This window comes from Oryzias melastigma, linkage group LG8, assembly GCF_002922805.2.
Source record: "Oryzias melastigma strain HK-1 linkage group LG8, ASM292280v2, whole genome shotgun sequence".
NCBI classification, from domain to species: Eukaryota; Metazoa; Chordata; class Actinopteri; order Beloniformes; family Adrianichthyidae; genus Oryzias; species Oryzias melastigma.
Window position 1 is genome coordinate 18,046,745 of NC_050519.1, and position 142,415 is coordinate 18,189,159.

General features: G+C 39.7%; 7 protein-coding genes across 16 annotated transcripts in view; 4 read left to right on the top strand and 3 right to left on the bottom strand.

Moving 5' to 3' along the window:
- Positions 1-2,449: 2,449 nt before the first annotated feature.
- card11 (caspase recruitment domain family, member 11) lies at positions 2,450-34,278 on the bottom strand. The gene is made up of 25 exons (XM_024271975.2): positions 33,612-34,278; positions 21,902-22,101; positions 21,657-21,794; positions 19,974-20,150; positions 19,105-19,253; positions 18,847-19,026; positions 16,486-16,632; positions 16,113-16,238; positions 15,823-16,017; positions 15,568-15,717; positions 13,679-13,745; positions 13,421-13,602; positions 13,224-13,330; positions 13,095-13,135; positions 12,913-13,024; positions 12,637-12,838; positions 12,394-12,520; positions 10,163-10,406; positions 9,972-10,056; positions 9,710-9,805; positions 9,508-9,625; positions 5,991-6,173; positions 3,745-3,866; positions 3,105-3,220; positions 2,450-2,760 (listed from the first exon to the last, which is right to left on the bottom strand). The coding sequence occupies exons 2-25, from the start codon at positions 22,089-22,091 to the stop codon at positions 2,556-2,558; spliced, it is 3,459 nt and encodes a 1,152-aa protein (XP_024127743.1). The 5' UTR covers positions 22,092-22,101; positions 33,612-34,278; the 3' UTR covers positions 2,450-2,555.
- Positions 34,279-35,701: 1,423 nt separating this feature from the next.
- Positions 35,702-48,358, top strand: ap5z1 (adaptor related protein complex 5 subunit zeta 1). 2 transcript variants are annotated; one of them, XM_024271977.2, is made up of 18 exons: positions 35,702-35,847; positions 36,333-36,470; positions 37,691-37,856; positions 37,935-38,085; positions 38,156-38,268; positions 38,337-38,511; positions 38,983-39,030; positions 40,695-40,835; positions 40,915-40,952; positions 41,103-41,265; positions 42,298-42,476; positions 42,545-42,687; positions 45,093-45,211; positions 45,443-45,570; positions 45,640-45,737; positions 45,811-45,943; positions 47,717-47,931; positions 48,010-48,358. In XM_024271977.2, the coding sequence occupies exons 1-18, from the start codon at positions 35,807-35,809 to the stop codon at positions 48,260-48,262; spliced, it is 2,442 nt and encodes an 813-aa protein (XP_024127745.1). In that variant the 5' UTR covers positions 35,702-35,806; the 3' UTR covers positions 48,263-48,358. The 2 variants fall into 2 exon arrangements, with proteins under 2 accessions (XP_024127745.1, XP_024127746.1); XM_024271978.2 differs by lacking the exon at positions 38,983-39,030.
- Positions 48,332-65,593, bottom strand: mmd2a (monocyte to macrophage differentiation-associated 2a). Of its 4 annotated transcripts, none has more exons than XM_024271981.2 (7): positions 64,834-65,593; positions 57,456-57,488; positions 53,462-53,622; positions 53,309-53,383; positions 53,131-53,232; positions 52,943-53,012; positions 48,332-51,253 (listed from the first exon to the last, which is right to left on the bottom strand). In XM_024271981.2, the coding sequence occupies exons 3-7, from the start codon at positions 53,599-53,601 to the stop codon at positions 51,053-51,055; spliced, it is 588 nt and encodes a 195-aa protein (XP_024127749.1). In that variant the 5' UTR covers positions 53,602-53,622; positions 57,456-57,488; positions 64,834-65,593; the 3' UTR covers positions 48,332-51,052. The 4 variants fall into 4 exon arrangements, with proteins under 4 accessions (XP_024127749.1, XP_036069231.1, XP_024127747.1 ...); XM_036213338.1 differs by having other exon boundaries at positions 57,316-57,488; XM_024271979.2 differs by having other exon boundaries at positions 57,407-57,488; positions 64,834-65,582.
- Positions 65,594-69,486: 3,893 nt separating this feature from the next.
- On the top strand, positions 69,487-79,938 carry wipi2 (WD repeat domain, phosphoinositide interacting 2). The gene is made up of 12 exons (XM_024272569.2): positions 69,487-69,963; positions 70,648-70,730; positions 71,280-71,449; positions 71,538-71,634; positions 72,209-72,306; positions 72,441-72,533; positions 74,690-74,760; positions 74,828-74,941; positions 75,019-75,183; positions 76,918-77,025; positions 77,102-77,199; positions 78,685-79,938. The coding sequence occupies exons 1-12, from the start codon at positions 69,890-69,892 to the stop codon at positions 78,795-78,797; spliced, it is 1,284 nt and encodes a 427-aa protein (XP_024128337.1). The 5' UTR covers positions 69,487-69,889; the 3' UTR covers positions 78,798-79,938.
- An 11,035-nt stretch (positions 79,939-90,973) lies between these two features.
- On the top strand, positions 90,974-110,622 carry smurf1 (SMAD specific E3 ubiquitin protein ligase 1). 3 transcript variants are annotated; one of them, XM_024271505.2, is made up of 18 exons: positions 91,021-91,817; positions 101,213-101,251; positions 101,378-101,486; positions 101,647-101,780; positions 101,856-101,921; positions 103,470-103,545; positions 103,632-103,843; positions 103,921-104,005; positions 104,111-104,257; positions 105,813-106,041; positions 106,843-106,946; positions 107,060-107,174; positions 107,248-107,426; positions 107,503-107,640; positions 107,716-107,836; positions 107,910-108,111; positions 109,832-109,916; positions 109,991-110,622. In XM_024271505.2, the coding sequence occupies exons 1-18, from the start codon at positions 91,763-91,765 to the stop codon at positions 110,088-110,090; spliced, it is 2,196 nt and encodes a 731-aa protein (XP_024127273.1). In that variant the 5' UTR covers positions 91,021-91,762; the 3' UTR covers positions 110,091-110,622. The 3 variants fall into 3 exon arrangements, with proteins under 3 accessions (XP_024127272.1, XP_024127273.1, XP_024127274.1); XM_024271506.2 differs by having other exon boundaries at positions 109,841-109,916; XM_024271504.2 differs by having other exon boundaries at positions 90,974-91,817; positions 103,921-104,257.
- Positions 110,623-113,314: 2,692 nt separating this feature from the next.
- Positions 113,315-130,982, top strand: rnf216 (ring finger protein 216). Of its 4 annotated transcripts, none has more exons than XM_024271500.2 (17): positions 113,315-113,470; positions 114,311-114,431; positions 117,421-117,542; positions 117,628-118,722; positions 118,801-118,877; positions 118,952-119,060; positions 120,113-120,274; positions 120,348-120,456; positions 120,536-120,669; positions 120,887-120,937; positions 121,762-121,899; positions 121,985-122,133; positions 123,755-123,833; positions 127,311-127,408; positions 129,574-129,796; positions 129,876-129,945; positions 130,360-130,982. In XM_024271500.2, the coding sequence occupies exons 2-17, from the start codon at positions 114,365-114,367 to the stop codon at positions 130,710-130,712; spliced, it is 3,036 nt and encodes a 1,011-aa protein (XP_024127268.1). In that variant the 5' UTR covers positions 113,315-113,470; positions 114,311-114,364; the 3' UTR covers positions 130,713-130,982. The 4 variants fall into 4 exon arrangements, with proteins under 4 accessions (XP_024127268.1, XP_024127267.1, XP_024127271.1 ...); XM_024271499.2 differs by having other exon boundaries at positions 113,330-113,475; XM_024271503.2 differs by lacking the exon at positions 113,315-113,470 and adding an exon at positions 113,883-114,028.
- A 4,905-nt stretch (positions 130,983-135,887) lies between these two features.
- fscn1a (fascin actin-bundling protein 1a) overlaps positions 135,888-142,415 on the bottom strand; it is a 15,625-nt gene continuing 9,097 nt past the window's right edge. Inside the window, exons 2-5 of the mRNA XM_024272496.1 lie at positions 140,161-140,317; positions 139,320-139,441; positions 137,545-137,712; positions 135,888-137,477 (exon numbers count right to left, since the gene is read on the bottom strand). Of these exons, the coding sequence (XP_024128264.1) occupies positions 137,269-137,477; positions 137,545-137,712; positions 139,320-139,441; positions 140,161-140,317 (656 nt within the window). The 3' untranslated portion in view covers positions 135,888-137,268. The remainder of the gene's footprint in view (positions 137,478-137,544; positions 137,713-139,319; positions 139,442-140,160; positions 140,318-142,415) is intronic.

A 142,415-nucleotide genomic window follows, 5' to 3' on the forward strand; every position in this document is an offset into this window, starting at 1 on the left:
AATAACTAATATTTGAATGAATAAATGAAATAAAATGTTGTTCCGTGTCCCAAAGGTAAAATATGATCACATTGATCGATATAGTTTACTCTCAAAGGCTTAAGAAAATAATTTAATCTTTAAGTGTTTGCTATGACCTGTCACCCGCAGCATGCCTGTAGAAAAAGTAGAATCATTAATTAACCCTCTGAGATGTGTTAAGGTAGAACCAATGTCTTCTCATTGGTAGATAAGAATGCGATCCTCTACACCAGTGTGTAGCTTTGTAATGTTTACACAAATCCAAAATCAATTATTGTCTACCTGGTACTTTTGGATTCTTTGAAACAAGTTGTTATTTTTCAGGTTTATCTTCTGTTTCTTTTAATCTTGTGGCAACATTAGTTGTAAATTTGGACATAAATTGACTCAGTTTAAAATGTATATTATAGATCATGTAGATAAAAACATTGTTCAATACTTAAATAACTTTTTTAATAGTTACTTTCATTCAAGCATTCCTTGAATGGTTACTATCTTTTTGCTTTTGCATGACTAGTATCATTCTAATATTAATTTCCCAACGACTTTTTTAATTTTCCCCAAGTGAATGCCAACAGGAGATGGCAATACAATAATTTTTCTAAAGCCTGATTGTAAATAATTACAAGCTGATGTGTTCTTGCTTATCCGTGCAGATGAGATTATGCAGCTTCCCTCTGTCCCATCTGGCCTGATCACTTTTGGCAGACAGACATGCACGCGCTTCTATGAAGGAAAAGAAAAAGCTGTCTGCACAATGGTTTACTGCTGGTGTTTCGTGCTGCAGCCCATCTGTGTCACAGCTGCTTCCACATTTTCAGTACCGAGGCTTAATTTAAGTGGAAAATGACATATTTTGGGACGATTCCAATTTGTTCAGGAATCATTACAAAGGGATGCAGTGAATTGCTATCCAGACTATTCATCCCCGTTAGCTCCATCATTTAAATGGATCCCTAGAAGGTTTTTGAACCACAAATTGTTAATAATGTTGTACTAAACTAGTATAGAACAAAAAAAAATGTCTTTCACAGTGATGTAACAATTTATATTTTCAATCTGGAGCTTATGGAGGCCGAAAACAGCCTGCCCTACTTTTTTTTTCTTTATCGTTTTTTTTTTTTTGTTATAACTAGAAAACGAATTTCGACTAACATTTTCACTAACGTTGTTTTTAGACTATTTTGATTTATTGGTGAATTTATCCTTCTCAAATGTCTTAATTCCATCTCACACACCAGCCCCCCGTCTTTTATTTCCCTAAAATCTCCAAACAAAAAAGTTGATTCATAAACTGACGAGCTTTTCTGCCTGCTGCGTTCACTGAGGTCCAGACATTAGCAGATCCAAACAGCCACTCTGCCCAACTCTTCCACTACAATACTTTTGTCATTTTGTTACGTAATCTGCAGCTGAACAAAGCAATTTGTCAGATAAAATGTCATCACTAATAAATCAATGAATTAGGTATAGATCAGTTCTGGAGTTTGGCTTTTTCTCCAATAAACTGCTTTGTTTTGCTGCAGATTTCAGTCAATGCACCAAGCAGGGACACTCGTCAGAGCCGAGTTTTGTCAATCAACCTGTTTGTTCAGGAGTTTTAGAGAAATAAAAGGATGGTGTTGGTGCAGGAGATAGAATTAAGGAGTTTGAAGAGCATAGATCCACTAATAAATTAAAAAAATAGACTAAAAACAACGTTTTCCTCTATTATTTTTGTTAACCTCAAAATGAAGAGACTTGAATCAGGTAAAGTCTCAGCATCTTTGTGCTGGAGAACGAGAGAGCTTCTTCATTATCTCGTTATAACAAGAAAACGATTTAAAAAAAAAATAGGGCAGGTCAATTTTGACCTTAGAAGGATTTATAATTAGGTTGTTAAAGGGTAACCAGACAGGAAGTTGGACTCTGACTCCACCCACAGCTGAAATGTGAAAATCCAGTCAGAGGGGTGGGGCTGGGGGGCAGGACTGTTACCATTACTGGAGCTGCAGATCTTAACGTGGAACTTCTGAAGTGATGTGGGACTTAAATGGTTTGATCAATCACAAAATTCAACTGTAATACTTCGATTCAGCCTGTAGGGGGCAGCACACAGGCAGTTTTGACTATATTTTTAAGAATTAAACAAGTTTATTTTAATTTGTCAAAAATTTGGCAATGACTAACATACAGCACTTTTAAAACCCCATTTAAAAAGGTCAAAAGCCAAAAAAAGTGGATTTAGGATTTTGTTACCTTTTAAAAATAATGACAGATGTAGCTACATAAAAAGTTAGGTGTCATCCCAAGTTTAGCCACTAGGGGGTAGTATTTTTTTGATCAAAATTGACAATAGTTGTCAGCTTCCTGTGATAAAAAAAACATTTCTGAAAATGCTAAAAACATTTTTATTTGTGCTTTTTTTAATCTGAAACACACATTTACAAAATATACAATGCGTTTATTCAAAATGGAAATGTATTTTTTTGAGGCTGACTATAAATATGAAACGATGCCTGATGAACAGTTTATAGTTCCTAGCACCACATCCACTACAGGAGATCCTGCTCAATCCAAACAGTCTTCCTTTGCTCCTCCATGATCCGGTCCTTGATGACCCGGATCAGATCGTCCGTCCCCGTCCAAGATTCGGGCTCCAGGGTGGCATAGAGGCACGGCAGGCCCTCCAGCTCCTTCTCTTTTGCCCGACACAACCTCAGAAACTCCTCCTCTGACTCCACGCGCACAGGCAGCTTCCTGTGTGGACAGGAAACAGGAAGGAAGCAGCATTGCTGCGGTGACTGTGGTAACATTTGGAGCTCTATGTCTGATCAGATCCTCTCAAAGCTCTGCAGCCGTGATCTGCAGACTTTGTTCTAACGCTCAGATGCAGAGGTGATCGTTTAAACTCACAATCTACTGTAAAATATGATGAGAGAATTCTATTTATAATAGCTCATAAAATCTGTATTCTAAGGACATAAAAAACAGATCCTGCAGCAATATCGGCTCCTCCTGCATGAAGGTCAAGGGATATATTTGAAAAACAAATGGTGTGTGGTTTCTGTTGAAGTATAAATGGTGAGGCTGGGTAAGCTAACCTGAGCCTTTTGATGTTTTTCTCACAAATCTTGACGTAAATGATGATTGGATAGATTTCTCTCCGCAGTAGATCCTTGACGCAGCTCAGCTCAGCCTCCAGCAGGCAGTGTTTCCCCTGATGAAGAGCAAAAAAACAACCTGAAAGCGGCAGATATGGCAATGCAGAGTACAAACTAAAAAAATTTGAATTTTCTGCAAAAGTTGGTCGTTTTTTCACTGCATTTTGTAGCATTAAGTTTCTTTCTAAATTCCCTAAAGAAGGAATCAAGCGGGATTTTTGTTTCCAGTGCACCACTTACTGCCTGTTTTATATTTGGTTCAGTTTGGGAGAAATCTTTGTTGTGCATGCAGTCAAATTTTATCTTTTGCAGTTTTAATCTCACTTTTTTAACTTTATTAGTTTAGTTTAGGAAACCCACTTTAAAACTGGAATGCAGTGAATCCACCACACTTTCAAGAATCTCTTCTAAACGTTTGCAAGTTTAAACTTGTTTGTAACAGCAAATTACTGGAGGAAGATTTATTCTTTCTTTCAGAATCCTCCCTCCCACCCCCAAACGTTTATGCAAGCGGAGAATTTGTACAAACCTGCAAAAAGATAAATGGTATGTGACGTGATGCAGAAAGGCAAACACCTACTTTGGCAGCAACAGCCTCAATGTTTTCTCTGGTGATGCATTCAAATGTCGCTTGTTTTTCTTTGTAGTGAATGAAAGGCTCCACGTTCTGTTTCAGATGAAACTCGTCTTTGGTCAGCTTATCTGCACAAACACAAAAAATGAACTGTACTCATTTGTTAACGTGAGGAACAGAAACCTGAGGTTTTCACCCAAAGGAACTTAAGCGAGACTTTAGTCACACATCTCAGCGTGCCAGATGTTCACCTTCCTACTGCAGCAGGAACACACACATTTTTGTACCTGGAACACATGGTCTGCCATCATCAAATCTCTGAGTAAGGATTTCCCTGTATGTAGGGGTGTCTCAAATATCTGGGTCACTGTCATCATGACCGTTTGTCAGTTTGGCCATCTGCCATCGTTCAGTCTCCATGGTAACATGGTAACATAGCCACGATAAGGCAGAATTCCCACACTGCTGCAGGTACACAGCTATACTTGGGTTGCATTAGCCTCAGAAGCTGGATTATAAAAATGTATGTCACTACGTACTTCTCTTGTGTAACATGGGAAGTTGGACCCATGCGTTTGCACAGTTATTTAATAATTAAGACAAAAAGGTCATTTTTGTCCAATGAATGTGCTCACACCAGACATAAGACGGAGTTCGATATGCCCATAGACATGCATTGTATTTATGTTCACTGCAGTGACTAAATCATCTTCATTTTTATTAAAAGGATCAAGTAAATGTGAAGTATTTGTTTACAAATAGAAGGCAGTGGTAAGAAACCATTCCTTCTGGTTAGACAAAGCTGCATGTAATGGCTTATAAGATCTGGACAACCCCTAGAGATGCTGCGATTTCCATTCATGTAGACCTCTTTTTGATGGAAGTGAGGCAAAAATCTTTAGTGCCATTCCTAATGGATGAATTCACAACATTTGATATCATAAAATCAAGAGTGTATGCCATATGTGTATGCTAATGTGTATGGGTGTGCCACCATTGTATGCTACAGTTGTAGACTATTACTTGTATGCTACAGTGGTTTGCTATATGTGTGCAACCATTGTATACTAGGAATATATTTATACTGTTGTATACTGTATGCTGTGCACAGTGTGTCCTTCAGGTGTACGGTATGATTTGTGCAACAAGTGTATGCTACATGAATGTACCACCAAGAATTACTACAGGTGTAAACTCTAGATGTATTCTACAAACGAGTGTATGCCACATTTGTATACAACAGATGTAGGCTATACCACATGTCTATGCTGGATGTGCATGCTGTTTACAAAATGATGCTACGAGTGTACTCTAAAAGTGTACACTACAGTGTACGCTACAAGTGTACGCTAAACATGCAAGCTACAAGTGTACACTTCAAGTGTATGCTAAAATGTACGCCAAAAGTGTACACTACGAATGTACACTCTGAATGTATGCTAAAAGTGTGCACTAAAATGCACGCTACAAGTGTATGCTACGAATGTATGCTACAAATGTATGCTACGAATGTATGCTAAAAGTGTGCACTAAAATGTACGCTACAAGTGTATGCTACAAATGTATGCTACGAATGTATGCTAAAAGTGTGCACTAAAATGTACGCTACAAGTGTATGCTACAAATGTATGATAAAAGTGTGCACAAAAATGCACGCTACAAGTGTATGCTAAAATGTACGCTAAAAGTGTACACAACAAGTGTACTCTACAAATGTCCCTTAAAAGTGTACTCTACAAGGGAATGCTAAAAGTGCACACTACAAGTGTATCTTACAAGTCTCTGCTGTGTGTGCCACAATGGCATGCTGCAAACAAAATGCTACAGGTGTTCTAAACTGGTGTACGTTACATGTCTGTGTCACCGTTGTTTGCTACAGATGTGCTATCATTGTACATTGTGCACACATAGCATAGACCTATAAGGTACAGGTGTACAGTATACAATAATGTGTGGTACCATTGTATACCGTCTGCTGCAAGCATTTTATGCTACAGGTGTACAGTACAATGTATGCTTCATGCGAAAACTAAATACTGTAAAATCTAAATGTTTTTTTAAATCTGTAGTTTAGCTGAGACCAACTTAAGTTAAAAATGAGACCCCTGGTTCAAGTAGTGAGTTTAGAATTAAAAAAAGAATAGGGTCACCTTACCCAGAGTAGAAATCCATTCTACAACTGCACACATTACTCATTTTTGAGTAATGAAATATGAGTCGCCTTTTTTTTTATTCAAATATCCCAAACTGACCTGCTTTGCAGATGTCAAATTCCATGGCTGCTCCCATGTTAAGAATTTTCTGGATAATGGTTTTGGCTAAAGTTGCAGGAGCGAACAGGACAGGCCGTCTTCGTTGGGTCCGCTGAAGGGTGACAGGACTGTAGGGAATCAGGTTCAATCCTCTGCTCAGCTTGTTGTCTAGGTCAGCAGCATCTATAAAGAAATTTCACACCCAAGGTGATAAAGTTAAAATTGGCTTGCTGGTTTGTGCCTAAATAAAAAGAGCTGTCATTGCAAAATCATTTCGATTTACAGGTTTGATCTCCCTCATGCATCAACACCTTGGAATGTTATGAGCCTGGAGGATCCGTGTGCTGCTGATCTGTGGATTCTGTCATTCTTATCAAACCACGTTAAGCCTCTTTGCTTTAGAAGGGATTTGCTGTGCTTATTTTTTTTCTAAAAATCCCCACATCAAATCTGTTAATATTAGATAGAAACCTGATCCAGGTCATCGTTTTTCCTTTTTTTTTTTTTTACAATTAACTAATAAAAACTTATCATTTTTAGTACTTTAATCTAATTATTCTTTAGCTTGAAATTGTTTTTCACAAAAGAATGCTATTTGATGTGATGCGTTGTCATGGTAACGGTTAAAGAGTCTGCAGCAGCTGAAGAAAATAGTATGCTGAACATTGTGAGAAGTTAAACAAAACCTTATTTCATGGGGAATGTTCACCTCTTAGAGCTTGATTTGGTCCAGATGATGAAACAAGATTTAAAGAAACTAAGTCTAAATAGTTCAATTCCTCCAGTTTTACCTCCTTGTGTGTCATCTCCTCCTTCTTATTTTTGTTTCTCTCTTTATCTTGTGTTGCATCCCTGTCTTCAATTATCCAAACAGGTTAAACAAAACTATAACATCACTCAAGTCTTTTCTACTGTCTTGCTTTTGTAATAAACTGTGGGCAAAGGTATGTAAATATATTTATTATGGTTAAAAAAAAGGTAAACTAGAGAACTATGACCTGATGTGTTTTTTTTAATTTCTCAAGATAGAAATAAAATCCCTCTTGATAGTGTAAAAGTAAAGGTTGGACATCTGTAATAAATAAAAAAACTTAATAAAGCAACTTTTTTAGTTGTATTTTGATCTTTAACTGCGACACAATGTCACACATTTCAATGAAAATACCTAAAAATTATTTTTTTTGCAGGTTACATTAAAAAATAATTAATTAACTGCTTAAAAAATAATTGCGTGAGAGCACTAGTCAACACCTCAGCTGTCTCTTTCTTTGCATCAGTCAATTTCCTCTTTGACTTCTGTTTTTTTAAGTTCTTTACAACTCAGCAAAGACATAAATATAAGACTAAAACTTGACCTTATAAACTGTTTCATTCATGTTTGAGCTTCAAGAGGGAAACCTGTTTTTTTCTGCCTAATTTGTTATTTCTGTGGTTTTATTGTTTTTACATATCTTCTTCTGTAGTTTTTTCTTTGGTGATCAAACACTTGAATTACTTCTTGAACATGTAACATGCATGTCATCACCACCAAAAAGAAAACTACCGGTAAATGTATTTTTTTTTTTTTTACATTTCAGCCACTCCAGCTCTGTTTACTTCAAAAGACATTTTTGATTTGCTTTCATCTTATTCTTCAAACAGTTTCCTTCTACCTCCGCTGAGACTTCAACCCCCTTCTAGCTCTCACATTTTATTTTTAGAAATCTTTCATTTTCTATCTGTAATCCACTGGTTTTTAACAGCTCAAGTCTAAACTCCCACATAAACAAAACTCCAATTTTTCTTTGTCATCTAAAACTTTTTTCTGCTTCCTTGAGAGATCCATCCATTTTTCACTCATCGGCTGAGAGCCTTTCTCATTTTCTTTATATTTGAGTCATGAATTACTTAATAAAATATATAAAACAATATACCAAATTGGTGTTTAATTTTGTATTTCATTTTATTTTGTAACTAATTTATGTAGAATTTCGTCCAACCAGGATTTGCCTTCTTTCGCAGTTCCTCAAAAGACCACTAGAGGCAGATTTCAAAACCTTCTACATTAAAAATAAGGGTGTAGAGAAAAAATATTTAATTTAGCGATACATACATTGAGGAAAAATGCTGACAAGATAGTATCTAATTAATTATTTATGAACATCCTTCAGTGTCTTACTTTTGTTTTCCACCTAAACCCCCGACCACTAGTTGGCAGCAAAGCACACTGAACCTCTTTGAGCAGCTCAACACCACGACCAAAACGACAGTAAGATCTCCAGAACCAGCTTATGTTAAATGTTCAGTCAGCCTCTGGGTTTTGTTATGATGAGACATGTACTGCTTAGTTTTTATTTGGGAGGGGTACCGAACCGAAACTATGTGCCACGTTGTGGAACATACAGTTGAAAAAATGAATTTTACCATTTTATTACGGTTCAAAAATATATTGATATTCAGTTTGTAAGTCATACTCTTAAAAAGAAAGTGAAAATTTGTTTTTCATTTGGAATATAGACATATGGTCTTGGGATATATCGCAATATGTATCGTATCGTGAAACACGTATCGTAATACGTATCGTATAGCCAGACTCTTGCCAATACACCCCCAAAATAAAAAGCCTTTGCTGCAGAATAACACACAAAAAACAAAACTTTGCTTTATTTTCCAGCTGTAGGGGGCAACAGACAGGGAGGGCATTATTTTTAATCATTTATAAGGAATTTTTTTAAAGCTTATATTTGAATAAAATTGGGATCGGGGTTGATTGACAGGAGGTTGCACTCATGAGCGGACTCAACAAAACCTGATCTCCAGGGTTCTGGCTGAATGACAGTTTTTAGATTGTTCAGCTGTTACTCTCATCGTATCACTGAAGGCTTTATGTTTAGCGTTCAGAATCCTATCAGAGAATTTTGACCCTATAAATATAACACACTTACCACCTAAAAAGGAAATATTAAAATGATCAAGGCCATCAATCATAGCATGTTTATTTCCCTGATCTCAATGTCTAAAATTGTATTTCCTGTCAGGCTATGTGTATCAGACCTTTTTAATTTGATATATATACTTTTTTTATCTTAAAAAGATTCACCTTTCACCTTCTCCACAATTCAAACTTCAAATTTCTTTTGTTTTTTGATATGTTAAAAAATAACAGAGAATATCTGGTCTATCAGTAACCAGAAACTTTTTTTTTTAACAATAATTCTTTTTTTTATTGATGTCCGTTTTGGGGCTCAGTAAATAACCAAGTAAAAATAAAAAGAAAAACTTTTCAGTTAGCTTTTAATAAGCCGGTGTAATGTAATAAAACACTGTTAAATAAAATAAAGTTAATACAGCACGTTTGCTTGTTTGACACTTTCAATGTAAACATATGCAAATGTGAAAAGTAAGGATGTGCAACGATCCACTGTTTCCATGATTTGGTTCAGTTTAAAGCAGAGAATCGGGGCATCCCTAGTTCTAAAGCCAAACCGAGGTCTGTCATCCTCTCTACATCCAAGGGAAGTGTTGTCTCCGCGCTCACCTTCAGGTTTGAGCATCTCCAGTTCCTGTCTCGGTAGCGTTGAGCTGCCAGAGTTGATGATCCTCACGCGCTCATTGCTGTTCATTCGTTTGTATTTGATGTCCACCCTACCAACGAACTAGAAACCACACAGAGAACAGAAGTCAGGGCTTCTTCTGGCTCACATGAACTCATGAGAGAGGAATTGTTTTTTATTTAATACCTGCAGAATCTGACTGAGGAAAATGCTCGCTCTGGACAAGCGTGGACTGGCTTTGGGATCCGAGGGCGAGCTGTTCTCTTCTGGCGCTAAGTTGTTCTAGAAAGACCCGAAAGATTAACACAAAGAATTTCAGAATTTTAGAGCTGCAAAAAGTAAAGAAAATCTAAATGAACTTACAAAATAATGAATTAAATCACAATCACTGAAAGGACATTTGATTGTTTCAGATTTAGCCCAAATGTAAAACCAGGAGTTCTCTTACTTTGCTGTTACGGCTGCTTTCGATTTCTTCTTTCCCACTTCGACACACCAACTTCTGAATCTTAACCAGCAGCAGCTGCTGAGCTCTGAAAACATCCATTCAAACCAAGAGAGAAGACTTAAGGATGCCAAAACTCCTTCATAAAAATGCTCCTGCATGAGAGAGGACGTATACAAACAGCTGCAAAGTACCGTGAGTTGCTGGGAATGGTGCCACGCTCGGCCAGGTCGGAGCCACTGAATGGCTCCACGCGGGAGCAAAGCCACTGGCAGAGGCCCTGGTGCCTGGTGTCCAGCACGTGCACCACCTCATCACAGCGCACGCTCAAAGAGCAGCAGTCAGCCTGTCCGGAGATGTTGAGGTTGACTCGGATGTAGAACGAGTCACCAGAAGCTAATTTACCGTCTGCTAGATCCCTCTGGAGACGCCGATACGCTGGAGAGCAGAAACAGCCCAGAGTTAGTGTCCTCTACCGATAAGACCTGATTTGACGACATTCTCATTCCAACTCGTCTCATATTGACGTTTGGTTAACAACCCTCCGCTTCAAAAATTGACGTTCCAGGTGTCCTCAAATCTTTGTTTTTTGATGTGCCGGCTGTTCCAATTAAATCAAGGCTCCCAACCCTTTGGGGTGCAAACTGGTACCAGTCCGGTACTGGTATCTTAACCCTAACCTTGACCCCATACCAAACGCGGATCGGTACCAGTTCTGGAAGCGGTACTGTTTCCAGACGCAGACCTGGATAGGGTTGGGGTGCCAGGTTAGAGTACCGGCCGCGTCCCGAGATTTGGTCTGCGACCGGTACCCCATCTGACAAAATTACCAGCTCAGTGGCCTTGTGGCAGAGTGTCCACGTTGAGATTGGAAGGTCGTGGGTTCAAATCCCGGCCGAGTCATACCAAAGACTCTAAAAATGTGATCCAGTGCCCACTTGACACTCAGCACTAAGGAGTTGGACTGGGGGGTTAAACCACCAAGCCGAGCGCAGCTGTGTCTGCAGCTCACCGCTCCCCAAGGGGATGGGTCAAATACAGAGAACAAATTTCACACACTTAGGTGCGTGACAAATAGTGGGACTTAAACTTCAACGGACCTTTGATTTAATTGGAGGAGGTAGCACATCAAAAAATGAGTTGGGGACAGCCAAAAAGTCAATTTTTGACACGGAGGGTTCCTTAACCAAACATCAATAGTTGGGAGTGAGAATGTGTTGGATTTGACTGAAAGTTCTGAATGAAATAAACAGGTTGGTCTGCTTTTACAACACTTTTGAAGATTGAAGACTAAATTGGACCAAAATATCACATAATAACCGTTAAACTATTCACCCAATGATTTTTTTTTAAACCCATTTATCGTATCAATAGTCTTATTCACAAACTAGCCATTTCTCAAAGTGATTTACACTCCTTCATACTTGTGCTGTGGGTCATTTTATTTTCTCCTAAAATGAAAAGCCACTTGTGTTCTTTTAGTGAGTTCTCTTTGACCCTCCTGTGGTGAGCACACCAGGATTCACTTGCAAATGAGCAGAGATCCTCGTTTCCCGTTGGAACGTTTAACTTTTTTGTCTGCAACAGAGTTTAAATGAACTTTCACACCCAATTGGAGGAGATATACCAGGTCCAAAGCATGTCCAAAGTCTATTAAAGATAAAAACATAGCCCATAAATATATTTAAAGGCTTGTTGTTAATCTACTTAAAATTTAGCAATTTGAAGACTTTCTCATTCATTTCCTATGGTGCATTGTTTGTTCAATATCTCAAAAACTATGAAGTTTATAAATACCAAAAATACAAGCAGTAAATTTTCTGAACAAGCTGAACGTTTTGATACCAAGATTGGTGAAACTGCTGAAAGTGTGATTATAAATAATGTTAATTAAGTAATCCTTACCTTAAAAAAATATTATCATTTTATTTTTCTTCATCCAGAGAGCCACCATGGAGAGATAAATTGAGCCACATGTGGCTGTGGAGCCGCAGGTTGCAGACCTCTGCTCTAAGAACTATGGACACGATTTCTTGATTGTGTAAATTTTGTCAACCTTTCTGTGACACTTTCTAGCTCATTTCTGAAACTGTAAATGAAATAAATACATTTCTTCTGTTCAAAACCAGTGGTTTGCACCTCTAAATTAGATAACTATTTGTGTTTTTTTCCTGTTAACATGATTTACATTTAGAAGATTACAGTGAGCATTTAACAATAAGACTGTCAGGAGTCAGTGCTCTGTCTCCCCCTCTGGTTACTGACTGGAGCCATCTCCAGAGTACTGACTGCACTACATCTCCCAGCAACCCCGGCGCACACTTCCTGGATGCTGCTCAGCTGTCTCTCATCAATCAATCACCCACAGCACAGAATAAATCAAGAACATAAACACTGGAGCTTCGATGTTAAAGGATTAACTCACCATCAAAGCTGGCTCTATAGTGCAGCGTGATGAGTCCAGAGCAGTGCTGTAGCGTCCAGTGGGCTTCTTCCTGTGTGCTGGTGTCCAATGAAACGCGTTGGTTTTCCCCTCGAACACACCCCTCCAGCTGGTCCACCAATCAGAGCACAGCAGAGATCATTTTACTAAGTGTTAATTACTCCACAAGAGGCAAAAATCAAAGTCAGAATAATTTAAAGAAAGTAGGATGAATCAACTCTATACCAGCAGGAGGTGGTGCCCCTCCCTTAGCCCCGCCTTCTCCGCGTTTGTTCCGGGCTGGACGGAGGAGATGAAGATCCCGCTTTCGTTGCCACCAACCAGTGTGATGTCTTTTAGCAGGTTGTCTCCCAGGAACGACACCTCCTGCACCGGCTTCAACGACGAGCTGAGTCTGGAGAAGGAGGACAGGGAGGGGCGGAATGGCCTGCAAGCACACAAACAAGCCGTGCGTGAGCGAAGAAAACACATCTCGTTCATTGATGTGCAATTGACCCGTACCTCTCCAGAGAGAGCTTCCTGAAGATGTTGTTGACCTGCTCCAGGTCGTACGAGTCCAGCCCCTCTGACTGGTGAGAGGACGAAGAGGAAATCACAGAGTTTGGACCGTCCTCTACGAGGAAAAAAACAGCAATAAGTAAAAGATATTCATTTAAACACATTTGTTTTTAAAAGTGTATTACCTGTTTGAATATCCATGGTGTCACTATCAAAATCTGAGAGGCTAGAGCAGATAAAACAAGAAATGAATTAAAAGTTGCATCATTTTAGCACAAAAATCCTATTTCAGCAACATGGCTCCTGCTGAGTACCTGCGGGGGTAGAAGTCGTGCTCCTTCTCCCGCTCTCTGCGACACAGAGAAGCTTTTTCTGGGGGTTCTGCGACTATAGACATCATGCTGTCGTTACGGTTACGCAGCTGGAGATTTTGGGGAAAAGGAAGTTGAAATTGCAGTTTATTACAACCTTAAAAGCACAAAAGAAAAGCACAGCTACAGCTCAGACTTACCAAGTTTGGCCTGGACGGCTCCGACAGGGGAAACGAGGGCGGGAAGGGGGAGGGTGAGGAGCAGAGCGGGGTACCCGTGAACCCGGGATAAGTGGGAGATATCGGGAAGCTCGGCGACGAGGGGAGCGAGCCTCCGTTGTGGACTGAGGGCATCTGAATTCTCAGGAGGTCTGCTTGATTGGCTGAATGGGAGGCGGAGACGGCCGCAGGTTAGTCTCCTCAAAAGCTTTCTGAGCACTGACGGAGAAGGTGGCATACCTGCACGCTGACAGCCTTCGGAGGTAAACTGAGTGTCTTTCAGTGTACAAACTGGAGATTTTGCTCTCTGTGGACGATTAAGACAAAAAAGAAAGTACATTTTAGATATTTAAAGGCCCCCTTGGCCCTCCATAGCTCCGCCTACAGTTGGGTCTCAGAACAACTCAGCTAAAGTAAAGGAAAAGGAAGACAAACTATTTTACAAAGACAGTCTTCTTACTTTAATCATAAAAAGACACAATAGAATTGATGATGTAAAATCTACCTGTGAAAGAAACAGCTTTTATTTTATCAGTTTAAAAATGTTTTTGACTGTTTTTTTTTAACCTTTTTTTTACTTAGCATCAGTTTCCTACCCCAAAACAGGATGGGAGTGGGGGTTTTAGGATACTATGTCCTTAGTAGATAAGGAAGGGTGTTGCTTAAACTGAAAACATTCCCAAAATGTTTATTACATAACACCCCCAATGAACTTTTCAACTTGTATTCTCAATCAAAGCAGCAAGAAGCAGTTCTTTGAGAAACAGGATGGTGGCATTACCCCAGAATACTTGTTTCTCCCTTGTGCACAAGAAACTGCTTGTTGTTGTGTTTGTCTTTTACTGTGTTTGTCTTTATTGTCTCGGTCAGGTGAGAGCAAACCTTTTGACTCTTGGGCCACAAAGGGTTCTAAAAGTTGACAGATGGGCCAGATCAGATGATTGAAGTATGGAGAGAAAATAGACTCATTCCAATTTGTGTGTGTATAATTCTTGATTTGTGCGTAACTTTGGATTTGTGCGTGTGTAATTCTTGATTTATGACTTTTTGTGCATTAGTACAAAAATTATTTAAAATTATTTAAATTATTTAAAAAACTACAATTTGCAAATGCACAAATTAAAATTACAACGGCTTAAAACTAAACTACGCATAAATCTTTAAATATCATCCTCGAATCGCTTGTTACACTCTTTCAGACTCTTCTCACGTCTCAGAGAAATGAACTAGAACTTAGACTGTTAATACTATCTTTTTCAAGAAAACTTGACTTTTTCTCACTTTCCTAAACAAACATGCCTGATAATTAACACAAAAAAGTGTAAATAAGCGTTTTAGAAACTCTTATCCCTTTAAAATATAAAAACATTTTTCAGAACTGACCGCTCACTGTCTTTCAGGGAAAAACACACACTTGAGAAAACGTTGTGTTTGCTATGTTGGAATGATCGGAAATATTTTAAAAAACACACATGAACGTGAAAAATCAACAAATCTTCCAACACAACAAGATTGCAAAATAACTTTCTGCACCTAAACACAACTCAGTTTATTTGTGGTGCACTATAAGGGGAGACACCAAACTTAAAGGGAAATCTAAAACATTAATATGGATTATCAATGTAATTTATTCCAGTGTGGCGGGCCAGATTAAATGGTTTAGCGGGCTGCATATGGCCCCGAGCCGTAGTTTGCCCACCCCTGGTCTAAGAAAATTTCCCTGACACTACCTCTCAGTCCATAGAGACCAAATTTTGAGACAAAATGTGGGGGTTCTGTTGTGAAATGATCTGGCTCCAGTGATTTTGTTTTGCAACAAGCTTTTATTTTGAAGGAGAAGTTTGTGCATACTCCAGCTTAGACTTCATTTGTCTTATTGTAGTCTAAAGCTCTACCGCCAGACAAAGTAATCATACTGTTTAATTAACCCATCATTCAAACCATTATACTCCCACCACCATGCTCCACTATGGAAACTCAGTAAACAACACCAAACATAAAATGGACCTTAAACACTGAGGAATTGTAAAATGTTCCAAAGAATTGTATAATTTTTGTAAACATTGAAAGATGTTAAGATGTTGGCAGTTTAAGCTTAGATGATGTGAGACATGAAGACATTCACTGACCGTTGCTTTAAGGTTTGGTCTGCGAATGAGTCGATGGCCTTCAGACGATAACTTCTCCTCATGTGACTCGTCGCTGGACCATTCTGACTGAGGCTGTTTACTGTCCTCCATCTGGGAGATGATGGCTGGAGGGAAGTCCCTCGGTAAACTCTACAAAAGCAGAGAAACAGGATGAAAGTTTCTAGCAGACATTCTCAAAATCAATTGATTCCCTTTCTAGGGCTGGCTCTGAAAGTGTCCTTGTTTGAGTCTGACCTGATCCAGGGGAATGTCTTTGGACACCCGTCGAAGCCGACTCTCCAGTGTGACCAGCCTGGCTTCTTTGCGTACGATCTCAATCTGGAGTTCATCGCTCTTCTCCTCCAGCTCTCTGATCTGCTTACGATATTTATCTTTGTCGATAAGACTCTGAGAGAAGTGATGCTGGGCCTCGTCTCTGGCCCGGAACGCCTGCAGCAGCGGAGCAAGAGTAAAGAAGCAGCAAAGGTGTCAGTTTTTAAGGCAAAGTAACAAAAAGCGGAGCGTTAAAGTACGAGTTTTCTCACCTGGTCTCTCTCCTTCTCCACCTCGTCGAGCTGCGTGGAGATGGTGTCAATGCGGTTCCGATACATCTCACAGTCCTTCTGAAGTGTAGAGCACTTCAGCTCAAGCTCCTCCTTCTCTTCCAAGTACTGCACACACAGCATGAGGTGTGTTATTCAGGTTAGCTAGATAATAAACGGGTAGATAGAGGAAGAGAAACAAAGGCAGAAGGACGACCGGTTTCTGCAGACGAACCCCTGAGATGAGGCTTCTGTATAGGGTGTGTTCTATAAAGGCTAATGCTCCCCTGAGTATTGCTCACAGGTTTGTGTTCTATGGGTGTGTTCTTCTTCTGCTTCACACATCAACTCCCAAACTTGAATTTGTGTAAGTGACCTTATCTCGTAGTTCCTCTGCTTGTCTGACTTCTTCATGTAGGTTGTAGAGGCGGTTGACCAGATCCTGCCGGTCCTCCAGGGCTTCCTGTCTGTCATGCTCCAAAATGTCAAGAATGGCCTTGTCTGACTCCGGCAAGGGGCCAGGCTAGGAGAGGAAACACAAGCATACAACCAAACGTTCACTATTAGAAATGGAATTATAATACAGAAGAAAGCTATACTTTATCATCTATGTTATCTTTGTAAGAATCTTTTTTTTTCATTTTATTAACAAAATACTTCTGTTTTTATGTGTTCTCTGTTTATAGTTTAACAATCTAACCGGATGTGGCCAGAAAACTGGTTTTAAAAAAGAAAAAGAATGGATGTCATTATGTTTTAGGCGAAATACAGCACTTCAGACAAGAGGTCAGTATGACACTTGGATAAACAGTTTGAAAATATCTATACATTTTCTAAATCTGAATCCATTTTGAGGTCAATGGGTTGCTGGAGCCTATCCCAGCTATTGTTGGGCTAAGGAGGGGTCCACCCTGAACGGGTCTCCAGTCTATCGCAGTGAACAATTCAGGACAAATTATTTGGGTTCATGAATGTCAAAATGTTGGCAAGTCAGAAAAAAACTAAAATGTCAGCGGTCTGGCAAGATGGATGTCAAATAGACATCTATTTCAGCACTCCTCTTGTCTTTTTTTGAGTTTTTTTTGCAATTCTTTTTGAGAAAACTTTTTAGTGTTTTCTTCTCATCAAGCAGTGTTTCTCACTGCTCACATAATTGCATCCTGTGATAGTGTTAATTTAAACTTTAAGCTTGTTAAGACTAAATCAACGAATTGGCGAAAACTTCAATTTTTTTTTATTAAATTGTTTTTTTTAACCTTTTGATGAAATATACAAAAAAAATTCAAAATATTGTTTAAACGAGAGATAGTATATATTATATGTTGGGAAAGTTTTTGCTCACCACAATGATATTTACTTGAGCGTTCAGGGGGACAAAGAGCCCCTTATTTACCCACTGTCTCAAATTGGATTCCCATACTTTAACATGGTGTAACTGTATCATAAATAAACAACTATCAACAAACTAAGCATTGCTTCAAGATAGCAAATAGTCATTTAAAAAAATGAGTAACAATAAATGAGTTACTCTCTCCATGAGGCTCAGATAATTAGCTAAACTTTTTCCCGCCAAAAGTGTTTTTGAGATTGCATGGAGGCAGCCATTTTGAAATGAGCAGGAAAAGCCATCTGCTGCCCCTAGTGGAAGGGCGAAGAACTACATGGCAGAAAACGGACCAAGTAATGTACAAGAGCTTTTCAGGAAAGATCATGATAATGATATAAAAGTCTCAGACATACGTGTATCAAATGGGATATCAATGGTTGTAAAGGATTGAGTACAAGAAAAGGATTTATACAAAGTCCACAAAACCAATAACTATGTTCTAAAGAAGACTGGAACCCTGCAACCACATGTCGTTCATTGAGTTGTTTGATAAATGTAATGAGGTCCAGGTTTTGTCCTGGAGAGATAAAAGAGTAACCCACATCCATGCAGAAGGAACATCCCTGGTCAAATTACAACAATGAAACGTTTGGCTTAAATCCAGATTTTCTGACTTAGAGAGATGATCCTGGCAAAATGAGATAAGCAAAAGAAAACTGTCTCAGGGGAAGAACTTTGCTAACAAGCTGACTAAATGTGATACTGAACTGTGAAAAAAGCTTTTTTTTTATTTTGGATGAAAAGCTTTTGCTGATTTGTAGTACTGTGCATTTTCTATGATGTTTTCTTGGTCTAAAACATCTAAGATTTAGTAACACTCTTAACCAGTAATCCATTGGTCTTTCAAACCTGCTGAATCTCTTTCAGGGACATGGGGTTGCTGGAGCCTATCCCATCTACTTTTAGGATACTGGGTGGTTTGCTCTTCCGTTCCAGGGCCACAAAGAGACACTTTACGGACCACTTAAATTCACCAAGTGACCTACAACACACACTGTTGGACTGTGGGAGGAAGCAGGAATACCTGGAGAAAACCCCCAAATACACACAGAGAACATGCAAAGTCTACACAGAAAGGCAAACTGCTACACAATCTGACCCAGAATCCCTCTGGACTTTCACAGCATGACTGGAGAATGAAGTTTACACTAACTGGGCTCAAATTTGTCACATAACACTCCAGTTGCACTCTCACAACGTCATAACATAAACCTGCAGAAACTGAATTGGGAAGTTCAAGACACCTGCAACAAGTCGGTGCAAAAGAGCCAGGCTGGAGTTTACCTGGGGACATTTACAACCAAGTCAAGCATGATGAGATGTTTAGGAAAACTTTACTCTTAGTCATACCTGTATGATGGACTGCAGCTCCTGTAGTTTAATCTTTAGCATTTCATTCTCTCGTTCCAGCTCAAAGATCTGCTCTCTCTTTGGCCGATTCTCAATGTCGTTCTTCAGCTTCAGACTCTGCCTCCTCTCCATCTTGCACTCCTCCTCCACCTTGTTCAGCTTGTGCTTCAGTTGGTCAATCTGCAGCACAGAACAACTTAACTACAGTAGTTTATTCACATTTTCCACACAGCAGTGACAGCTCCTGTCTTCAAGTACCTCCAGCTGCAGGTCTCGGCTCCTCATCACCGCCATGTTCTTCTCCTCGCTCAGTGTGGCGTACCTCATCGCCAGTTTGTAGTTTTCATCCTTTACTCTCAGCAGCTCGTCACTGTAAGTGTTTCTCTCTTCTCGCAACTTATTGTACCCTAAGAGATCGACAGCAAGTGAAGAAAACATCTTTAGATCTCGATTATTTTTTCCTGTCTGTAGGAGGTGTTAGCCATGGTGGAACAAAATGCCACAGATTGTTGTTCAAAATAAAAAACTTTAATGCGATTAAACTTTGTGACAAAACTGGAAGCTAGAAAAGTAACCACCCAAAACATCAAAAAATCTAAAAACTACACTTCAAAGGCGTCACCTTCACAGTTCTGGGCATGCTTTGTGCTTGCTTCAGTCTTATTTTGCAGCACATAACAATGACTGACATGCTTTTTGAGCATCTTGATCTGTGGATGTAGGTCAAGAGTCCTACCAAATCTGAAATGATGCCATGTCTGCTTCATTTCATTTTTTCGTGTCTGAATGTAGGTCAGGAATGGTGCGCAGCGCTAGCCCAAACAGTTTTCTCGGTTTATTTTTAGCAGTTGTTTAAGCCCAGAGGTGCTTGTGTACCATCTGCAGATATGCACAGGGCACAATGACAAAACCACATTGTCCTGGTTTCATCTGAGGCTCAAGCGCGGTGCAGCGACCCAGCTGGTGGTTTTGGTCTATAATGAAAAGCGAAACGCCTGGACTTGCTCTTCAGCTGAAACTTTTATCAGTGTTTCTTGTGTATGATCCTTCTGGTTGATAACATGCAGTGGAATAGCACGGCAGAGGAGGTTCCTGGTATGTGTAGTCAAACCAAGTTTTTTATTTACTTTGCTGGAAGGCCTGAAGCTCCTGGTTGGCCAGCCGCAGCTTCTTGTGCTCGTCCTCCAGGGTGCAGTTCTTCCTGCTCAGCTCGGCCTGCTGCTGGGCCTTGACTCTCGTCTGCTGCTGCAGCTTCATCACTTCATTCATGAGAAACTGGGTCAAACCCTCATGGCCTTCCTCCACTGACGGTAGAAAACAGAAAAGGAGGAGAAAGAGCGAAGATTTCATTACAGGAGGTTTTATGGGGCATGAAAAGGAGCAGCATCTCACTCACTGGTCAGGAGAAGTGGTGAATGCAGAAGATGGAGCTTAATACAAAACCAAAACTTTAATGAATAAACTGATGAAAAACGGTACGAAATGTTAAGTCCTTTATGCCCCAAACATTGAACAATCAAAACAATAAAATACTATCAGTGGAATCTGTGGCTTTTTTGTCACAGGAGGAAAGAGGAGAAGGAGAGAGGGCTAAAGCCCAGAGATTATGAAGTCCTGCTGGATTAAAGCCAAGAACAAAGAGTCATGAACTACTAGGAGCTAACACAATAAGGCTACGTTCACAACGCACGTTCAAGAGGCCACTTTCAATGAAAAGTCTATGTGAAAGCGTGAAAACGTGTTTCAGGCTTCCACGTTTGAAACTCTCACTTTCATGCCTCGATATGCAAGATTTCCACAAACTTTTTACTGTCTTTACCTAAAAAACGCGAGGACATTTATTGTTGGTTAAATCAGATTTTAAATTGATCGATCAGGAACTCAGATTTGGTATTATGGATGTGTGATGGATATTGCGTCCCTTTCAACCATTTGATCACTGATAATGGAGGAGAAATTAATAATTGCGGTTTGTGTCCAGACAGATTTACATGATACCACATATTTCATTTATCAGAATAGAGCTGTAAAAGAGAAAGTATGGAGCAAAATTTACAAGATTTGCAGCACTTTCACACCAAGGCTGGAAACAGTCCATATGTTAAATGTATGTTCGAAACCATGCTTTCAGTGTGCTCTTGAACGTTACATTCCAGGTGTGAATGTAGCATAAGCGCTATCTCCAATATACAAAATATACATTCATGTTCTTTTTAGATCAAAATACAAAAACTCTCTTGCTGTCCCCCTAATTAAAGTTGTTCTAACATAAAAAGTCATTTGTTGGCAAAGGTATGGGGCGACTACATGCAAAAGTGTGCAAGCTCTACATCACAACTCACAACCAAAATTTCTCAAATACTCTATACACTAATTATTAATTAATTAATTAATTAATCTGAATTTGTACTATTAAAAATAGTGACAAGCAATATTGGATCAATCCAGCAGTACAGTTTTGAGCCAGGGGTCACCTTGGAAGAGAGACTTTGACACGCCCAGTCAGTAGTTGCGTCATTAGCTACAGGTTTTTCTAGCATCCGGTTTTCTAATCAGACTCAGAAAGGCTGTTTTAATTGTAAATTCTTTATATAGGTCCTATATTATGAGAAAAAAGTTACATGAAAATGTTAAAGACACAAAAAAGATGATTTTCATTGGAATGGGTCTTTAAAACACAGATTTTTGTCCTCATGACACTTCCAGTGCATTGCAGTTTTTTTTGTTTTTTGTGGGATTTAGCTTATTTCCAGTGAAGGTGTCAAAACCATCATCCTCTGAGAAAACATGAAGAAATGTTTTTATCTTACCCACGATTGTGGAAAAGCGTCGTGTGGGCTCCTTTCCTGTCACCATCTTGTACAAGTCGGGGTAATAAAACTCCAGACTTTCCAGAAACGCCACGTAGCCCCGCTCTGCTTTAGTGCGAAGGATGTCGAGTAGTCGGCCTGGACGAGATTTAGAATATTTTGAAGGTCAATATTGTGACTCCTATGGGTTTTTCTCATCAGATCAGTATGATAGTTTCAACACAAACCACTGTTGTTTTACTCACTTGTGCGATTTGCTTTGGAGACCAGAAGCAGGGAGTTGAGGATCTCGTCCTCATCCTGCTCGTCCAGGACTTTACACTGGCGGAGGTAGGGGGTCAGCTTTGCTGGGGAGATGGTGCGACAGATTTCGTAGCGCTTGCCCTCCACCTTATCCCACATGGCATCCATATCATCGGACGTCCCGTTCTCCATCTCAGCCTCTCTGAAAAAAGACACACAAAGAGGAAGTGTTGACCATGCAGGGGTTTAGAGGAAACATGTCCTGATAATGTCCCTGAAATGTCCTTGGTTTGATCATTACTATGACTTTGATTCTTCAAGCGTCACCATGACTTTGTTAGGTGTGTTTACTTTGCTGTTTGGAAGGAGTGATTCATTGTTAAAGTTTTCTTGTGGTTTTAAAGGACTGCAGATATTTGTTGTTTCTGAAGAATATTCATAGCAGTGGATGCAGTTTGTTCTTTTGAACAGAAAAATGTCTGCTAAGGTTTTATTTGCTTGTTCTACTTCACAGAAAGCATCAATGTGAACATATCAGTATAAAACTGATGTTCTTTTCTTTAAATTCTAACATGCAAAAAGTATGATATTACAGTAAATATGTTTTTTTCTAATATAATTCTATATTTACTCAAGTGACTTCGTGGTGATCTGTAACAGGCAGAATGGAAGCTAGTGAAGGATTTTCTTAACAATAATTGTTCAAATTGCTTTTTGTATCTACAAAAGCATAGAAGAAGTCCCGCCTTTGAACAATTAGCCAATCAAAGGAGATCAAGCACCAAGACAAAGATTGAAATGTCACCGAAAAAATTGAAACAACTTTCTAAACTATTTGAATCAACCAAGTAACAGATGACACAGTATCACATTTTTTTTTTTGCATCTTCACCGACTAACTCAATTTTGTGTAACACCAATCAAGCTTTTTTGAGTTCTGGTGCGGATCTACATCCGTTTGTGGCTAAAAATAGAAACAAAAAGAGAAATGATCCGATGTGTAAAGAATTCCAGAATAATCTAAATTCATTAAAATAAGTGTCCCCCATCTTCAGTAGCTGGGATAGGCTCCAGCAACATTGTGAAGGAAATTAGCTGGTTCGGAAAATGGATGGGAAATCAGGTAAACGGGAGAAAGTGGAGTATAAATTGCTCATTTTGGTTTGCTTTGGGTAAATTTAAGTTCTCACATAAAGCTGAACTAAAGATGGAAACTGTAATGCCGGCTATGCACAGACGCTTTGATGACTTGTCACCACGGTGAAAAGCTCTCACAAGTCGATACTTCTCTAAACTCACTCAATTTCCTGCACCAACACCTATTCAGTGCTGTGTTTGGACCTCCAGAACTAACACAACTTGTGGTTGAGTCTCCCAAATTTCAAACACAAAACATAGACCCAATGACCTCTCAGTCCTTAAAGACCATTTTAGACATGGCAGATTTTCTGTTCTCGTTGAACACTTCCTCTTTGTGCAGTGCTGTGCATCAGTGGTTTTCCTTTTTTTTTTTTTATGAACATACTGCCTGATACCTAAATGGCTCTAAACAAACCTAATTCCTGTTTAACCCTTTAACCCTGGAGATCCAGTGTTTATGTTCTTTGATTTACTGTAATATTTGATTTGTTAACACGATCAACGTAATTGCAGTAGATTGTGAAGGAGAAAAGTGACTCATACCACTTTTCTCCTTCAGATTCTACTGCAATTACATTGATTGTGTTAACAGTTGAAAAGTTACAGTGTGTTAAAGATTTAGCATTTGAGCGTCACCGCCTCAGGTGTTAAAGGGTTAAAGGGCTAATAATGTTTCTGTTAAAATGGTCTAAATCCAACTTAAATGAGTGATTACGACTTTACAGCAGTTGGCTTATCCAGAATTTATTCCTTCTTTTTAGAGGATACTTTTACCAGGCAGCAGTGGATGCAGTTTATTTTTCCAGACAAAAATGCTGAACAGGAAATCGCTGTGCTAGTGGTGACTCAGCACATTTTCCTTTGTCTGTGGACTGCAGAGTTCAGCAGGTCAAAGTCTGTTTGGAGATTGAATTTGACATTTTTCCAGATATTATCTGAAACTACAAGAAACAATTAGCTGTGAAGTGAAAGTCACTGTGACAAATAATAACAGTTATTTAGTATGGCAATGTAGTTTTTCAGTGTTTCTACAGATGTATTAAACGTTTGATTCATTTTGAAAAAAACAGTAAGCACGAGATACAAGCTTATAGCAATTATAGTTTTTTTTTTTACTTTACATTTTCAACAGCATCAGCTGATTATAAATGCATTTATCTTAATTTGCATTTAATGCATTTATTTTTTAGAATTTCTTTTCATTGGTGAATTTGCTTATACAGTTCATAAGAAGCAGTAATTTTTTAAAAAGCAATTTTTTTTGGATAAAATTATTCTGAAAATTCTTTATTTAGCAAGTGATGAAGCAGGATTGCTGCTTTGAAATAGGAAATAGTAGTTTTTTTACGCTGTTCAAGAGTGGAAGACTTGGTGTGAAATAAAAAGGTGCAACAAAATCCAGAGATGGTGTTTGATTGAAGCTCATTTCATACTCTGATCCGTCACGCTCATTTATCTGTCGTAGACAGCATTTCTAACATGATTTTATTCTTGCATTCATTCATCTTATTTAATCAAGAGCATTAATTTCATTTAATTCAATTTCGTTTAATTTAATTTAATTTCATTTAATTTAATTTAATTTAATTTAATTTAATTTAATTTAATTTAATTTAATTTAATTTAATTTAATTTAATTTAATTTAATTATTTAATAACACATTTTAAGTGATGAGAAGTTGCTGAAACCTATTTTTTGTTGTAGGATGCTGGTTAATAAACTAATATTTTCTATGTTGCTTTACTGACAAAAAACATTTGACTTCACATTAAATTAACAACTCATTCGTTCTTTAAGACCCACTCTGATGAAAATAGTGTTTTTCTCACGATTAAGCTTAAAATTGTGTTTCTACGTGTTTCCGATTTTTTCAAATTGTGGTAAATCAGGAGCGGATGAAAAATGCTGTTTAACAACCTTGTAGGCGTGACGTACAAGCCACAAGGTCCCCATTCTGATGTACTTGTAGATCCAGGATCTGGCTCCAAACTGTACGGCTGGATGGCTCTGATATTGCTCACCATTTATGTTGAGCCGCTAATGTTAGCTTGTGAGGGGCTGTAAGCTAGTGGGAGAGAGTGTGAACATGAATTAATGTTGGAATGTAGAGGGAGGCCTGCTTCAAACCATCAGTTCCTCCCACAACTCAGAGGTGAATTTCTAATGAACTCCTGCCGCTCTGCAGAAACTATGACCTAGAAATCAGATTTTGATAAAAATCATAACCATTAAAAAAAGAATACTAAGAATAGAAATAAGCAAAGACTATGTGAGCTAATCTACCGCTTGACAATCTGCCATATTCTCTCAAAAAAAACAACGTCACAGACTACTATCATTACAATCACAATTGATGACAAATATTAATGACTTGGCAAACGTGCTTTGCCTCATTTACTACATTAAAGAAGCTCTCCAGATTTCTTAAATATCATTTTGGCAGCTCCTCTTCTGAGCTTAAACCTGCAATGATCCGTAGAAACCAAAGTCAGGATGCTACTCTGAATTTCTCTTCCTCTTTCCACCAGATTTGGTTATTTTAGGCAGATTTTTTTTTTGTTTAGACTAAAATATTGTAGCAGCCAAAATAGAAAGGACTCCGGATTTTTATGCCTCTTGATAATAAAACCCACAATGCAGTTGGGTGTCTGACTAGAAATGTGGGTGTGCCAAATCTGAAACAGCTAATTCTGGGAACTGTGGAGTCAGTACAAAGGTGTGTCGGTCTCACATCCCTCCTGACCTCTTTTCTTAACCTTGAACTGTCATTGTGTTGCATCTGTATTTAAGGATGCCATTTCTATTCAGGCTTTGAGACTTTCAACCTGCTTTATTTTTACCGAGCTCCTTGTGTCACCAGACTATGACAGATTAGCAGCATTCTCAGACTCCATAGTGTGTATGTCACTCCATTTCCAGAGGCTGAAATTTGCCTCACGAGCTTAAGATCGCAGAACAGGAATGTCAGATTCTAGATTTTGTCTAGAGACCGTGGGTTTTTTTACCTGACAAGGTCTTCTCACATCCCAGTTTCTGAGTTAGATGGTCTGCTAAAGCCTCCAAACTGAACATACCAGGTGTGTCTGAGTAATCATTCTAATGAAGGAGTTGCATCACACAAACGTGTCCTGTCACATTTTGTGAGTGTTCCAATGACAAAATCTTGAGTCTGCTTCATGCACTGTTGCAGCTGCGCTGCAGACAACTCACCTTTCAAAATAAAACAGCATCAATGGACCTTAACCCTTTAACTCCGGAGCTCCAGTGTTTATGTTCTTTGATTTACTGTAACGTTTCAACTGTTAACACGATAATTCCAGCAGATTCTGAAGGAGAAAAGCGAAAAGTTACATTATGTTAAAGATTTTGTGTTTAATCGTCACTGATTTAGGTGTTAAAGGGTTAACTCTTCCCTTTAGGTGTCCTGCAGAAAAAAGGGCTAAAAAGTTCAGCTTTCTGAATCAGATTAATCTCTCTGCAACTTGACACTTTCTCCGCAAACTAATATCACTACCAGTGCAACAAAATGGCCATCAATATCGAAGCTATCCAGTTCAGACGAGGAAAACCAAAATGCTCATCTGTCTACAGGTGGATGCATCAGTAGTATGGCTGGGTTGATAAATATATTTGAATCGATTGAAGATCAATAGATCAATAATCGATTCATAAAAAATATAGATCGACCTAACACATAAAGCTAAAGTCCGCTAGCTTGATGCTAACATTTAATGGGATTTCCCATAGGACGGCTAATGCTAACGCTCGGTCGACTTAAACATACATTGGTGACTACATGGACATCTTTATTCACTCAAATGTATGAATTTTCTAAACTCTTTTAAAGAAATATTTTTAAAGTCACCATTTGTGGTCTAAACCATCGTCTTTACTTTGCTTTGATAAAAGTGTACTTCTATAGCGGGATCGCCACCTAGTGGCCAAACTGAAACGTCCTCCAGGAGAAGCAGAACAATTTTACAATGTTAATGATCTGAACATTTTTGTTAGAACTTCTCTTTTAGAGAATCTATGTAGCAATGTATGATATTAACAATCTCCTTATTTCACTAATAAATATTACAGTATCTGAACTGTATCAGATTAACATAAATATATTCAAAGCATATAGTAGATTATTAATGCATTTTTAAACAAATGTGTCTAAATGTGTAAACTCAAAATTGAATTGAGAAGATCGAAAGAATAGAAAAAAAAATCTAAATCATATGAATTCAGGCTCTTATGAATCGAATCGTTTCTAGAAATGATTATCTATACCCAGCCCTAATCAGTAAGAGGATTAGGAGAAAGTCAGAGTCGAACTTTTTAAACATTCTGGACTTTTGCAAATTAAAAGGAACGCCATCTGTACGCCACTACCGAATCCAAATCCCCGATTGGTCAAAGTTCGTCCTGGTTTTTAACCTGCCTCATGCCCTTTATACGCACGTCTTGTACATGGAGTACAACAACGGTCGTAGAAACTTGCATACGGCTGCATGAATGTGAGAGTTTGGAACATGAAATGCCCCAAACAAGCATTTACGTGTGTGTAATAAGACTTTTAATGGAGGGTGGTCGCCGGAACACGTGTTGCTGAGGGTGATATAAACGTAGCTTCATACAGTTAATACCTGGAGTGCTTTGTTAGAGCGAAGCCTCAAAGCTTCATATTATCAGAGCAGGGAGCTTGTAACCCATCCGTCCAATTTTCTGTCACAAAAAAGATACTAATTCTCCAAAAATGCAATTTGAATTAAATTTTCTCATATGTGTCATCCATCAGGAGAAAAATGCAACAAGAACATGCTAAAAGCACAACTTTCCTCAAAGGGAGTCTGTAGAGCATCACTCAAACAACACAAACATGGTTCTAACTCCACTCTTGGATGACATCATGGTTACAAACACTTTCAGACAAGATCAGCCTTTGACTGATCTTCAGAAAAGCAGCACACACCCACTCCTCCCACCCCTGTTGAAGGTTTGGAATGACTTGAGAAAGTATTTTTGGGTATTAAATACTGCCGTCAGCTGCTCTCCTGTTTTCTCCATGTTACTGTCATTCTTCCTTTCTCCTAATCCTCTTTTACTCCCACATGACTCTCTTTGTGGAGCATCTCTCACACACAAACACATGTGTACAGTCTCCATGCATCTGCAGCATTTGCATGCCGTACGGTTAGTAGGTGTTAACTCACAGCCGTGCTTTGTTACCTGCAGCCAACAGTTAGGCAAATGCGTGTCTGATGTCACAGCTCATCACGGTGCACGCTCAACTGCACCGTGGATGTGAAAACACTCCACCTCCCATTTTCATACGACAACATCAACACCTGATTTGCAGTCAGGGAGGAAAATCAGTAACACTCTGCAAACCCCCCCTCCAAACTTCTCACTTTGAGCTGCAGTAGTGTGCACAGAGTCACAGCAGACAACAAAACCACAACACATTCTCAAGACTGTGTGCACAACTGCACACGCACAAGAACGCTGCATGCTAATTCGAACACCCAGACAACACACTTATCACTCACAGACCCTTGTGCAACCGCACACACGTTTCCTCAGCGTGTTCTCTTATTTTGGAGTCCATTGCCGAGAAAGTTCATCTCTGGTTCCTCCTTTCTGCAGCAGATGTGTGTGTGATGGCTCTCTTCCTCTATTCTCATTTAGAGTTTTCAGTCGGCCATATTTGTTTGTAGTACTGTGGTTACAACGGTCATTCGTAGAGAAAATGTTCTGGATGTGTGGGTGTTTAAACCTGACAACTTCTTTGTCACCCAAAATCTGTGACTTTTTTTAAAAGTTCCAGTTAAAATCCAACAGATTGATCAGTATAATGTAAGGCCAATATGTTATTCAAACATTCACACTGTTTTAAGGATTTATTTTGCTTTTAAACATCAAAACGGAAGCTACATAAAGCAACTTTTTATGTTTATTAGTTTGATGTTTTACTGCAATTGCCAAAAAGAATATCTAATCCAGAAAGGACTGAGAACCTAAAATGACTGCTTAAACCCAAATCTTCATAGAATTTGTAAAAATGACTACTAAAGCCCTTTTGTGGTTTAATTCATATAATATTTTAAACTGGGTTGCAAAGTTTCAAAGTTTACTGAATTCCCTCCAAAACAATGTAGTATTGCATCTTTAAAAACCCTGATATGATATAAAAAACAGATTTTTAAAAATATTTTCAATGTAACATATCTAGTTAGCATGCTAGCATGACCGCTACAGGAAGTGTAAGGTACTCAAACACCGAAGAAGAACTAAGATAACACAAATAAAAGAAAACCATCCATTTATAAATGATGGGTGGATCAAATTTAATTTAAAATGTTAAAATCTAAGTTCTAACTCCACAATAGAACATTTGAAGCTTTGAGGCTTCGGTCTATAGCACTCCAACCATTGACTGAAGCTATGCTTACACCCCTCGGCAATGCGTGTTCCAGCGACCACCTTCCATAAACAGACTATGTAAACACGTGTTAATACTTGTTTCTGGAAACTGCATTTAAATGTTTTTTTCATTCATGCATACCTATGCAAGTTCCTACAACCGTTTTTGTACTCCATGTACAAAACCTCCGGCTAATAAGTTAAATCAGATCAAACTTTGACCAATCAGGGACTCGGATTTGGTATATGTATAGGCTCCCTTTTAATCTACAAAAGTCCCAAAATTTCAAGATTGGTGATGGAGGAGAAATGGATATTTGCGGTTTGTGCCCAGCTGAAAATATATGACACAAAATGGTTCATGTATTGGAATCGAGGTGTGAAAGAAAAAGTCAGGAGCAAGATTCACCAGATTTGCACCACTTTGGCATTTCACACCAAGCCTCTTCCAACTGTAGGTAGTGGACACGCGCTATTAAATAGTAGAAAAAGAAGCCCCTCCCTGCTTGTCCAGTGTGAACTCCATGGGCTAAATGCGCACTCAAGAATTCACAAAGAACGCGCGTCACATGACCAGTTTGTAAGTGACCCCTCCCCCATTGTGTTCCAAACAGGAAGTACCAGCTGGCTCCAATTGGCCAAAATCCCATATACTACTTTAGAGAAATAAACAGCTATTATTCAGTCTTTCTGTTTGTCAGAATAAACATTCCTGCTGATACATTTTTTTAAATATGTTTTTGCTAATCCAATATTTTTTCCGTCAGATGCCTCGATTAAAGTAAGTGGTCTCACGTTGTTTGATTGACAGATTCTCTCAGCCCACTTTCAAGTGGTAGGGGTGTGGCCTTCCAACAAGGTCACACCTGATTGGGGAGAGTGGTTGCCATAGAAACGTTTACTCAGATCGATTCGCCGCTTACTGGTGAAGTCTTCACTCCAACATGACAATGTTAGTATCACAAAAGGAAAGATAAGTGACTTGATTTCAGAAGTAAGACATTTTGTATGGATGATGTCACACTTCCTCAGTCCAGTTCTCTTATACAATCATTGACACTGAACCGGCACATCTGGTGGCTAACTGATGCTAACACAACTTCTGAAGAGACATATTGAGAATGTTTAATCACAAATGTGGAAAAAATAAATAAATTGCTAATATTTTTGTTTATTCATACACATTGAATTTGTACTATATTAGACTACTTCTATTTTTTTAGTTATTTGTGAAACATAATTTCAAAACAGCTCAAAAGAAACTCTGAATGTGAGATGATTAGTTATTTCAAGAGATTCTTTCTGCAGCTTTAAAACTAAAACACCTGATTTTTTCCCTTGGATCCAAAGAAACTGAAGCTGAAATATAGGATTCTAACATACCTGTCAGCGATCAATAGAAATGTGGGTTGATTAGCCAAAAAATCTAAACATTTATAATGACATTTCAGGTGTTCTTCCTCAAATATCCAGTATTAGATCGACCTCTTCTCAACTCCAGGTCTGAGCAAAGCTTCTGCTGCTGATGCTTCACTTCTATCAAAAATCTTCAAGGTTTTGTCGTCTTACCGACACACAAAAAACAGCAATGAAAAAGGTAACATCTGATGACAGCTCGCGATCTGGAGGTTCATCCAGTCTACACTGGTTTAATGCTGCTGATATACGGCAGCGAGTGGAACAGCAGAGCACAGGTTTCTCAGAAGCAGAAGATAATAAAGTGGTTGGTTTAATGTGAATTGACACCAGTGACTGTGATATCAGGCTTCCTCATCATTGTCTAATAATAGTCTTTTTTTAACCTGTACATTCATTTCCTCATCTTTTCCTTCAGCCGCACATGTTTTACATCTTAACTCTTTACATCAAAGAAACTTTTAACCCTTTATTTTCAATGTTTTACAAGCCTGATATTATTTAATGACTTCATTAAAAGTTTTTTCAATCATTTGTCTTAATATACTTTCTAAAATCTGCTTATTTTAGGGTTTTTACTCAAGTTCTTCATAAACAGATTGCTACTTTTCCTACAGTCTCTCACCTCAATCCATGTTTTGGGAACAACATACCAGAGTTTGTTTTGTGAAAAAGAGTGAAGTTCTCTGGGAAGATAACGTTTTTTTCACTTGTGTTTTCTGTTTTCCTTCTTCTGGCACAGTTTCATCAGGTTGTGGAGCCAAAAACAGAAGATAGTAGAAAGTTCCCCTCAGACAGAGTCAGCATTTACTTTATTCAGATTTTCCTTGTCTCACTCGAATATTCCAAAAACCAAAATAAACTACATTTCCGGAGTTTTTTTAAAGATTTTTTGCCCAAAATTGCAAAGGAAGGCAATAAAATAGTTTCTGTTATTGACATTTGAAAAACAGGTTTCAGGCACCAAACTGGATTTAACTGATTTATATATCAGCTTTATGCTCGTCTGGAAAAGCTTTAATGAGTTTTTGAGTAATTGAAGTGATAAAAATGAGATATATTTTGGTTTTGCTGAAGGAGACAGAGGAAGATATTGAAGGAAAAGCGAAAGATCAACTCTGATTTTAAAAAAAAATCATTTTTTTTACAGATTAGAAATCTTTTTTATGATTGGAAAACTACTTTTTTAAAGCTACATAGAACATTAATCTATTTTCAGAATAAAACAGTCAAAATCTACTTTATAAATGTTTACTTTTAGAATGCTGCTAAAGCATTTAACATAACTAAAACACATCATAACAATAATGTATATGAATAAAGCTTCACCTTTCAAAATAAAATAAAGGGACACAAATGTTGCAATAATTGACCCCAAAAAAATCACATTTGTTTCTACTAGTAGCGCAAAATATTCAATATATAATATATTAATACGATGTATATTAGACTTTACCACATGAAAAAAAAAAGACTTGAGAAACTTTTAAAGTCAACTCAGTCTTATTTTGGAATGATTTACTATACAATTTCCCCCCCAAAAGCCTGTTTATGCTTTTTGTGTTTTTACATATAAGATTTTTTTTTTTTTTTTTTTTTAACGTTAGGACAACAATAACAGGCCTAATTTTCAAATTTACAAATTAACACTTTCTGAGGGGGTTTATGATACAGGTTGTGATGGATCAAACTTGTTTTTTTTAGATTTACTTAAAAAAAAACATTTGTAGGCAAAGAAAAAGATGAAAAACATGTTCTAGAACTTCCTAAAATAACTAAACAACTTTTTTTAAATGCATTTACGTGGATTGCGGTGACTACAAATAACACATTCACAAATAACAATTAATCAACAATCTTTTGACAGATTTTCAAACCGTAGAAAAGTTAGCATTAATTCCCCAAACATTTGCAGTAACAGGGTATTTATGCGTTGATGTCTGAATGCATGCACATCCCTCTCACTGGATCCCATTGTCTCCTCGCTCCTCTGCACCTGCGGCAGGAATTCCAAACATTCTGCAATTCCCAGATAAAAGCTCAGCGATGACAGTGTGTCGGCAGCTGATTAGAAGAAAGTGTATGAAACAAGAAAAAATCCCACATTTTTCACCTCAGTCGGGATAGTTTTTGGTGAGATTTTAATCTGATTCACTTCAGTTCAATTTTAAAAAAGAGGACATTTTTGCAGAGCTGCAGGTTGCACCCATAAAAACAATCTTGTTGGAGCTTTTAGGTGCAGCTGTCATGTACCGTCTCAGCTGCTGTAAATCTGTATGCATGAGGAGCCCATAGGAGGATGTATGACAGATTGATGGGAGTCCCATGAGGACAGCAGGTTTCACACTCATAAGGAAAGTTTTCTTGTGCAGATGAAAGCAGATAAAGCTGCAATAAGGAGCCAGACTGTTGCCAAATGTTATTTTTAAGGTCATTCCATCCATTCTACCAATTGACTCTTATTTAGTGAATATTAATATTAACATGTTCTTCCCTAAATAGAGGAAAATCAACATCAGATTTAAAATTATATTTAAAAAAAGACCCAATCTGCTAGTTTCCCTTCATTTGGTGGCATGTTCACTTGTCACTGATGTTTGTGATGACACATTAACTCCCTGCGGTGTCACTGTGACGGTGTTCTAGTTTTTCCACCGTCGCACCTTTAAACAACCTGTTGTGCTGCTTTAAAAATACATCAACGCACCGGGACGCATGTTCGTCTGGATGGCTTTTCTTACCTGAGACGCGACGCAAAATAAAATCCAAGTGTGATCAAGCGATGTCTGCTGCTGGGGTCGACTAACTTGATTTGATATGGATAATTTCTCCAACAAATTGCTACTTCTTTAAAAAAAATAAAATTCAGAAGCTGTCCAAAACAGCAACAAAAAAAAATAATCAAGAGTCAAGTTGTTTGCATTTCTCAAGAAAGATTTGAAGTTGTGGAAGAAAGAGGAGAGCGCATGGTGGCGGTGCTACGACCTGTTGCTTGTGATAAAGTCTAAGTGAGAAACTGAGAAGGCGAGATGACAAGAGCGGAGGCGGGCGGGAGGCGCGCGCGAGCGCACATGGAAAAAACGAGCCGCAGTGAAGGCAGCGCGGCAGACGCCGCCAGAGCGCGAGTATTTATAGACGATCCTATTGTTTAATGAATAAATGCTGATGAAACCGACCCAAACAAAAGAAAATATGTGTTTTTGTTGTTTTATCCTGAGAGTTTAGTCTTGGGTTGGTCTCTAAACTATTTCTATAATGTCACTTTAGTTCCATTACATCAATGAAATCCTAAATTCAGCCATGGACACACTGAATCATGGAAATCTTGACCAAAATATACTTTTATTATCTCTTATATTATGTTGTTTTGATACTCCATACATTGCCAGTAATGACGTGTCCAAAGGAGGGCATGGGCTTGACCACAATTAAAAAACAAAGACAAGAAATAGTAATTTCTGTCTCGAATTGTATAGAAGAAAAATAAACAGCTAATTCTCATTATGTATATCATATCTAAATTAAATAGGACTCATCTTTGGTTAAAACCATTTTAAACGATTAAAAAATGTTTATACAAATGTCTCTGCAAAATATTAAGAATGCAAACTTTATTTCTACAACACCTAAGTGAAAAGAGAGGCATTCGTAGACTAGAAGATTTAGAATAGAATAGAATAGAATAGAATAGAATAGAATAGAATAGAATAGAATAGAATAGAATGCCTTGTTGTCATCACATCCAGGTGGATCTGGAATTATAAGAATACAAATTAAATGGATTGTCTTCTGAAAATGTCCATCCTAGGATGCAACACTACGGCAGTCATATGTAAAACATGTGTTTTGTTTTTTTGTTTCGTTTTGCTTTTTTAGATCCCATTTATTCTGAAGCCCAAATTCAGAATGTCTAAAAAATACATTAAGAAAAAAAAACACATTTATAAGCCCATATAAGTTCTCTCAGCAAAAAGAACACCTGAATTTTGCCTTATTAAGTTTCGGATACCTGAGTATAAGTATAGCAAGTGTACAATAAACCTAGACTAAAGTGAAACATTTAAAGTTTAGAGATACCATATTAGAAGTAAACTTTAAGGATACAGCTTTTCTTTTAAAATAGATTAAGTATGTTAAATTAAATTGACTACTTTTTGCCAAGGCTTAGTACACTGACATTTGTTAACAACCTCCTGTGTTTAATGTGGTCTTTAACACTCCAAGTTTCAGCAGAATCTACAAGCTAAAATTTTAATCCTGGTTAGATAAACAGGACAACAGGTTGCATTAACATGTTTTGAATGTGACTGACCCTTTGCAAAATGTACTACTGAAGTTCATTTTAGTAAATATACTTCAGTCTAAGTATAGCATGCAGTAACTTTTAAGCATTCAATAAATAGATAGTACACAAAAAGTAAATTTCAAGTACACCGCCTCACTGTTAGCGTAGGCTAAATATACTTGTAGTGCATTAAAATAGATTATTTTTTGTTTATGGCCCCACATTAGCTCAGGAAATGTGTCCAGAACAGGCCACTGCATGAGTAGTCTTGTACATAATGTGTCATTTTTTGACTATGCATTAAAAGTGATGTAACTTGATTAACTAATGTTTTAAATAGTAGTATTCAGTGGAAACTACAAACAAAAATGCAGGTAAGCTAGAATAAAAGTGGCGCAGAAAATAGTACAGGGGCGTTGGATACAATTTTACTACTGTAAAGCTAATTAACTGCATATATTATGAATTTATACATCAATATTGCAAACTATTAACTTATTTAGACCTGTGTTTAGAGCTACTCACCGAAAGCGGAACTATAATCATGTCACGTGATTGCAGTCAGGACCGGATAGGCGGCTGCACTGTTTACCTTTTAGCTACGCACAGATGTATTTTTGGTCTGTTTCTTTCTAGTTTTCGTTTTTTAAAATGTATTCTCATGGTTCAGAAAGCCTGATTAGACAAGCGAGGTAAGGAAACAGAAAAACCAGGGTTTGTTGTCGTAGTTGTGTCTCGCGCCTCTTTGTTTTTAACATTTGTTTGCTAAAAGTCCTGATTAAGCTAACTTAGAAAGTACGTTGAATTACTTTATGTTAGTCAAAATTCTTTAACTTCAAATTATTTATTCTTATTTTTTTTAAGTAGGACTTTGTTGAATTTATTCTTTATTATATATGTGTCAATAATACTGGGAAATTCGACTGTATCCTGAAGCTTTTTAACATGTTTGCTTGTAACTGCAGAGCTAACTTCAATCTGATAACATGATCACAGTGATGCATAAATGATGGATCGTTTATTGATTATGTCACCTTCAGGGCTTGCTGGGAAACATGTTTCCTCTCCACATTTTTTCCTAGTTACACAAGTCAAAACATTTGTGTGAAGTAGAACAGTGGTTAAGCTTTTAGATAAAATATTTGTATATATTCTATTACATCTTTTTGTTTTCCAGAGAGATTCAAGACTCAGAGCTCCAGAAGTTCTACAGCAGGCTTGTAAAGTTGCTCCAGTTCAAGGAGGTCAGCCATGAGTTGGTGGACTCCCTGCATCGCCTCTACCTCATCCTTTCCGCCAACAAGTACTCCAGAACGTAAGAACTTCTGCTCAAACTTCCAAACAGGGCCTCTGTTTCACTGCCAAATCATAAAATCATTTCTGTTACGACAAAGCACTAAAAGATGCTAGTTTTAAATAACGAATCAAATGTATCTTTATTTAGAAGACAAAGAATTGATTACTTAATTCAGGTATTAGTCATTTTTGGTGTTGTTTTTCAGGCCAAAATCATAACTTTTTAATGTTTTTTATTGTAAGAATTGATTGTAATTATCATAAGTTTCATATTTATTCATAATAAATAACTACATTTTTATAATAAAAAATGGGTTGGATGGAAAAATGCCTTTAATCAAATTGTGTCAAATAGATAAAATTATGAAATCAAATTGATCCAGTATTTTAGCTGGGATACATTTCCAACTGTGAACTATTATCCATCTTTAAAGTCTGTTTGTTTCTCTGCTTCATCCTATAAATTGGTTTCATTTGGGCTTTTATTTTCGATTGATTTACATCCTAAATGTTACCGATGGCATAAAGGTCAGAGCCAGACTGCCTCTACTCTGCACTACAAAACAATACTCCCAATAAAAATCATGATTTAAACCATTTCAAAAGTGGATGTTTCATCCAGTCAACCTTTAGAGCCCATCAAAGCTGTGATTATGGCTGGTATGGCAGTTATGCTGCAAGAAGACAAAAGGGACAGTGTGTGGGACTGAGCACAGCTGCAGGATCAACAGAAGAGTCCTCCACAGCAATCTGTGGAGCTAAATGCTAAAAAATCCTGTGAATCAGTGTCTCCTACTGCTTGAAAGCCAGCAGATTTTGGGCTCTGGAAAGTTCAGAAAGCTTGAACTACAACGCAGTTCAAAATTTTGGGGTGACTTAAAAAATGTTTCTATTTTTGAAAGAAAAGTGCTATTTTTTCAAGGAAGATAACTTCAAGCTAATGAGAAACACACTGTATATTATAAATGTGGTAAATGATTAGCTGCCTGCAAATATCTTGTTTTTGGTGCATTATCTTCATGTTTGTGTTTTTTATGTACTTTTAAAGCACAGGAATTTTTATTTGAAAAGATTAACTGTTAAGAATAAAGGTAGTAATAAAAGATTTTATGGAAACATACTTTGTAACAACTGCATATGTTGGTGTGATTTTGATAAAATCGGTCTCTGTATTAATTTGGTGACATTGATACATTGTTTTTGCTTCAGTAATTTCCTGTCTGACTCTATTCTTTCCAGGCTGCCCTCAGAGCTCCAGCAGAACCTGGTGCCGCTGCTCTCCTCCCCTTCAGAACAGCTGCAGGTGCTGAGTTCTGCAGTGCTCAGGGAAACACTGCCCCCGTGTGGTGAAGAGAAGAACATCGCTCAGCTGAACAGCCACGCTGCCGCTCTGCTGCTCTCTCAGGTGCTCTAGATTCAAAGCAAGAACTCAAAACAGAAAAGATAAAGGGGCGTGGCCTAATTCATTTTGTGTCTTTTTAAGGCCGGATCAAAGGACGACCTGTCCGATCTGTGCGCTCAGCTCATCCGCAGCCTGGAGATTCGGCCGCCTGACGGTCCAGCTCCGTCGCTCATGCACACCCTTCCGTTTGTCAACAGCATCCTCACACATTGCCCAGAATGCCTCACTGCAGGTGATGATGACTCCTCAGCTTTCTGCATGTTTGCGTTTAAAATATGACACCCCCCCACCCTCACCTCCAGATCACGTCATCCTGCTGAGTAAAAAGCTTGTTGATTGGCTGCGCTATGCAAGCATCATGCAAGTGGGCGGAGCCTCCTCTGGGGGATTCTTCTCAGGGTCCAGGTCTCGCCAGGTGAGCACATTACATGTTGTAAGAAATCAATGAGTATCGAAGTCTGTTACATGTTTGTGTGTCATCAGCCGGCGCCCATCGCAGAGCTGGACGGGACGGTGTCGGGGGATTTCTTCACGGTGCTGTGCGTGGGGCAGGGATTCACTGAGGACCAGTGGATGAACGTCTATTCCTTCTCTGTGCTGCGCCACTGGCTTCTCACCTACCGCGGGGTTTCCAACGACAGCATGGTAGTAGATGCCGGTACGACCACTGCCTCATTTTCCTGATTTACAAGGATTTGAATGAAGAAATACTCAATTTTTAGTCTAATTTTCCTTATATGTTTCCTTTATCATCAGTAAAATGTAACAATAATATGTTAAAACACCATTTTTATCAGAAAGGGTCTTTAAAAGTTCTCAAATCAAAAAGTTTTTGCCTTCAGATGAACCCATAGGAACACAAGTTTACCTTAACGTGTGGAATCTGCTGCAAGTGCTTTATTTTGAAAGTCAATCGGATTCTCCTTCAGACTTCCTGTCCACTCAAACCAGTTTATGGTTCAGGCTCTGTCTGAGCTGTGAGGATGTGAACTGTAATAATTCCATACCCTTAATATTTTCAATAATTTTGTTTTTTGACCTTTTTTTAAACTGTTATTTTAGTTTGTAAGCTTCCATCTCTAAATGATAAATAAGGAAGGGTGTAATTCTTTGTTCTCATCGTCTCCAGCAAACAGGCTGCAGCTCAGCCTCTCCTTCTCCCACTCCTTTTCCAATGGTAAGAGTTAAGGGACTCTGCATGCACGCATCCCAGAATTAATCAACGAGTTTCTAAAACACAGAAACCTGATCAGATCATGACTAAAACGAGCTCTAACCTCTGACCTCCAAACTGCACCTGTGTGCACAGTTCGCTTTCACTTTAATCCACTGATGAGTTTGCTAAAATGACAGAATCAGAGTAATTTACTAACATTGCTACATGTTCCACTTGCTGATCTTAAACCTTTAACCTTACAGCTGCTCTGGGATAATTGCAACAAAATAAGTGTATTGCTTTGTATGAAAATCTGTCTGAAATTTAGATTGTTTTTATATTAAGAATAGATCCTGCTACATTGAAATGCTTTCACACTGCACTTGCAAAAGTGGACCAAACTACCAAGAAGGGGGAGCGGCTATTATCTGAAACAGACACTCACTATGAAGGCGTTATGGAGCAGACAGTCAAAGGCCAAGAGAACAGATATTCAGTCAAAAATATATATTTTAAAAGGCCATCAAAAATGAAAAGGCTCAAAAAAGATTTAAACGTTACAAACTTAAAATACCTAGTAACTTAGGAAAGAACTCAAATAACTGACTTGCAATAATCACACAGCTGGATGCTAAATGAGTTGATCAAATTGAGGCGCATTAAATGAGAGTCAGAAATGAGTCAGTCAGTTTTTATTAGCTGCATTCATAGTAACTCAAGTACTTTTGTGACACGCTAGATGTTAGCCACGTTAGAAGAGTTAGCAGTGTTAGCATATTCACAATAGATGTAGTTCTCAACCACTCAAACAGATGGATAGTCTATGCTAACTCCTAACCTTGTTAGTAACGCATATAAAACAGTCCGACACCGCTAAATGTCAGCTCTAGCATATTTGCAATAGCATCCAACATAATTTGGAACTTGTGGAAATAAAGAAAAAACAGACTGATATTTGGACAGAGTGGGACGTTTCTCTCAAATTCTTTATGAGATCATAAACACAACCAGAATGAATCCATAGGTTTATCAAGATCATGTCATTGTTCAAGATAAATTAGGGTTTTTAAGTGTGCTTTATTGTGCAGAAAATACATTTAATAAAGTGATCAAGGTGTTAAAAAAAAAAACGCTGTCTGAGGACTTGTGTGAAATGGTGCGAGAGTGAAGACTAGCTGCTAGCATTTTTATTATTTTATTATATTATTTCTACCTTTTTCTCCCTCCTGTTTAGAGCTCACTTTGAGCATTGGCGACCCTAAACAAGCAGCTGTTGTTACTGCAAAATGTTACCAGGTGCTCCTAATCCACTCTCAAAAGTGTAGTGTGAAAGCAGACCAGCCAAAACAAAGTTAGTTAGCATTCCCAACCTATGAAACCCATCCTACTGGACTGTTTTAGCGTGAAAAACCCTTAAAGTGCTGTGAAATTTTTATTTATTTATTTATTTTTAACTCTAGAATGTGAAGCAGCAGCAAAAATCTCTCAATGTGAGGTGAAAGGGAGTGAAGGCCTGCTTCATTTTTTGGAGTCTGAAAACCACTTTAGAATTAAAAATATTGAAAAAAAAAAACACAATCTCCAAAGATTCTATTTTCCGTTTATTTTTGGTTAAATTCTTCTCAAATTTGAGTAGAAGTAAGCATCTCTTTGCAGTCTATCCAAGATAACTTTTCCCCTCACAGACGATCGGTCGGAGGTGGACGGGTCGGTGGTTTCCATGGTTTCGGCCACCTCCTCCTCCAGCCGCCTGCTTTCTCCAAAGGAGCGCCTGAGAGAGAAATCCTTCCAGTACTGCCAGCGCCTCATCGAGCAGTGTGATCGAAGTGCGTGAGAGATGAAACGTCCCACGTGCACTTTAGTGCTCTCTGTTTGAACCATGTCATCCTCTCCTTTACCCCTCAGAGGCCCTCAAGAAAACCGACACGGATCTGCAGAAAGCGGTGAGCTTCTGGATCAAACCATGACATCTAAAAAGGCTGAAAATCAAGTTTTAGGTTTAGATTAAAAGCTTTTAGGTGTATAAAATGTTAAGTTCAATTTAAAAAAATAGAAACTTCTGCTTTTGTTCTCGTTCTGTCCTTTCTCCTCAGTGCCTGGTGGAGGCCGTCTGCATCCTGGACCTCTTGTGCGCTGAAGACCCGTCTCTGGTCTACAGAGTGTTCCCGTGCGTCAAGGCCCTTTTTGGTCGACTCAGCTCCGACCTGTCGTTTGCCAGAGTGCTTGTGCCCGTGGCGCAGTTCTACCTCAACCACGGTGCGTACGAAATCATCACAGCTGAATCTGCTTGTCAATATACAGTGTTCCCTCGTTTATTGAAGAGGTTACGTTCTAAAAATAACCTGCGATAGGTGAAATCTGTGGAGTAGGATTTTAGATTTTTTTAAGGCTGTAAAATGTGTTTTTTTTTTTCACTTTTCTTAGGCAGAAATAAACATTTTTTACACTTTCTCTCGTTTAACCTCTACAAGTTCAAACCTTCATCGAGAAATACATTTTTTAGAATAAAAACAGATCAAAGACCCATGTATGTTCGGCAAACTGAACGGATTCTGGACAAGAGACACGGCATTTGATTGACAACAGTCTACAGCCAATCAAGATGCAGATATAGTGAGGGAACGCTGTATGTCCAACTTCCCTAAATATAAGCTTCATTTCTAACCTGAGAGTCAAATGTTTGCAGATGATATCATCATTTATAGAAAAAGCAGAAAGGAAAATCTGGAGAAGTGGGTGTTTGCTTTGTAAAGAAAGGGAATAAACATTAAAATACACACATGAAAATATTAATGTTCACTTCTATTTTATACATGGGGACTTGTGAATCACACAGACAGCTTTGACGCTGTCTCCTCCCATGAATTTAGACGTAAAATATTCTTAAAATTGTAGCTGAAGTTCATATTTTGTCTAGATTCCAATGAAAAATTCCCCAGACGTAAGATAAAACTATTTATTGAATAGAATATTCAATAAATACACTAAAAAGGACAGATAGATTAATGAAAAACAATACATGTAACAGTTTTTTTGTCTGGTAAAAACATTTAGAGAGTGGGAGCAAAGCAGTGAAATCAGCAGAATCAGAAGATCCTAGAACCAAAAAGCTGAACTTATGCTAAAATCAGGAGATCAGAAGCTGCAGCTCAATGCATGCGTTTGAGTCAAAAGCAGGAAGAGATCTAATAAACTGAACTCCAACCTATTTCTCAAAAAAAATGAATATTTTTCAAAAAATTTTTAAGCATTTCTGCAGGATTTTCTGAAGTGTTGCGTGTTGTTCAGGTGAGATGGCAGCAGTGGACTGTGAGAGCGTGTGGAAGCTGGTCTTCAGCCAGTTTCCTGCCGAGCTCTTCAACGACCCCTTCCTGGCTCACGACTTCCTGCGTTTCCTCCGGTTGAACCTGGAGGGTCTGCAGCGCGCGGCTCCACACTTCACACGCTACTTCCCCAACTTCCTGAAGGTAGAAAACCAAACAAACGAGTGCAAACGTAGCTTCTGCTGCAGCGTTCTTTAACCCTGCTGGTGTAGTTCCTAGCGTGGGACAGCCCGGCCACGCTGGAGGACTTTGTGGATCTGCTGCCCTCTCTGGTGACGGCTGGATCTGCGGTAGAGCTGCTGCACACTTTGCTGGACCTGCCCTGTCTCTCTGCCACGCTGGTTCTGCAGCTCAGGTAGATAAGAAACCGCACCAGCAACTTCCTTCTTTGGCTTTCATCACCGAGAGTTTGCAGTCCACTTCACAACGAAAACAACCAATATTAGAGCATCCATTGCACACCAATCTTTTACTTCTCTTAGCCCTATGTGTAATCCTGTCTGTGAGAAGACACTAGACAGTTTTGTCTTGATTGATGCAGCTACCCTACAACAAGTGATCTCTCAAATGAAAACAAAAACATGTTCTCTCGACCCCATCCCCACCTCACTTTTCAAGTCAATCTTTGGTTCCTGTGAGGAAGAACTATTGAACATCTTAAACTGCTCTCTTCAGACTGGTATCTTCCCTGCATCCCTAAAAACTGCGATGGTGAGACCCACTCTGAAGAAGAGCGGTTTAGATGTTTCAAATCTCAATAATTTCCATCCAGTATCCAACCTGTCATTTTTAAGTAAGGTTTTAGAGAAACTTGTTTTTATTCAATTAAATGATTTTATTAATGAAAATAATATTTTAGAAAAGTTTCAGTCTGGTTTTAGACCTCATCACTGCACAGAGATGGCACTTGTCAAACTTGTCAACTTGTTAAATGATCTCAGGTCCAATGCTGACACGCAAAAAGTCACAATTTTTGTTTTACTGGACCTGAGTGCAGCATTTGACACAGTTGACCACTCCATTCTTTTAAACAGACTTCATGACATGGTTGGAATTACTGGAAGAGCTTTTAACTGGTTTAAATCCTATCTTTCAGATAGTGATTTTATTGTTAGTGTGAATGATTCCTCTTCAGGGAAGCATAGACTGATATGTGGGGTGCCTCAAGGTTCCATTCTGGGTCCAATACTTTTTAATCTCTATATGACTCCGCTTGGTGACATCATCAGGAGGCATGGCATAAGCTTCCATAGTTATGCGGATGACACTCAACTTTATGTAGCTGTCTCTCCTGATGACATAAAACCCATGGACGATCTGTTTAACTGTATTTTAGATATACAAAGATGGATGGGAGAGAACTTTCTGCAACTCAATCAAGATAAAACTGAAGTTTTAGTCATCGGTCCTCAGGCTGAGAGATAGAGGGTCCAATTTTATCTGTCTGCCAAAAATGTGGTTGTTTGTGACAAAGTTACAAACCTTGGTGTAACGTTAGACTCAGACATTAGCTTCGATGCACATACAAACCAGGTGATTAAGTCAGCTTTTTATCACCTGCGTAATATCTCTCGAGTCAAACCCTTTCTCTCCAGAGCCAGTGCTGAAATTTTAATTCATGCTTTTATAACATCTAGACTAGACTACTGTAATGCGCTCCTCTCTGGTGTAAAGAAAAACACAATTAATCGGCTGCAGTTGGTCCAGAACGCGGCTGCACGCCTTTTGACCCAAACCAGAAAAAGGGAGCACATTACACCGATTCTGAAGTCCCTGCACTGGCTCCCCGTCAGCTTTAGGATCGATTTTAAGATTCTTTTATTAGTGTATAAGAGTATTAGTGGTCTTGGACCTTCTTATCTATCCGAGCTACTTTTAGCCTATGAGCCTCCAAGAACCCTCAGATCCTCAAGTGCAGGCCTGCTAAAAGTGCCTAGAGTTCGAACAAAAACCCATGGCGAGGCCTCGTTCCAGCACTACGGGCCTCGCCTGTGGAACAGCCTGCCTGAGGAGGTGAGGACTTCATCAACTGTGGAGGTTTTTAAGAAAAAACTCAAAACTCATCTTTTTAGGTTAGCTTTTAACTAGCTTTTAGTATATGTGTATGTTGTATGCGTATATACATTTTATTGTGCTATTCATAATTTTATATGTAGTATCTTTTCCTACCTGTTTTTATGAATTATTACTGTCTTTTATCATCATTTGTAAATTTTTATTATTATTTATTTATTTATGTTTTTATCTTTATTTATTTATTTTTAATCTTTCTTAATATTAACTAATTCCTCGGCTTGTTTCTTTTACTTAACATCTGCTTTTAAACTAGTGTCTTCTCACATTTGGCTGGGTCGTCTGCTTCCTGGCCCACGGGACATGGCCCTGATGTACCCACTGCTCCATCGCCAGGGGTTTCTCCTCGGCTGGTGGGAGGCTGTGGGTTGCGGGGCTCTCGTTCCTTGGCCCAGGAAGTAGACGACCAGCTGACAGGAGGTTGGTGTTGACGGCGTCTTCAGGGTTCTCTCATTTGACATTTAAGAAACGTGAGGGTTCCTATGTATTCATATTTTATCATTCGTTTTATTTGTCTGTTGGTGCACTTGTTCACATACATGGTATTCGGGGGTTGATTTTTATTTTTAACAAGAGGGTATTTTAATTGTGTTGTTTGTTTTTATGTACAGCACTTTGAAATGTATTTGTATATATGAAAATTGCTCTATAAATAAAATTAATTTTGAATTTGAATTTGTTCGTCAGGTCCACGTCTTTACCCATCTCTGATCCGGGCAGCCGAGGGCTCCTGTCACTAGACGCCTTCAGAAACCCCGCGTTCAGAGGACTTTTCCTCTTTCTTCTCCGCACAGAGGCGGGTTCAGGTACTTCAGGAATGCAATAAAAGTCTCTAATTGTCACTTTTATTCTCTTCAATTTAATTTACAGCCACAATTTTCCAACTTTTCTTTATTAATCTTGCAGAAATATGTTTAGAAAATTAAGTTTTGATGCAGTTCGTAGGTATTATTCTGGATTGTATTTAAATATATTTTATGTTCTTGAGCAATGTTGCTTTGAAAGCCTCCTAAAATAATTGTAATTTCTACTGGTAGGTGACACAATAGAGCGACTGAGCACGCTCCACGACCTGCTGGCAGAGGCTGCGGAGTGGCCCAGAGTGGTTCATTGTGCTCAGACCGTCCCTGTCCTGCTGCACGTCTATTTCAACACAGTCATTACGGTGAAGACCGTCATTTACGTCGATGTGAGGATTTTCAAAAACATATTGACTAATTAGTTTCATCTGCAGGTTGCTGACGAGAAGCTTTTAGCCCATTTGATTCTGGTGATGCTAGAGAGGAGCAACCTGCTCCTCAACATGCCCACATACTGCAAAGAGATACACAGGTACGGCCCAACGCCCGCAGCTTTCTGTCTTTTCCCGATCGCCTCCTTCAGTCTCGTCTGGCGCCTCCTGCAGGGTGTTCAGCTCCCAGCTTCTCCGGCTGTGCAAGCTCCACCCCTCCCTGGTGGTGGACCAGTCTCAGGAGCTGCTGGAGTTCGCAGGAGCCACAGCCAACGTCTACAGCAAAGAAGAAGTTTACACTCATGTGGTGAGGATTTAAAAAAACAGTTAAAATCAGCATTCATTGATCTAAAAAAGGTCAAAAATCATCTATAAAAAGCAGCAACTACTCATTTGCAGTTATGATTAAAACTGTACTGTAATAATTACATTTTAATAAATGATTACAAGAGTTAAATAAGTATCAAGATGGAACAAAAGAAACAGATAAAGCTTTTTAACAACAATCTTTAGAGTTTAGTGAAACCAAACTAGAGATGGTTTGATAAAATCTTCTAAAACTTTTTGTCCTTTCAGCTAAAATTCAAAGAATGAAGTCTAGAATCAAGATGAATAAAGTTCAAAGTTAATCTTACATTGCAAAAGGTGAAACTTTGTAACAATTTATATAAGTTCTGTAATTTGTTGCATTAAAAATGTTATTTTTTTAATCAAATTACATTTTTGAGGTAAATTAAACATTTAATGAAATGAAAATTAATATTTTTAAATGTTAAAGTTTACAGAACTTTTGTTAATTGATAAAATATTTCACTTTTTCAGAGTGTGGAGATGCTGTCATTATTTCAGTGGGACTGCACCTAATAAAATTCAAGACTCTTTAGAAGTCCCACGATGATCATTTTTAGAACTATTCTAAAAGTGTTCACAGTGGTCTTTTATCTATGATATAAAAACAAACCCATGTCATTTTGTGGGACATACAATCAGACAAAAAAAAGTATTCAGTCAACCACCAATTGTGCAAGATCTCCCACTTAAAAAGATGAGAGAGGTCTGTCATTTTTATCTTAACGATATCTCAACTATGAGAGACAAAATGAGAAAAAACATCCAGAAAATCCCATCGTCTGATTTTTAAAGAATTTATTTGAAATTTACGGTGGAAAACAAGTATTTGTTCAAGATTTCTGTCTCTCACAGACCTGTAACTTCTTCTGTAAGAGGATCTTGTGTTCTCCACTCGTTACCTGTATTAATGACACCGGTTTGAACTGGTTATCTATATAAAGACTCCTGTCCACAACCTCAAACAGTCACACTCCAAACTCCATCACCAAAGAGCTGTCTAAGGACACCAGAAACAAAACTGTTGACCTGCACCAGACTGGGAAGACTGAATCTGCTGTAGATAAGCAGCTCGGTGAGAAGAAATCAACTGTGGGAGAAATTATTAGGAAATGTAAGACAGCCCCAAAACATCTCTGCTCTAGAGGAGATCTGCATGGAGAATTGGATACCAACAGTTTGTGAAAACCTTGTGAAAATTTACAATAAATGTTTGACTGCTGTCTTTACCAACAAAGGGTTTATAACAAGTATTGAGTTGAATTTTTGTTATAGACCACATACTTATTTTCCACTATAATTTACGAATAAATTCTCTAAAAATCAGACAATGTGATTTTCTGGAATTTTTTTCACATTTTGTCTCTCATAGTTGAGATTATTTAATTATAGGTTGAAAATCCTACAATGAACTATATAGCTAAAACTGAGTCAATTTGTCTTAAAATTATGCTTTAAAAATAGCTAATCTCGTGTTCAAACTTTTTTTCTGGGTTAGTTGGTACAAAAATTGTGCAAATATTGTTTGTCTCTGTCACCAGTTTTGTCAACCACTGCATTTGAAGATCTAAATGACAACTTTTCTGTTGTTTTACACTAACAGCTGATAAAATAATAATTATAAAAGGCTAAATTCTGTGCCACATTTGACTAGAATTATTCCTATATTTGAGAGAGTTGTATATCCTGTCAGTACTTCAGTAATCTGAAGTGATGCTGCTCTTAATCTCAGGTGTGGGTTCTGGGAGAATACCTGTCGCTGTCGTCTGACTCCCGCTGCTCCGTGCGGCTCATCACTTCCTGTTTCGAATCTCTGGAGGCTGTGCTGTTTGAGATCACCTCCTCTGCCCCTCCCCCTGGGTCGGTGTGCCCCGCCCCTAAGGTCATCACCACCTTGATGAGCGCTCTGGCAAAGCTGGCGTCGCGATCACACGACCTCATCCCCAGGTAGGACAAGAGCTCTATGGCCGTTTGGACTTTCTTTCCCATCAGAACCCCCCGCCGGACCCGTCTGTCTCTCCACAGGGTGTCCCTATTCCTCTCTAAAATGAGGAACGTAACCAAAGGCGGCTCGGTTCCCTGGTGCAGCGATGAAGAAGACGTGGTCGCCATAGTAACCCGAGGGGAGGAGTTGTGGTCGCTGCTGAAAACCCCGGGCGTGGCCCAGAGCGTTCTGACCCCGCCCCCCTACGTCAACGCCCCTCGATGGCACAGAGACAGCAATCTGGCCCTGCCCCTGCAGCTGCGGGCCCTCACCGCCCTCACACACTCGCCCTGACGCACAAACACCTTCATGTCCTCAACATTCACACGTCTGCACATTCTTCCTGTAAATAAAGAAATAAAGTTCATAATAAATGTTCTTTTTATTGATTTCACAGAAATAGATCCTTTTACAAAATAGAAGTTTTAATAAAAATGATTAAAAACATTCACTTCCTGAGTTAGTGCTCTCTAGGGTTCAGCAGCAGATGTGATCAGTTCAGTGCTCTCTCAGTTAAACAGGGATCACATACGATCTGCATTCATGTTGGAGGTTTGAAGCTCCAGGTCGTCGTCGTTGAAGTGCTCGGTTAAGAGTGCATAAGTGAGCTGAGGCCGCAGAACTCAACGTTCAGTTCGTGTTTACAATACGGTCTTTCCCAGAGGTCTGCAACCTTTAACCAAAACCCAGTGAAGTTCAGAGGAAAAACTTTATAGCTTTTAGAAATTTACAAAAGTTACATTTCCATAAATACCAAGTTGAACTTCCGTTGCTTTTGACAGCAGCACATGCAAGTTCCTTTCAAAATAAAAGACAAAACAATCCTCCGTCTGCAGCAGATTTTCTTGAATTAAAAATGAAATTAAAATCCAGTCAAACATGACATTTTCTATTATTATGACTTTGGAGCAATTACATTATTTTTCATATTTTACTATCAAACATAAACAAGTCAGTCAATGACTAATTTAGTAGTCGACTGGTTGTTTTTTTTTTGGCTTTTTTTTATTTCAAAACTACGATGTAGTGAAGTTGAATACAGCTGTGAGCTTATCATCACAAAATGAACTTTTTTATATTTGGAAACTTTACTTTTTGAGAAATATAGTTCCTTTGTTTCATATGCGAACCTCAGTTGATTTAATCTTGTTTTAATGCCAGAAACTAATGAAGGAAAGACTCTTCATGATTCATTAAAAGTTTAACTATTGTCTTTATTTTTAGTTAGCATATAGCTGAAACACTTCAAGTTAAAGCTAACGATAGTTAAGATGTGTTTTACATCCAGTTCACGCATGACCTGATTAGTCGACTAATACTAATTATACGACTAATACTAATACTTGCCTCTGAACAGATGAGCAGCAGATAATTTTGCTCAGTTATATGAGAAAAATCTGAAAACAAAATGTATTTACCTAAAACAAATAAACCAAAACTACAAATGTGCATTTTTGTTCAAAGCCAAAGAGCTTTGAACATTATAGGGATAAAGGAGCTGCATATATTTCTCAGGTTGCAGAGCTCGGGTCTCTCCTATCTGGGTTAACTGATGACCTCAAACTTTAGAGATTTCAAAGAACAAATAAGAACCAAATAACTCCAAAAACCGCCACCGTCTTCCTTTAACGGTTGGTTCACGTTGGTGCGTCGCTCAGATAAAACTGCTCTGGCTGTGAACTCAGATTACAGCTCAGGATTTGCTCCTAAAAATAATAAATAATTCCTCCATGATCAGTTTAACTTAGAATATTTTCAGCAGAATCCGTGTGTGTGGTGCGTCATGGCACAACACTCCATGAAGTTAACAGTGATTGAAGAAAGAAACCCAAAGATGAGATGTTTTACATGAAGAGCAGAAAGTGACGTTCTGATGTCTCCACTGTGATACAGTTACTGGTCATTTTTTCTTGTTATCTGTGAGCGCAGCAGGACTCAAGCTAACTCTAGCTGCAGCATAGGTCCAAAAGCTGCAGGCACTCGTGGTAACACCAGGAAAAATAAATACATGAAAGTTGACTCCATATTTGTGTTTAAGACATCTGATTGCCACATGCAGCTCAATGCATCACAGCATCGATTTGTTTTATGAATTAATTTAAATGCTTTATTTCTCAGAAGGTAATGTTTTTTTTTTTTTATAACAGTGCCATGCTAGACTCATAATCCCAAAAAATTCTCTCATAATCCTGAGGTAGACGACAAGTTTGTCAGGGTTATTGCAAAAAGGATGGAAAAACCAAAGATCATCTGTGTGGACATTCATAGGAAGTTGAACAAAAAGATAAAAATGAAAGATGAACAAGCAGCAGGGGTTGGAAAAAGAGCACATTCAAGGATCAGGATAATAAAATGCTGCAGCTAGAGTAGGAAGTTCAAGAGTTTGATCCAAAGATCTGGAATGTTCATGTGGGATCCAAAGTTATAGTTTTGGATAAAAGTGTGTTTTATTGTGAAAATCCAAGAGGCACTGTCTGAAGAAGAAAGGAGAGGCGTGGACGTTTCTTCGGCTCTATTGTGGGGCTTTATAGAGAAGAATCATCAGCTGGTGTTTTATCAGCTCCATCGGACTACCAAGAGGCTTCAAGAAAATACTCTTCATTTTCCAGCAGGGTTTGGTCCGTATCCTCACAAAAGGACAAATAATTTCTTTGAGGACGCACTTTTAGGAATTATTGACCAGCAAAAGAAAATTATTCTTAAAGGCGATCAGGTTTTTTTTATATTTTCATATTTTGAGCTGATTTAATAAAATATAAGATCTACAAACATCCCAGTGAGAAAACCTCACTTCCTTTGTGAAATGATCAGTTGTTCCAGTGCCTCTAAAGATGCTAAATCTGGACCGTCTCCATATAAATGCTACTCTTAGTCATATTTTTATAAATATAAACTCTCCACTGATCAGTCTGCAAATATCAGTCCTTATTTGAGTGTATTCAACACACAAAGTTGAATTAAAGTGAGTCTTAGTGCTCTTGAGGCTAATTGTTACCAGCATGACCCCAACTGTTCAGCTGTCAAACCCAAAAATGTCCTCGAGTCCGTTTGATACAGTTGGCAGTTCAGACAGCTGGGTGAACGTCACCTGGACGTCTGCAGCGACGGCCCAGGTGAGTACAGGTACCTCCAGATGGCGTAGTAATGAACGGCTGCGCCAGCCGCCACGAAAAGGTGCCAGATGGCGTGGGCGAAGGGGATGAGGCCGTCGCTCTTGAAGAAGACAACGCCGACCACGTAGAAGACTCCTCCCACTGCCAGTTCACACACACCTGCTCGGTCCACCTGCAGGATTAAAATCACGTCATTTCTGAAACTTGCAGATCAGCAGAATTGTAGTATTTTATGTTCTTTAGGTACTTTATGGTTCTTTTGGCAGGATGTTGATGTTACTTTAGGGTTTGTTTCATAAATCTTGACCTCTAAAGCCTGTCACATACAGACAGAGCTCTAAAAAAATTGAGATTTAAGTCAAATGAGTTTATTTTAATAGGTCAATGCACAGATAAATCAATCAATTATTGATTCTTTATTTTGGATCCTAATTTGCTGTTTGTGCCGGTTGCCTGTGACTCCTCCCACATGATCTCCGCCCCCTTCTGAGCTTCTCCTGACCTGGACTGTGTCCGAGCTGCCTGCACTTCAGTCATTGGTGTTTGCATTTATGGAGCAGCTTCCAAGTATTCAGTGTCTGTGTTTATCTCCAAGGATTTTTGTGTTGTTTTTGTGTTTCCTCACACTATACTGCAACTTTTTGTACCTACTTTCCAGTCTTTGTTGTGTTCTTCCTTCTGTCAAGGTTTCACACACACAGTTTCACCAAAAACAAAACCAGCTAAACAGTTAATGGTCTCAATCTTTTTCCTTTGTTTATAAACTTCCCGGCATCACTTTGGTTTCTTTGCATGGAGTTTCTGAGCAGTAGGTATAACCTAGAACTTGCTGCTCAAAAAAGACCTAGCCTGAATGTGGGCGGGGCCTGACTTTAAACTGCTCATGTCAAACCATTGACTGTATATGAGAACTTGCAATACGGACACTGTCATGTTGGAGCGAGACATCATCAGAAAGCACTGATTGGTTTGAATCGCTCTGAGTCAGTGTTTCTATGGCAATCATTCTAGCTAATCAGGAGTGAGCTTGTTGGAAGGCCACACCCCTTCCACAACTACCACTTAAATCTGTCAATCATATGCCATAAACGTAAAACCACATATTTTACAGAGGCATCTGATTGGTAAGTTTATAATTTTGCAATAAAGAAAAAATATGAAAAAAAACAGGATTATCAACATAAAAAAAAATCAGTAAAAGATCAGTAAAAAAGGTGGCAAAAAAGTTTATTCTGACAAATACAATGACTGAGTACTGACTGTTTATTTCTCTATACACGTCAATGGGATTTTGGCTTCTTGGAGCTGGCTGGTACTTCCTCGGTCCAGTTCTCTTATACAGTCAATGTGTAAAACAGAAGAAGCAAAAAGCAAAACTGGATCCCTCATAGAGAAATGTTGATGTAAACGTATAAAATACTAAAATGAAGCCCAGAGAACCAAACTTTTTTGTTATTTTGTCTATGATGTAGGAAAATTGAAACAAGAACACGTAAAGTACGATGTTTGAAATGTATTTATAATTATACACATAGTAAACCATCTACAAAAGGCCTCTGCTCCAGTAATAATATTAAAGCAGCAACACTTTGAAACATGAAACCTCTATTGTGTTTTTTGAAAACAAAAGATCAGGTGAGTGTTGAATTTCTTCTCTCTAAGCTCCAGCTCATGACATTTAAAATGTGTTTGTTATAGTTCGCTGTGGCAGAATTTATTAACCCACTGAAACATTTGCATGAGAAGAGTCTAAAGTTACAACCTCATGAAAGACCGGCTTGAAGCATAGTCCCCACAATGCAAAGGGATTTTTTTTTTTTTAATGAGCAGAGGAAGACAACACTTTGATGTTTGTGATTACCATGGAGAGAATGACCAACGCCGGAACAGCCCCCATGGCCACGTATCCCAGCAGCTCCACCAGCTTGTACCTGCAGGAACATCAAACACAATGAGTCTTACATCAAACACCAGACCTGTGTTTGAGGTAAAACACACGGTCGTTTGGTTTCAGGTCAAAGAGCCAGACTGTCTGAAAGAGACTTTTACCTCTCGTGGAAAAAGAAGACGTATGCGGATCCCACACAAGCCATGACCCAGATGAGCCAACGCATGTGACACGTCCACGGGCCCAGCTCCCTCAGCATCAGCCTGACCACACAAACCCATGTCGACCCTTAATGTTTGTCACAGCTGATCTAAACTAGACTCAAGTCACATGACCCACCAGGGAGAGTAGGAAGCTGCAATAAAGTAGTAGATGGCCATTCTGTCACACATGTGAAAGCGCTGCTCCACCCTCCTACACACACAAAAAAGTCAGGTTTACTTAAATATTTTTGATACTTTAAAAAAGTCAGTTTGCAGCAAACAAACACACCGGAGGTGGCTGATCTTCCAGGCGGCCGTGTGGAAGAGAGTTGAAGTGACAAAAAGGCCGGTGAGGCCGATGCCGTAGAGCCAGGCACTGATTCGATGCCATTGGTCGGCGGAAAGGAAGTAGAGGACAGATCCACCCATCAGGCTGGGAAGGATCCATAACTGCAAATAATTTCAAAAAGAGACAAAATGACGTTCAAGTTTTCTCTCAAATGTGTGTTCAGAATACACACAACAGAAAAGCTACAAGTCATGGTACTGAGTGCCGCTGTTGGTTCTTAGGTTGTGTCCGAATTCCTTCACTACTCCCCAACCGCTAAAAGACCGTAAACACATTATTTTTCAAAGTAAAACCTAATAAATATGAACATTTTTACAAAGACTATTTATGAATCAATTGTGTTTTGATGATGAAAACTTGGATGATTCATAAAAAAACACATTTACTTACATTTTTTTCAGATGACTAATCGTTCAAACGCAATGCATTGTGGTCTATATTCGCCAATGTAGTGAGCATCGATGCACATGTTTGGAAAATTTTCAGAGCACCGAATTGAAATTGTAGATTTAGACACCCCCCAAAATCCAGCCAGCATGACGAAGTGGGCCCATATGTTTTAAAAGTGGGCGGGACAAGGGGGCCCCAATCGGGTTTGTCTGGAGTTTCCGTGGTGTGTTTCTGTGTTTGGTCACATTGACTGTATGAGTAGGAACTGGACTGATCAATCCCTCCCTTCTCACATTCCAAGTGGGAAGTAATAGGAAGGAAGATATTTTTTTTTCTTTATTGCAAATGATTCGCGTTATAAACTGACCAATCAGAAGCCTCAGTAAAAGCATGTGATGCCCACTAGCCCCGCATCAAATGTTTGATTGACAGATTCCCCCGTGCTTGCTTTCAGTGGGAGGGGTGTGGACTTAAAATAAGACGGAACAAACTCACTCATGATTGGTGACAGTAGTTGCTCTAAAAACATGACTCAGTTGCAATATGACGGTCGACGTATCAGGAAGTGATGCTGCTTTATGTGCAGGTTAACCAATCACAAGAGACGTGGGCTTAATGTGGCTGTAGAATCACCCAAAACGGCGTGTTTTAGGCAGGAGCAGACACTAAAGGGGGCAAAAATGACCCTTCTAAACAAACCCAGACGTGAAAGTAACCTTAGACCAGAGTTTTGTGTTCGTCTGAAAAGCAGCAGGTACAGAGCACTGCTCTTTGAAGGTGGTCGGACTGGTTTCACAGTGTGGGAGTCACAAAATTCACTCTTTCCTCACATTTATGACACACTTAATGCTCTTCTATAGCAGGGAAAGAAAGGAAACGTGATGATCCATGGTGTAAGGAACCGGAGGAGCAGGAACCAACAGGATCTCAATGAACTCAGACAAGAATGAACATCTTCAGGGGAGCGCCTTTTCTCAGCCGTCCACCATGACATCATTACATACATAATGACATACCTATTGTAGGATCAGGTTAGGTGGAAACCTCAACTCGTTTCTTAAAGTCATGATTCTCATGTTCTCAAAGAATGAAAAGCTGTATATACAGATAGTAAATGTAGCAAAATATTTAAAAGAAAGACGATAAAACATTATTAAGACAGCACCTGGATAAGTGAGAACTTTAACATCATAAAAAGAGCTCTAAAAGCAGAAATAGAATACAAGTTGAATTGTTTGAAGCAACTCTTTTTGTTTTTGTTTCTCAAGCACTTTAGTACAAGCTCAGTCATGAAATGATCAGATTTGAATATGAATGTTTTCATACTTCTGACAGAAGAAAAACTACAAATGATTTTTTGTGATAAAGTAAACATTTTTAAAGGTCCTCCCAAACTACAGACGCTTCAAAAGATTTATGTAAAACATTGATAATTGCTTGTACAAGCATAAATGATTGAAGAACATGTACTCCTGAAATCATAGACCGTTTAATAAGAATTGGAGGTAACAAGCATTGAGGTCCCTCATTGGAAATGCATTGGGGGGGGGAGGGGTTTGAGCTGTCCATTGTTTATCACGTCAGTGGTTGAAATGGTCCATTTTAAAAATAGTAAAAAGTTTAGGAAATTTCTATTCCAAAATGTTGAAAATGTAGAACTCATAAAAAACGCGAGAGTTTTGGCCAAAGAAATAGAATGAGTGACTGTTTTAGAAACACAATCTACATGAAATGCAGAAATGCAATCTACAGGCAAGATAAAAATATTATTTTTTATTTTGTTTAGGTTTGGTTTAAAAGCAGGATGATAAACTGATGATGTTTCTTTCATTTTGGACCAAAAAAGTCCAAATATAATTCAGTTCTATTTTAGGGTGCGTTCAGACTGGAGAAGTTATTCAGTCTGGATTGAGTTCTGAACCTTGTATTTGACTATAGTCAACCGGACATTTCTGTTAACAAGGAAGGTAAACAAAACCATGTGACTAAAGATCTCTTCAGTCATTGGCTAGGAGTTAGGAGGGCGGGGTAAACAACGAGAGAAAGAATAATGGAAGTCCTGTGGTTTGCGATTCTTGTCAGGATAGTTCAAAATGTTTAGAGCATCTGTATCAACGTCAGGTCTAACACTCTTTACTGCTGCTTCGGTACGGCGGAGGCGAGATGCGGGGCAGTTACTAAGGAGATGACAATGAAGGTATGTGGAAATGTTTTTATGATGTATAGATTGATGAGAAAACAGTGTGAGAATCACTGTGTAGAAGCTGTTTAATCAGTCTGCATTCATCCAGTCACATTTCAATGAGTTTCTGTGTCTCATCATTGACTCTACATCCCATAATTCCCCGCTACGATGGTCGTTTTGGTACAGTGGTTCCACTCCGAGCGCAGAACCTATTCAGGAACAGAGCTCAGTCCAATTGAAAATGAACAGAACCCACCTTAAAAGATGGGTCAGAGAGCAGGTCCTGGTCCCAGACCAGAGTTCACTTGAGTGTTTTTCAGACTGAAACTTTTTTCTGGATAATCAGGAGAAACAAACTCTGATTCACTTTAGGAAAACCAAATGTATCCAGTCTGAATGCCCGAAATGTTCAGGATTGGAAGAAAAAGGGAGAAATGGTGGCAAATAAAAAGCATCAGTCTAACTTGTAAATTAGAAAAAAAAATCAAGCAGAAAACATACAGTGTTTATGTTTCAAAAAGTGCATCAAAAAGTTAACTTTTTTACAAATAGTGTAAAATAACCAATTGTGTTTTGATATAATATAATTTCAAACACAAATCCAATTTTTAAAAAAAGTATTAATGTCAATGAACTGTAGAAAACTCAAAAGAAAAAGGGACCTAAAAATAAACATATTAATAAGCTATAGTTGTAATTATCTGTTGTTGTTAATGTTTTATCTTTTGACATCTTTTGACTGAAGATTTGAAGTTTTTCCATATTCTTTTTTTAACTGTTTTTTCATGTATATTTGACTCTAGTGTTTAAATAAGATTTAAACACATTATTAAACATTTCTAAAAAATCACTATAATAAACAGTTTACCAGGATTTACTGCACTGACTTAGATTTGATCATTTCCAACCGTGTGTGATGAAAACTATTTTAGTGGTCCAAGTTATGTAACAGATAAATCATTTTCTGGTCTAAATCTACTTTTTTTTCTTTTTTTTTTACTAAAACCATCTGGTGAGTCCACAAAATGATTTCCCGAGACAGCCTTCCACCAGATTGTAGCAAAAGTGGAGGAAGGATGTCATGATTGCATCTACAACTGCCCGTCTGAGGCTTAGCCGTGTTATGTCAGTGTTTTCCCTGTTTTGTGCATTTGCTGTGAGGCAGCGGCGTGCAGGGATTAGCCTACAGCAGATTAGAGGAAACTACAGGATGACTCACAGATTATGGCCCACTGCCTCCATCACTCTGCCAAAAAAAAAAACCTTCTCTTTCCGCATCAGGACCCGTCATGCGTTTCTGTTGGGCTCACCCCGTGCGTGGCGCAGTTTGCAGCGTGCTCGTATTCAGTGGGCTGGTACCTCTTACTGGATGGAACCCTGCAGTTCATGAATCTACAAGAGAAGGGTGGGAAAAGGTGGGATCAGTCTGTGAAGACAAACACTTCACTGCCGATTGACTGAGCCTGTTAAAAAAAGCTAGTTTGTGAGATTCGGTCATTCCTGGAGGATTTACTGCTCTCTAATCCACGTCACGTTGCCTGATTTCAAGTTTGTTACTGGGGGAACTGTCTGCGTTGCCATAGCCACTAGTGATGTCACTGAGTGTTTCCACCACAACAGGATACCACAGCTCATTATTCATTAACCACATTTGTAATATTTGCTATAAAAAGTTACAGCTCCTGTCTTTCATTTAATCACTTCCAGAGTTGCTCCTCTCAGGGGGGGGCACATCTGGAGACGTTACGAAAGCACATTTGATGCTGCAGGACGAGCAAACAAACACGTCCTAGGAGTGCAGCGTCCCATGCGAGGCCACAGGTGTGTCTGTGGGGGTCAGCCGCGCTGTTCCGCTACACATGTAGGTCATGTGCTGATCATGCACACCTCGTTCACTGTGTGCCGTCACGCTCCAGCGGAGGCAAAGGTGGAGCGGAGAAACGAGCAAACAAAGGGAACGCGGCGGCCCTTTTGTTTGAGCTGCAACGCTGTCGGCGGAAGATCCACTCCACACCTGCTCACCCACACCTCCCTGCAAATTCTACTGTCTTTACTGAAGAATTGAGTCAGAGGAATGTCCATTAACATTTACAGAAACAGATGCTTGGTTAAAAAGGAAAAATGAAAAAACAAAATGTGGAGAACAAACCAAAAGAGTTTTTTGTAGTATCACAGTTCAAGTCTTTCTCTTTCTTTATTGAAGAAAGCCACATTTAACCCTTTCATATTCCCAGTTATTTGAAAAAATACTATAGTTTTCTCTTTCAAGATGATGTTAATTTAAGTGGAGTCTTAGATTTAATAGTAAATTGCAAATTAGTGGCATAAAGCATGAAGGACATAAAACCTAACTCTGATTATCTTTTGATCTGAGGTAAAATCATTCCCAGTGGTCTTCTAAATTCCTACACCATGCAAAATCAATCATTTGAGGTTTTAAATGTATTATTTTGTAATTTTCACTATAAACAACCCCAACATGACATTTTAATCCGTTCACACATTTCTGAACATTCACCTGAAAACCAGCGCTCTGAGAAACCAGCCCCTCCCATACCCAGAACGAGTTCTCACCAGCCCTTTCAGGAAGTCTGCGGTGCTAGCAACGCCCCAAGCTAACACAAATGCACAATTTCTCCCCAAAGCAGTGATCAGCCACTAGCTTCGCTGCTCAGCTAGCTCAGCCACTAGCTTCGCAGCTCAGCTAGCTCAGCCACTAGCTTCGCAGCTCAGCTAGCTCAGTCGCTAGCTCAGCCACTCAGCTAATGCAGCCTCTAGCTTTGCCACTCAGTTAGTGGTACTAGCGGTGATAAACCACTAGCTTCACCACTTGGCTAGTTAAGCCGCTAGCCTTGCTGATAAACAAGCTCAGCTGCTAGCTTCACGGCTAAGTTAGCAGTGATCACAAGCTTTGCTGTTCAGCCACTGGCTTTGCCACTTAGTTAAGTGTGCTCAGCTGCTAGCTTCTCCACTCAGCTAGTTCTGCAGCTAGCTCAGACGCTAGCTTTACGAATCAGTTAGTGGTGCTCAGCCGCTAACTTCACCACTCACTTAGTGGAGCTCGGCCTCTAGCTTTGCCACTTAGCTAAGGGTGCTCATGACTTCATGCTTCATGACTCAGTTAGCGACGATCAGCTACTAGCTTCGCTGCTCAGCTAGTTTAGCTGTTAGCTTCACCACTCAGTTAGCGACGATCAGCTACTAGCTTCACGGCTCAGCTAGCTCAGCTGCTAGCTTCACCACTCAACAAGGGTGCTCACCTGCTAGCTTTGCCAATCAGCTAGCTCAGTTGCAAACCCCAGCCATCACTGCAACCAGCGATGACCAGGGATACTAAAGGCAGATAAACATATGCAAATCCATCTTTTCAAAACTTTTGGTGCTGTTTGTTTTCATGAGTGAAACGCAGACACACTGTCAAGGCCGGCTCTAGGTTGACATCATGAAATGGGCGACACCCACAAACCATGAAAAAGTGGTGCCTCAGAGATCGAGTCCTTTTACTTCCAGTTTGGAAACAAACTCACAAAAATAACTCATATTTCATAAATAAGTTGTTCTTTAGTGCGCCAACTGTAATATATGATCGTACATATAGATAGAGTTTACTCTGAAAGACTTAAGAAAAGCATGTTATAGGCCCCATTATTGTAATTACGTAGTTTTCAGCCAACATCCAAAAACCTGTACTGTTAAATAGCTTCAGCAGAGCAGCAGGACTTCATTAGAAATTCACCTCTGAGTTGACTATTTTTATTAGAGAGGGTCTTTAAAGGAGTTGAGGATGTTCCAGTGTTTTGTTTGTCTCTGACTGTAAGACAGCAGACTGAGAGATGGAGAAAAGGTTTTCTTCGCAAGGCAGCTTAATTCAGACGTAATATGAAAGTTTTCACCAAATAGCCCAGAACCTCACCTTGTTAGAATATCTAGAACGCGGTGAGCACTTCCTGTCCTTAAGTGCCGTTGCATGATTTTCAGATATCCAAGCCCTACTGTGACTGATTACCTGGTTCAGGTGTGTCCAGCCAATTAGAACATGCTAGAGCAGGAGATGTTGAGCCCGCCTCTGATCTAGAACAAACTGGATTCATATTTAATCATATTTAATGAATGTTCCCTTTGCTTTGGTTTGACATCGTTTCTGCATTGTTTGTTTTGCTCCTTGGATCAATATTGGTTGTTGTTTGATGCTTAGGCAAAATGAAACTCTTTCAGGTCTCACCTCCTTTGTATTTAACCCCAACCTCCATTTGAAATTTCTCCTTTATCATCACAACAACATGCTGAATAATTTTTCCATCATCTTCTCAAACACGTGTCTTTCTTTGTCTTTCAGTCTTAAGACTGAAACTGTGTCGTGTTGCGTGGTTTCTCTCTGAACCTCAGTCAGTGCGTTTCTTTTTTTCCAAAATAATTTTTAAATTAGGCACCAGTGGATGCAGTTTATTTTTCCTTAACCGAAACACAGATGTGAAAGCTTTGCATTTATTTCTGCTGCTTCACACTTTAGGATGAAGTTGAATCTATCCCACTACTTCATGAATCAGAGATTTTTTTTAAAATCTCCTCAGGGCTCTGCTGAAAGGCATGCTGGGATGCATCTGGGTTAATAACAACTTTTTATATATATATATATAATTTCTTCCTGGCATCCTGTCTGGTTTAGCAGGTGTTTCCTGTAACACCAGAGCTTTAGCTCCAGAGTTTTCATTCTTCTAACTACCATAACTCCTCAACCATTTACGTAATTACATAATTCCTGTGGATTCTGAAGTGGAGAAAACCAGGCTCATGTTGATATGCAACACTTTACAGTAGAAAGGTGCTACACAATCAGCCTAAATCCTGATACAGAAAAGCTGCTTTTCTTTGTGTCTCCATTTGAATTGCATTAATTGGCTAAACAGTCGAGGAGTTGCGTTGTGTTCTTTGTGTGTTAAAGGATTAATCTAGAAGTTCAGAGTTTCCATCCTTGTAATAGCAGTAGCATTTCCTGTATGTGTTTATTTGTGTCCCTCAAGGTATGTATTGTGTGGAGGAGATGGATTGTGTGACGGTTACATGTGTAGGTGTAAAGTTTCCTACAAAATGGAACAGAACAGACAGGAACCAAGATGGATTCAAAATAACTGATGTTTTTGCTAATTTCATGTTGTTCTCTTGAGTTTATTATTAGAAAAATAAACATTTTACTGAATGATTTGTTGATATGTAGACATGTTGTTATTCATAGTTCTTAAACATCAATGTCTTTTAGTTCCACTGAATTATAAAAAATAAATACATCTTTTAAAGTTCCTCTCTGATCATCTTTGGATCTACTTTAAAATTGTTCCAGGTGGTCTTTGAATTGTTTCTAGGACATATTTTCTGCAGAGCGGCAGGAGTTCAATAGAAATTCACCTCTGAGTTGTGGGCAGAACTCCCCCCCACTTCCCATCACCTGTTTATAAGCTCTCCTGCTAGCTTATAACTCTTCACAACGCCAACATAAAATTTGTGGTGCAACAAAAACAGCAATTTTTGAGACAGATTTCAGCTCAGGCGAGGAAAACAAAGACATACTTGGATCTTTGTCTGCAGGTGGATGCGTCAGAATTGTGGAGCTTGTAGCCGTCCGGTGTATTTCTAGATCACAAATACGATCTTTTCCAAACAGCATTTTTGTGTCTGCTCCTGATTGACAACTATTTAACTAAATAAATACACAGAAATGCAGTTTAAAGCTTAATTTTCTGTATATATGTCCTTTATTGTGAGACAACATTGTGTTGCTGAATAGAACAGTTATGATTACAGATAGTAAAGTAAGAAAAGGTTTTTCTATGTGCTTTAAGTTCACTTTAGATTCCCATAAGCTTCCTGTTTGGAATAGTTCCAAAATTCCTTAGCTTAACTTTCCATGGAAAGTTTATGCTGGAGTGTTCCAGAACATATCGGATCCTGGGCAACATTTCTGACTAAAACTATCTACAGTTTGCCCTTTTTTGATGTTTATCCTCCTACGCTTTTTTCAAATCCTCCCATTTGAAAATCCCTTTTTTCATTTGCCTTTCCCCTGCTTTCAGGATGTGTGGATTTTGAACCTCTCTGCTGTCCTCCTCATGAGTTTGTTTTGTGCCCGTGACCCTCGCCCTGCTGATGAACTTTGTTTTTTGGGATTTTATCCATCATTGATGTTTCAAAAAAGTTATTTTTTTCTGAAAGTTTTACAAAAAATAAAATAGTTATTGGAGCCTCCATGTGAGCAGAGTTTGTTGGTGGATGGGGGCATCAGGGCGGTCTGACGCACGTTAGCGCCCACATTTTGTGTGTTTATATTCAGATTTCAACTCCATTTTTTTCACTTTTTGCTGCTTTCAGAACTTCCATTTGCTGTAAACCAGCACAGTGGAACACCCAACAGATAAACTGAAAAGCTTTCATTGTTGAGCTCCAGCCTTATGCTGTAGCTGCTCTTTCTTCTCTTCTAATGGCTGCCATTCCTTCCCTCTTTGTCCCGCGTCTCTTCAGGCGGTGCCAGGGACTGAACAGAGCAGTACATGTGTGAGCGCCGCTGAATCGTGCCATCCTCTAATCAGTTTTGACAGAACTCTGTGTGTGCATGTAATCAACTGAGAGGCAAGGAAAGAGATTCGCCGACTGATCAGAGGACGCTGCGTTCGTGCCAGCTCCCCACTTTCCTCTAAGCTTATTCTGTTGCTTCCCTCTTGCTTGTTCTCAGCACGTGGAACACCAGGTTTCGCTTCATGAAGTAAGAGTTTGATTTCACACAATAGGATTGCACAGGGATCCGAGGATTTTGGGGGTGAACCTTATCCTCGTGTTCCTGCACCTCCACCGGTCATTTCACAACAGGGATAATCTCCTGTGGGAGTCCAGCTTCTCACAGTTACAGTGCAGGAACTGGCCTGCAGCTCAACTCCATGATGGGTCAAATGGGAGGCAGATGTTTGGTGGGAATGAAAGGAAACATCCTGACAGTAAAACTGAAACTGAAACTGAAATTCTAGGAAGCAGAGCGTAAGATTTTAAGGCCGAACCCGAATTCTTCCCCTTCATTTATCCATCCAAGTGAAGACTTAAGGAAAAATAGTGTCTTCAGATTCAGATGATCACCCCACCGGCGGAGGGATACACAGCTCTAATGGTGCCTTCACATCAGACGTGATTTGCAGGTCAAATTTATGTCTGTCCATATTTTTTGACACACGTCAGATTTAGTGCTTCATTCGTTGCCAGATCGTGGAAAACATGGATGATGTTGAGCGAGTAGCTTTAGTTTTGGAGAGCTCTACAGAGGCGCTGGCGAGTGCGTCGCCATGTCTGGGTTCACCAGATCATTCAGAGTCTCTCTCGGTGCGGTGTACTTCACTTTTGACAGACGTTTCTAACATCATTTAAAACTATAAAAACTTAACCTATCAACGCGGACCGAACCTCGGGACACAGTACCCTAACCGTGTCTGGATCCAGCACTGGTGTGGTCCACGTCCCAGTACAGGACCAGTACCAATTGCGGCTTGGAGGTTGGGGAGCCTTGATTTAATTGGACATAAAAAAAGACGATTTGGGGACACCTAACACTCACATTTCTGACACAGAGGGGTCCTTAACCAAACGTCGGTATGTGACGAGTTGAGAATGAGAATGTGTTTCAATATGTTACCAGTGCAAGATAACTTCAGGCCATTGATAACAAAAGTATGAAATGATCTGACGGATATAATCAAGCAGTGGGCTGGAACGGTCTTGACTTTGACACATGTGCTGTGACTCCATGAACTCTGTGACAGGCTGGCGACCTGACCAGGGTGTATCTCGCCTTCGCCCGACAGTAACCGGGACAGTCTACGGCCCCAAGCAGGTTAAGAAAACAGATGGAAGTTCAGGATGAAAATCCTCACTCTGAGCGGCCATATTGGATGTATTTTTCTTCTCTTTGACTGAGTCACTGAAAATGTCACGTGCCCAAACCCGAGTCCCTGATCGCCGCATTTGCGACCTCAGATTGCGTCTGTACATTGAGTTAACATTGAAACTTGACACCCCTGTCATGTGAATCGCATCTGGTGTGAATGTCCCATCACTACTCCTTAAAAGAACAAGTTCCAACACCACTACCACTTCAAACGCCCCTAAAACTGGAGGGGTAGGGGAGGAATTTGGATTCAGCCTAAAAATTTTGAACATTTGTTTTGCATTCAAAACCTAAAAAATGGACTTTAAAACTAAAAAATGTGTGGAAAAAAAATTTCACTCAAGGAAAAATTCTCTCTTTATGTGCTTGAAACAGAGCAGGACACTTACAAATGTGTCACAAAAGTCAGCCAATCACAAATATGGACATTCAAGCTGATTGGTCATACATTCTTCCAGTTGTATCAGCTGATTGGCAGATTTTGGCACTTGAGGTTCAAGTGGATTTTTCTGTTTCAAAAGCAAAATACTTTTTTAAACTCACGTTTTTTAAAGTTTTGTGCTCAAAACAGTGAGAGCTGCGCTTGGAATAGTGGCATAAAAATCAATCCATGAAGTTCAGCCTCTGTTAAAGCTTGTTGCTTCTGTCTCTGGTTCATACACGCACATGCAAAGTAATCCATAACATCCCTGTGATTGCGCCAGCGCGTCAGTGCGCATGGATGCGCAACATCTGTCACACTGGAAAAAAAACAGTTTTAAAAAGAAAAGAAGTGGAGATATTAGAGCCGGGGGGTTCTGGAGGAAACACGATTACCTTCCGAATTTAGTCTTCTTGAAGTCCATCTCCTGCGCTCTCGCTTCCAAACTGCGTCGTCTCCACCTACGGATTCCCCATTCCGGATGTCCCACCGCCGCCAGAGCGGCTCACGCACCTACACGGCGTCAGCTGGAGGGGTTCATCCCGACATGGGAGGAGGAGGAGGAGGAGGTGATGGAGGAGCGCGCGGTTCTGCTCCGAGTCTGGGACGTGTTTGCAGGATGTTCGGCGGAGTTGTAACCCCTCCTCTCCCCGTCTCTCCGCCCCCTTTTCCCCTCTCTGGTGATAAGTCATCAGCAAATAACAACCCCTTCCCACAGCCGTCAACATCACAGCAGTGAGTGTTCCTGACAAACAGCCGCAAAGGAAAGCATCCGCAAACACAGAAAGGTGCGCACGACTGTCCAAAGACGCGCAGGTGCGTGTTGACCATTAGGCTGATGCCTTACTCTAAAATAACGTTCATTTGAGATTTTTTTTTTTCTGAAAAAGTTAAACATTTGTGACATATCGATAAGGGCACTTCCTTTGCTCCTTTAGAGCTTTTAATTACATTTATTAATAAAAAAAATAATTAATGTATGGATTCAAATAAATCAATAGCCCAAAAGTCCATAGAGTTCAAGAGAAACTCCTTGTACAAAATAGAGAGCCAAAAAACTTAAAAAATAAAAAAGAAGAAGCTCACACCAACAACCTAACATAAGCGGCGCAACAAAAATGATGAGCAATTTTGGAGTCGAGTCAGCTTCCAGCTCAGACAGGAAAACAAATGGATCTATTTGTCTGCAAGAGGATGTATCAGAATGGAGCGGAGCAGGGAGACTTTGGCCCTCCTGCATCACAAAGAATATTTTAAGTTTCATCTCTCATTCTTTGAATTAGAATACAGAAATACTAAAAAACACTTTTTAATGTTAATTTTCTTTATATATGCCCTCCATCATGAGAAAAATGCTACAAGAAAACATGAAAAACAGCAACAAAAAAAACACAAGTTTTATTGAAGTGGATCTTTAACCACTTTTGCCTTTTTTTAATTTCAGTGCTTTTTCTTTTAAAATTTACATTTTCTCTCAATATTTTCTAGTTTAATGCTGCCAAATTCACTTTTTTCTTGTAAATCGTGTTTTACTGACTGTAAATTCTGAGAGTTGTCTAAATAAAGCTAAATTCAGCTTTCTATACTCACCTAACTAATTATTGTTCTTAAATTGACAATTTCATGTTAACGTGTATTGAAAATTTTTGAGAAACTTATCAAAGATTGTTCAAATACTTCTAGAGTTTCAGGGCCTTCTGCAAAAACACAGTTATTGAAACAAAGGGGTTTTCTCCTTTATTTAAGTTTTAAAACAACACAAACTGACAAAAAATCTGAATATTCATTTAAATGTAATTTAATGTGTATTTCTGACTTTTATAAAGACATACTTTAAAACTATGGAGGACGCCATATCGCCTCAATGAATGACATCATGACAAGGAAACAATTATTTTCTGAACACAAACGGTGACGATCATTTGGTTTAAGTTGACGTTTTGCCGTGCAGACAGAGAAGATCTGCTCATAATTCATGCAAATTTCCTCTAAGCAAAGCAAGGCTGGAATAGAAGAAAGCCTGTTGAAAGCCAAACATTATAAAATGTCATGTGACATAATGATGTCAACAAAGTGGGAGGGGCAGAGTAAACAAGGAATAGAGTCTCATTCAGTTTCAGAGACACACAGTATTCCACACCATTTGTCAGGAAAAAAGAACATATGTAAATATGTTTTGCCTTTACCAAGGTGACTCAAATGTTCTATATTTCACTCTTTTTACATACCTTCATGTCTGATGTGAGTCACGGGTCATTTGGGTGACTTTTTTGGCCTTTGAGGTGTTGTGGGCAACATTTGGTTGAGAAACATGTGGTCAGTTTGGTGACATTGCTGCTAAAACGACACTAAAGTGGTGGGAAATTCAACCGTCTTAGTCATTTCTGCTTTTATTTCCATATATAAAAACAGATATCAGTCAGGAGTGGGTTTTGTTCCCCTGATTTCCCTTCACACAAGTTTCATCTTGGTAGTTTTGACCAGAGCTCATACAGGGAACTGTGGGGTCTGCTTGAGGTCTAAACTACATTTATTAGGAAAAATGCTAAGATTTTTTGCTAAAAAAAATAAAAAATACTCCAAAGTATTATTAAGTATTATTACAGACATTAATATGATCTTAAATTGAAAATTTTATGATGAAAGGGTAATATTGACCAGTTTGAGACAGTCAAAATGAGGCATTCTGTCCAAAATGGGAAGTTTCCCAAAAATAAATATATAAAGTTTTAAGAAAAAATAAAAAAAACACTAGCTGTTAGTAATGGTGGTGGAAGGTTCATAATTATGGATTCAATACTTAAAAAAAATGTCAGTTTGGGTGTCCTGATGGTAAATAAAGGTGATGCAGTTGGAGCAACAACAGTTAATCGTGGAAGATTTGAGCTTGATTTGTGTTTAAACAAATGAGAACATTTCATGTTGGAGCTGAACTGGTTCTTCATCTCTGACTTTGAGCACCAAGGAGATTTTTATGCAAAAAAGTTGATTTGTTTTTACATTATTCATCCCATTTTCTATTTTTATAGCAAAAAGTTTTTTGCAAACCCAGTAAACTTTGTCATTTTATATAAAACAAGGAATTATGATAGTATAATAAATTGGAGAAAGTTTTTTTTTTTCCTTCCTTGTGCTGTCACTGATCTTGATGTGGAGCTTTTCAGGAGTTGTTAAACGTCGTTTGGCGGAGCTCCTCTTTGAAGAACTCTGAGGGTGAACGGAAAATTAAACATTATCCAACAATAACAGTAGGCAGCCAGCAGAAGCCGGCTGGGACTCCGCGCTGCAACTGTGAGACCCAACGGATATGCAAACACACACAAACCCCACATAAACACGAGCAAGCTGAACATGTGACACATCCTGCTTTGTTTACAGATGAAATGTCAGTTTCTATGACCGCGGTCAAATAAACACGTCCACGAACACAGAAGGTCTTCTGGGTAATGTTTGCTGCCAAAATTCAAATGACATGAATTGACACAAAGGAAGTTTAGGGTTGCAATAAATGGGAAGTTTTGCTTTACATGTGAAAAAGAAAGCAGCTTTGCTCCTGTAATCCGGTGTGAGAAGTCTGGTGTGGATAGAGCCGGGGCCCCCGAGTCCATCCACGTCCTCTCAGTTAAGATGGAAGCTGCAAAACTTTCAGTGCTGGATCTAATAGCAACATTAAGCAATCGAAGAGTCAGAGGCCATGACGTTGATTACAGAAAACAGGATTTTGTAGATTTTGTTTCTTCTCATCCTCTTCTTTCCTGCTTCCTCGTGTTGAATCTGCACTAGTATTTCAGCTCAGATTTCAATTTCTGAAGGAGAATTCATGCCTGATAACTCCAGATATCAACCTGGGAGCAAACAAGAGTACGATCCCCACAACTCAGGGCAACAGCTAGGACTCCAGAGAAAAAATAATCAAAAAACACCTTTTGCACTTTGAATTGATGTAACATTAAAACAACCCTCTCACTTCATCTACTTTAAATAATCTCTTTAAATCTGAACCTGTGAGCAAAAGCAGATAAAAAATTACTTTAAAACACGTTAGGAAGTTAACTTTTCAACGATTTACTAGTGTTTACTTTTTGCCTTTCACTTGTCTGAGGGATTCAGAGGTTTTGCTTTTACTTTGCTGCCCTCTGCTGGAATTACAGACAATTACACTCAAAAATATTTGAGGAAAAATATGAAAAAGGAAAATTTGAAGATTTCTTTCCCTAATACTGTCAACAAATATTAGTTCTAAGATGTTTGTAATCTTGTTTTTGCTTTTCTTTACAGAAACTTGGATTTTCCTCTGAATTTTTTACACACGTTAATTTTTTCCTTCAAGCTTGATGCAAACAGTTACTTTACAGATGAAAGTTTTTAAGTTCTTTAATCCATATTATTTTTTAAGTGCTATCTGTAATTTTTACCCTTTTTTTCATTTATTCTCCATGAATTATAGCTTTTTAACAGCAATAAAAGGTGTTAAAACATATTATTTTTTATTTCTTATTACCATAGGCGAATACAGCTGTTTTAAAACGTGTTTTCAAGATGTTTCTACTATTCGTTTGAAAGGGTAGTTTAAATTAAATGCTTGCCTCAAAAAGATTTTTAAATTTGAATGAAAAAAATCCAGTTTGCAATGGGGATAGGTGTCATTTCTATCAGGCTTAAACATTACATTTTTTATTTAATTCACTAATTAAATAGACCCAGTTTTTACATTTACACTTTAAAAATTGTTTTCCCAAGAAAAAAAGCTATAACATAAACTGAAAAGGGTGGAAGAATGGCGAATTTTAAATGAAAAACTATTAACAAAAAGTTGTCTGAAAGGGATAAAAAACCCAAACTTAAGCAAAAATGTAATTACTTGAAAATATGTTTTCTTAGTGAAAAATCTCCATTTATGTTTTATTAAAGCTTGTCTTAGCTTGTTGTAGCTTATCACTGACAGACGGATCAAACAAGAACAATTCAGTATTATATAAATAGCGTGTTAAAGTTTAAAAAGGTTAAGATGACCCTTAACCTGGTAAATATAACTGCTTTATTGGTGTTCATTTCGACATACTGACGGTAGGAGGCGCTGGTACTGCAAAACGTTTTTTTTTTTGTTTGTTTGTTTGTTTTTATGTAGAAACTGAATTACATATGGTTCGGTTTTTGGTAACACCCTATAAGTGAAAGTAAAACTAAATAAACTGTTAACAAGTGTTGTTTTAGTCTGACAGCTCTTCGGGACGCTGGCCCTTTAAGGACGCTGCACGCCGTCTCCACTGAGCGTGCGCAGCAAAAGTGAGCAACATCCCTCACGAGTAACAACAACAAGCTGAACAGCAGGGCTGTAAAAAGATATGGCCCCTTGAGGTTCATCACCTTTATTTTTCCTTTTTCTCAAAGAGGTTCCGGTCCCGTCGCTGGCTTTTCAACCCCAGCTTTATATGTCGATGGTGGCGAGCCATGAACTTGGCTAGTCAGAGCGGGGATGCTGGCGGGAGCCAGCTCCTTTTCGCCAACTTCAACCAGGACAACACGTAAGGCAGGGCCGGGGGAGAGTCTGGGGATCCGCCGGCCTGTGTCGCTGCCGGGCTAGCTAGCTGTCTAGAGCTGTGAATGTGTGTGTAGTTAACGGGGTTACGCGACTTTCTGCTAACCATCCGGAAGGCCGTTCCTCTGACGGGGAAAGAGCCCAAACAGCTGCTGGTTCCGGCGCTCGTGCCACTCGAAACGGTTCGTCTCCGGAACGACACTAGCATAGCTTTTAGCTAACATGATGCTGTGTGGTCGGCGGCTAACTTAAGACACGAAATACGAAAAGTTGACTCCCTGTCGCTCATGCAGGAGTTTAATTTAGCATTAATAAACTTAACCTGTTGCTAGTGTTAGTCGTCGCTCGTGTTCTAAATTGACTTTTGCTAGCTAACACGGACAAGAAATGATGACGAAATTCTGAACTGTGGCAGTCGTTATATTATTTTGAAACTTTCTTTTGGACATCATTAGATTCTTGAGTTACTATTTAAAAAACGTGAAGGTCTCTCGGGATCGAACCGGGCTGCTGTGGTTGCGAAATCTCCTCCAGCGTGGTTTAGCAACTCAGAACGTGACAACTTACTTAATCGGGGGTTCTGCAGGAAACGAGCCTCCGTCTGTGGGGTAAATCCCTGATGTTTACTCACCATTCTGAGATCCTGTCTTTTTGTTTGTTTTCTCTGCAGATCTTTAGCTGTTGGCACCAAATCAGGATACAAGTTTTTCTCTTTGTCTTCTGTGGACAAACTGGAGCAGATTTATGAATGTAGTAAGTATGCACGCGCACTCTTCTTCTGCTTTCTAATAAAACATGTGGCACGTGCTTCAAACCCCCCTGTTTCTGCTGTTATTATTATAGTTTATGATGGGTTCAATTTCTTCACCTTTAAAGTAGTATTAACTGCCTTGTAGATTTGTGTGAAAATTGGGAAGATTGTTTCAAAATAAACTATAATCAATCTTAGAAAATGCAGTGTGGATTGAGATTAATTTTACTATAACATAAAAACGACCAAGTGAACAACACACACGTGAAGCAGCAAAAAATGATCAACCATCATTACAGTCTAAATTGTGGACATGTAACATGACTGTGTGGTCAAATTTAATGAGTCACACTGGGTTCATTTTTCGCTAAAAATCAACTTTAGGTTAGTGAATTGGATCGTTCAAAGTAAATCAATATCGGCTATCAATCGTATTGACAACCACAATTTATAATTATCTTTAAAATGTATGCCCCTGGGGAGTTAGAATCATAATGTGGAGGAAAAGCCATGCACCAAAGCCATGACCTGATGATGTGTAATCTCCCTAGATGACACAGAGGATGTGTGTATAGTGGAGCGTCTGTTCTCCAGCAGCCTTGTGGCCATTGTGAGTCTGAAGGCCCCCAGGAAACTGAAAGTGTGTCACTTCAAGAAGGGAACAGAGATTTGCAACTACTCTTATTCCAACACCATACTGGCCGTCAAGCTCAACAGACAGGTGAGGAGGAAGCGGGCCGTCCTGTACGCCGACGCTTTTGTGAAGCGCAGGGTTATCGGCTGGCTTTGACCTTGTTGTTTCTCTGCAGAGGCTGATTGTGTGTCTGGAGGAGTCTCTCTACATTCACAACATCAGAGACATGAAAGTGCTGCATACCATCAGAGAAACTCCTCCCAACCCTTCAGGTGCGTCTCAGAGGAACACCTTTTAGCCATACTTTTATTGAGACATCTGGTCAGCTTACAACGTTAATAATTTAAATTAAAGAAAGAATATAATGGAATAAAATTAAGATTATCAAGAATATGTTTTTTTTTAAAGCATCAGAGTCAGAATGGGTATTCTGACAAATAGAATGACTGAGTAAAAAACGTTTATTTCTCTATAGAAGTCTAAGGGATTTTGGCTTCTTGGAGCCAGCGGGTACTTCCTGTTTAGAACGGTCCAGTTCTCATATACTGTCGATGAGGTGGATGCTTGTGTTGCACTTCAGCACATTTTTAAATATTTGAATATCTACTTTAAGACAATCTATCCATCATGGTTGCTGGAGCCTATCCCTGTTACTGCTGGATGAAGGATTCAGTAGCAGAGCCACACAATCACACATTCACACCTAGGGGTTGTCATGTAACCTCTGAAACATGTTTTTGCACTGTGGGGGCAAGAAAATCCACACTCATGAAGAGAACGTTCACATTCCACACCCAGCTTGGAGGTGAGAGCTTTGACCACTGATCTATGATTCTGTGTCTTCAGGGTTGTGCGCCCTCTCCATCAGCAATGACAACTGCTACCTGGCGTACCCAGGCAGCGCCACGATAGGAGAAGTTCAGGTGTTCGACACGGTCAACCTGGTGAGTGAGAAGGAATACTGGAGACTTCAGAGTGACTTCTCCTGGTGGGGAATTTCCTCACATGTTTAGAATCACGTTTCCTTTCAGCGTAGCGGAGGAGTATCACAACCCTTTCTGTGTTTTTCATTTCTCAGCGTGCAGCAAACATGATTCCAGCTCACGACAGCCCGTTAGCAGCTCTGGCTTTCGATGCGAGCGGAACCAAACTGGCCACAGCGTCAGAGAAGGTACTGTCCTACACCTGCGAGAGCTCAGAAACACTCAGATCCTGACGCACCGCAGAGGGACACGGCCGCTGTAGTCTTGGACCCAATCCGAATTCTTCCCTTCTACCTAGCCCTACATTTAGCCTTCCAAACAGAGAGTTATAGCAAAATATCTCAGATTTTGAATTTCACTTTCACTCAATGACGTCACCAATAATCACCAGTTAGCTAGCGTTAGCACGGAGCTTCCAGCTCTCCAATATACGTCACAACAGCGGCTGTATAACTTTAAAAAGGTCATGCTACAACAAAAAGTCATTACTTATATTTAAATATAAACTTCTGTGCTTCAGGGCGCACCCACGTAAAGAAAAGCGCTTCTTCTCCACAGCACATCGCGACACGGAACCCCCTCGTGAGGAAGGGGTCTATATCCCTCCACTTTGGAACAGAGGATATTAAAAAAAAAATTTCGGACACCACTAGCACTCCAGATGCCCTTTCAAATGGAGGGGAAGGAGAAGGAAGAATTCGGATTGGGTCTTAGTGGTCAATGCTTTGTTCTGAATCACAGTTTAGAGCATTTGACCCACATGTGTTGTCAAGACAATTGTACTTAATAAGATACCATAGTACCTTAAAAATAAAAGCATTGTGAAAAATGAGGTCATTTATATCCAAGCTTTATTTATCATTTAAGATTAAGTTGCTAATCGATGGATATATTTTTGTTTTTTGCCAGAAGGGCAATCGTGCCTTTCTTTAAAATAAAATCCTTTCATTTTAAGACAGTCAGTAAAAAGAGTCAGACAGAGTTCAATTCTGTGACCCTTTATCACACTAAGAATTCATGTTTTTTCATTTTCAAATATTGGATTGATCTAGTGACAAAAATAAACTATTTGACAAGGTGTCTTCATCTCCAGCTTGTAGTTGAGAGCTTTTGCTAAAAAGAGAAATTGAATGAAGACTGGTATAATAAATTAGTATAAAAACTGTTAATTACTGGGTCTTGCTGGGACAGTACTAAACTGATTCAAAACATACTTTTAAAACGGGAAATATTTTGTGTCAATTGGTAACTTCACATCTGAGTCAACAGAAATTACATGTGGAGTTCCCCAAGGCTCCATCCTGGGACCACTTCTATTTAACATCTACATGCTCCCACTGGTCCAGATTATAAAGAACAACAGCATTAGCTTCAATCTATTCATCTAAAAACTACCAACTAGGCCAGGGTGTAGAGACGGACACGGACATACATTTTGATAAACACATTAAGGCAGTCACAAAATCAGCCTATTATCATCTCAAAAATATTTCAAGGATTAAAGATGTCTAAGCAAGACCTAATATGAATCAAGAAACTGCAGCTTATTCAGAACTCTGCTGCTCGGGTTCTCACAAGGACCAAGAAAGTAGACCACATCAGTCCAGTTCTGAGGTCTTTACACTGGTTACCTGTCTGTCAGAGGATAGACTTTAAAGTTCTGTTACTGGTTTATAAAGCTTTGAATGGTTTAGCACCAAAATACATGACTGACCTCCTGACCCAGTATGTACCAGCCAGACCTCTGCGGTCATCTGGATCCGGTCTTTTATCAGTTCCTAGAGTCAGAACTAAACATGGAGAAGCTGCATTCAGCTTCTATGCACCACAGATCTGGAACAGACTTCCAGAAAACATTAGATCTGCTGAAACACTCAGTGTATTTAAATCCAGGTTAAAAACTCACCTGTTCTCAGCTGGAATTGACTAGTATGTATTCAAAAGTTTACATCCGCACTGTTTATGTTTTTTTAAATCTAATTCTTTTTACTTCCTTTGAATTGTATTGTTTCTTTAAATGTTTTATATAAAGCACTTTGAATTGTCTCTGTACATGAAATGTGCTATACAAATAAACTTTCCTTAAAATGTTCAATATTCACTGTTGGGGCAGAAATAACACAAAAGGTTTGTATAATCTACTCAAATGGGACAAAACATGTCTAAGCATCCTTAAATTACCTTTTCTTTCCTAAATTCAGCTGGAATTGAAATTCTGTTCCCCTTTTGGTACCAAATACGAATCAACTTTAACATAAGAGGCATTGAAATTCCGGAGTCTTCCTCAGTCCTGCTCAGTTCCGCTCAGGCCTGCTTTGAGTTTGTGTGCCCCTCTTTCTCTCAGGGCACAGTCATCCGTGTCTTCTCCATCCCAGAGGGACAGAAGCTCTTTGAGTTCCGGCGAGGAGTCAAGAGGTAAAAAAAACATCCCCTCTACAGTTGATGTCGGAGACAAAAGAGCTGAGTGTGCTTGTTCTGTTAGGTGTGTGAGCATCTGTTCGTTAGCCTTCAGCATGGAGGGCCTGTACCTTTCTGCCTCCAGCAACACGGAGACGGTCCACATTTTCAAGTTAGAGACTCAAAAGGAGAAGTATGTGTAAGTGTCGCTCCTCAGCAGCTTTGACATTGCGCCGTCCCTCCACGATCCACGCCGCTCACTATGTGTCCGTTCAGGCCGGCGGAGGAGCCCACCACGTGGGGGGGCTACTTGGGGAAGGTGCTGATGGCGTCCACCACCTACCTGCCAGCTCAAGTGACGGAAATGTTCACCCAGGGGCGAGCGTTCGCCACGGTGCGCCTGCCCTTCTGCGGCCACAAGAACATCTGCGCCTTAGCTGTGTGAGCACGCACAACACAAACACACAATTGATTGTTTGACCCCATGGATTGAAGGGAAGCTGATCTTTAACCCTTTAACACCGGAACTCCAGTGTTTATGTTCTTTGATTTACTGTAATCGTTATCACGACCATCATAATTCCAGTAGATACTGAAGGAGAAAAGCGGCGTGAGCTCACGCCGCTTTTCTCCTTCAGTATCTACTGGAATTACGATGGTCGTTATAACCGTTGAAAAAGTTACAAGGTCAAATACTTTGGAAAAAAACTCCTAATACTTGTGAAAGAAAAATTACGGCAATTATTTTTCCATCTGCAAAAGCTAAAATTGAATGAAAACTGAAAAAATTCAATTGGTTTCTTATTAAAAACATTAACGGCGAGTATTTTCTCTCTAATCTTTTACCAAGTTTGGTGTAAAGTGATTTCCATAGACAAATTTGTTGTTTTTTTGCTGACACATTAAAAAAACCCATGAATCACTTCCTCTTAGCTCACACTAAATCTGTCGAAAGGCACCAAAAAGTCCTGATAACTGCAGTGGTTTGCTGAAGCCACATCCGCTTGATTTAACTCCATGATACCCAAATTCATTTATAGTAATGAAAAAAAATCACGTTTGTTTTTTCTAGTATTGTAGATGCAAAATTACTGTAAGTTTGTATCGGAGGCGATTTACTGCATATTTGGGGTTCAACAGACACGCGTTTGTTTTGTTCAGTCTTTGTCTTTAAATTAAAACCACCAAAAATATTCATTAAAAAATCTTAATTTTTCTGTCACTATTTTTTCTCTGCAGAGCAAAAACTGTAAAGTCAGAAAACATTCAAAAAGATTTTTTTAAAATGGCTCTGTTGAAACAAAGAATCAAGTAGTAAATGGGAAAATGTATATGTATATATATATATATTTTTGAGTCATTTGAAAGCAAAAAATCATTTTTAAGTAAAATTAGATTTTTAAATAAGAAAAATTAAGTTAAAGCTTCAAAATTACTCATGGTCTCGAAGAAGAGGCAGAAATAGAGTCAGAAAACACTAGATGAAGTTACTAAAAAGGTAGTGATGATTTAAAATTAATTGGTTGAGAAAGGAAAAATTAAGTAAAGAATATAAAGCAAAGAAGCTAAATAGGTAAAAACAATAGTTTCTTTAAATGTCTCCACAGTATATGAAGTCTGTGAGGTTTGTGTTTATTTTGCGCTCCGTTTTGTCAGAATATCTTCACTGGATTCGGTTTCCTCTGACAGTCGACGTGTTTTTGCTGCTGTGAAAGATCACCTGAACTCTGGTTCGCTTAAGTGAGAATGCAAGCGGACTCTCATGAACCAAAGGCAGCTGCAGATTGATGAGAAACTCAAAAATCACAGAAAAGTTTAGAAAATGTCCCCTCACGGAGGAGAAACTTATACTCAGAGCTCATCCTGGACAAGACCCCAAATAACAAGCTGTTGTAACTGCTGGACATTTCCAGCCTAAACATACAAACATTCAACCAAAGCATTGTTTAAGGTGTTTCTCCTCCATTCATTCTAAATTTATGAGATTTTTGTGAAATCTCCAGGATGATCTGACTCTCCATACATACCAGCTTACAGCCTCCCTTCCCTTCAAAGTAAAAGTCTCAGGATTTTAAAGGATCTTTTAGCTTCACAATTGTTTTTCTTACTCTTTGTTTTTATGGTTCTATTAGTAAGTTGGGTTTTAATCAATATCACTGTTTTCTGTTTCTTCAGCATCCAGAAGATTCCCAGGTTGTTGGTTGCAGCTGCTGATGGTTACCTTTATCTATACAACCTGGATCCACAAGAGGGAGGAGAGTGCACACTCATGAAGCAGCACAGGTAACACATCTGACACTCCATGACCCACATTGGAAAAAATACACTTTTAAATAGTTTGTTTTGTCTGTGGTCTCAGGTTAGACAGCAGTGCTGAAGCCCCCAACGAAATCCTTGAACAGGGGTCACATGACCGCCCCCTCGCCGCTCAGGCCTACAGTGCTGCTGTCACTAAAGGTAAAGTTCACATTTTTTCCTTGAAACCTTTCAGAATTTAGTTTTTGTGTTGAATACCTGCAGAGGTGATGCTGGATACTAAATTATTCTTATTTCCTAAACTTTTTTTGGATGAAGATTTAGGTGCCTTAATGGTTTTTTTTCTAGTTCTTTGCATTTACTAGCAACTGTCACTTTTCACACCCTTAATCACCTGTTACAAATAAGTGTTTGTCCTCTCCTTACTAAAAGTATGAGTGTAATACGGCCCCTCCCTCTGACCTCCGGCGCTTCAAGCGACATGCAAAACACGCTAGAAAGTTTCTTTGCACAACATTCTCACCAGTCTCGACTGAGCGCATCTTTAGCGAAGTCTCTGCAATTTACGAGCCCTAGAGAAGTGGTTTGGTTGGAGAGCACGCGGTTCAACTTTGGTTTTTGCATCACATTCTGGTGTTGCTTAACCCTTTAACTGCCAACCAAACGGTAGAGAACATTATTAAAAACATTGTCTGTGTTTTACTCCCCAAAAGCAATAAGCAGCAAAAAAAACTTTTTTTTTAATTTTCTCTTAGTTGGGTAGTTAAACTGTTACATTTTTCTTAAATTTTATTTAACTTTTATTAATTTGATAAACTTTGGGAGCTGTTTTATTTACATTTTTATTTGACTTTATAAGTCTACAGAACCAATGAAGTCCTACAATTTTTGTTTTTGTTTCACCTTTTCACAAAGAAAAGTCATTAAATTTTATGTTTTTTCTTTATTCCCAATGAAGAATTTAGGAAACTTCTATTTAACTTAAAAAAAAACACAAAATAAAAATACTCCTGAACCTGTTACTCTCTGCACTTCTGGAAGCATTTTTTTTTAACAAACAGAGCTAATTGTTAGTGTTTTCATTATTCTAGTTTCTTAAGCCATCATGTTCACTTTTACTGCAAATGAATATCAGAAAGTATCAGTTATTGGCCTTCTTGACTACCAATAATCGGTATCGGCCCTGAAAAATGCTGACATTTCCATCCTCAATTCTTTAATTTCTCATTTAGCTTCATTTTATTCCATTATGTGTTCAAAGTTTAGAAACATTCTTAATAGTGATAAATGTAAAGATATTAATTAATAAATATATTATATGTGATGTGATGGAAAAGCTCAAAATCCAGCCTTGAACGTTATAAAAAGGGCTTAAAGTTGACCCTTATGACCCTCGTTTTAATGTTAAGCTAATGAGACTTAAATCAACATTTTTGATGTTTTATATTTATTTAATTGTAATCCATAGAATGTTTAAGTGGTGTTTTTTAAGGTCATGTGCACTCTTACAACACATATTGTTTATTGTCAGTGGACTGGAAACAGGTTTGTGGATATTTGTATCTCCTTTGCATTGTGGAAAATCCCAGACTCATGACTTGGACGCCGTGTCATGTTTGGATGATGTCATGCTGCCATTGCAGAGAGGAAGTGCAAACCACAAACTGAGCTGAACGTGTCTTCTAGGTTACTGCGAAGACCAGGGCGCCGTGGGAGGGGCGGGGCTAGAGGACGACCTCAACGACCTGCGCCTGGAGGAGGAGAACGAACAGCCGCCGCTCATCCTGGAAACCGACTGACTCGCTCGCTCGCCGGTCGGAGGGTTCCTCTGCTGCTAAAAGCATGTGACACTAGAGGGGGCGGGATCAAAGATGGGAGGTGTGGGGGGAGGGGTGTCGTTCAGGAACCTGCCCGTCAGTCAATCTGTGCATTTTTTAATCATTTTTTCCCCTCCTCTCGCCGCTCCGTCATCCCTCAGTTTAGCCTGTGCGGGCCAAAGTCGAGCTTTGCATGTACATGTGCCAACTCCTTCAAACCAGTCCAATCAGAGCAGGGGTGTGTGTGTGTGTGGGTGTACATATGTGTGTGTGGCTCTAAATGTAGCTGTGTTTCCTTTATGGACACCAACACTGTGTAAACTGCAGCTGGTTGTGGAAGTGCCTCTCTGCTTCGCTGTTGTGGTCTCTCCTCTTTAGGAAGACAGGCGGATGTTGAAAAGTTTTTGCGCCCCGCCCCCCCGCTGACTACCGTCTTACTGTCCTGTGCGACAACAATGACTCGGAGGACCGCGACACAGGGCAGCAGTGTTTGCCAGAGCTGAATCCTGTGTGTGTGTGTGTGTGAGAACATGTAAATTTTACAGAATATTTAGAATTTAGCCTCCACTTGTCTTTGATCATTTTTACCTCATTTAGGCTCAGTGGACCCCGCCCCCTTCCTGCAGGCCTGCACTCATTGGTCGATTTTAACCTAAAGCATAATTTTTTTCCCTTTTTTTAATTTAAAGAACTCAATATAACCAATGATGTGTCATGAAGTCATGCATGGTGTTGTTGATGTGGTACTGTGCCCATACATCTGAAGACACGGCTGCTGATGAGGCCGCCTCCTCCTCATCCTGCCTCTATATAATGTACAATAGTGGGTTTAACTGTACCCCCCCATGTTAGTGCATCAGTCACCGCTCTGGAAATGTTTGACCATGTGACCACAGGGGTGGACTTTGGAGGGTAATTTGATTGATCTGGAGGTCAAGCCGAGCCTCATCAAACTGGTCCAGGATGCTGCATGATTCCCTGTTAATCCTTCAGTTTCTGAGGCCGCTAAACAAAACAAAAAGAGGATTAGCTCTGGGATTTTGGAGCATAAGGCATTTTCTAATGATTTTGTATAAAATGTGAAGCATTCATCTGAAATTAAAATAAATTCTGTATTGCTGTATGAGATGTTTTATTTTGAAATCTCTTTTACAGAACAGATCATAGGTGAGGGAGACTCTCAACACACAGTTAGTCTGGCAAACTCAGTTTGATTTGATAGTAATGAAGAAAACATGTACAGCTTGATGAGATTTTTGTTTAGTTTCACACTGTGCTTCTAGGAGTGGACCGAACCTCATGCAGTTCAAACAGCTGGTCATAAGAGGGAGCTGTTGCACAAAATGAGCTTTGACTTGAAAGAAAAAACTTTGCTAGTATTTATATTCTTAGTACACAAATAAACTGAGGCATATTTCACCATTTTTTTTGTATTTTTCACTTCTTTAAATTTCTGATTTGGACATTTTTTTCTCCTCTATCACTATCTGGCGTGCTTGTGTCACATTCTGCTTATTTTTTTTTCACAAAAAAATTACTCTTCTGCTAGGAAGCAGGCTTAACAGAAGCAACAGGAGCCAGATCCGTTCACAAAGTAGCCACTGAAGTACTTGTTAGAGAAAGGAATATGTCTAAGAAAAAAAGGAAAAACTCACAGTAGAATTAAAATACCAACGGTTTGTAAAAGTTTTTTCAACCCTTCTGGTGTTTTCAATTCATGACATCTGCATTATACTACCCTCACACCGGGATGTGAGACGTATTTTTAATGGAAGCTTTAAAGCTACCGGCCTCGGCAACTTCCTACATCATCGGAAGCAACCACTTCCAACGATGTAGTGACGTTTACGTAGACTTCCAAGTGTGCGTAAATGTGTGTTTCTACGCTTAAAGTGCTCACGTTTTCATGATAGTTTTTGGGTTCTGTGCAGAAAACGAGTGGAACTTGACCAATCGGAGACTCTGTTTTTGTCTCTGGAGAGAACGTGCCCGCCGGGCAATCCCGCCAAACATCCAGACCAAGGCACGCGGGACCACCACAGAGGCCCCCCACACCCGAGAGCAGGAAGGCACAGGAACACAGAGAGCACAGGCCCCAGCCCAGCCAGAAGAGCACCCCCCCACTGCGGCAGGAGGGCCAATGCAAGGCCCCACCCCTGGAGAGCCCCCCAACCCCAGAAGAGAAGCCCACCACCACCCAGCAGGGCCGAGCATCCCCCCGCCCCACTCCAGGTACCGGTCAGGTCCCCCCCAAGGGAAACCCACCCATATGCTCCAGACAATCGCCCTTCCCCGCCACGGGAGGCCCAGGGGGGGAGCAAGGAAGAGGGGCACCCAAGAGAATCGGAGGTCCCAAGGAGTGATGTAAACAAGGCCCGACCAGGCACACCCACTGATGGAGTTTTGGAGATGACTAGTTCTCCAGAGCAAGGACCAGAACCCGCACCAGCGAGACCTGGACACCCCCAGGCTCCGATGTAGATTGATCCCCTGCTAGATCTTAAATCTCAGGGATCCCACTCCCGGCGTCATTACCAAGGATCGTGTGTTTTCCTTGTGTAGGTAATTGATCTCTGACAACAACTGGTCCAGCAACAAGAGGAGATTGTGAGACAACTGTATGCATAGGGGTTGTGACAACACTCATTTTGAGTTCTCATACTAAAGTATCATAACCACAAGATGACTCGGAGGAAAAAAGTAACACACTGCTCAGAAGCACCAGTATCACGGAAATCGTCATTGGAACACTGGTGTCCTCAGGCTCTGTTAAAGACACTGAGGCTTGAAGATGAAAGGACGGCTACAGGAACTTCTGCACCTGCGTCGGCACAATCGGGGCTAGTGGCGTTAGCCTCCGCTCCTACACGGCCAAGGTCCACCCGGGGGTTGGAGCACTCCCTGCTCAGCTAAGCTCTCTTTCAAAATGCTCTTGATCTCCAGTTTTTGTGCGTTTGCTTTTGTACAGTCATCCAATTTTATTTCATTAGGATCTAAAACAAAGTAACTTAATTCCAACGCCGTGGTCAAAACCACGAGCCAAACTTAAATCCAAGTACAATCAGGATTTTACAAGACTCAAGTTTATTATAAGAAATACCAACAAAATAATGAATTAAGATACAGTGAATAAATCCCGGACGAGCCCCCAATTTATTTTTTGCCTATTGTCCAGGGCGGGGATCCAGAGGAACACAATATAAAAGTAAACTTGCCAAAAATTCCAAATAACAAAAACACCAAAAGACTGTCTCTGCCAACGCAGAAGAAATGATAAATAGTACTTTATAGTGAGTAGTGAAGGAGTTCGGAGCCTCAGGTTGTCATGAATGCAAATGAACAGTAATGTGTATCACATTAAAAGCTGTAATGATGAGCCTGAATTTATCTGACCAAATTACAATGTGTTGCTGTGTCTCTTCATGCTTCACGTTTGTCATGGCTTATTAGCAAACCAAATCTGTCCAGTCTGAAAACTGTTTTTGATGGAAACTTCTGCCAAATACTCAACATTTGACAACAGCTGCTGACACCCAACATTCAAAAGACAGAAGCAGCTGAATGAAGGTGTGAGGATGCTGTGAATGATGAAGGTGTGGAAACCTGTTTCTCCAGTAACCAGGTTAGTTACCTGCATGTAATTACAGTCATGAACCAGCGGAGAGCGATGGATGGAGATGTTCCTGAAGAATCAAACACAGACTGCTGCATAGTTTTGTTTTCTCCTTCTTCCAGTTCCTTATTTTTTTTATTTTTGGAAAAGTGTTGCTCACTGAACATGATGAAGCTGCGACTCTCCGGCGTTCCTCTTAAAACACATGACTAAGTCGCCACAAATGTTGATTCAAATATTCACTGACGTTTGTCCTCACTCATCAACCAACTATTCTTTTAACTTCAATGGTCTTATGCAACAGCAATCACATTTGCCACGTCCAAACCAAAAATTAAAAATCTAATCCCATCAGAGGTCAGCAGATTACCAAACACTTTATCCTTCCACTTTGGGTTGAATGGAGACGTCAGTTTGACGGGGAGCCAGCAGGCGTCTGACAGAGATGTTCAGCTTTTTCTGCAAGGCTGTTGCTATGGAGTGAAAAATGTCTTGAATATCCCTAACATGCTTCTACTGTACATTCAGACAGCGAGGTGCTTTTGTGGTTACTTATAATCAGGCCTCCCAGAAAATCCCCCAGAAAACGATTTCTTTCTAAATGACTTTTGAAGCGCTAGTTGAGATGTTCTGCAATAGTGGTTAGGACAGAAACTGGAGACAGTTCAGCAGAAGACAAAAAAACAAATACGTTCCAAAGCAAGAGAGAACCAAAGAAATGTGGAGGAATACAGGCAGCTGAGAAGAGCCTCACTGACACCGGTGACGAAGAGTTAGACGATGAGTTTTCAAGACATGAGTGATACCATGAGCATTTCCTGGTGAGGAAATGAGCTCCAGGAAACAGATGAGAAACTAAATACGCAGAAAATATGATGTCAGGTGCTAGGTTGTTAAATCTTGCCTGGAGGAAACGAAACTCATAAATTTCCTTCACTCCTGTGATGCAATCCGGACTCTTTCTGATACTAGAGACTAGTATCTAATTCCAACAGGAAGACCGTACTTCATGTCATGTTTAAGGAGGTTGGATTTGGATAAAATTGTCATATTATGCCACTCAACAATTATATTTTACCGTAAACGTGACGTTTTACAGAAGAAACAAGTGTTTGATGGCATGTTACTCTATTTCCCCAAATGATTGTGCAAGTAAAAAAGTATCACAAGGGGAACGTATTTGCTCATAACTTTTTATAAAACACAATACAAAGAAGAAAATATAAAGTCAGCAATTTCCTCTGTATTGAGGTTTAGTCAGCTTCCGTATGCTTCACCTCAGAACTGAAGGAGAACAATTCAAAGGGTTCCTGTGGACAGAAACCAAAGAGGAGAGGAATGAAAGAAAATCCAACATTATTAATACAAAGGAAGCACGTCTGTTTCATTTATCTAGGGCACTACATCCCTCCGCGGCGAGGGTTAGCCCTTAAAAAAACTACTTCAGACACCCCTACCCCTTCAAATGCCCCAACAATTAGATGGGTAGGGAGAAGCTGGTGGGGCTTGGGGAAAAATTTGGATTCGGACTTAACCTTTTCTCCAAGAGGCTTTTTTGATCCTAAAAAAATAATAATAAAAAGCAGCAGAAGCCTCATTACCCACCTAGTTAACCAGATGTGAGGGAAACCTTGCTACTAGAAAGAAGTATGGCGATGTATTCCTTTTGAACCTAATCTTGTTTCCTTTAGACATTCTCATGTCCCCCAATTTCAGATTTTAGTTCTGATCCCGGACAAGCCCCCAAAATTCCCTACACTCTGTTTTTGGGCCAAAAGATAAAGGTGCTGATTTGTACTTCATAAATTGACTCTAAGGTTTACTAGTTTTAAATAAATGCACTTCCTTGAGTCTTCACCACTTCCTATCAGATTATGCACTTTTGACTTCCTCAACTTCCTTTGACAACAAGTGAGTTAATACAAGTCACGTTGCTATTTTTCTTATTATTTATCTAACCCACTGCAAAGTATCTAACACATTCAAAAGAAGAATCAGCGCTTGAACCTTTTTTTTTTTTTACTTAAGAAGTTTTACTGTCCACCATGGTTTCTTTGTATTTTTGTCATGAACTCTGACTTCCTCTCACAAAGGAAATAGAAACGCTGAGTTTTATTTATCTTATTTTCCGGTTTCTATGATGTGATTAATGAATTTAGCACCATGTCATTACTCTTTTGAAAAGGAAACTGGACAAGCAGCATATATATCACATATATGATGCATGTTTTTTTCAGTTGTTCCATTGACACATTTATTGATTCCAAAAAAAAGTTTTAACTTTTTGTCTTCATTGTCTGAAAGACTCATTGCTTATCAGTAAAATGCAATTTTCTGTTTGTCTAAAAATGGAATAAAATCAAAAGAACTATATATGATATATGCAAAATATATTTATCATTTTTAATCACCATTTTTATGATTTTTTAAAAATACATTTTTGAATTTTCTAAGTGTGTAATAAAAATATGATCAAATAGTTTTATATGAGAAAACATTTACTTTATAGTTTTGAATTCTTTTACTCCATACATTTCTTTTTCATTTGAGCAAAAGGGAAAGTAAGTGAAAATAGCAGATGTGTCTCACTCACATCACGTTTTTATGCTTTTTTTAAACAAGTGTTTACCTAAAAAAAAGACAATTTAAAGTGTTAATAACTGTAAACGCCTGTTTAGTGGTTGAAGTTAAGAAATTATATCTCAATGGATGGAGTCACATACATTCACTGTCCATCTGTAAATGCTGTTGCACTTTTTTGCGGGGAGTTATTGTCAAAATAACCATAAAACCTTGAATCCAAGTTCTAATTAACCTTTTAAAGGGTTTTATCCAGCCAAAGCACATCATGTTATATGTATGTGCATACTTTCTTGGAAGCGTCGGCCTTGTCTTGGCGTGATCAGCATCCACCAACGCGGGACGATGGAAGATGAAAAGCAAACGGGTGAAAGAAACACAGAGAGAGTGAGAAGGAAGAGAATGATTACAGCTGATTTTCCTCTGAGCAGATCAGAGACCCGCTGATGTTCTCTGTCAGCACTCTGAACCACACAGACAGCTGTCAGCGCTCCCCAGTGCTGCATGATAACTTCAAAGTGTTTGGCTTCTCCCTGAACGAATCACCACACATCACTCTGATTACAAACCTCCACAGCATGCAGCGTCGGCCACATGGTGACCACTTGCTTTCTAGCATCTTGATCCCAGGTGGAACGCCACAGATCATGCAAACCTTTCTCTGCTACAAAAGGACTTATTGCAACTTTGAATAGTTATTTTGAAGAACTTATTTTTCTTTTGTTGCTTTTCTTTCTTTTTCCCCATCCTGCTTCTGGCTCTAAAGGTGAAAATCCCACTTTTAAAAGGCCTTAACTCTACATGTTTCTTACTGTTATGTTGCAAAAACTATTTTATTAATAAACTCAACCTTTGACTTTAACATATAAACTGAAAACAACATTTTTAGTTTAAAATTTTTTTAACAATTGATACCTTAATAACAAGAATTTAAAGAAACCTTTTACACTTTATGCAAATTTCTGGTCTTATGTTACTAATCCATAAAAGTATTTCCTTCTCAGAAAATGATATTTCATAATCGAATACAAAGAACAAATAAGTAGTATTGTTTATTCGATTTTGGTTTCCACATCTTTTATTTAAGGATTGTTTGGATTCAAATGATCTGCTGCATGAAGCTTTTGTGGGGAATGATGGTTGTTGGAGAGCTCCAAATCAGGAGGAATGGAGTGTGCGAATAAAGGTTTAGCTTAATGCACGAACCTTAAACAGAAAAAGCAAATCTCAAAAAAAACATTACAAACTAAGAACCTAAAACAAAAGATGATAGAAAAGTAAAGGATCAAGCAGTGAGCAGCAAAAACCTCAAAATAAACTGACCCAAAACCACTGAGGTTTGTTTAAAAAAATTATGTATATATATATATATATATATATATATATACATAAATATTCTCACACACAGTGTTCCTCTGCGTATTTGTGGTTTCACATATTTGCAGATTTTTTTTCAGTCACTTGACTTTTCCAGTCACAAAAACTGAAAACTCAAGACGCTTGTATAAAAGTTTTGCATCCAAGTGAGGTGATTTAAATACATAATACATATAAATAACTTATATATAACTTAGAGAAAAGAAATGTCAAAGCAACACCATTTCTTATTGATTTACCAGATGATTTTTGTCAAATTTTAAAATAAAAAATGTTTATTTTTGACAAACTTTCACAAATACAACAATAAAAGACACATTTTTCTGAAAAAATAAACATCTGTTAAAATATGAATCTATGTGCTATAGGTGGAACAACTGTTTTGTCTATTCTCAAGAATAAAGGATACACTCTGCATTGCTTTAACTCTAAATCTTTAAAAAAAAAAGAAATAAATGAAAAACACTACAAGTCTCCTTACTAACCTCATGCAACGATAAAAGGACATCTTCTACATGACTATCAGAGCTTGATTGAGTACTCTTTTGGATCATTGTTAAGAAAATTAGACCAATTCAACATTTGAAACTGTGTGCATGGAGTTTCATACACGCTCAAGGGAGAGTTTTGTCACAAGTTTGACTTCATAAAAGCCAGTTTTAACATTTTCCTTGAATCAAAAATACAGATGTGATGAACAGAGGTGGAAAACCCAGCAGGATATAGAGTCAAAAGCATGAAGATTTGGTTTTGTTGGAGCTCAGGAATCGGGAGGGGAGAAGGAGTTCTCCATCACAGGAAGTCCAACAGGAAACCCTGAACCGCCACATGTGTGGAAGCATCAATAAAACACAGGAGTTAGCCACTGAAGACGACTAGAATCCTTTATTTCACTGAACGGCTTCTCTTTTACTCTGTACCCACTTAACTGTTTTACTGTTTGAGCAGAAACATCCAATCTAGAGGTAAAAACACGGTCAGAGATGTAAATCCTCTGAAACAAACAAAATAAACAAAATCTGCATCCAAAATCCAGTTAACAAGAGGGCTGGTGGTCATAAACCCACTCCTCAGGTTCAAAATAAAGTCAGCAATCTGAAAACTGGACAATGTCGATGAAGGCAAGGAGAGCTAACATGCTACTACCATAGAGATTTACGCAGTAAAACAACTCATGTAAGGCGGCCATGTTGACCTGAATCTACAACCACCCACTTCTACAAAACTACAATGATTGGCAGCTCAGTGTGACCATTGACTGTATATAGAGAACTGGAATTATCAAGTGAGACGTCACCCCAAGAAAATGACTTACTTCCTGTTCCAAACAAATTAATTCAATCCAGTTGCCATGTTTCCCCAATATGTCCGTCGCCATGTTGGAACCAGACATCCTCAGTAAGCCATGATTGGTCAGTGTCGATCTTAGTCTACATTTCTATGGAAGTCACTTCCTCCAATCAGTAGTGAGCATGTTAGGCCACACCCCTTCCACTGAAAGCGGGCTCAGGAGAATCTGACAACGTGAGGCTTTTATTGAGGCATCTAATTGGTCAGTTCGTACTTGAAAAACTTAAACTACAGTAAAAATATGAAAAAATTAACAAGAGTTTTTAAAAACAAGATATCAGAGCGAGAATGGTTATTCTGAAGAACATAATGACTGAGTAATAGCTGTTTATTTATCTACAGGAGTCTATGGGATTTGGGGTCCTTGAAGCCAGTGAGTACTTCCTGTTTGAGGGGTCACTCAGTCCAGGGCTCATATGCAGTCAATAGGTGGGGGAAAAAATAAATTTGAGTTTTGTCAAAGTCAAGTAAAGTGATGACTCAAGTGTTTAGCTGTAACTACAAATCAAGTCCTAAAACATTTAGTTAAAATAAACTGTATTTTAATGTCACAAATTGCCACAAAAGATCTTATGGGAACACAGTAACAGACAACTGGTGTTCTTATCCTACACAAAAGCCAAAGTTTTGTAAAAAAAAAAAAAAAAAAAAAAACCTTTGATTTATAGACCTGACAGCCAAGTCCTGGAGATAAAAATAACAAACAAATTAACACTGTTTACAAGTCCCAGAACTGAAGTCCTCATCTCTACTGCATGCACCTTCCAAACAAAACACACACTCCTAAAAGTGCTAAATTAGTTTAGTTCTAAAAAATAAAGTAAAATTAAATGGTTAATTTTAAAATAACACAAGTAAAGAAAAGATTAAATCTTTAAAACTAGTGTAAGTCGAGCTTTTAACATGAGGGTTTATGGGAAAATGCTCTCTTTTCAAACCTGCCTCTAGTGGCCAAATGCAGAACTGCAACATTTGGTTCTTTATTGTTGTCTGCCAATTTAAAACAGAATTTGGGGGTTTGCTCTGAATGTGAAAGGAAAAAGGAAATCTGAAAGAATCTGATCGACACCGTGACTGAATGCAAAGACCTGAACCTGAGAGTGGAATCTGTGAAAACAGAAATTGTTGTGTCCTTCAAAGCAACCGTCTGAGCTGTCCATCAAGCTTCTTAAATAAATCATGTTTTATGGCATTCATAGAAAAATGTATTCACTGTCATATTGAGTGATTCATCTTATTTCTTGGTCATGAAGGCACTTTTACATACTTTTTCTATATTAGAAAAGGTTATGTCATAACTTATACACACATAATGGCTGTGTAACCACTTAGCAACAAGTTTGAATCCTAATTTTGTGATTTCCCTCTTGCTTTTGGAAATATCAATAAATAAAAAAATATTGATTCTAATCTACATTTATTTTAATATCAACCTTTTGATTTCAGACTTTCACTGTATTTCATTTCCTACAGATTGACATGATCTGCTTTACAGTGATCCTTCGCAGTCTTTAGAAGTTAAATCCAGTTTTTGTTTTCAAATTTTCTGCCCAAATTATGGACATTTCTTGCCCAATTTTGACCACAGTGTCCTCTCTAAAAATCCCGCCTGCACACCTACACCTCAGCAGATGGGTGGAGCTCAGAGGCTTTTCCAGTGACTCCCTCATGCCACGCGGCCCTCGCGCTTGACCGCATCCGTGCTTTAATGAAAACAAATCATTGACCTCCTTTCTGCTCACGTGACGTCAGCAAGACTCAGAAATTTCCAGAGACAAACTCTTCAGGTCTTTTATAAAACAAAAACATACTTGGAATTCTCATAAATACGTTTTGCAGAAGCGACATAACAAATCAAGCTTTTGTTTAAACTGAGGAGAAATTTCGGAATTTAGGTTTTAAAATGTTTTGACACAAATGTCTGTCTGCGCTTTCACGTTTTCAACCTCTAGGTGAAGGTTTTTGTCAGACTTTATGTCCGACAGGGGGATGTAATGTAGTTCCATTACATCTGGAGAACAACTCGATCCATTTTTTTTTTCTTTATCTAAACACACTTTTGTTTAATTTTCCTGGTTCAATACAATTAAAATTAGCAATCAGAAAAAAGAAAGGACTTTACTCACTTATAAAAAATATATTTTTATTTTTGTTAGGTTTACAGTCAGGAGGGTTTTCATAGAAACTGAATTTAGCAACAAAAGTTGCAAAAACTTTGATATTAAACAAAATCAATGGTGAACATTTATGTAGAATCAATACAGGGGTGTTGGAAAATAAATATAAATAAGAACAGGGGGCTGAATATTTGAATATTTTTCATATTTGGATCTGTGCTGCTGTGAGCTCAAGCAAAGCTCCCGCACGTGTTGGCTGGCAAACTGTGTGTGTTTGTGTCTGTGTGTGCGTGAGGCTCGGTTTTGTGGATTTACCGTGACGTGTAAACAGGCAGTAGACAGGTTCCTTTGTTTCCTCGGCTAATATCAAAAGCATGCTGCTCACCCTGGTGCTGCTAAAGATCCAAATCCCAGAAACCATAATCCCAGATCCACTGCGTTGCCTCAGTCTCGAGACACACGTGCAATGCACATTCCTCCCAAACACAACAAACGCACAAGTTTGCCTGCTGACCTTCTTTTTGTTTGGCTCTCCTCACAAAAACTAAACTCATACAAATAGGATCTAAACTGAAAAATGAATGCTAATTGTATTTTTTCTTTTCTTAATCTCCACATCTTCAGTCTTAAAAGCATCAAAAAATGTAAATATTTTTCTTATTTGATCCAGAAATTTCAATTAATGTCAATCATTTGTAGGTAGTATGTGACTGGAATATCTGCTCAGTAAATCTCTAATTTCAATAAATTGTACTTCTTTATCATCTTTTATGGTTTAACCGGCTTCACATTGATGTAAATGTAAATGTTGGGAGGACAAAAATAGTCAAATAAGCCAAATCTTATCTTTACTGTACCAATGTAAATGCAGGGTCTATTTGAGTGACTTTATAGTGACTCTTCAGTTTAGAGGAATGAAAATTCAATTTTTGTCCCTTTGACCCCCATGATGAATGTTTTTGGTGATGTTTTTATTTTTCTGTCTCACCTACAAACATGCAGGGAGAAACTGAACACTTGTGAGCTCACTGCCTCTTGACAGCTGTTTACAGTCATAATATTAGTGCTTTCAGCCAAAGGTTTTACGTCTCTACAGCTCTCTCGAAAGGAGGGAATTTATAAACTTACTTTCTAGTTTTTACTTAAAGGGAACATTTTTATGGAAACTGTGGTTGTCAAAGAGTAATAAGGGCAGGTTGACTGTTCACCTATACATCCATGCTTTTTTTATTTTAATAAAAAATCATTTTAATAGTAGAATAAAATAAACGATTACTATGTAATATTTAATTATTTTCCTTTATTTGATGAACTTGGAAAGAACAGGACTGAAGTAAATATTAATATTACATTTATTTTAATACTTTTGGGTATTGTTTGGGTGAAAAATACATTTACTGTTTTTTTTGTTGTTGTTGTTTGTTTTGTTTTATAAGTTCATGTAGAGGTAAAACTAAATTGTTCAGATTTTTTGTTCTTATTTTATAGCTCATTATTTAATTGTATTTTTTATCGTTTTAAAGTCTCGTGTTTTGTTTTAATTTTTGTATAAGTAAAATAAGAAAAAAAACGAATACATTAACAAAATAAAAGTCTGGTAATTTTGTTTTGAAAATCGTGAGAAATGTTCTCGCTGGCGCGCGCACACTTCCTGGAGCGAGCACGCAGCGTTAAGAACATGACGTCAGCCGGCTACGTGCTTGAGCCTGCCTGAAAATGTTCTCCCGTGTTGTTGGATTTAGAAGGAGCGCAGGACTTTGCGGCGAAATAATGCCTTTTTATCCGTGAAGAAGCCGGTCCTCGTCTTCTGGTAGTGAAGTGTTTGCGGCCCCGCTCTTTCATGAAGCTGTGATCTTTCCGGAGGGGAGTCTCCGAGGGGAAGTTTGAGTGATCCTTTTTTCCCCGAAGTGATGTCGAATCCTGGGAGTCGGAGGAACGGGTCCAGCATCAAAATTCGATTGACAGGTAAGGGGGAAAAGATGAAAGACTTGCATGAATCGTTTTGAGTTCAGGTTTTATGAGAAACTACCAACCATAGTCTGTAAATCTCTGCTGTAATGTGTAAGTAATCCAACTGTCTCTGTTCGGTGCTTCTCTTTGCCCAAACATCCGGTTTTTGTGTAGCAGGCTCAACTGCTAACTTGTTAGCTATCATGCTAACTAAATTACCGTAAAAGCAGTTGATAAATTGTCACTTTTTGTGCGTTTTGTTGCTTAGAAAAGTGAGGACGTCGCAGCGACATGACGGTAAAGCTGCAGCCTTGAACGAAGTCGCTCAAAAACTTAATTAGCTGCTCGGGCTAGGATGCTAGCGCTAGCTTTGAGGAACACTGCAGTAAATGTTGACCGCTAGTAACGCTCGCTAGCTACACCCATATTTGGAGGGGCGACAGCCAACCGAACCCCGTCGCTTCTGCTGAATGCTACGGACTCCGTTACAAGAACGAGAGCTGACCTGCAGCCTCTCCAGACATCGATTTGTCTGTTAATATGACATGCTAGCCCAGATTAACTGCAGCCATCGATCGTCTGGTGTTAGCTACAGCTACACTCGCTGAACTTCTGCCTCCTCTGAAGTTTGCTCTTGAGGCATCTGAGATCTGTTTCTACTGAGTCTTCATTTAAACCTCAGCCTTTTTCTTTCTTTCTTTTTTTTTATTGTCAAAAACCTCCCAACAGACAGCAGAAATGCATACGTCTTAGGTAGCAATAAAATGTATCACTTTCAAGTGGCGTTTTTTTAACGATAAAATCAGCATAAAACACTCATTACAAACACTAATGTCACTGATTGCAATCTAATTGCTTCAGATTGTGTTTTGGTTATTAGGGGAAGTTATTTTAGACAGGCACCACCAAAGTCATACAATTTTATTTTATGTTAAATGTCAAGATCTGCCGATTTAGACTAAAACCTTAACAGTCTACTGATTAGAAATGTCAAATTATTACCTTATTTAATGGATATGTTTTTTTTATTATGATGGAAATTTCTAAATATATATGTATTATAGTTTGGGAACTGCTGTTTTATGCTGTTAAAGTCCCACTCCAATCATCTTGATCTATGGGAAAGGGTTCCCCGTGGTCTTTTAATTATGATTATGCCGTTTTTAGGCTAAAACCTGTGTTGTTTTCTTGGACGTAGTCTCTGCGGAGTGGTGGGAGTTCATTTGTCTTTAAATTTGTCTTTTTTTAACCCGCGGGCGGCCTGATCCGGAACTCCTTTCAATTGTGGCCCGTCCACCTGAACCCTATCAAAGATACATGATGTTTTTATTTTTTTCCTAGTCTGGCCATGTGATTAAGACCTGCACAGTGTGACTTTTTATTCCACTCTTCTGCAGTCTGTACTCCTATCTGATTATATATGGCTTTCTCTAAAACTTGAAATGTTTGAGTTTAGTCCTGCCATTTTAGACTTCTTTTGTTAGCCTACAAACTGACCCCGGTCCCACATCAGAGAAGAAAACCGCTTTGAGGCTCTCAAAGAAAAAGTCTGGGGACACCTGATCTAACCACTACCTTACAGCCCCTCACAACCCCAACCTAACATTACAGGTGCAGTAAAAATGGCAAGCAAAATCAAAATTGGAGCTCTCCAGCTGTACAGTTTTGAGCTTGATGCCAGTTCAGTTGAGGAAAACGAAGACGTACATGGATCTATTTGTCTACAAGTGGATGTGTCAGAATGGAGAATAAAGCAGGGAGCTTGTAGCCCACCCAGCGTATTTTCTACCTCATAAAAACTTTTTTTTTTTTGTCTGCTCCTGATTCACATTGATTTAAAATACTCAGAAATACAATTTTAAGCTTTACTTTGTCCTCCATCCATAGGAAAACCCTTTAAGAATATGTTAAAAAACATTAAAAACACATTTTCATCAGAATGGCTCTTTAAATCATCTCAGTTTTATGTTTTTTTTTCACTTTTTTTGGCTTGGAAACAAAAAAAAAACTGAATTTTACTGCAAGGTCACCAAACTTGCTACCATTGAGGCAGACTGATTCAAAACTAAACATCACACTTAAAACACCTTTGTAGAGTCTAAAATCATTATTTGATTGTTAATCTGAAGTGGTGCAGAATAAAACCGGTAGCGGAACTGAAGTGATGGCTGTTGCCATGGAAGGTTTGCGATTCTTAAGCCCTCCCTAAGTGACGTGGTGGTTTAAGTGGTTAAACGCTTGCTGCATGTGTGTATTTCTATATCCTGTGTCTGAAAGTCTGCATTCTAAGGGATTAGAGCAGATACACACCGTCTACAAGAGCAAGTCTCACAAACCTGACCTACTTCTTCCCATAAAGCCTTTATATTTACTCCTCAAGGTGTCATTCATTCAAGCTGACGGTGAAGAAGCAAAGCCAGAATCATTACCGTTGAGCTGAAAATTATACCAAACCCAACAGAATCACACACTTGTTTCACACATACCTTTAGATAAAAGGGGGTGGATTTTTTTTTTTAGGTTGAAACTAATATTTATTCAGCAAATTTATGGTTGAATAAACTTCACAGCAATTTTTGGATTTTCTTTAATGGAAAATTACATTTTTGGTTAGTTTTAGAAGTAAGAATGACTTATTTTAATCATTTTGTGGTGCCATTTGAATTTACTCTATGAATGAGTGAATCTGGATTTTAGCCATTTTGGTATTTTTGCAGTGATTGCGAAAAGAAAATCACCCAAGATCCCTTAAAAATGTAATTTTTCTAAAAAAATATATATGTTTATTGTTTATTTAAAAGTAAGAAGAAAATCACTTGAACTAGAAAAGATGTCAAATAATTTTAGACAAAACATCAGTAAAGCTTATCTATTTTGCCTTTAGAAGTAATAAAATATTTTTATTGTTAAAGTTAAAATATGCTTCTTATACATTAAGCTAATTATTTTCATATGGATCCGCTAAACCATTTGCTGTGTTGTGATGGAAGGCCGCAGAGCGTTTGTGTTTTGGTGAGGCGGTTACTCACGATTCCAGCCTGGTTGTTGCTCCTGAGTATGCCCCGCCTCCACAGGTATTATAGGAATTCTTATTGGGTAAGGAATGTGCGTTAAGCCGGCGGGAGCGCTGTGCTGTCAGGCTGACCTGCTCTGTTTAGTCTGCCAGACAGCGATTGTTTGGCCTACATTGGAAAGGCCTGTGATTCTGTGGAAGGGGCTCGGGCAAGTTCGGGTCACATTTCAGAGGCGCTTTTGTTGTCCGCTGGCCGCCAAACAAGAATCTTTTTGTTATTTCTCCCTCTATGGATCTGTTTTACTTTATAACATTTCCGCATCAAAAATCGCCTGTAGAGAAAGTTTGAGAAACAGACGACAGAACCGCCTTGTGTTTCATCTGAATGTTTGGGTCAGCTGATCGTTGGGATGATTATTAATGAGCGGCGTTGCGTAAGCAGCGGGATGCCTGACAGCCCACGGCCATTTTTACTCATGAACCGCAGTCCCTGAAAACTGCCCGAGATGTTATTGGAGACCTGCATGTGAGAACGCAGACGTCAGCAAAACTGGCCAGAGACTTCCTGCACAGAATTTACAGCCAACTCGCCGCTAGGAAGTACAGAAGATCAATCACGCTGGCTCATATAGCATTCATTACCTGCTGTAGTCTAAACACAGCACATTTCAAAGGCAGCTTTTTGCATCTTCCTCTCTGCAGAAGACCTGCATGTCTGAACTGCAGCATGTTTGGATTATAGATTCTTGTAGTTGTTTTGTGATTTAAAGCAGGTTTTGTTTAATAGCACGAAAGAACAAAAAGGGAGAAAAAAATGACGGTCAGTATTTTTGATCCCCTTTTCTGTTTGATTCAAAAGAAATGCCATCCATTTGGGTTGATTCATTTCTGAATCCATCATAGTACTTTAACAGTGGACATCAATTACTATTATGAACTCACTCACATATAAACCGACAGTAATGGCTTTAAAGGGACATCAATCAGTTAGTTTTACGAATCACATCTCATTAAAAAGGTTTTAATAATGTTTTATTACCTCAATCAGGAGTTTGTGATTCATTGCTTCAATTCAATATGCCTTTATAAATATATGTATTTAATTATTAGTTAAACATTGTCTTAACTGGGATCATTGCTGATGGCTGTACTTTTAGTTCTTAGAAACAAGTGAAAGCTTTACTTTTGAGGTTCATTTTTTAAGATGCTGTAGTTCAAACCTTATCATGTCTTATAAACCCTTAAACTGATACATCCTTGATTTGAAAAGAAAAATCTAACTTTGCCTTGCAGAAAACCCTTATGTTATTATGTAAACGTCAAAAGTTAACCTTTATGTTTTTGTGTAAAAACTTTTTTAGGTCTAAATCCAGATTTGTTTTAGTTTGCTGTTGTTGAGGTTTTTGTAGTGATTTTAGGACAATTTCCCAATTTATGTTGCTGTTTAGTTACATGAGCTGATGAAGAATCTAGTGATGATGATGAGGAGGAGGAAGATGGGAGTTGGATTGACTTGCATACATTTTGAAAGCTTGAAGTTTCACTCTGATCATCTTTTGATCTATTGTTGTAAAAGTGTTCCCAGTGGTCTTGTTATCCGGATTATGCCATTTTTAGCCAAATTTAAAAAATAAATAAATAAAAGACATAGTCTCAACAGTGCGGCAGTAGGTCATTAGAAATTCTCTCTTTGAGTTGTTGCATTACCTCCCCCCCTTCCATTGCTGAGAGCTCAAAGCAAGGACTTTTTGGCCCGCTCAGCATATTTTCTACATCGCCAATAAGCTCCTTTTCAAACAGCTTTTTTTTTTCGTCTGCTCCACATTCACAACTATTTAAATAAAGTCATCAGAAATACAATTTTATATTTCTTTATAGATGTCTTCCGTCATCAGAAAAATGTAACAAAGACATCAGATTTTCCTCAAAGTGGGTTTTAAAAACATCTGTTGGCTTCATTTCAACCTCTTGTTCTGATGTAATGTTTTTAAGATTTCTAACTGTTCTATAAATAATGAAACTTGAGTTACTTTTTGGTTTTCTCTTCCCTCTTGGAAAACCTAACAAGCAGATTCATATTCTCTCCTTTTGTGTCTGTCTTTGTTGACTTTTGTCATTAGGACCTCTGGATCTTGACACAAAAGTACTCTTCCTACCCAGTTCTGATCCCCTACTGTTATGGGGTTGAGTTTAGATCAGGGTGTCAGACTCCAGGCCTCGAGGGCCAGGCTCCCGCTGGTTTTTCAGAAATCCTGCTGCTGATTATCTGGATCAGGTGTGTTTTGCCAGTAAGAAGCTACAATAGGAGGTTGGTTGGAAAACATGTAAAACACTGGCCTTCAAGACCTGGAGTTTGGCACTTGTGGTTTGGATTTAAAAAAATTTCAACACCTCACAAAAGACAAAGGGACAAACTAAAATACTCTTCTTTTAATGAATTCACTTTTCTTGATTCACAGAAACACTGAATGTTGTTGGTGTTTGTCAGCACCACCTTCACTGCAGAAGGACAGTGTGGAAGCAGAGCTCATCCTGCAGCACGGCGCTGTAGGTGGTGTTGGTTTGTGCCGTTTTAGAACTGCGATGTACCTTTTAACAAGTGCTTTTTTTTAAAAGTGCCATTTTGGGGATCCAATGAAAAGATTTGATGAAGTATTTCAGAGACGATGAGGCTTCTGGTGAGTTTTGCCTCGCTAAGTTCTAGCTTTTTGATTGGAAGCTGCAGACAGAAGTTGCATGATCTTCGTCATTTTTATATTTTTCACAACAATCACATTTTCGAGTTTAGCTAGAAGATCCCATCACTGATGCAGATTATATTCCACGTAAACAATAAGACGATATTCCAAAAAGGCTTGTTGCTTTCACACAATCCTCTGTACCTGTGAACAGTCGGGATAGAACGCAGAGGCGGGATCCTCAAAAAACCAAAAGTGATGAATGTAAATAGGTTAAAGAGAGCGGAGGGGGGAAAAAGGTGCTTTTTGTGTTTGAAAAGAAGGAGTTTATTGTGGAAAACGCAGACTAATGAATGCGTCAGTGGCTGAGCGGGATCATGTTAATTTGTTCATGAAAGCTGCACGTGCTGCTCAGATTTACGTGCCAGCTAGTCGGATTGAAAGCTAATTGGCCTCGACATAATACAAGCCAGTCTGGAAGCTGGAAAGAGGTCAAAGCAGCGGCACCATGAGAAAATATTTCAAAAAGATGAGGGCGAAAGACAAAACTGTAAAATAAATATATCAGCACTCCAATCTGGTAGCGTTTTAATGGGATACAAGTTTCAGGTTTTGTTTCATCTGCAGAAGTCTTTCTCACAAATAAAACTTTTTCTTCAGATTTCACAGTTGATTACTGGGTTCCCTGTACCCCAGTGGTCCAAAAACTCTTCACAGTCCAGCCTGTCTGAGGCGGAAGCATTTTTTTTTTTTCAGTTCCAGTTTCCCTTAACTTTTGAGGGTAATGCTTATCTCCATCCTCTGTATAATATCTGCAGCTGCTTTAAACTTTATTTATACACTAGATTTGGTGTAGGAACCGATAAAATGTGATTAGATTTTCCATTAACCCAAAACCGTCAAGGTGGAAGCTAAAAAAATCAGATGCCAACTTCAAACTTGTCTGACTTTTACCGTGCAACAGATAAATAAATAAATAAGATGGACACTAAAACAAGTATTTTCTTAATATAGGGAAAATTACACATTTGAGCAACTTTATTAGCAGCATCCGTGTAACATTACAGCCAGTTAATAAATATTATGGGTTATTATTATGTCGCGATAAATCCATATTTGTAGTCAAGACTCATGTTTAAATGCAGCTTTCGTTTGTTTTGAAGACACTCTCTTCTGTTTTCACACTGACTTTTTCAGAATTCAGTTATTTTTCAAATTAAAATTTCTGTCAGAATTATATTATAGATAAAATAAACAAAAATAAAGGTATTTTTATTTTCTCTGCGGCTCAGTATCAACTGTCCCATGGACTGGTACTGATCACTGACCGCTGCTTTTAGGTTTCAAAGATTCTATATTTGCAAAAATAATAGAGGATCACTCTAACCTTTTTCCAGAAGCAGATAAAAAAGGGATCAGTTGAATGAATGTTTTAATATCTTTTTGGGTGGAAATGGGAAGATATGAGATCTGAGATTCGCTCAGCTGAGGATAAAAGCTGGAAAAAGTTCCCCTTTCCCACCAGCTCGTCTCGTACCCGGTTCTGTCCTCCAGGAACTGTATTGTTTCCAAAGAAAAGCTGATGTCCCCGTGTGGAATGTGTGAGTCAAAGGCTAGAGGAATAAAAGTTGTTGACGGGGAAGATGGAAGGATATCCTGCAGCCATTCTTGGTGTGTTAATCATAGGAAATAGACCGGGCTGCACCAGACCAGACACACATGTGTCATCACATTTACCACATCTTAACCCATCGGGTAACTACAATCTTAGAGGGAGAACGGCTCCATAAATGAACCACATCAGAGTTCAAATGATGGTTTTTAGGTTTAAATTTAATCCTGCTCTGGAGTTAAACGTTTCACTCATTTATGGTTTCACCAGAGTCCAGTTCTTGTTTCTACAGTCTTTGCGGCTACACTAAAGTCCAAATGATTATTAGTAAAACGCCTTGACAAATGACAATAACTGTAACTTTCTGAGTTTGTTCAAATAAAGGTAAATCCCCAATTACTTTTAAGGAATCGAGATTTGATGCCACTTGAGCCTCGTTTCAACTGAGCGGTCCAGTCTGGTCCGGTCCAGTATTTTGAGCATTTCCATTATAAAATGAGCCTATTAAGCTGGATTGAACCATACATTTTTAGGGCTTCTCTCAAACAATTGTTTTAATTGGCTTTGCTGTAGTCGGACTACACCCCACATGCGCCGTGATGGTCCAACTTTTAGTGGAAACGCTCACCTGAACTGCGTGGACTGTTCTAGACTGTACCACTCAGTGGAAACTAATCTTTAAGTGCACTTTCACATTGGGCTGTTAAGTCCACACCAGTTTTTCTCTGTTTGGTTGGTGCTAATGCCTTAGCTATAACTGTCCTTAAAGGTGGATATGGGCAAACCTGTATGATGTACACTGGTAGACCGATCAGTAATCCTGTTGAGTCAAAATGTTCATGCACATTTTTTTTTCTATGGGCGTGCTGCGGGTGATGGTTCATAGCAAACATTTATACAAAAGGGGGGAAGTAGGTGAAATGAAAGCACTGAATGTGTATTTTTATTTTTCAAACCCTCCACAAGGATCTTGTTGGTGCTTTTCAAGAGAAAAGTGCGCACTACTTACTAGCATCCTGAAGCTACGTTCACACCCGTCTTGGCACTCATGCATTTATGCACATTTTTAAAACCATTAGAAATGGTGTTATGTACAAAACCTGTGGCTTTGGAACGTACATTGAAAATTAAGCCAGTTGAACTTTGACCAATCAGGGATGAACACCATCTTCAATAATATGTGTCGAATCCATGGTGTGTCTGTAGCTTTAATTTATTAAATTAAGTAATCAAAGAATAGTTTGTATTTGCATCCTATATGTGCTTATCCATCACCTGCACACTTTGTATGTGCAGCATTTGTCAGTAAGGAGACAGTAGGTGCACCTCACTAGCTAGAGTGTGGTGTAAGGACACCATCACTTGTACGTCATAATTGCTGTAACTGACATTCTACTTACAAATACTTACAAATGGTACGTTCCATTTTCATGGCATCCTTTAAGGTGGTCACATGAGCCTCAAGAGAACTGCAAAACACACCTGCACTCCCCTGAGGAGGCATCAGCTGCTCTCTACAGCGCTCCACGAGCCCCGACCCATACAGGTCAAACCTCGTATGGGTGCATGTGACTAAGGTTTAAGGCTTATCTGATCTCTGCTGTGCCTGTAAAGGCTGCAAACTGTCTGCGGGTAAATGTGGAGCTGTGGTTGTAAATACGACCGCTAGAAGAACTTTACGGCTTTCTTCTTCTTCTTTTTTTTTCATCCTGGTCTGTGCTTATTTTGGAAAATGCAGCCACCAAACAGCTGTTTGAACCACATGACTTTTTTCCGGTGGTGTTGGTCTGTTCACATCCTGCAGACTGAGAGTAGATATAGTCATCATTTCTTTGGCAAACATGACTATGAATGTTGTAGTTATGAATCCGTCGTTTGAATCTTGAAGGTTTGATTTTATTCAGGTTTTGAGTTCAGAGAGGAGACGTGGCAGACGTCACTCCTGCTGTGACTGTGCTGGGATTCTGAAATTATATTTTATTTCATTAAACTTGGTTGTTATTCTCATGAGCAGCAGTGATAGCAGATCTCATCCAGCAGCCCACACGCCGTGGAATCAGCCACAGTATTGTGTTTGTCTCTCACTTTGTCTTCTCTTCTCTTACAGTATTATGTGCCAAAAACCTCGCAAAGAAAGATTTCTTTCGTAAGTACTTTTCAGTAAATGATTGTAGGCGTCTGCTGCAGTGATAACCAATGTTTTAAATTGAAACATTATTAATGAATGCTGTGTAGATTTGAAGTTTGATTAAAGTTGTTGTTTTTTGTTCAGGCCTTCCGGATCCGTTTGCTAAGGTGGTGGTGGACGGATCGGGTCAGTGCCACTCCACAGACACAGTCAAGAGCACACTGGACCCCAAGTGGAACCAGCACTATGACCTGTGAGTCACAGCACTTTCTGTGCTTTCACGGGAGTTTTTAATGAGATCCTCATGTTTACCCTCAAGTTTGTGCTACGGCTTATAGGCTCTCGATTTGTTTCAACAAGTCACTTCCAGCCTTTCTCTAAAAAGAAATCTGATGAACTTTGTTGTGTTTCAGCTACATTGGAAAGACGGACTCCATCACCATCAGCATATGGAACCACAAGAAGATTCACAAGCGACAGGGGGCGGGGTTTCTGGGTTGTATACGACTGCTTTCTAACGCCATCAGCAGGTTAAAAGACACAGGATGTAAGTGTGATCCGGTCTGCTTTTGTGTTCCTTTTGTCTACACATTTCAATAATCTATATTTTTACTTCTTTCAGACCAGCGACTAGATCTATGTAAGCTCAACCCCTCTGACAGTGATGCAGTCAGAGGTCAGATTGTAGGTAAGGCTGGACGCATTTATGCAACAAAACTCACTTTTTGTCTTTTGATATTGAACTCCTTGAGTTGCCAACATTAATATTAAGTAATAAAAGTAGGTTTGCAGTGTTTTTGTTTTGTTTCTTCCATTTAATAACACTAAACAGTTCTGTATAAAACCAAAAGGTCAACCTCAACAATTGAGCAGCAGCTGCATATTAAGATACATATGAAAGTGCGTTTACAGTAATCAAAATCTAGACTAGTGCGGTTCTCTTTTATCCTTTCTATTGTTTTTATTTGTTCATTTTTATTGCTGAACTTTTGAGCAAAATTAGTTTTTCTACTAAGAAACTTAAACTTTTGTGCACTTAAAAAAATGTTTCTCATTTGTGACTGTTTAGTTACATGTTACTTTAATAAAAATGATGTTATAAAATTAAGCAATTACATTTTTGTCATTTTTTTAGAGATTAAGAAAAAAAATACGTTATTGTGGTATATTGTGATATATATCGTTCTTGTGATATAAATCATTTAAATTGTGATATACAAATTTTCTGTACCACTCAGCACTAGTCAAGACTATTCAAAAATAAAAAATGATTGAAAACCACCACTAAAAGAAGCTGATTTTATATAAAAATTATTATTTTGCCCTGATATAATCATGTTTCTATAGTTCTGAAGCATAAAGTAGTTTATGAATTACTTGATTAGGTGATTATTAGCTAATGGCTGGACTCTATGACCTTTGATTTGGGCTGCAGGATATGAGGAAAACTCGCAATGTGCAATATGTCTTGGAAAAGAAAGTCTTAGTTTGTGAATTGTCTCATTGTCATGGAGATTGGGAAATTTAGTTTTGCAGATTATTGTGAAAATGAACACAGGTGTTACACAGCACGAATTGAGTATTAACCATTATCGTTGCTATGGTCTATCACCTTTAGTGTGGCAGCCTTTTTGGCTCCAAAGGTCACATAGGGAACTTCAAAGGCATGTGAGAAACACCCAGCATGCAACTTTAACAGGAGGAGCTACAGCGTTAGTATATGTATTTCTGCTGACTGACTGCACTGTGGAACCAACTGTGTAGTGTTTACGTTTTAGAACTGATCTGGACTTCAGTTCCTTTTATTGTCACACCAGTGTTCCTCCTTGGTGCATTCTGAACAGTGTGATCTAACCTGAGTTAGATCATTCATCTTCTTGTCTTCGGTCATTAATTTAGAGACCACAGATTTTCTGCTTCCAAAAGGTTTTGCTTCCTCCTAAATCCAGCCGTTTGGAGCTGTAGGTGTTCTTGTCACTGCTGTGGGAAACTCATTGGATTTCTGCACTGCACCTCTCATAACGTTCTAATGTTCAGGCTAGAAAAAGACCCAACTTCCTGTTTTTGTAACAGTGTATGAACAAGCATATTGCTTGCTGCAGAGTGTAAACCAACCTTAACATTGTGAGGGTGAAGGTTAGGTCACTTGAGCTGGGAAGGACTTCATGAAGCCTCACAAAAAGACAGGAAGTGGGGTTTTTTATTCATGAAAGTGAAAGTCTTATTTGGGTTCCAGTGAGCCTGCAGACCCGGGACCGCATCGGCAGTGGTGGGCCTGTGGTGGACTGCAGAGGGCTGCTGGAGAACGATGGGTGAGGAGCAGACAGAGTTTGTCTTCAGGGGTGTTGTGCTGAGTCCTGCCTTTGTTCCTGAGGATGACTCCTTTTCCTCCACTTAGGCCCGTCTTTGAGGGCTGCTTCAGCGAAGAGCCGCTGCCGTACTCGGACTCCACCGGTGCTGCAGGGGGGTGGAGCTGCCGGCTGGAATCGCCCGTTCAAGAGAACCATCTGCAGACGCAACGGATCCGAGGGCAGGACTCCAGAGGGCACGGCCACACCCCTCAGAACAGACCCCCCGGGCATCAACCGCCTGACCTACCTGAGGGATACGGTCAGTCTGAAGCATCACATCAAACCTGTCAGCGTTTGTGACGTTTGCGGTCAAATCCCTTTTGTTTGTTTTAACAGAGCAGCGAACGACGGTTCAGGGACAGGTGTACTTCCTCCACACACAGACAGGGGTCAGCACTTGGCATGATCCGCGGATACCTCGGTATGACCACACAGGAAACGAGGGAGCTCTCAGAACAAGCAGCTGCTGTAGAGAAGACGGCGGTCTGAGCAGAGAGGCAGCTTTACAGCGTCTGTGTGTCTGCAGGGACCTGGCCAGCGTGAGCTGCGAGGAGCTCGGCCCTTTACCTGTCGGCTGGGAGATCCGCAGCACTGTCTCCGGACGCATCTACTTTGTTGACCACAACAATCGAACCACACAGTTCACAGACCCGCGCCTGCACAACATCATCAGGTATGCGCAGTCCAAACATCCAAATGCTGCGAAGTTCAGAAGAAAAGACTTTTCTGGATTTTTACAGAAAATGTTTGATTTCACCGTAAAAACGTGTTAAAAGTAGGAAAAAAGCAGAAATCATAGTTTGGTAGTAAAACGATCAAGGTATTTTTAATTTAGAAATGTTGTAAAATATTGAAATCTAGAAACAAGGAGTTTCACATAAACATTCCAGAAGGGAAAAATACATTTAAAAAGTTGAATTTCAGATAGAATTACTTAAAAAACCTCTCAAAACCTGTTTTTATCGCAGCAAAATACTCTGCTCTGCTGGTGGACACCTTGTTGGACTCCGGTCATTCATGTTAAGGCAGCATATAAATAAAGTTAAGCTGAGAAACTGATAGTTACACAGCCCAATAATAAGCTTTTTTTTGCTAGTATGTTCTGCTAGTATATGGTTTGTATTTTATAAGATTTTATGCTCTTAATTGTATTTTGTTTTGATTACAGTGACAAAAAGGCTATTGTAATTAGTGTAAATTAATCATTTTAGAACAAATTAATAATATGAACTTAGAACAAGTTGGTCTTTTCTTAAGGAATCTTCATAAAATCTAAAATAAAACATTCTCATAAAAATGAAATCTACATGTCTGAGTTGAAAATAACAGTGAATGCTAATTTAGCTGGTCAATATTTAGTAAACCTAAACTTTAAAATGGAAACAAAAATGACAGAAATTAGTTTGAGTCTTAAATCACATTTTTGACTCATTTTATTATAATTTCCTTATTTTCTAGATCTTAATGAGACAAAAAAATCTCGACTGATTTTGAGAAAAGATGTAGAGCAAAGAAAAATTCAAATGTCTTGAAAGTCCAAATCAAGGATTTAAATCTTCTGCAAAAAGTTTTCAGATTTGGGAGTTTTTTTATGTAAAATGTTGATGTTTTGTTCTTTTTTTTTCGACTTTCTTGCTTCTGTTACAGCAGTGATGCGCACAACAAAAGACTGAGCAGCACCTGAATGTGACGTTCACTTTAAGAAATTAACTAAATCAAACTTTCATTTAATCTTAAATTTAAAAAGGCTGTATTGACACAAACAGTTTTTCTTCTTTTTCCACTTGATGGAACTGGATTAAAACAAAGTCCTGGCCTTGAACCTGTGATCAGCTAAACATGAGCCCGCTGCTGCACAGCTTAAGTGATCAAGCTGACGTGGTGACGATCAGCGTCAGACTTGATCGAAACATTCTGAAGGAGAACTCTCCGTCCAGACTGTCAGTCACTCTGAGTTCTGGATCTTTTCCTGAAAGTTTTACCTGGTTTTGACATCTTCCTCGTAAAGCTCCGCCCACATCCGTCTGGCAGATGTGCTACTGTCTGCTGAGCGTGCTCCTCATCAGCTGTGTTTCCGCCTCTGTGCTGGTAGAGCTGAAAGATGCTCCTCACAGAGATGTGGGCTGATTGGAGATCCAGCTGCTGCGCTTGCTCTGCTGCCCACTCCTCTGGCGGTATTCCCGCTCCCGTTTTCCATCCACTGACTTCCTTCTGCTTTCAACCCCCAGCCAGCAGTCCCAGGCCAAGGAGTCGTCCCAGGCCCCCCAGATGGACGTGGGGGTCGAGGAGGGGGGAGGCGGAGGAGTGAGTGGGAACGGAGGAGGGGACGGGGAGGTGGCGGCGCGCTACGAGAGAGACCTGGTGCACAAGCTGAAGCTGCTCCGCCACGAGCTGTCGCTGCAGCAGCCGCAGGCGGGACACTGCCGCATCGAGGTGTCCCGGGAGGAGATCTTTGAGGTGAGGGGGAGGCACACGAGCAGGAGAGAGTTTGAACTATTTGATGTGTGGAAAGAAAATGACAACAGCTAGCAAAAAGCCTGCAGTCAGTGAATGTTTAACATTTGGATTCGTTTTTTAACAAAAAAAACTAGCTGTAAAATTTTATAATAAATCAAGTAGCAAAGTTACAAAAAACAAAAATGTCTAGATTTCTAGTTGCGCAAAAAGCTAAATTGAAATTGTTAGCCGGCTTTGGTTCATTCTACGATTTAAGAGTTAATCTCTGAACGAATTCTGCTTCATTTAATCCTTTATTTCCCTAACTTTAAATACATCATCATGACAACACAAAATGAATCTCCATGGAAACAAAAAAGGGTTTAGTTCTTGGTAAGTTTGGAAGATTCTGGCTCATCTTAGTTTAGTGCCCTCTGGTGGCTAACAGAAGCCATAACCGCATCCTGTCACATTCAGAAAAGACTGCATGGTGATTATATTATATGGTGTTTTTATTCAGTTGACCGTTTACATTTTCATTATATTTGAAACTTTTCATGTTTTTTAGAAAAAAAGCATCAAAAATTTATGAAATGAAATAAAATATTGTTTTAGGAATAATTTACAATCAGTTTAGATTTACTCTGAATCCAAACAGGAAGTGGATGGAGTCACATTTTATTTTGAAAGGTAGATACTACCAAAATAATCACAATTTATAAAGAAAAAAAAATCACTTGAGGCCTGGTTTCTGTATGATAACAGATAAATGAACACACACTGATGTGTCATGGTGACATTCAAGCATTTGTGTGTTTCTAGGAGTCGTATCGACAGATCATGAAGATGAGGCCTAAAGACCTGAAGAAGCGGCTGATGGTGAAGTTCAGGGGGGAGGAGGGCCTGGATTATGGTGGAGTGGCGAGGTAAACGATTAGTGATGGAGTTTTTTTTATGTAAATTGTTGTTGGCACCAAGTGGTTCAAATCCCTTCAGATCTTTTATTTTTGTTGGTAAAAGTGTTTCTGTTTTATTGTAGGGAGTGGCTGTACTTGTTGTGTCATGAAATGTTGAACCCCTACTACGGCCTGTTCCAGTACTCCACAGACAACATCTACACCCTGCAGATCAACCCCGACTCCTCCATCAACCCTGTGAGTCCCCGCTGAAGCCCCGCCTCCTGTCTGAGGAGACTCCTCTGACTCTGTGGCTCTCTCTGCCTTCCAGGACCACCTGTCGTATTTCCACTTTGTGGGTCGCGTGATGGGCCTGGCGGTCTTCCACGGTCACTACATCAATGGCAGCTTCACACTGCCTTTCTACAAGCAGCTGCTGGGCAAACCCATCCAGCTCAACGACCTGGAGACCACTGACCCGGAGTTACACAAGAGCCTGGTCTGGATCCTGTGAGTATCCACTGCAAGGATTTTAGCACAACTTACTTTTTATTAAATTCTTTTTTTGTTGTTGTTTTGTCTTCAGTGAAAATGACATCACTTCAGTCCTCGACCACACGTTCTGCGTGGAGCACAACGCCTTCGGGAAATTATCCCAACATGAACTCAAACCAAACGGCCGAAACGTCCCGGTCACCGAGGAGAACAAGAAGGAATACGTGAGGTGATGACACGCTACTGCTTTCTGTCTTATACATATCCGTTTTTCCCATGACGTAACAGAGCGTGTGTGTTCCAGATTATACGTGAACTGGAGGTTCATGCGTGGAATCGAAGCTCAGTTTCTGGCTCTTCAGAAGGGCTTCAGTGAGCTGATCCCACAGCACCTCCTCAAACCGTTCGACCACAAAGAACTGGAGGTACGTGTCTCGTTTGGGTCGACCTCCCAACAGGAAGCTCAGACGCTCAAACCCGCTCTTCCAATCCTTCCAGCTGATCATCGGTGGACTGGGGAAGATCGACCTCGCAGACTGGAAGACCAACACACGCCTGAAGCATTGCACCAGTGAGAGCAACGTGGTGCGGTGGTTCTGGCAGGCGGTGGAGGCCTTCAGCGAGGAGAGGAGGGGGCGTCTGCTGCAGTTCGTCACGGGCTCCACCCGGGTCCCCCTGCAGGGGTTCAAGGCGTTGCAGGGTGGGTCGAGCACTGGTTCATACAGAAACACTCTTTTACGCTGAAGAAATCAACAAATTTGATTTAAAAAGTAACGTTCTCATATTGATCTGAAATGAAAAACTGAGTTTTAGCTCAGACCCAGTCAAACCATAATGCTTCCTCCTCCGTGTTTAACACTCAACATGATGTGAAGCCTCTTTTTTTAGTAAAAAATATTTTATTTATTCGAAAACACAAAATCTTTTTTTTTTGTATTTTGTGGTTTGTTTGTTTTTTATTCCACCTTAAACTTTAAAGCCTTAAAAGTTCACGAGGGATTTTTAAAAACTGAATCTTAAAGTGATTTCAACAAAAACCAAAATTTGTATTTAAAAAAAAAGAACCTGAAGTTCCATTCCAATCATCTTTTGATCTATTTTTAAAAGTGTTCCCCAGTGGTCTTTAATTTTTATACAGTTTTTAGCCAAAATTTTAAAAAACGCTGTCTTTTCAAAGACATAGTTTCTGCAGAGCGGCAGGAGTTCATCAGAAATGTATCTGAGTTGCTCAAATGCAATTTAAGCCTAATTTTCTTTATATGTCTGTCAGAAAAGTGCCTCAAGAACATGTTAAAAACACAATTTTATTTCAAGTGGGTCTTTAAAAAATGTTTTTAAAAGAACTGAAGAAAAGTTGACCTTCACTGACATTTCAGAAACATATTTTTTTATTTTTCATGTACCATGTCTAGTTAATTTTCTAAAATCTGAAGAAGTGGAGTGAAGTTTCCCTTCGGCTGCTTTTCTATGGATCGACTCCACTTTATTTCCACATGACTTTTTAAAACAATGTGTCTTCTGTCTCTGCGTTGATATTCAAAGCAAAACACCCTTTTTAACTTGTTTTCTTTCTCTAAAATGTTATATTTTGAGCCTCCAGGGGACGTCTTTAAATTTAGTTTTGTTTTCCGGTTTTGCTTAAAGCAAAACGAATAAAAACAAGAAAAAGATTTTTAGATTGTGTCTCCAGCTGGGTTCCTGGTGGCGACTTTTAAAAACGGATACATTTGATCATCTGGCCTGAAGATCAGCTTGATGCTTAGCGGTTCAGACATGAGGGGAAATGTTTAAAGTTTTGTTTTCACATGACTGTTAAAGACCCATTCTAATCCTTGTTGTATTTTCCTCATGGTGGAGGACATATATGAAAACACTTGGTGTTAAAACTTGGGCTGGGTTGATGAAATCAATCTGAATCGAACTCGTAATGCTAAAGTCTGCTAGCTTGATGCTAACGTATAATAGGTTTTCCCATAGGACGGCTAATGCTAACGCTCAGTCGACCTAAACATACATTAGACTAAATGAACATCTTTATAAACTCACAGGTGTGAATTTTTTTCAAACTATTTTAAAGAAATATTTTTAAAGTAACCATTTGTGGTCTAAAATACAGTTTTTTCCCTCATACTTTCTTCTTCTGGAATAAGGTGTAATGCTATAGTGGGAACATATTAAAAAAATTAAGCAGTTTTTTTATTTTGGCTAAAACCTGCATAATTAAAAGACCACTGGGAACGATTTTACAATAGAGAAAGATAGTTGGAGTGGGACTTTAAGCAGTTAAAGAACTAGTAGGAATCTTCCTGGTTCTAAAAATCTTCCAGAATCATTTTAGCTTTAAAAGAGTGTCGTTTTCATCTGACTCATAGTCTGTTTCCCACAGAAGAGCAGTGATAACTAGAATGTATCTGTGTAAGGCTCTACAGGTTCTGCAGGACCAAGGCTCTTCACCATTCACTTGATAGACGCCAACACAGACAACCTCCCCAAAGCTCACACATGGTGAGGATGCAGACATGCAGCTTCTCCTCCACCTGCACGCCGGCGCAGACTAATATTCTTTTTTTTGTCTCCAGTTTCAACAGAATAGACATCCCTCCATACGAGTCCTACGAGAAGCTTTATGAGAAGCTGCTGACGGCCGTGGAGGAAACCTGCGGCTTCGCCGTGGAGTGACGAATCCACCAGCGACTCTACATACAGTCATGCCTGCACTTGCACACAACTGTGTCACATTAACACAAATACACACACACATACTCCAAAACGACAAAACAGCCAAGCCTCACAAGAACTCCGGTTCGCCGTGCGCCTCCGGACTGACGCGGCGGCGGGAGGAAGCACAGCGGCGCCAGGACAGAAGCAGAAAAGTATTTTAAAAGAAAAAAGAATTTTCAACCAGTTTTGGAAAAAGCATTTCTACCCTTCAGTTTTAACAAGCTATGATGTCATTCTTCTGAATGTCTAACCACAAAAAAAAAACTTTTGTCGAGTCTCTGGACTGAATCGGCCAATCCCGCGCCGGCCCGCGAGCGGAGACTTCAGAGCGGAGAACAAGGAGTGTAACTCATGCTTCACGTCTAACCACTTTGTGTTTTTATGTCTGTGTGCATGACAGAGAGTGTGAGTCAGTGTGAATGTTGATGTGTGTGTCCAGCATGGCGCTCCAGTTATGCTGTTTAAAAAAATAAAAAAAAAAAAAAAAAACGATCAAATGAGCCTGATCCTCCGTTCGGCGACCACTCTCATCCACTCTGATGTTTTATTATTTATTACTAAGTGATGACTGACCACGCTGCTATCCGCTCTACAACGAGCTAATCTGTTACCCCTCCGTCAGAAATGAAGGGTCGACGCTCAAGCAGTTCAAGCAATCCACAAAGTGGGTTTTATTGAATTGTTCCTTTTTTTTAGCATTCATATCACTGCGGAGAAATACTCTTGGCAGCGTATGATTCTAGTTGGTGTTTTAATATACCAGGTTACATTCAAGTCAAAGGGAGATTATTTTCCCTGCTCTAATTTTTAAAAATCTAACTCAAAAGGTGTTCTTGGATAATGTTCTTTTTTTATTATTGTGTCTGATTGAGCCTGAATCATGAAAACATAAAGGCACTTTTGGGAGTTTTTATGGATGTTTTCAAAGCCTTTTCTTCATGTTACAACGCCCATATTGCTGTCTGTTATCCATGACCTTTCTCTGCCCATCTTCTGTTCACTACAGCCCATCAAAACGCCACAAAATAAAAGGAATAAAATCAGTTTGAAAGGTGGAAGAAAACTTTAGATCTGTTGTGGATCCAAGACTGTTACAAAAGCATTATTATTATTATTTCAGTCGACATTTCTTTTTAGGGTCAGAGTTCACTGTGTAATGGATGCAAAGTATTGTAACTTACAATGTACTAAACATTTATGAAAAAATAAAATGTAAATAAGATTATATTAAATGAATTAAATTGAAAAGAAAATCTTGTGTTATGGCTTTTTTTTCTTTTGTGGTTCTGAAAAACTACAAAAAATGGAGGAATTCAACCTGGAACGAATGAAAATGCTTTTTGACAGCATATTTCTTTACAAAGAAAAAGTTAAAGTCATTGTTTTACATTTGTGTGTTCATTGTAAGAATTCTGATTGTTGACAGCAAACTAAAAAGATAATTTTAATCAGATTTATTGATTTATCAGATTATTCAAGTGTTCATACAAACTGATATTATCTGATGTGGAAAACACACCAACATTTCTTCCCAATAATTTGATTTCCAACTGTTTGTTCATCAATTAATCAGATCATAAATTGTAAAATTTGTGTGAAAAGAGTATATATAGACACATGTGAAATCACAATAAATGTTACAGCTTGAATGGAAAACAAAAAGTATAGAGAAATATCTTTCTGCACTAAAGAAAATTAAGTTCACCGTGTGGCTAATTTGACCAATTAATGAATTAAAGCAAATATAAAAAAAAAAGTAACAGAAGAACTGAATTTCTTCGTACATATAAACTTTATGAGAAATCGGATTTGTTTCTTGATCATGTGCAGCTTTCTGAACGATATAATTTAGTAAACTGGCTTAATATTTATGCAAAAAAAATTGTGAATCATAGTTCTTTTAATTGAAAGTTTTGCCTGTAAACTTTTAACTACAATGTTTCTCTAAAATGTTCTTTTTCCTGGTTTCTTTCATTAAACCATGACTCTAAGGAAGCCTGATAAGATCAAAACAAAAAATGTTATGCTTGGCACAAATAAATGCTCAACTTGTTTTCACAGAATAATAAGACCCACTAAGAAAAGTATGTTTCCTTTGAAAAAATAAATGATATCATACTGCAAGTGTACAGCCACAAACTAGCATTGAATAGGTTCGATTCAATAGGATTTCTGGTATTTAGATCCAAATGGTGAACTTTGTGGATCTGTTCCACATTTTGCAACTTAAGTGATCGAGACAATAACTTTTACTCACAACAAAAGTATTACAGTCATATTTTGCTTTTTCCTGCAACAAAGACATAAATATTGAGTCATATTTTACAGTGACTTGTTTAATGCAGTGGACCAGATATGTTGTCAAGCCCTTTTTTAAAATTAATCAATTTATTATTTGTAAATCACTTATAAAAGCAGGAGCAACCAAAGTGCTAAACACAAAGATAAATAAATTTAACTTTTTTTAAAGTCAAAATCATGTTATAAGTTTTTGCTTTTAAATTCAGGTCAAGTTTCAGATCTTAAAACTTAAAATTAATACTTTACCATCACAAATTGTCATTGAAGTAAGTTTTTTAACAGCTCTTGGGGACACAAAAGCAGGTGTTTCTAAATTATAAAAAAATATATAAAAATGGCTTTTCTTTTTAGACCCGACGACTAAAAACGAATCAACAAAAAAAACTGTTCAAATATCGCAAACTTCAAGTTTTAAGTACAAGTTTGACCAAAGCAAATAAAATGTTGGAAACAATCACTTTGTTTTTTATTTGCTTTTAATTAGGTTAATTTCAACTCAAATTACTGAGACGAAGGCTCCATAACACAAGTATATTTCAGTTCTGTAATCCAGACAAGGGAACCCGTCCCTGTTCTTTTCCATAGTTTCGGCACAGGTGTAGTCAGATAACCCTATTTATTTATTTTGTAGAAACTTTTTAAGATTACATTTTTATTTTGATTGCCAAAACTAACATTGTGTTTTGCTCCTTCAGTAGTTACTTCAGTGCTTATAATTTACCAAAAATAAACAATTTTAGTAATTATTAAACTATATCATTCCTAATATAGGTATAAAATGTAATTTTTAATCTAAATATACATAAATAACAGTTTGAAACATGCACATCGTTACTTGTGGGATTCTGTACCTTTCAAACATGGCGGATGCCTACATGACTACATTTCCCAGATCCCTCCGCGGAGTTACGTAGTCGAAATGCTTTTTCACGTGTGACGTTGACGCTGCTCTTGTTTTGGCAGTTTCGATACACACGGATTGTCAGAGCCTAACAAAACACTTTTGCATCCTTGTGGCGGACCACGACGACTCCGCGGTACTGTACGTTCCTCTGTCGATATTTTTATGCTAACACGTAACATGCACGCTGTTAGTTTGTAAGGGTTTGTGGGTAAAAAAGACTGTCAGAAGTCAGCTATCTAAATAAACCACTAGCTAGTTAGCCGGCGAAGCTAATAGCCTAGCTCCGGACAGGGATTTGCTGTGTCTGTGTGCGGAAATGATTTAAAACTGCTCAGGCGTGTTTGCGTTTTTCTTTTATTCTTCTTTTTTAGCTCCACCATTTTCAAACTTAGTTCCGAAATCGATAAGTTCAACCGAATGTCAAGCAGTCCAAACAGGAAGAATAGTGCTCTGAGTTTGTGCAGGAATCTTGTCAGAAGATCTCAGTCAGTGATCGACTGCATCGATCATCATCAGTACGTGTCATCGATCGGGTGTACAGAGAAACGGCGCTAACCGGTGAAGCTAACCAAACCAAACCAAACCAAACCGTGTGTGTTCAGCTGAGATGAGAACACAGCTCGGGGAGATCCGCTCCTTTGCTAACCTCCAGGTTTAACCTCTGTTAGATCCAGCAAGTTTAGCTAACATGGTTAGTCAAAATTCAATCCTGTTTTCAATTTTGAGTATTTTTGTTTTGTTTTGTTTTCTTTCCCTTATCGAATAACTGATGTAGTTTTTAAACTGAAACAAAACCAAAATCAGCTGCAGGAGTTTTGGGGATTACCGAATCAGATAGTTTGTTTATCTAAAGTTTACTGTCATCTTTTACTCTGACAAAGTAAAGTTTTCTCTCAGCGGGAAACAGATCCACAGGATTCTTCACTGGATTTCAGTTCCATCCTAACTGACTTGTTGCTGTTTTGTTGACTAGATGCTGGTGACCTGGCAGTGATTCTCTGTGTGGACGTCCAGGATTAGTTCCACAATGGCTGAAGTTGACAAAGACGATGATGTGATTCACCTGGCAAGTTTTAATGTCCACCGCAGCCAAGGTGAGAATGTCGCTTTTACGCATCTAAAGACTTTGACTGAACTAAAGTGCAACTTTTATATTTAAAAAAAGTAGTGAATTTATTTATCCACCTGTCTTCTGGATTCATTGAATCCTTTTGGATGTCAAGTGTTGCTGGAGCCTATCCTGGCTACTTCTGGGCAGAGGCAGGGCTGCGCACTTGCGCACACATAAGGACAATTTAGAGCCACTAATTAACCAATGAAGCATATTTTGAACTGTGGGGGGAAATAGGAGTGCACAGGGAACTTGCAGACTCAACTGGGACTTGAACCAGTGACTTCTAGCTGTGAAGCAAGAGTGCTAACCACTGCAGGACCACACAGCCTATACATGTAAAATATTTTGTGAAAAACTAGCATCTTTTTTTTTTGTCTTGGAATTAGTGCATATATTGCCTTTCTAAGTGAAGATCATATACTTGAATTAATCTGCAATCACATCTGGTTTATCCTTAATTTGTTGGTAAGAAGTCAGGAGACGTGGATCAGTGTGTAGATTTTGACAATCTGCTTCAGAACCAACATTCTATGTTTAAAGAACTCTATACCTGCTGGACTCTGGCTCTGCAGAGAGCTGAGGTAGTTTCTGGACTGCAATCGTAAATCTTCGTCTGTTTAAATAAAGGTTAAAGTATAAATCTGCTGGTTGTCATCAAAGGCTCCAGGTGCTTCATCTGTGTAGATTAAGACCACTGCTTAGGCTGCTGAAATATAAAGATTTAGAAAGATGATCCAAATCCGTCTAATTTATGATTTGATTGAACATCCATTTTTATTTTCTGATTTCCTTTAAAAAAATAGGTTTGCTTATAGTTTAAAGTTTTTTTTATATAAAATCTTGTGTATTAAACCAAACAAAAAAGAAATTTGAAATAATAAATAATAAATCCCAAAGAAAATTTTGTATTAGCCTAAAAATTAAATCTTCTTAATTCTTTGAAGGGAAAAACGATTTATTGATAACACCTTTACATTCAAGAAGTACCAATTGATTCATGTTGATGAATCTGTTTTTAAGCCTTAACTTTAGCTGGAGATCTAACACTAATATTAATTTGGGCTTTATGCCAGTGATCTACAACTGCTTTCAGTTCTCGGACCGGTTTAATGTCAGACAATATTTTCACGGACCGGCCAGCACGAGGCTGAAGGTTGTTTTTTTTATTTTTTTATTTATTTTTTTTTTTTAGCTTTCCGTTTCCCTTAACTTTTGATTTAAAGTTTATCCTCTGTAAAACATCTGCAGTTAGTTTAAACTTTATTTGTTCACCAGATTGTATGTATGAACAATTAAAATATTATATAGATTTCTTTTAAACATAACTGCCCAAGAAATCAGACGCTAACTTCTGTCTTGTCTAAATACAAATAGAAAATAAACGTGAATCCACCATTTGAGCAACTTTTTCTCAGCATCCTGGTAACATTAGACAGCATATTATTATTATGGTGTGTTCGAACGTGTCTCAATAACTCCATATTTCGACTCCTGGATTTTATCTGATAAAAAAGCAGATTTCTTTTATTTTGAAATCAAAGGTTCTTCTTCTGTTTTCTCACTGGATTTTTTTCCTGAAAAAAAAACGTTCTAAAAAAGTTTGTTTTTTGGTAGCTTGGAGGTTTTGATTTAGCAGTTGGAACAGCTGCTTTGGGAAAGTAGCAGATGGATTTTTGACACGTGGCAGAGCGACTTGACTTGCCTCAAGAATGAGGCGGATTTGGTGGAGAGAATTCTGATGTTTTCCAAAATAAAACTACCTTCATAATCATATTAGAAACAAAACGGAAAAGAAATGTAGATTGTGTTTTTTTTCCTCTCTGCAGACTGTAGACTAGTGCAATATTTTCAAGGACCGATCCAAACGTGGCAAAAGTTGGCATTTTTTAACTTACAGTTTCTGAAAATCTATTTTTAAAATAAATTTAGTTTAAAAAAGTCTAAAATATCAGTGGATTTTTTTATACCGATGATGAAGATTCAATGAAACAAAGATGTTGATTTTTAGAAGTCCATTTGTAGAAAAATTCCATGACGGAAACATTAGATGATTTTTATCTCTATAGGATGTCTTTTTAACACTCCATCCAGACTCCGATTATTTTAGGGAAAAAAATTATCATATTTTGTCTTTACATAAATTCTCATTTATTGTTTTATTTTTTTTTTAAACACAAATAAACATTTTCTGAGCTAAAGTTTCTGAACAGATGCCTAATTCAGGGTTACTGAAGGAAAATTCTCAAATGTCCCTTTTACAAAGTCCCTTTAAGTCAAGTCAGACAGATGTTGTGAACAGAATCCGTCAGTTTTTCAAAATAAAACTCCCTTCAGGATCAGAAAATAAACTAAACAGAAATGTTCTAAGTTAATGGATCTATTTCTTTTATTCTGTCTGCGCCCTGGTACCATGTGACCCACAGACCGGTACTGATCCGCGGCCTGGCGGATGGGGACCACTGATTTAAAGGAACAACTAATATGAATGCGACAAACTCCTGTTTTACTCAGTGTTCAATCAAGTTACCTGTCATAAACAGTTGGGATTATTTCATCCAAATGACTGAAAGCATCAAAGAATATTCGTTTTCTGCCCTGTGGACTCAACAGACGGGTTTAGTGTCAGCTTAGTGTCGGCTGTGGGATAAATTCTGCTTCTTTAAACCCAAACATGGAGAAAAGTCTGAATAGTTCAGCCGACGCTGGACGACGCTCCGATCAGCTGAATGTTTCCTCTCCTCTCATGTGACCTCTGATCATCAAGATCAGGTTCAAACATATATGAAAATATTGTGATGTGTTTGGACTGGAATGAGTTCCGTGTTCCACATGTTGTAAGTTTCCTTGTTCAGCCATCGGTCTGATGAACATCTTTCCAGGTTGCTGTTCTGCTGCTCTAAAGAAACGAATGAAAGGAGCGGCGATGTTCTCTGGTGTTTCTGTGGAGGCTGAAGCTGCTGTGTGTGCAGGTTCTCGTGCGGGTCAGAAGCTGCTCATCACCATCTCCGATGACTCTGACGAGGAGCCGGTGACGCTGGTCCCCGGCAGCCCTGTGTTGGTGTCTGACGACGACGACGTCAGCATCCTGGAGGTCACTTCAAGATCTTTTAAAAATACTAGGAATTGAAATATTTTTAGCAAAAACTATTTGTTTTACCTGCTGTGTTTTTCTGCAGTTTCCAACTCGTGCCCGGAAGCCTGTGATTCGAGCAGCCAAGTGGGGCGGGGCCAGCCACCTTAACGGTGAAACGAGCACAAGTTCAGCCGCCGCCTCCGCAGGAGGTCCAAGTTCACCTTTCTCCGCCTCCAGAGATGCCACGCCCATCCAAGCGGCCGCACACACACCGAGGACGCACACGCCGCCACAGCTGGGCCCATCATCGCACACGCCGTTAGAGGCGGAGCTCTGGGGCAGCAGCTCAGGACTCACCAAGGTGGAGATCCATGTAGACCCGTGGAGAACCATCCAGTCCGCAAAAACAAAAGCCACCTCACTCGCCCCCCCACAGCCGAGCACATCTGGACTGTCCAATCAACAAGCTGGCTCCGTGGCGTCGAATGCAGCTCCACAAACCTGTGCGCCCCACTCTGTTAACGCTCAAGAAAACCAGAGGACGAGTAGACAGGCAGCAGGCGGCGCTGAGGCAAGCACGTCTGCTGCACCCTTACCTGTGAGTCAGGCCCCGCCCCCTAAGGTTGTCATTCCACTGCATCTGGGCGTCCTACCCCCAGCTGCGCTCCAGCGGAGACCGCCCCCACCGCTACGGACTTCAGCCCAGTTTAAGACGCAGGGCAACCTGGTCCAGGTGGAGCCGCAGCCCCTGGCTCAGGCGCCGGCCCAGCCGGTGGTGCAGCATGCCCAAGCGGCTGGGCCTCACCCTGCAGTTCTGATTGCAGCGGCCCCAGAGCGACTCGGCCCCCCAGAGGCCGGCCACCGGATAATCCTGGGGAGCCAGGCTACCGGAGAGGCGGTCCCCGACCCCCCCGTGCAGCCCGGCGCCTCCACCGCAGCGCCGCCAGCTCACAGCGTCAGGCCTTCATATTTGAACTCCTACCACCCAGCTCCACCAGCATCCCTGCCCCACAACGGAGGCGAGGCCGGTCTGGTTCCAGCTCCCGGTCTGGAGCAGGCTAACCCAGGCCCGGCTCTGGTCGCTGTCCCGCTCGCACAGGAGGACGTTCCCCAAATAGAGGATGCCAGACCTGGACCGTCCGCACAGGCCCAGAGACCGGAGCAGCAGCCTTACGTTCGAGCCCTCATCACCGGGGTTGTGAGTACCGCAGAACCAGACCTCTGACTGCAGTCCTGGTTCCACAGAAGTCCAAACCGTCTTTTGTGTCTCCTGCAGTTGGATCTATTCCCAGACGTCCAGGAGGCTTATGTAGCGGAACTGATCCTAAAGAACAACGTGAAAGACTTGAATGTGTAAGACGCTCTTCTGTTTTAAAGCTGCATTTACCACAGCGAGGCTCTGAGGGCAGCGGCTGTTCTGTTTTCAGGGTTTGTAACCTGCTGCTGGAGAACCCCGAGTACGCAGACAGAGAGAACACAGGCGACGCAGTCGCAGCCACCAGCATCCTGCTGCAGCCGGGAGACTCCGAACCAGAGGTGACGCACAAAACTGGTTCTGCTGCTCCTCAAAGCAGAACCAGACTTTCATCCTCATGACTAATCCCAGTAAACACAGACCGAAAGTATCTAAATCCTGTTAAAAAGCAAGTAAAATTAATGAAACCAGGAGTTTCTGAAACAGTAATAAAACTTTTATATGGTCAGTAAATAACATTTAGGGTCACTAAATCAATTAGAAGTTCAATTGATAAAGTTTTGTTCTTTAAAAATTGGAAAAAGACATCCTTTCTAAATGTGGCACGTTACACGGAGATCTGCCTCCCTGCAGAAATTTTGTATCCCCTCTGCTGATCACAGAAAAACATACCATATACCATCATACAGGATATAGGTGTCGGGCGGAGGAAGGAATACTTGGAGGATCTCCTCAATCCTGCTGAGACGAATCTCTCAGCAGAAGCTGAGGATTCTGGGGTGGAGGATTCTGATTGGAGAACAGTCGCTAGGGCATTAACCCTTACGCTATCTTATGGGGTCCAGATGACCCCACCCTTGTATTGATATGTGACCCCCTCATGACAAAGGTGGACAGGATTTAATGTCTGCCACAGACACCAGTGAAGATTAGAAATCCTTGTCAGGCTATAGCCTGAAAAATTGTAGTTAAAATGTTTTAGCTAAACAGACTGGATATTAAATACAAAACAAAGCTTTATTTAAAATGATTAAATGAATGTAAACTTTATCCTCCTTTACAGTCTTGCAATAATAATATAGAGACTTAAAGAAATCCCTTAAATTATGAAATTGTAATAAATGTTGGAAAAAGACCTAAAAAGGTTTAATTTCCTGCTGAAAGTGAAGCTCGCTAAGCTTCCTGCTGGAGCTCCGAGTACTTACGCAAGCGCTGTGTGAAATTAGAATGGGTTAATTGTTTCTCATTGCATAAGAGCGCAATTCAAGGTTTGCCAAAACAACATTTATGTTGTTGCAACATTTGTTGGTGCCTGCCAGCAGATTGTTACCTGGTCAGGGGAATCAGAACCCTGTGCAGCTTCATTGTCAGAAGTTTGAGTTTCTGCTCTCAGGTGACGGAGGACCTGTTCGACTACAGCAAGCTGACCACCGTGGGCTCTGAAGTGGTGATGCAGGCCGCAGACCTGCTCATGGCAGACTTCAGGATGCTCAGCTGTCAGGACATCAAATGGGCTCTAAACGCTCTGAAGGGACACTATGCAATCACACGCAAGGTAGCGCCGCCGCTCGGTTGCTCCTCCTCCCAGTTTCCTCCCCCTCTCTGAGGCTGTCGTCTGCCCTCCTCAGGCCTTATGTGAAGCTCTGAAGAAGTGGCAGGAATCAGGCGACTTAGGAAAGAAGAGGCGGAGCAGGACCTCCTCAGAGAGATGCTTCATCGACTTTCACTTTGAGCACGGTAACCCGGTTCATTCAGCTCCAGAAGCTGGCTCTCTGCAGGATGGAGGTTTTTAGCAAACTTCCTTTCTTGCCTCCAGGTTCCCTGAAGCTGGATCGAAGGATGTTCTTCCTGGAGAACAACCGCCGTTACTGCCGCACCTACAGCAACCTGGAGGCCTCTGTGCAGAAGGAGCTGTCCTTCTATCAGCAGAAAGCCAAGGAGTGGGCCGAGGTGCAAACAGCCGCTTTGCTTTTATTCCTCACTTCCTGCCAAGGAATTTCACAATAAGAGTCTCTATTTTTGTCTTATTTCTATTATAATAATTTAACATTCTGTTTTGCAGTTGTAGAAGTTTGTCTTTGTGAAATTACCTTTAAGACTGTTTCATTTAGGAAAAAAGTTTAGCAGACTTTTATTTTATAGAGCTAACCTGTTTTCATCTTTCCAGCATGAGGATTTCCTGCTGGCGCTGCAGGTCAATGAAGACGAATACAAGAAGGTACGAAGCGCAAAAAACTGGATTCATTTGGACTCTTTCTTGATGTGGTTTTATACCAAAAGCATCCTATTGGTCCAAATATCAGACGGCTTTTATTCTGAAAAAACACATCTTCAGTCGTCTCAGTTTTTAGCTACACAGGAGTCAAACGTGCTGGTTCTCCTACTGGTTTGATTACTTGGATCAGGTATATCAGGCCAATAGGAAGCTGTAAGGGTGCGGGGGGGGGGTGGACAGGACAGCGGCCCTCCAGGCCGAGGGTTCGATACCTCTGGTCAGGACAAACCAAACAACTGCTCCAAATCTGCCAATCATGAGTACAGAAACCAAATTTAATTGCTTTTATTCATTTAATAGGGCTGTATATTTTGGAATTAAAGTACTTATTTACTTAACAGAATCAAGTAGTTGATAAAATATGCATTTTACATAAAAGAAACTCAGTTTTGTAACATAATTGTTGGTCTTTTGAAAATAATCTGAGGTTTTAGTTCTGCAGCGTAAAGAGAAAAAAAACTTAAAGTCAGGAAGCTAATTTACTGCTATATTTTGAAAAAAAAAGGTTGTAGGATGTAGAATTGTCTCTGATGACCTTCAGAAACCGTTTAGTGTCTTGAGTGTTTGAAAGAAAAGCTAAATCTGTTCCATCAAAGAACCGTGTTCTGATCCTTTAACATGATTTATGTGATCACCTGGATATCTCCCAGAAGATGAGACGAAGATTCAAAGTTTCTGTGACTTTCATCAACTAAAACAAAGAGGCTAAAATGCAAAATAAAGTGTGAGTTGAGATAAAGGCATTAACGGAACGTGTCTTTGCTCAGGACGGTCAGCTGATCGAGTGCGGCTGCTGCTTTGGGGAGTTTGCGTTCGAGAAGATGACCCAGTGCTCCGACGGTCACCTGTTCTGCAAAGACTGTTTGGTCAAATACGCTCAGGAGGCCGTTTTCGGCGCCGGACAGGTACCTGTCCCTGCTTTTTTTTTCTTTTTACAGTTTAGGAAACATCCCTGCCGTGTGAAGAAAAAAGTTCCTGTGTGTGTGACAGTCGGAGCTGAGCTGCATGGAGGGCGGATGCCCCTGCTCCTACCCCTCCTGTGAGCTGGAGAAGGTCCTGCCGGAGAACATTCTGCTCAGATACAACGAGAGGCAGGCGGAGGAGGCGGTCGCCGCCACCTGTGCTGATGAGCTGGTCAGGTGGGTGTAAAACTCCAACACACTAAAACTAGACATGAAACAGCTTTCATTCAAATATTTTTACTTTTATGAATTTTAACACGATTTTAATCATGTTTAAAAACTTTAGTGTTTTTGTACAATGGAGTATTGGGGCCAGTTTATAAACAAAAAAAAGTTAAATACAACTTTAAATCTTGTAAATTTATGAGAAAAAAATTTGTGACTGTTAAATTACAAGAATAAAGTCAATTATACTTTTAAAGTGATTGCCTAAATATGTTACTTTTTTTCTCATACATTTACGTGTTTTAAAGTCGTAAATTTAGTACTTTAAACCTCGTAAATTCGCAAGAAAATGATGTTTAATCTTCAAATACAACTTTTTTATTTTGGTGACAAAATAGAAAAACTCTGTCGTAATTTTGTACAAATATCTGCTTTTTAAAAAAAATATTATTATTTCATTTTTTTTAAGCTGCCAGTGCTAAAAAATGCAAAAAAAAAATGAGAATGTCTCATGCCCCTCACCCTCTCCTCCTGCCAGCCTGATCAGAACTGCACTTCACAAATTCATCAAAATGTTCTCTCATTTTTCAAAATGGCAGCTTTTCTGCTGGTTTTGTCTCCATGGCAACTATATTAGATTTTGGTCATCTGGGGGTGACAAACAGGTCTCTGCAATTTTTAGAAAATCTGCAAAAGTACATTTTTGGATTTCCTTAGCAACGGAGGTTTTTTTCTTAACCATGCCCATACTTCTAATATGTTCATATCATAAGTGATGTTGTTTTGTTCAGCTTGTGCCAACGATTCATGTGTTCAATTTTCACAGCATTCTGGTCAAAAATGTGCGAGAAACAGGGAAACGCCACTTTTGTGAGCTCGCTATCCTAACGCTGTGAAAATCTACAAACTTTAAAAACGACTTTTTTCTCACAAGTTGTGATGCTCAAAAAGTTGAGTCAATAGTTATCCCTATGAGGGGGGGAGATTCCAGATGGCAGCCTTTTTTCTGAGGTCAAAGGTCAATGGTGTAGATGTAAGCTAACTTCAGGTGGGCTAAATTGCGTGAAGCTAACTTGAGCTGAAGTTTTCTTCTCCCATATCCCAGGAAAATTTCACATTTTGCCACAAAATGGCCACCAAGCCGTAGATCCTGTCGCCATCCCATAGTAATTTCAAAACTTCCAATGGATACTCCTAACACGTGTCTTTTAGTTTTATTTTTAATTGGATTTTTTACTTTTTTTTTTTTTTTTTGGCTCCATTCGTTTTTTTGGCGGTTTCTCCCGCTGTGATGTCATCATTTTTTGGGGAGGGGTCATTAACGATGCCCAAAACTCAATTTCAACGGGTACAATTTGAGGAGTTTCTGAATATATGGCGGGGGTCAAATTTTTGCTCAAAGACGCAGGAAGAAACAAGAAAACAATCAGGCCTGCATAATAATATATTTAAATGTTTGTTTTCTTTTTTAATATCTAGAATTTAATGACAAATATGTTAAAAAATGCACCAAAAATACCACAAAGGGCTTTGATTTTACACAGAAAGACTGTTGTTCATGGATGTTTCTGGAAGCATCTGATCTTCAGAGGTTCGTTGCTACGTTTGAACCTTCTCCTCCGTGTCTTCACAGATGTCCGTTCTGCAACTTCCCGGCCTTGTTGGACAAAGACATGTCTTTGTTCAGCTGTCCCAACCCTCGCTGCCGCAAGGTCAGTGCCGCTCTCTGTCTCCGGGGATCGTCTCAGCTCCTTTGTAAAAGAGTCATGTGCCTGAGTGACTGATGAGAGTCCCATGAAGAAGAGCGAGCGCCCGTCCTCATCTTCTCTGCTGTTCCTGGAGGCCATTCCAACAAAACGCCTTTAAAAACGCACTAAATCAGATTTTAGATGGCACAGCACTTTAATAATTGAATACTGTTTCAAAATCTTCCACTTTAGTTTAAAATAACTTTCATTCTTTGAACAAGGCAAGAATAATAGTCGTTAAATGGAATTTCTTCACGTTTTCCGACAAGTTGTTGTGGATTTAGCTCATGACCGGAGAGCAGCAGGTGCACTTCCTGGACCTGGGCTGGAAAAATGCAGCTCCGCCATAAAGTAGGAGCAGGAAAATGTAACATAAGGTGGGAATTTTGCAATCTTTTCCCACAAAAAAGATGTTGGTAGTGAAGTTCATTCGGTTTGAGTTCCGTCTTTTCTTTAGTAAACTATACAAATGTTCAAAATGTATTCAGAAGAATATTTAGATGCAGATTTGCATAAACCATTTCAGCTTTAAAATTACTATAATTTGCCATCTACTTGAAAGCCATATTTAAGCAGGAAATAAATTCAGACATCAAGAGGTTAAAATATAAATTTAGATTTACTAAATTCTGTTCAAATGTTAGAAAATTCCAAAAGAAATCCAAAGATTTTGGGAAGTTCTTCGGTTTTTATTTTATTTTATTTGAACCAGGATGTAGAATTCCATGGGAGCTCTATCTTTGTCATGGAATTTTGGGTAAATCCTCCTTGGGTAAAAAAAAAAACAAAAAAAAAAACGTACAGCAGCGCTCAGAGAACGTTTGGTACATTTTCACAGATGGAGCTCTGCTGCTCGCCGCACAAATGCGTGCTCCTCACAAACGAAGGAAAGGAAAATCGTTTTTCAGTGAGAAAAGCCAATTTTCTGTACTTTTAGCAGAATCTTTTTTGGAAGATCCTGAAGTGTTTCTTCAGTTTCTCCTCATGATTCCCAGATTTAAGGTGGAACATCTGCCAATGTTGGGATGTTCGGCCTTCAGCTCTTCCTCACGCTGATCCGTGGGTCTCCTCCCTCGATGAGAAAAATGATGTGGGAGCTGTCACATGATGTGGGAGCTGTCACAGGGCTCACATCCTCCCCAGACATGAGAGAAAACATTACAAACAGGAAAAACATAGGAAATTTGCTTTTGTTTCTGCATTTTCAACTTAAAATCCAGAAATTTGATGATGTTGATGTTTGTTTCATCTAATTTAAAGGCTCTTTATAAGAAATCCAATTATTTTTGTGATAAAAAATCATGAATCTTCATGAATTTTAATTTAAAAAGAAAAGATTAACTCAGCATTTTCAACAAATGTTCATCAGGAGCTGTTAGTGAAACCAGGTTACTAAAGCAGGATTGATCAGCGTGGAAGGCCGCACTGGTGGTGTAAAGTTTAAATTTACTACGATTGTTCAGACGGGTTTCAGCTCTTCATCATTTGTTTCATATTCTGATTACAAACAATAGACTTTAAATTAGATTTTTAGTAGCTAGAGAAATGTTTCCTAGAAAGACACTTTCTGTCTCCCATCATGATATCCTCATGTGAGCTCAAACGGGGCGAATGCAGGAGGTGAAAGACTTAGCACCCTGAGAACAGAGCAGCAATCGGAAAAGACTAATTCCAGGATTAGTGTTTGGAAAACGAGGAATTAGAGGCAGAACTAAGGAGAAGTTAAAGAAAGAGAGAAAAAAACTTGAAGTCAGAGCTGACATTTTTACCAGAAAAAAATAACTTATAAAGACAGATTTCACACTTTCTGCAGCGTTTCTTGTTGACTTAAAAATACCCAAAGTGAAGTAGATCTGCTGACGTCTGCAGAAACGCTGCTGGAGAAGCTGACAGGATGTTGCTACGACTCTTGACTCACTTTTTATTGTTCCGCATTGACGGTAATGATGCAAACAAAAATGGACGTTCTGGGTTCTCTCTGCACACATTAAGATTCACTTTAGAGAGACGGGAGGTAAAAATTTGAGCTTGAAGTGCTTAAAGTTTGGGTTGAAATAACTCCTATTGAGTTTTTTAAGACACAAATCTGCAGCTTTTGGTGCTTTTAACCTGAAATGTCTGAAAAGACATTTTTAATACTGAATTTTAAACAATTTGATGTAGAAAGCACAGCTTTGGGTGTAGTTTTAGTGTAAACCTGTAGATGGAGCTGCAGCCTCACAGTCTGCACTGCTGCAGTGTAACTTGATCATGCAAAGCATGATGGTTTCTTTGTGTTTGATTCTCTAACATCCATCTGCACCACAGAAAACCTCCACTTTGTTGGAGAAGTTCCTCTTCAAGTCAGAAGAAAACTCTAAACAAACAAAATTATTATTATTATTTTTTTTTAACTTGCTTCCTCATTTGCTACTTTTTACACTTTTGCCCCACGTTTTCTCCGGCTGCACTCGGGGAGGGGCGCTATTATGTAAGTGACACAGTTCTGGAAGCCCACCCGCCTTTTTCCACAGGCAGTCGCCTCATTGGTCAATGGCCCACGCAGGCTGGACTCTGATTGGTTGGGAGTGTTTTCAACTCCTTTTCAAATTCGGTTCACATTAAGACTGACCCACATTCACGCGCACATGAACACACGCAGATGTTGCTAAACTCCACTTGTGCAGACGGGTCGGCCTCTGATCCACAGCGCATGTGAACTCTTGGATTGAGGAGATCTGCTGCTGCAGAGAAGCAGGAGATCAGGGAATGTCTGGAGAGATAAATGAAGGAGGTGCAGAGGAAAACCACCTCCTTCATCAGCTGGGAGTTAGAAGCAGCTGAGGAGGAAAAACAAGTGTAAAAAGGTCTGATCTGACACGACTGATGGAGAAGTCCGGAACTTTGAAGCTCTGGTTGGGGGTGGGTGTGGGGTGGAGGTGTCACCGTGACGTCACGCTTTTATTTTTAGCAGCGCTATAAGAGCTGAAGCCTTTTCCTGGTTTGAGCTTCTTGTCAAGCAGGTCAGAGACCGTCACACTCGCTCTGCCGCTCCCCTCCCTGTGTGTGTGCTGCCACTAGGGGGCGATCTACCTCCACGCCGCCACTGCTCCAGCATCCTCCCTGGCAGAACTGATGTTTAAATCCACCACACAGATGAAAGGATGTGGGGGCGTCAGCGAGCAGAGCAGCAGACTGCTGCGTCAGCCGCCACGCTCTTCAATATTAGATGAGAAATTCAAATATTCATGGTGACACCACTTAGCTAAAGGTTAGCGAGGGGGTGCCGCCTGCAGCTAATGCGCGCTGCTGCCGCCTGCCTGGGATGTCCTTCAGGATGCAGAGACGAGGATGGGGCTGTTTCTTAGCAACCGCGCAGACTAAAGCTGCTGCACCGGGGGGGCGGGGAGGCGTTTAAGGAAAAAAGGTGTGTGACTGGTGCTCCCTCCATCTTCTCTGCAGGAGAGCTGCAGGAAGTGCCACGTGTTGTGGAAGCAGCACAAGGGCAAGACGTGCGAGCAGGTGCTGGAGCAGGACGAGATCCGCATGAGGGTTGTGTTGTGAGTCCATCACGTACACACTCAGAACACACACTGCAGACAAACTCAACTCTGTACAAAAAAGTGTTTAATTCTACATGGAGAGTCTCATTTTCCAAATTTTCTGACAAACTTCCTCCAGTTTCTGATAAATCTTCTCAAAGTTCAACAATTTTAGGAGCTGAAATATAAAACGATAAATACTAGAAAGCAGCAGAAGTAGCTCCGCCCACAAACAGGTTCACTCTGGACGGATCCTCTCACATCACGACAAATCCTGAAAAGGAATATTAAAGCCTGAGGTAGAATGGACATGTTGCATTTGCTCCACCCACTAAAAATCAGAATTGGGCGGGACAAACAGACATGTGTCGGGTCCACCCACCTGTCACTCAAAAAGACACACCCCCTTATAATGTTAACACTGAATGACCCCACAGTTTTTTTCCTGTAAATGTTGACATTTAACATTTAAATCCATGTGTTGGAAGCAGAAGTGGATCCGATCAGATCCGGTTAGAAATAGTTCTCTTTAGTCGACCATGGTGACGTACCGATCACCGTCCAGAATCTGCCCACGTATTTCTGCACCTCCCTTTGTCAAAGACCCACTCCGATCATCTTCTGATCTTTTATAAATTTGTTCCCAGTTGTCTTTTAGTTAAAAGCTTTTAGTCAAATTTTTTTTAAAAATCCTTTTATAGGACATAGTTTCTGCAGAGCAGCAGGAGTTCATTAGAAATCCACCTCTATGTTGTGGGTGAGATCGTCGGCACTGAGCATCCCCGCCCCCTCTTCCCTCCCTGTTCCTAAGAACAGGAAGCTTGAAGCTCGCCCAGCATATTTTCTACATCACACCTACAAACTTTTTCAAACAGCATTTTTTTGTCTGTTCCTGATTCACAGCAATAAGAGAATTGAACTGAGAGACCCCTCCCCCCTTTGGTTCCAAACAGGAAGTACCCGCTGGCTCCAAGAAGCCAAAATCCCGTAGACTTCTATTGAGAAATAAACAGCTATTATCATTATATTTGCCAGAATAACCATTCTTGCTATGTTAACTTTTTGTAACACGTTCTTGCTAATTCTATTTTTTTCTGTATGCAACTTATTCAAGTTATGAACTGACCAAATTCAACAGAAGTACGTGCTTTGACGTCCAAAGTTTGGAACGTTTTGGAACGCTTTCTAGTCGACCAGCTGTGGACTTCCAACAAATCCACACCCCTTGATTGGCAATATAGGTTACCATAGAAACATGGCTCTCACCAATTTGGACCAATCACTTCTTACCGTCATTGTCTTGCTCCAACATGGCGGCGTCTGAATCACAAAAAACGGGCGACTGAATTGACTTCCTTTCATTAGAGTTGGAAGTAAGCCATTTTCTATGGGTAGTGTCACATTCACCCTGTCCAGTTCTCTTATACAGTCAACGATAAGGGGCTTTTTCTTTTTTTTTTAAAGGTGCTTTTTTTTAATAAATTCATTTTATTGTCTTTTTATAATGTATAGGGTATCCCACCATTGTAGCTCTTTATAATGTATGTTTTATTTTTATCCTTTCTCACTTGTTCTGACTGTACCTGTGCTGTTGTATATAAAGGTTATTTAATCTCTCTTAATTTTTATGCAAAAAAAAAATCCACAAAAAACTCTTCCCTTCTAATATATTTGTTCCTCCATCATCAGAAAAATTAAAATGTTAACACAATTGTCCTCAGAGTGGGTCCATAAATTTTAAAGTAGATCCTCAGTGGATGGATGATGCATAAACACCTCCGTTTCCCGGACAACCATCCAGGAAGACAGAGGCTCACCTGCTTCCTGTCGCCCAGCAGGAGCAGAGGCGCCGCTTCCTGTTTTTAGATGTTCTTGCTTCCTGTAGGAAGCGGTCTGGAGAACAGATCAGAGTGGTGACCATTCCAGCTGGAACCACAGCGGCATTCAGGTCCACAGACAATAGCAGATCGGATTATCAGGAACAAACAAGCGAAAGAGCTCACTGCTTGAACGTTGACTAACACCTGAGAAAAAACACTTTTTAAAATAAAAGTGTCCATCTTTAGGTTTTCTCTTGGAAAATCTGGACTGTCACACATTCCTCTGGTTCTGAAGAGGCTAAAGAACAACAAGTGTGTTAATGCACGCACGAACCCCTAACCCTGCTCTCCTTCCTCCTGCAGCGAGGAGCGCATGACGGCGGCACGTGTCAGGAAGTGCATCAAATGCGGCACCGGCCTGGTCAAGTCGGAGGGCTGCAACCGCATGTCCTGCCGCTGCGGCGGCTTCATGTGCTACCTCTGCCGGGAGCCCATCACCGGCTACAACCACTTCTGCCAGCACGCCCGCTCCCCCGGCGCCCCCTGCCGCCACTGCCACAAATGCTCCCTCTGGACCGACCCCACGGTGCGTTCTCCTCATGTTTGACGCTGTCACCCCCTTTCTCCATCCTGAAGTGAAAACGGTTTTCTGTGCTTTTCTGCAGCAAGACGACGAGCGCATCATCCAGGAGATCCAGAAGGAAGGCGAAGCAGAGCTCAATAAGAAGTGTGCAGGTCAGGAAGAGACGTTCTCTCCTCCTATGAAGTCCCACGTTCTCCTCTTCTTACTGTTTTTAAGACATTTTCTGCTCCAGGGCAATATATAGTCCCTCACTGTATAGTTTTAAGTAGTTAGGGGGGGATTCGGACACACCCTCTGTCAAACATGTGACACCACATACCTTTATCGAGCCATCTGATTGGTCAGTTTATAACTTGACTAGTTTTTTTATGAGATTTTAGTTTCTTGGAGCCAGAAGGTACTTCCTGTTTGGAACAGCAGTCCAGTTCTCATGTACAGTCGCTTTATCTGTCACTCCAGTAAACACAGACAGGAATGATCTCCCCTCATGGGTACAGTGTGAGCTGTAAGTCGGCCATCTTTCTCCTCCTCATCCTTTTCTCCTCCCTTTCTCTCTAAAAACGCAGGGAAGAGGGTCGGCCCGCCTCCAGAGGCCATCACAGAGACCAAGCGGCCGTGCGTGGGGCCCCTTCCAGAAAACCCGCCCATCCCGAACCCGGCAGCCCCCCCTCAACCACAGGCGGTGCAAGCCCCTCTGTTCGTCCCCCCTCGCGGCCGCTTCCCGCCGCCGCCACCGCCTCAGGGCCAGATGTTCCACCAGATCCTCATACCCCCGGCGCCGTACGTGCCCCTACTGCAGCACCTGCCCCCCATGAACAATAACAACCAGCACGAGCACAACCCGCCCTTCAACCAGCGTCACCGCAACATGGACCTGCCCATGCACTATGGCCCCCCTCCGTACTTCTACAGACGCTAGCTACGCCCGCTGGGTTCCTCCTTTTTACTGTGAATCCCTCCGTCTGTTTGTTTCAGGTTAGACCCCGCCCCCCTCACAGGTTCCAGTTTGAATTGTTTGCATTAAACTGACAGTTGAAGCAGTTTTTTTCTCCCTCCAGTTTCTACAGAGATTTTTCAAAAAAAGATGTATAAATAAATATAAAAAAAAAAACTGTTGGCATCCCCACTTCCTGGATCGTTTGTCACGCGTCAGGCTTTCTAATAAAGTTTTCCGTTTACAGTTTCTGAACAACATCCCGATGTGTCTCTGCTGCAGAACGGGCTGACTCATGATAGCTGAGCCTCTGGGCGGTCCACCAATCACATGTGAGGGGACCCCCCCTCAGTGACTCAGAGAGGGGACTTCTTTGTTCAGTCATGTGTGACCGATCAGCCCCCTCGGCTTTTGCCCGGGGGTCCTGATTGACGCTTTTACTCTCGAATGGCACGAGGTTTTCCTAAAAATGAATTCCAATTTTTCTTTTTTTCATTAGAGAGAAGAGCAGCTGCTGGAAAAGCGCCGCAATGCGGCGCATTTCCAGCAGCTGCTCTTCTCTCTAATAAAAAAACCTCGTGACTGCCCCCCCCGTCGGCGACCCCTGACCTCCACGACCATTTTCCACCCTGAACACATGACATCGACTAAGACAAACATCACGCGGCCCCCGTCTCTAAAACCAGTCGTGGAATCTCCGGATGTTTTGGTTTAGCCCCTGAACGCACCGCGGGGCTCATCAGACTTGGATTACCGTGCGAATTATCAGATTAAAGCTCATTTATTTCAAAGAAACAAAGGAGGGGCTTAACTGACATGATTAGACCGAATAAAGGAGGGATGAGAGCCGTCAGTCACAATTTTGTCTGCATTTCTAGACCATTATTTAGTTGGTTTATTATATATTTTATTGAAGCTTTTTCTTTTTTTCTTCTAACATTTTCTGTGTCAGCTGTGGCGAGGAGGTGTGATGAAGGCATGTTGAAGCTCCTCCTCTTCCTCCTTAGGGACGGCGGGTGTTTGCCAGCATTTGCTCCCCTGACGGTTTTGGCTGCTCAGCCGCCGCCGGCTTTGTTTGGGGCTGTTATTGTTTATCCTTAAATAGTGTGTATATTTTTAATGACCCCCGCCTCCCCATGCTGTGTCCTCAGCTGCTCCTGATGTCACCACACCTCTTTTTTATAAGAAATACTCTATATTAAAAAGAAGTTCAGGAACAAAAACTGTTTTATTTAGTAAAGAGCTGCTTTAGTTTAAACGTTTTGTGGCTCATTTTCAGAGTTAAATCTTTAATTTAATGCTCGTAATGACAAGTTAGATAAGTATAGAGCGTGATAATAGAAGAGAACTGTCTTCGTCAGTCTGGAAAGACGGTTGAATCATTTCAGACTCCACAGAAGTGCAACTCTGACTTTTTAGTAAATGCGGTGGTAGTGTAATAATTGGGGCTGCTCTTCAGCTTTACAGCCTCAATGGAACATTGGGTCATATCATCAAGGCAACATGTTTTTCATGCAGTATGACGAGGACACTGATTAAAAGAAATCATGTATTTTGGCATTTTTAACACGTTTGTGTGGCTTTTTTTCTTTTTTATTCAACTTAAAATAGCATTTTAGAATATTTCCTTAATCATGTTGTTGTGACCAAAAAAAGCCATATGAAGAAGCTTCTAGTTATGATAGACAATATGGTGGGGGGGCCACAATTTTTGCTGCACCGGTAATTTTAGGTTGGCGGATGTGAGAGGCTGTAAGCTAGCAGGAGACAGTGTTAACACATCAGTTATGGGAGGTGTGAGTGGAGTACCCCCCACAACTCAGGTGAATTTTTTTTTTTGGTAAAAAACTGCAAAATCCTGATTAAAAGGTGACTAGTAACGCTTTTAAAATAGACTAATAGATGATCGGAGCGATGATGCAGGAGCGGTCGAGCTACAGCAGATGACTCTCGTTGGCTCCGGGATGTCTGTAGCCACAGGCTCTGCTGCCGACCTTGTGAAACTCCAAACTCACTTAAGTTCACACGATAACCCACCATTTATTACAATTTAGGTCATTAGTAGCCCTAACTTCACAAAAAGTCAGCCAAATTTTAACCCAACAAAACAGATTCGGAGCACCGAAGAGACCAGACCGTAGAGGTCAGGTGTGCTCGTATGCAGTGGAGGTTCCTTCACACTTTTAAAGTTACATAAAGTCTCAGGCGGTCGCATCGGAGCCGTAATATTAGCAGTAGGAACCCCGGGTCAGTCTTTAAAAATAGGATTTTTTTTTTATTGAAGCAGTCTGGTCTTTTTTGGTGGTCCAGGTTCTCTGCCCTGATTTTTTTTCACTTAAAAAAATAAATAAAAGTAACTGGAACCAGGGCAGTTCATAGTTTAACCACTAGGTGCCTTTTTACACAGATTTCTATTCATTCTCCTGTGAAAACCAGAAAACATATTTGTCTAAAACATGTTTGCATGGTGGAGCTAGCTAGTTGTATTTTATAACTTTGATTATTTTTTTAAAGGGGCGTGGCCTTTAGACATACAGATTATTACCTCAAATTGAGCGTGTTTTATTTACTGTTAAGTTTTCCACTGATAACCCTTAAAACAGAAAAACAGACTAAATGAGTTTTTCCTTCATCTGAACAGAGGATGAGAGTCAGCTGATTGAATCAGACATGAAGGAAGGAAATCAATTCATCTGATCAACCGGTCTGATGCTGTTTTATGACCTCCAACAGACGCGTTGGTTTTTAGTAAATAGAATTATACTTAAAATGTATTTGAAAAGGACCGACCAGAGGAATGAATCCAGCGTTTACTCGTCTTCCTGAGTTCACTCGGCCGTGTTACTTCTCCTGAGGAGATTAGCGACTGACCCACTGACCCACTGCTGGCTCTGGGGGGTATGCTGGCTGTGGTTTTCTCCCCTCCTCTCTTTTTGTTCCACACCAGTTTATAAAAACGGCTCTGTTGGAGCGTCGAGGATGCTGCATCCATCCCCCCTGCCTCCAGCAGCTGGCGTTTCCATGGCAACAGCCAGGAAAGCAAAGGCGTGAGGTGACTTTAATGCGTCCGCCATTTTGCGCACAGCTGCTCCTCCCTCCCTGGAGCTGCCCCGCCCTCACCCAGAACCGCTGCACCCACCCACTCACCCCCCCCCTGGATGTGGGTCACATTGTCATCTTTGGAGACGGGTGGAGGAGGGGGCCGGAGGAGATCAGACGGGGGTCCTGTGTGTTTGTTTGGCCTTTTTGGGGGTGGGGAGGGGGCTCTATCGTCACCCCCCCTGAATGGCTGACATGTTGATCTTTAGTGCTCATTCTGTACTAAAATAAATGATTCCACACAAAGGCTCCATTCAGCAGACAGGAAAGCGTGTGTGGAAGTGGGACGACACATGGTGGAGCTGGCAGGAGGCCAGACATGGAGCTCCACGCCGTGACGCCGGGCCAGGAGTCACCAAACCGCAGGGCGGGAGCCTGAAACGGAAAAACAGACCGACCTGACAGTCAGAGCTCCAAAATATGAACTCCTCCGACTTCTTTAGCATATTCCCTTCTCAGTTTAACCCTTCCCCCCCGTGGCCATTAACCTCTGAGCCCTTAGCAACTGTCGCCAGGCGCAGTTTGCCCACCACAGGGGGGGGGTAGTCCAAACATGACTCAGAATTTGGACGCCAGCTTCATTTTTTGCCAAACCCTCACAGTTCAGCTGGTTTTAGTCTAAATTCATGTGGAGAAATGTGCAAAATATTCATGTTGTGATTAAGTTTTCAACACAGGCTTTCAGTGCTGACGGTGCAGCCTCATAAAAACACTCACACCAACAATGAATGGCTGCAGCCCCGCCAGATAAGATAACATTTATCATGGGAAACACACAGGCGCTGCAGGACTAAAGGAACCGCTTCAAACCACGATGTAAGTCAGGATTTTAAGGTTCTGTGGAGCAGAGAAACAAAACATCAGGAATTTTGTCTCATCAACCTTCATTTTACAGCAGTAATTCTACTTTCTGGATGTCTATTAACCTCTCATTACCCTCATACTTGATTTTCAAATTTAAAGCTGAGTCGGATGTACCAACAGTGGCATTTCCCTAAATGACCACTAGAGCTGGTTTCAGAAAGCAGCAATTTCTCATTAAATGTATAATTAAAAAATGTCAATTACAAACCCAAAATGGACTCGTTTCTGTTTGTTCTTTGCTTTTACTTTCAAAATCAATGGAGGAACTGAATTTAAATCACATAAAAACAATTTAAAGACCTCAGTGAGAATTAAAAGGCCAAACAAGTAAAAACACCTTTGGTTTATTAAAACAAAATTCCACAAATCAGAACGTAAAAACAAAAACACTGACAAATGAATTTTGTCCATCACTTCAAAAGTCATCATCCAGTCAGTGATGCACCATAGGATCTACCTTTTTTATGCTTTTTCATTCCTCATTGTTTTTTTTTCATGTTTTCAGTTTCTGGAATTTGCTTGTTTTTTTTACATATTTGTTGTGTTTATTTACTTATGATCTTTAAAATGTTAGTTTGATTTTAAAGTCAGAATTGAGAATTCAGGTGTGAGGTTTTGATCAACAGATAACAGTCAAATCTTTAGTGCTCAGTCAGTTGTCACACTCCTGGAAGTGCAGAATTTGTTTTCTGCATTTGACCCATCCCTGTGTAACTGCTGAGGCAACCAGGGACCATCTGGTGGTTTCAACCCCCCATGAGAGTCTTGTTTCAGAGTCTTTGGTACGGGGACTGTGCATTTGAACCCACAACCTTCCAGTTTGCCTTTTTTCTCCCATTTTTGTGGAAGAGTTTTTAACCAGAATTGTGATGAACAGCTGCTGAGAAACTGGTTTAAAGCCATTGGTAGTCCAAAAAAATAAATAAAAAAAAATTCAAAGTCAAAAGTTTGATATGTTCAAGTCGGGCTCTCAAGTTCTATTGACATCCAATAGAAAAATTATTAAATCAGAACTTCAGGCAATCTTGCTCCATATGAACAGGCATTTTATTTTGAAAGTTCACTCCAGTTTTGGTCCAAAAAGTTTACCCTGGAAATATACAAGTGAACCCACACCTCAGAGAAATTTTTAACATTCTGTCTACCAAACTCCAAGATCTTCAATGATTTATACCCAACAAAAGTGACGACTCAGGGTTGCGTTTCAAACCCAGTTTTTATTGGTCGTTGGATTTCAGGTGAACCAATGGCACAAGAGAGTCATCCACAATATCAAAAGAATAATACTTGTACAAAATAATACAAAAAGAAGTTCCAGTTTCCCAAAGCAAAGATGTGGACGCTAAATTTTCTCGTTTTCCTACTGCCTGACGAGTCAAGAGTAAGGCACAGTCACCCTTCCACATCCGTCTGTCTCCAGGCGAGTTCCTCTGAGAACTGCTGCATTCACACGTCCACTCCAAACATTTTCAGAAAGTGAGAAAAAACTTTGGGACCAACTACAATCTGAGAATTTCTATGGACTCTGGTGGTAGATGTGGAGTTCTACTCCAGAGGGAATGACCTGCTGAGATACAAGGTGCTGCAAAAACCAGACGAAACGAGACAAGAGGACTAAGTTATTAAACTATTCAATAAGAAATCCACATTTTCTCCTTCATTTCCAGAAAAACCCAGGAAAAAACAATGAGAAAGAATGCCGTCGAGAAGGTTGAGACTGGAATGAAAGTGAAGCAGCAGCAGGTTTGGGGCAACAGGAGGAATCACAGTTTGTCCTGACAGAGATGAGTCGTTAGTAGCACCAGATTTGACCAGTTTGACGTGAGATGAAAGTTTCTTAATTCAGAGCAGCTTTAAATTATTTCATTAGTTACCATGGCGACCTACACATCTGTGCCTAGAAAACAAAACCGTGCGCGTTTTCTTCCATGCAAAGTGCAGTAGACGCACACATTGGGGCTGCGACGGTCCCGATTTGCTCATCATGCTGTTGCCGTGACGACTCAAACTCTAACATGGGGGTTTGGACAAGAGTTTCGACTTCCTGCTCCATCCGGGAAACCCTGACGAGAACAGAGCAAGTTTGCTTGCATCTGAACACGTTTCTTTTAGACACACAAGATGAGCAGCTACATGATCCACATCTTCATCAGATCCACTCTATTTTACAGTCATAGCAGGAACGACGACCCGCTCATGAGGAACAACCCAGAACTCAAACTGCACAAACCCAAAAAGGTGATTGGTTCTGATTGGGTTCAGAAGAAGGCTCGGTTCTGACATACATTTCTGCTGCTCGCAAACGTCAGGGAGGGATGGAGCAGCAAACTATCAAAGCAGGAAGAACAAAAAGTGCCTGTGGTAACTATGGCAACAGACGAAGGTTGGCACCTCAGGCTGAGAAACTGAGGAAGGAAGGATAAAAAGGAAGGAAAGGGAGGGAGAGAAGCGTCTCCTTCCTCGGCCTGGCTGTTCTCTGTGCACTTTAATCAACATCTAATCAGAAGTACAGATATTATACCGGGTGGGGGGGTGGGGGGGAAAGGTAGCCCAAATGGACTGGCAGTGTTCTGGTTCCTCAGTATTCCCAGAGCGTGGCAGATTCCAGGTCGTCGGCGTTGGCCTTCAGCACGCCGGCGTGGTCCCCGCGCAGGTACTTGCCGTCGGCGCCGTGGCGGATGGCCAGCTTGTTGTAGTCGCAGAACTCGAAGAAGAAGTCGACGGGCGTGTCGCTGCTGCTCACCACCGACTGCTCGTTCCCCACCATCCAGTACTTCCCAGTGGAGTCTGCAGGAGAACGTGACGTGAGACAACACTCCACATGGAAGCCGGCGCTGGGTAGACCGCCGCTCACCTTGCAGGTTGTACGCGCCGTCGCTGAACTGCAGGGTGAAGTAGTCGTAAGAGGAGCGGTTGGAGTCCAGAGTCCCGGTCACCTTCCTGCAGCCGATGAAGCCGTGCTCTCCTCGCAGGACGATGAACGGCCGGTTGATCAGCTTCATGATGAACTCCTCAGTTTCACCTGAAGGAGAAGAAACGTCAGCTAGATGTTGAAGGGTTCATCTGTGGATTCGACGGTGTCAGAACGGAGGCTAAACAACAACACGGATTCAATTAGAAACAAGACGAGTGAAATGTGTTTCAGCCATAAACCAACTTTGACTTCTAAGCATTAGTGAATTAGCATTAGCATTAGCTAAAGTTTTGGATTTTTTACATTTATTTATTTTATTTATCATGTAAACCTTGAAAGTGTAAATGAAATAGTCATAATTTAAAGTTTTAGACACTTTTCGCAAAGTTGGCATTTAACCATTTTAGGAACGTCTGCTTTGGTTAATTGAGTCTTTTCTCCCTTTAAAGTTTAGATTAACCTCATTTTATCTTTCCCACTGTTAATATATGAATGCATTTTTACAATCTTTTGTTTTTCAGATATATTCAGTCAAGTTAGCTTAGCATTTAGCTGTGAATTAGCATCACTGTTTTGATGTCAACTTTCTTGCACTGTTTTATTTATTTAGCAATTAAATTAGCATCATTTTAACACATTTAGGTCTGTTATCATTCAACTTTATTAGCATTTTTTTAACACAAAAAAAGATTTTGCTACGTTAGCATTCTAGTAGCCCTGAAGAACAAAAACTAGTTTTCTCTTTATTTATAGATATTTGTCATTTTCTACTTTCATCACCCCACCCGTATTTTGCGTTTTTGTTTTTTTGCTAATTTTTTTTAGATTTTGCAAAATGGAGGAAAAAAAGAAGAAGGCCCCATTAAAAACCTATTTTGATAAAAATTGTTTTTAACATGCTCTTGAGGCTTTTTTTGTATGGAGCTCACTAAGAACATTAAGCTGAAAACTGTGAGTACATCTTCATTCAAATTGTTGTGAATCAGGAGCAGATGGAAAAAGAAATGTAGTTTGAAAAAGCTTGTAGATCTGACCTACAAGTTACTACGGCAAGCCACAAGGTCCCATTCTGAAGCAGCCGCTTGTAGACAAACAAATTCATGAACGTCCGTTTCCCTGATCTGAACTGAAATCTGGATCAAAACTGTTTTGTTGCACCACTAATGTTGGGTTGGGGTTGTGAGGGGCTGTAAGCTAGCAGGAGAGGATGTAAACAGGTGGATGATGGGGAAGAGGCTCAGCTTATTTAGACGTTTTTGACTAAAAACAGCATTCCAATTAAAAGACCACTGGAAATGCTTTTAAAATAGAACAAAAGATGATTTTTAGCACTGAAAGGTGTTGAACGGTTCTTTTTTATACTTAATGGTTGTGAATTGCTAATTTTCTGTTAATAGCTTAAAAGTCATGCCTGATTTTGTGATTCCTAGTTCCCCTTAACCTTTAAAGAACAGAACATTTTTAAATATTTTTTACATGTAAAAAGTGTTTTTGATTGTATTGATATTTTAAACCTTCGCTTCTCTGTTTTTATATTATTCATGGATAATTAAGTCTAGTTCTTTAAAAAGCAATGATTTATTAATAAATTTAAACTGTAATGGGGATTATGTAAAACAATGTTTGAAGCCTTTGCAGCTTCACCAATTTCATAAAATGTCATGCAGCCCGATCAGAGGATCCAAATAGGTGTGAGACCTTTTGGTCCTGCTCACCTGCGGTGTCGTTGGTCGCCGCCAGTTGGCCGTTTTTCTTGGCGGCCACGTATTTCCCGTTAGCAGCCTGGAGAGTCAGCCGCTTGCCACGCCACTCGATGTCAAAGTAGCAATTAGCCGACCTGCAGAGACAAAGGCAGGAGAGATGCAGCAGGCTGTAGTTTCATCTGCACTAAAGGTCGTCTCAGGACACACAACAAACAAAGTGTTTTTTCCAAACACCTTTACGAGGAAGAAGAAGTTTGGATTTTGAGGCTTACAGCCACAGAGCAGACGCTCCAAACCACATCTGGACTTGCAGGAATCAGATTTCCGTGGGAGAAAAGGAGTCAAATCTCAGGAATGTGGAGCAGGAATTTGGTCAATGTCCTGCAGACTGACCCGTCTTCATCGGGCTGGCCTCTGCTCAGTCTCACGTTTACTTCAAAAACAGAATCATTACCGCCGTGCTGTAAATCTGCCACTTCTCATTTAGCCATAAAAATCCATCTTAAGCCCCAAAAGGAGGTCTGTCACAATCAAATCTGGTGTTCTGGGAGGGTGTGAAGAGTCCTGAATTTGTTAGGGGCCTCCTCTAGGAGCACGGGGTGAAAGGTCAAGGGCCAGGGGTCAACGGCGAGCTCTGTGGCTGCAGTTTAAGGCTGCACACAAATGTTCTCCACCTCCACAACATCCCACTGGCATGAAATGAGGGTCCTGGACGCTCACCTCCCACACAGCTCACATTACCACAACCAACACCAAATGCTGGAGGACACACTGCTGCTGCTGGGAGCTTGGTGGGTGGACGGACGGGAGCAGGTGTGGTCACAGGAAACGTCTGACGCCAAGAGGGTCTTACTTGGTGGAGGCGGTGCACTGCAGGCCGCCGTTGGCCGTCAGGGTCCAGTATTTCCCAGCAGCGGTGCGAAACGCGCACTTCCTGTTCTCACGGCAGATCTCCACCTGGAACACCTCCTGGTCGCCTTCCTCGTCTTGGTTGGCCGACAGGTCCATGCCTGGATAAAGAGAAAGAGTCGAGCCTGAGTGGGAAGCACATGGAGAGGGGGGTCTGGAGAATGACCGGTAACACACTTCCTGTGGTCAGGATCAGAGACTCAATGAGCACCTCAGATTGAGTCATTACTCCCCCAACATGTCAGGAAGCAGACAGACCTGAGGGGACTTCAAAGGACCTGTCATGGTGGGTAACCATGAAGGCTGTAACTACACCGACTCCCTATTTTACCTAAATCACCCTTCAGAGATCCTCCTCACCCGGACCAGAGCTGACTGGATATCCAGTTTTCATGAAACTCCACATCTGGTGGATGAATAATCATGTAGCCATGATGCTCCAAAGCTTCAAAGCCTCCCATCTCTTCCTGTGGATCACTAACGAACTTTAACGTCTGAGTCAAATGTCCAAAAAGCATCCATGCATCTGCACACTCAGCCCAACAATAACCACTGTTAGCTGCAGGTGTGATCAACCCCAGAAGGCAGCGAGCCTTTTGACTATACGTCCACTGCATGTGTACAGAAGAGTCCATTAAAAGCGGCATCAGCAACAAAGTGGCAAGCAAACAAGTGGACCGCAGAGAACCAAACAACAAAACGTTCAAGCCACACAAAGCTCGCCATTGTATATTATGAGGTCACGGCTGAATGTGGAGCCTGAGGGCCGAGAGACTGACGGCGCAAACGCTGAGTAAATGTGTGCAGAGTCAGAATGACAGAATGAGACGCAGGTTACCGAGGACATCACTCATGTGTCATGTTCCTCGTTCTCTGCAGCCTCAGAACGGACAGTCAAAAAGGTAAAAATGAGAACAGCCTTCTAGTAGATTAAAATAAAACAGCTAAAGGTGCTGAGGCGTGTAGCTGCATTCATTTCTATTGTATCACATGGACAATCACAACAGCCTGCATAAATTTAAGCCAAAACGGGTCAAATTGAGAGCATTTTTACTCCATTTACCCAAAAAAAATGCATAAATGTAAATTGAGTAAAGTAAAAAGATGCTAACATATTTCCCTTTCGTATTTTGTTATGCTAGCCTTTCAGATTGTTCAGCCTTTTCTTTAGCAGAACTCTGTAACAGTTACCTACCGTTTACCCTCCTGTCTTGTTAGCTTTTATCACTATTTTGGAACATAGCTAAAGCTATACTTCTTGTTTTACAACACTTTCTTTTTAGTATTCAGATTTGCATTGCTCAATCTTTTATTCAACTTTCTATTTCATCTTGTTAGCCGTTATTCCTGGGATCATCACAGCTAAAGCTTTCTTCTGTTTTAGTTTAGCACTGATATTAGCATTGTTGCACCTTTTCAGGAGAATACAGCAATGTTTACCTTTTTTCAGTCTAGTTGACTCATTGGAGCATAGCTAAAGCGATATTCTATTTATACCACATTTTTTTCTTTTTAGCATTGATATTAGCATCATTCAACCTCTTCTGCAGCATAATTGAACAATATTTAGCGTAATTTTCTTAAAGTTAACTAGTTAAGTTTATGGGTAAGTTAGCTAGTTAACTTTAATCCTTCATTGCAAAAATATCTAAAGCTATATTCCATTTTAACAATTTTTCTTGTTGGTAATCAGATTATTAGCATTGGTCAACCTTTCTTTTGCAGAATGTTTGGCTACATTTTTTAAAAGTCTAGTTAGCTTTTATCCTTCGTTGGAACAAAAGCTAAAGGTATGTTTTGTTCAATACGTTTTTGTTTTTAGACCAGCATTGCACAAACTTTTATTCATCTAAAATCAGCATTCAATTCTTTTTGATCCGGTTAGGTAAAATAATTTCTCTTTACTCCACTTTCTTTTTAAATTTAGATTAGAATTGTCGACTTTCATGAACTTAAAAGCAAATTAGCATTTAGCTTTTTAAAATTAGCATAGGTTAACATTTCTGGTCATACTGTCCCCTCAACACACCGTCTAATACATCTAGTTAAATTTTCCCCTTTGGATCAAACCAACTCCAGTCATCATAAAGAATCATGCTAGCAGTCACACAAAAGGCCTCTAAAATCTGGGAAATACTTTCACCCTTGGATGTTCAAGTTTTCCAAAGCTGCATAAAATAAAGTTACCTAGATTTCTGT

Coding starts and splice junctions, on each gene's coding strand:
- mmd2a (XM_024271979.2), bottom strand. CDS start 64,862: ATGGACTTCAAGAAGACTAAATTCGGAAG. Junction 53,623..57,406: donor CAAACTGCGCCACGCACGGG/GTGAGCCCAACA, acceptor AATTATTTGCAG/TTATGGATCCTTCCCAGCCT. Junction 53,013..53,130: donor GTCTTCTTTTTCCACGAGAG/GTAAAAGTCTCT, acceptor ATGTTCCTGCAG/GTACAAGCTGGTGGAGCTGC.
- card11 (XM_024271975.2), bottom strand. CDS start 22,091: ATGGAGAACGGGACGTCCGATGATATGGATGCCATGTGGGATAAGGTG. Junction 16,633..18,846: donor AGCTGCAGTCCATCATACAG/GTATGACTAAGA, acceptor TTCCTCTCCTAG/CCTGGCCCCTTGCCGGAGTC. Junction 10,057..10,162: donor ACCATTCCCAGCAACTCACG/GTACTTTGCAGC, acceptor GGATGTTTTCAG/AGCTCAGCAGCTGCTGCTGG.
- ap5z1 (XM_024271977.2), top strand. CDS start 35,807: ATGTATTCTCATGGTTCAGAAAGCCTGATTAGACAAGCGAG. Junction 38,086..38,155: donor CCCAGAATGCCTCACTGCAG/GTGATGATGACT, acceptor CCTCACCTCCAG/ATCACGTCATCCTGCTGAGT. Junction 45,212..45,442: donor CCGCACAGAGGCGGGTTCAG/GTACTTCAGGAA, acceptor TTCTACTGGTAG/GTGACACAATAGAGCGACTG.
- smurf1 (XM_024271504.2), top strand. CDS start 91,763: ATGTCGAATCCTGGGAGTCGGAGGAACGGGTCCAGCATCAAAATTCGA. Junction 103,844..103,920: donor TGACCTACCTGAGGGATACG/GTCAGTCTGAAG, acceptor TTGTTTTAACAG/AGCAGCGAACGACGGTTCAG. Junction 107,641..107,715: donor AACAAGAAGGAATACGTGAG/GTGATGACACGC, acceptor TGTGTGTTCCAG/ATTATACGTGAACTGGAGGT.
- rnf216 (XM_024271500.2), top strand. CDS start 114,365: ATGGCTGAAGTTGACAAAGACGATGATGTGATTCACCTGGCAAGTTTT. Junction 120,275..120,347: donor ACTATGCAATCACACGCAAG/GTAGCGCCGCCG, acceptor TGCCCTCCTCAG/GCCTTATGTGAAGCTCTGAA. Junction 123,834..127,310: donor CCAACCCTCGCTGCCGCAAG/GTCAGTGCCGCT, acceptor TCTTCTCTGCAG/GAGAGCTGCAGGAAGTGCCA.
- wipi2 (XM_024272569.2), top strand. CDS start 69,890: ATGAACTTGGCTAGTCAGAGCGGGGATGCTGGCGGGAGCCAGCTCCTT. Junction 74,761..74,827: donor TTCCGGCGAGGAGTCAAGAG/GTAAAAAAAACA, acceptor TTGTTCTGTTAG/GTGTGTGAGCATCTGTTCGT. Junction 74,942..75,018: donor ACTCAAAAGGAGAAGTATGT/GTAAGTGTCGCT, acceptor GTGTCCGTTCAG/GCCGGCGGAGGAGCCCACCA.